The sequence below is a fragment of the Ornithodoros turicata genome, chromosome 9, assembly GCF_037126465.1.
Source record: "Ornithodoros turicata isolate Travis chromosome 9, ASM3712646v1, whole genome shotgun sequence".
In the NCBI taxonomy this organism is placed as follows: Eukaryota; Metazoa; Arthropoda; class Arachnida; order Ixodida; family Argasidae; genus Ornithodoros; species Ornithodoros turicata.
Window position 1 is genome coordinate 11,746,318 of NC_088209.1, and position 114,270 is coordinate 11,860,587.

The window sequence follows — 114,270 nt, forward strand, 5'->3', positions numbered from 1 at the left end:
CGAAAACACAGCATTAACGAAAATGGAAACGGTAACGAAAATACGTCCGTTATCCTTCCCTGCTTGTAATGCATTAATCCGTAACCTGTGGAAAAAGAAAGGAACGAAGGAGGGGAAAGAAATACAATATGTGGATTACGTATCTCATTCTCCAATCATCATTTTATTTCTGTTCGAGAATCGTGGTGTTGACATATTCACAGATTTTTTTTATATCTATTATTTCAGGTGCTTACATTTTTTTGCATGTTATCAAAGAGGTAGTGCTGTATCGTCCATGGCTTTCCGAATATGATGAGGTAGTGCTGATCAATTTGACCACAATGAACAGCGTGCTCTCAATGTGGTAGAGCCTTGGTTTTGTCCAGGCTGGATGATAAAATGTGCGCCGTTCAAGAGCGTGTGACTGCACTGGGCGCACTTTTTCATACGACAAAGGGCTTGCAACGGGATGACTCGTCCTTGTGAAGGGACTGGATGCGGTGAAGCCACGAACTACTAGATTATAAATACCATGTCAGGCGCACCCCTTCTATGCGCCGCATTTTTGGAAGGTAGTGGTGGCGCTTATCATCGTCCCAGTTATTGCTTCCTCAACTTCTACAATACTTTGTACTTCAGCTTACCTTAGTATTTCTGTACAAGCGGTGGACGTTCCACAGATGTTTCATTCTGAGGTTGATTATCATCATCATTCTACGCGTTTTCATAGGGGCTATCGCTGTCGTCTGCTACGGTAGTCGTACACACGCTTCTGCGCGTTCGGAATTCAAATTTCCATCGTCCAATCGTGTTGTGCCGATCAGTAGCGCCCCTGGCGGATCGTGCGGACGGGCTCCTCATAGGGTTTTCTGATTGTGACATGGTCGTTAAAATCTAGTAGGTCGTGGGTGAAGCCTCCTGTAACCTCGGGCCCGAGGTCACTTCCTTTGGGTAAATTTGGGCTGGGGAATAATAGGGGCCTTCTTCGTGTGCAAATGTTTGCGAGACCGTAAAATGTGATCGATAAAGTGCACTAGCAACACTCAGCAGGTCGGACTTACGACCTTTGTGAAAGTATCACACCTTCAAAAGTGCTATAATACATGTAAGACCTGGATTTTTGTGTATTATAATATAGGTTTTACATGTATTATACACATACATCTTGAAAATGGCTGTTAGAATGCTTAATACAAATACTCAAAAGTAGTAGTAGCAAAAAGTAGCAAAAGTAGTAGCAATAGTATTACAATTAGCGTTCCCGGTTTTGCGGTGTTTAGTTCATTCCAGATTCCGTTGGAAAAAATCAGTGGGACTTCACTGACCACGAATTGGTGGTTTTCGGTGGCTGTATTTTTAAGGGATAGAGGATCGGCGAAAAACGTCGAGAAATAAAACAGACCCCCTCTGTACGCACACACCGAATATAACGCGTTACAACAACTCATACTGCAGATACTGGGCGACTGTGGTAAGCAACAAAGCTAACCTGACATGTGGTACTTTCACTTTCTTCTAGCTTTTTGGAGTGTCCACATTGTATATTTATCAACGTTGTCGCAGTTATACACATAGTATTGGCAAGCGGGACTGTTAGGGGTATTTACGACGATAGATAATGTGTTATCCTGAGCCATGTCCACATTCAAACGTTCCCTTAATACGTCAGCATCTGCACACGAGGTAATTTAGGCCAGCTGCGCTCGAATCTTCCAATTCACGATACCGTATATTCACACGAACGACACTCCCCGAAGAAGCGGAAGACGCGAAAACCTCACAGCTTTCTGAGCGCGAGCACTCAACGTCCAGTATTCACGTACACCGCTAACCGCGGGGAATATCCTGAGACACAGCCACAAGATATTCTGTAGCAGACGACAGGAAAGACGCTGAGGGTGTCGTCTGTCAAGTGTCTTCTGCTAACGCCACTCCCGATAATCCGCCCCGTGTGAATGCTCAACATAACACGGGATGGAACTTCGTCTGCAGTGTTTTCTCTTCCGGTAGAATCTTCCGTGAGGATGTCGCTCGTGTGAAGACACAGATATTCCGTTGCGTAGCCTTCTACTTGTTTACGCTCTCGTCCCGTCCTCTCGCACGTAACACTCAAAAATGGCAACCAAGCAGACAACAACTAGCACACATTCTCAGGAACACTGTAAACTGAAAAACACCCTTATGGGTGTAAGTGGTTTGTCCTATAACTGACACCACTTTTTACACCGTATGGTCTTGGAACACCCTCTTTAGAGGGTGTATTCTGTGTAAAACACCGTTTGAAAGGGTGCTTTTCCTTGAAAATGCCGTCTTTTGCACCCTTTAAACACCCTTTTATGGGGGTGTAAGATTGTTAAACACCCTCCTAAAGGGGTGTATAAAGGGTGCAAAACACGGCATTTTCAAGGAAAAGCACTCTTTCAAAGGGTGTTTTACACAGAATACACCCTCTAAAGAGGGTGTTCCAAGACCAAACGGTGTAAAATGTGGTGTCAGTTATAGGACAAGCCCATAAGGGTGTTTTTCAGTTTACAGTGAAATGACACGGGATAACCAGGCATTTTCTCTACATGGATTACCTTTATTCTTACCCGTGTCGAGCATTCGACCTCTATGCCACGTAGCCTGCTCCAGTACATAGCGGATTACATTATAGCCTCTAGCACAGCGGCACAGCGACCGTGTTCAAGTGTCCAAGTGCCGTTTAACAGCTGCTCCAGGAGCAGAAACTCGTAGCGCCCGAGAACGAGTAAGAGAGCAGTCACTTAACGCGCCCATTGATTCAGGCCTGCACACAAACCGAGGCTTTCGCACGTCACACTGGCATACGAAGCACCGAGAACAGTTGTCGCTTGCCTCGTCCATTAGAGCAGTAAATAATACTACACAGATATCACTGTAGCTGGCAATGATGTCAGTGGTACTGGTACGCAGAATGGTCGCGGAGGACCCATGTGAGGCTTGTCCTGTACTTGCTGTCTCGCTGAAGTCAGGTCGTCCGTGACGTTGGCACCGTTTTGAGGTCTGTGTCGTGCACTGCGTTGATGTGCACGCAATCCAGCTAACTGGCTGTACGCACGTTGGCACACCAAGCACTTGTATGGCCGTTCGCCTGCAATAGTTATTGCGTTCATCAGACATTTTAATGGTGCTGTGGGTAAGAGAACAGGTGGCAAACGCACTACCGGTAATTGGGATTGCTTTCACTACTATGTTGAGCTTTCACTGCTACATACTTTCGAATTCTCGGGTCATATCCCTAGAAATAAAGAAACGAGTCCTTTCCTACGCGATATTAAATGTATTTCTTTAATGCATTTTGAGCGACCCCGAGATGCCGGAAGCAGTCCCAGAAGGCTTTGGATAAAAGCTATTCTCATTGAGTTCCGAGCACATTTCGACCAATAACTAAACTGGATGCAGAGTTGTGCCTAACTCGTTACAAGTAACTCGTTACTTGGTAACGGTTACTTTTTTTGGTAACGAAGTAACGATTCAGTTACTTTTAAAAAAATTGTAATAGTAACGGAATCAGTTACAAAAATTGGTAACTCGTTACTGACGTTACTCGTTCCTTTTCTTGAGCACGGGGAGCACATTTCGGCATTCCGTGTGGCGCAGTGCCTGCAGATTTGACCTGCGTGACGTGTGACTCAAAGTATTATTGCAGTCCCTCACTGGATGTGTTGTTGTCCTTTCTCTTGTTTCCGTAATCTCCGACCATCACTCCTTTCCAAGAATAGCCACCAATTGTGCTATGGCTACAAAAAACGCGTTTCGACTTTTCTTATCTTTGCTAAGCTTCTGAGCGCTCTAAATTATGACGCAGCCTCTCGTCTGTTTTAGCCTTGGGGAACCGTTGGTGATCTGTGGCACGAAAACCAGTGTTTTTTTCTTGTGTCTTCCTAATCTCCGATCACCCCCACTTCGGAAACAAGGGAGAACGTCCAGGCAAACTGATATAGATTCATGGTAACGGGCCGAGAGACAAGGAACACGAAGGACGGATGACAAATTTCGAGTATCAGCTCCTCCTGAAGTGCAATTCCTCATTAATAAAGAGTTGAAGGCCAGTGACGGCGTGTTTGCTGCGGTAACGTAAAAGTAACTCGTTACCTGTGAGTAACGAGAACTCGTTACTTTTGTATGTTGGTAACGAGTAACGTATTTAGTTACTTTTTTCTGAAGTAACGGGTAACGGTATTTAGTTCCTTTTTTTCGGTAACGGGCACAAGTCTGACTGGATGCAGATTATTTGCTCGCAGTCAACTCGCAAGTCTGATACACATATTAGTTGTGTGCGAGAATAAAGAATGTGAAGTACATATGTTTCATCATAATGTGCAGCTTTCACTGTCATCTAGTGGCTGCACGAAAAGAAAAAGGACATCATCTTGGATGTATTAGAAGGACACGATTGCGCACCGAATTGTAAGTTCGAAAATGCTACCCCACTCACACCTTCCCCCCACCCTAACACACACATACACACAAAAAAAGTTTCCAGGTAAGACACTGAACCCAAACTCATCAGACGCTAAATGTAAATCAGAAGTACGTGGAGATACCCATACACCGTACTGTGCTGTCTTTTGTGCATCCATGCACTACATCGTGCTGTTATTGCAGATATATCACGACGACATCATAAATCGACGATGGGATATTTCTCTCACAATTGAATCCCAACGTTCTCCGTAAACAGCTCCACTGAAAGTGGTCGCCACGAACGAAAACTTACGACGCGACTGACAAGCGCTATCTCTCTTACTGTTACACTCCATCGAAGGTGCTTATACACGACCAACCTTTAGCCTATATTCGATTTTTCGCGGTTCGCACTTTCTTGTTCAAATATTTTGAACGATCGTACTGTGTATTCATGCCACCGCAAACCGGAGACACGAAGCAGAAGCACAACGTCACTGACATACGCACTTCACTGAAGATGTTGACCATCCGTGGTCTCACATTCTCAAAAGTAAAGTTTATAACTGTGCGAAGAAGTTGCAGATTGCTTCTCTTCATCCAAAAACACTTAAATCGCTTTTAGTTCCTATGCTACGAAAGGTACTGATGAAGAGCAGATGAGTGTCTTCCCTTCGTACTGGTGTGGTGTTAGGGCATCTGGGCCACGGCGGACTTAGCACGCTCATGATTTAGTTTTGGTTTCGGTTAATTGAGATGACCGGTTGTGCCAAGTGGACTCTATGATGCAGTGGACCCCATGTGTACACGAATTTACTTGTTATCTCCGGGTGTGAGGCGCCGTTCTATTATTATTAAGCTACAAAGCATTACACATCACAATTGTTACAGTAATTACTGATGGGTTTAGGTTAGTTACTTAATTTATTTAAAATTGGCCTAGAACAGATGTTATTTAGTCCCAGCCACACCCAAAAGTGACTCAAATCTACAGGGTGGGTGCAATAAAAGGTCAATCACATTTTTGCGCGTGAGAGTATACCTACTTGACGGACAGAGTTCTACTGCCACACAGGGAATCATTTTGTGCCAGAGAAACCTATACGAAAAAATCGTGGTTACCAGCCATTGCGTAACAAAACAAATAGGGCCACGCAAGCTTTCGTCTTCATGTATTACCTATGCGCTATCGCTCCGCGAGTCTGCGAGGTCAATGCCCATGACGTCACGGTGAAGTTTCTAGGACGCTGCTGATTGGCCAAATGAACCACATGCGCCCGGGAGGGCTAAACAGCTCCGATTTCTCTATAAGACGTCACACTTTTCGTTGGGGATGATCTTGGTTTATCGACGAAAGAGAAACGGAAGTTTAACGCAATATGTTTGTTGAAGTTTGAACTATTCGGTTCTCGTATAAGTTCGCTCGTGCGAGCATCCTGGAAACGTTTTTCTCATTGTGCTCAAATTACGATCTCGCGGAGTAGAAAACTATCGTGCGAACTGCGAGTGTCCTCGTATAGAAATGGTAAATTTAGTCACGCGGCAGCTACTATAGTCTAAACTACCGTGAACGAAAGGACAACGACAACAACGCCTCAGCACGCGTACGAACTTACATCTTCCACTGCGAGGCAACTGGAGCCTGATACAGCAGCAGTGGCACCCGGACGGACAATGATCAGGGGGCTTAATCGCTTCATCGTCGTTACAGTCGTTACAAGCTAACGAGTGGCGGGAAATTCAAAAAGGTGGGCACGTGACACATTGCGCGTGACGTATACGTGGTCGTACGTACACGTATCGCGCGAAGAGCGCCGTGCATGTGTTTTACCACGTGCCCACCTTTTTAAATTTCCCGCACGCCTTTTTGAATTTCCCGCCACTCGTTAGCTTGTAACGACCGTAACGACGATGAAGCGATTAAGCCCCCTGTTCCTGGTTCGTTCCTGGTAACGTTCGTTCGTTCCTGGTAACGTGTGAGACTCCACTGTTATGAGACGTTAGAGCTTCTATGGGGCCGCTCAAAACAGCACATTAAAGGAGCAGTCCAGAGGCACAGAACTTTGTTTCTGTTTTTGGTAGGTACGGAATGTTAGGGGGCCAAAAATAGTTTTCCCACAGTTAGTGGCAACCGTAACGAAATAGGGACGCCTGCAATAGCCCACCGAATCCCCAGTGCGCGAAACACCCTCCTTCGTCTTCACGATAGACACGTGATAAGCGCAGCCACGGGCGTAACTATGTGACACGAGTGGTAGGGACCCTCCTCTCATTGGACCTGGGATCACAGGATCGAGGTAAGCAACACCGCGCAGGCTACTGCTTCGGAAACGCCAGGCGTTCTCCGGCTGCGTGATGTCCGAAGCGACTTTTTTTTTTACTTTCTTTTCGTTTTTTTTTTTTTCGTTTTTTCTAACCGCTGACACCACGGGAAGAACGAGTGGTGCAGCCCGAAATTTTGTCAAAAACAGGGTGTCGGAGCGAACCAAAAACCGGAACCAAAAACCGAAAAAAAAACGCTATTTTGGTGCGAACCGGAACGGAATCGAAACCGTATACGTTTTTTTTTTCGCTCAGGAGGGAAACCGAAAAATATATTTAACGGTTTTCGATCCAAGAAAAAACTTCGCCGGTTTGGACTACGGATAGGCGAATGAAACATACGTCGTGTGCTCTGAAGTCATGTTGTGGATACTATACGAAGGTTACGGTTACGGTGGAATGTATGTCGATATACTATGACCCTTAGGCTCCCTTTGTAATGGTTTATTGTTCGCGCACGCACACAGACTTAAAGGTACATGTGACTCTCTAGCAATGCGCCGTAGTGTTCGTTTTAATTTGGTCCCCCCAAACTCTCCTCAACTAAACAGCGACCCAAAGGGGCTGCATAACGGCGTCTCTATCGGTAATGTCGCGCAACGCGTCCCTTGTTTGAGTGCAGCAAAGTTGAATACATTTGCGTATACGCGAGGGCAAGCCCGTGCGAAGTGGCAACTCTTTTGTGGACAGGACACGGAGAAAATGAAACGAAGCCGTCGAGCGCGTTTGTGAGTGAAGGTGTTCCTCGACTTGCGTCGTACTCGTGCGGTGGTGCTTGCTGGCTAGACAGTAGCAACAGACATTCGGATGGGACGCGATCGCACCAACCCAGCAAGAAAGTACTTTACGGATGACATCACGACAAACAAGTCCGTGTGCAGCATGCGCTTCAAGAAAGGAGAAAGCCTATTTGAGCAGACAGTAACCTACAGGAACCAGGAGCTACCAATTCCACAGCTGTCTATTCATATTAAATACCATGTATGCGGAATAAATGGGTTTACATTTTGTAACATTGATTTTTTTTTTCTGAGGATGAATATTCCCAGCAGAAGCGAAACCGGTTAAAACCGGTATGAACCGGTATTTTTTTGCTCCAGAGCAGAACCGGTACCGGATCGTTTATGATATAACCGGAACGAAAAACGTTTCGGTTCGACACCCTGGTCAAAAATGTTTGTTTGTTTGTTCAATATCGTAGCCCCCTTTTAGACAGCTATTATAGGTAAAAGCTACAAATTGGTTCAGTGGCTAACAGGTGGCGCCACAATACCGCCGTCATCGCTTGCTTTCTGCTACTGTCAGTTCTGAGAGTGCACAGAAACCACAGATATGTTACTCTTGTGATTGCAAGCTTATTTTGTCAGGCTGCGTATATGCTTTATTTTCACTTTTTTTTTTTTGAGAAAACGTGATAGAAAACGTTTAGAAAACGCCTTGGCGAACGGAAGCGCGGCACGGCGCCGCGCACGTCATTTTACACCCTCGCCCTCTTCTGCTGCGCAGAAACTTACTTGCGTATACCGATGACGAAAGCTTGCATAGTCGTATATATTTGGTTACACTGTGCTTCGTAGGTTTCTCTTGCATAAATTCTTTGCTCCGAGGCAGAGGAAGTCTGTGCGTCAAGGAGGTATTGCATCAAGAAGGTATCACTAGAGTCACTAAATAAGCTACGCTTCAGAGTAGCGACACTGTGCCGCCATGTTGTTTCGGATGACCTCCAGCGCCATCCATTTAGCGCTCTTCGAAGTGTCGTCTTCTTCCACTGCTGAACTTCACCTTCATCTATTTCTACTGCCAAAATAGAGGTGGGGCTGGAGGTCATCCGAAACAACATGGCGGCTCAGTGTCGCTACTCTGAAGCGTAGCTTATTTAGTGACTCTAGGTATCACGTCTTGCACAAAAGTGTGACTGACCTTTTAGAGCACCCACAACCTGAAAGGGGCACTAAAACGCAAAAACGACTTGCTCTCGAAAGAAAGTCCTTGTTTCAAATAGAAAATTAGTTCACACAGCGCTACCGTTTAGAAGAAAAACGCAGTGGAAACAGGGCCGTCATTGACGGCAACGAATGGAATCCACAGGAAGCGACGATTGGCAGCATCCAATGAGACAGCAGGACAAGCGCGCGCTTACCTATTGTGGCCGTGTGGATTTGGAACGGGTCCGATCGTAGTATGCCGTATATGCGCGCGGCATGGCGCGCCCTACTTGGATTGGATTGGATTGGAAAACTACTTCATTTTTCAATACAGATTCACTGAATTGTAGCCTACAACAGTTCTCGCAAATGTTCCACTGACAACATTTCTTTTCACGTCCTTGGGAGAGCGACGCCAGTCCGCTTCGCAACGCGCACCATGTTTTTCTCAGGGGCTGCTCCATGGTACACTCTTAAAAATGAACTTCACCGCATAGCACGCTCCTAGCCAACCATTATCTCGAATGATATCGTTATCTGTTCTGATTTGTTGAAACCGGGAGGCGTACGCCTTTTTGTGACACTTATGCTGTTCATAATTGTCACAAAAAAGGCGTACGCCTCCCGTTTTCAACAAATCAGGGCAGATAACGAGATCATTCGAGATGATGGTTGGCTAGGAGCGTGCTATGCGGTGAAGTTCATTTTTAAGAGTGTATGGCCACTGGGCATGGCACGCGCAGCATGGACTAAAAACACGATGCACGAGCTGAAACGACGCTCACTGCTTAGCGCCGAAGCAAGAAAGAGTACCGTGTATATTTTTAATTGTAGCTTCGTAAGAGAGTCATAGTTTTGAATTATGATACCAAGTACGAAATTAACATGGCGCGGAACACGATTTGAAGAGAACTTGTTTTTGCATTTTAGTGGTCTTTTAAAAATGGTGGTGGTGGTGGTGGTGATGGTGGAAGGGCTTGCCGTTGTCGACCTCACGTATGTGGGCAACGTCACGACTGACGCCCTGGGGAAATGTGCGTCCTGGGCCGACTTCTAGGGGAACTGTGCCGACATATGTCTGAAAGCGTCTGAGGAAAACCCAGGAAAAACCCCAGACAGAACAGCCGGCACCGGGATTCGAACCCGGGTGCCTCCCTTTAAAAATGAACTTCACCACATAGCACGTTCCTAGCCAACCTTCATCCAGTGTGACATCCTTCTCACCCCTGATTTGTTGAAAACGTGAGGCGTACGACTTTTTCTGACACTTGTGCAGAAATGCTAATTGTCACAAACAGGCGTACGGCGCGCACTTTTCACAAATCAGGGGTGATAGAGGTGCCAATCTGCACTCTAAAAACTGAACTTCACCGCAGATCACGCTCTGCGCCAACCACTGCCATTAATGATAGGGTTATCGCTTCTGATCGAGGAGAGAGGAGGGCGTACGCCTTTTTGTGTCAGTTTGGATAAATGATAATTGGCGTAGGCACAAAAAAGCGTACGCCTCCCTCTCTCCTCGAATCAGAAGCGATAACCCAATCATTCGTACACTGTTAAAATAGATGGTGGTGGTGGTGATGGCGATAGGGCTTGCCGTTGTCGGCCTCACGTATGTGGGCAACGTCCTGTTAAAATAGAATTTCACCACATAGCATGCTCTTAGCCAACCACCATGCTGAATGATGTCATTCTGTGTCTTGATTTGTTCAAAACAGGGGGAGGAGAGCTAGATGTTGTCAACAGTAACTTCATGTGGCTCAACGTTGTTTGATTGTTCATTTTAGCTATCGCCCAATCTTTTGCGACGATGGCCCGTACTTGCTGCATCTACTGCACCCGTTACCGCCAACATCGTCTCCTCCTACACTCTCAGAAATGAACTTCGTCACACTGCACGCTCTTATCCGAATGACAACGTTCTCGCCCCTGATTTGTTGAAAACGGGAGGCGGAGCCTATTCTGTGCCGTGCGCAATGGGCACATAATAGGCTCCGCCTCCCGTTTTCAACAAATCTAGAGCAAGCACGTTGTCATTCGGGATTATGATTGGCTAGGAGCGTGCTATGTGGTGAAGTTCATTTTTTAAGTGTGTACGGTCGCGCATCGCTCGCCTCATGATCTCAGAATTTTGCCTAGCTACGCTGCTAGGCCCCACACACATACACTCTTAAAAATGAACTTCACCGCATAGCACGCTCCAAGCCAACCATCATCTCGAATGATATCGTTATATGCCTTATTTGTTGAAACCGGGAGGCGTACGCCATTTCTGTGACAATTATGAACAGCATAAGTGTCACAAAAAGGCGTACGCCTCTCGTTTTCAACAAATCAGGGCAGATAACGATATCATTCGAGATGATGGTTGGCTAGGAGCGTGCTATGCAGTGAAGTTCATTTTTAAGAGTGTAGGCCACACACATACACACTAAAAACAGAACTTCACCGCATAGCACGCTGTGCTCCATCCATTACCGCGAATGATATGGTTATCGCTTCTGATTCGAAGAGAGAGGCGGGCGTACGCCTTTTTGTGGTAATTTGGGTATATGAAAAAAAAAAGGCGTACGCCCCCCTCTCTCTTCGAATCAGAAGCGATAACCCTATCATTCTTGGCAATGGTTGGAGCACAGCGTGCTATGCGGTGAAGTCCTGTTTTTAGAGTGTAGGCCACACAACATAGAAAGGCGACAGAGGCACTTGTTCAGTTCCTGCGGATCTGTGGCCTTCTGGGTGAACTGTGATCAATTGCGTGGTTGTTTTCCTTTTGGTTTGTTGCTTTCCTGGGAATAGCAAGCCGCAGTAGCGCAGGCTAACCTTTCCCTCCTATTTTTTTTATATAATAAACGTATCTCCCTTCCCCCCTCACCCGTGCGAAAACCTCAAGCCGCTAGATTCTTACTTCGGCTTACTTCGCCAAGTTCCGATCATTTTAAATCCGGATTACACCTCTACCCGGACACCGCGAACGAGAAACTTACCTCTCCTTACCTTGGCTGACTTTTCCCCTTTTATCTACCGTTTGCCTTTTTGCCTTTTCTGCCAATAGATCCCCCCTGCCCTCGAATTTCCAAAACGTTCGAGGGAAATTGGAACATGGAGCAATAAAGTGTTTTTTCTATGATGTCTCGCAGGGGCTAATTTTGTATCGGTTATTTATCTTAAGTATGCACTGAGACGCACAGCTTTGAAACTACGTTGCTTCTTATACTCGCCGATAACTGCAGGGTAGCTAGTACACGCCAGAAAAATCAGCGAAAAACGCCGATTTCATGACAGTATGAAAAACCGAAAGGCATTACGAATCCTCCCTAAAGTAAAAACCTAAGGCCCGGAACCCTAAATGTAGACTGGTTTACGGTAGTGTAATCATTTCTGCTCTCATCGTACACTCGGGAAAGGCCGTGCGCAAAGCATGTGGTGTATAAGGCATGTTGGGAAGCCTTCCTAAGGTGCAAAGATGTATGAAGCTGTCGTAGAGATCAGAACGTCCTCAACCGTTGGCTTCGTGGACAGCATGCATTTAAGTTTTTTTAGTTTTATTTATATTTATTTTTTATTTATGAGAATACCTCACGTGCCCTCGGGGAGCGTTGAGTGAGGGGGGGGTTACATCAGCAAGTCAGAACAGAACAGAACAGATCAGAATCATCAGAACAGATCATCAGAACAGAAGCAATTGAACACTTTGCAAAAAAAACAAAAAAAAACACTTATGTGAAAACGTTAAGAAAACATATGCGATGATAATGAAATTAGACACCAAAACTGGCAGCTAGCTGGCTGCGAAAAACTGAAAAGTCGGAGTTAGCTACGATAGACTGGGGAAGGTCGTTCCAAGCACTGATGGTTTGGGGGAAGAAAGAAAATTGAAAATGAGATGTACGACATGGAATGTGGTCGATTTTATGGGCATGATCGATCCTAGAGGAGGATCGATTTTTGAAAAAAAAAAAAAAAAAGCTGTTGAGTCATTTATTGGTGGTTATCGATGACCAAGGAACAGAAACCCGTATAAGACTTCCTTTTCGACCCGACTTGTGCTTAGAACATTGTAAGGCGGTATCTAGATGTCTCTCGAAGGAAAGGCATTTGACACAAAATCCGCTCTGGTCTTAAATCATTCCACTTCAGCTCCTACACACGACCCTCATCTGCAAACCATGACGCGCAATTTAAAATTGTCTCCGCATTCTCTTAACACTTCAGTGATTGCTGGTTGCATTAGCAGGAAGGCGGCTAATTTTCTTAAACAAGTATTATTTTAAAGAACACGCTTGTTGTAGTTTGTATATTGTATATTTGTTGTAGTAGCCAGGGTTGGCTACCGGAAAGGGAAATAGAAGCGAGAGACGGTAATTACCGAAATTCAACAGGAAACGAAAATGGAAACGAAAACAAAATTGTTTCAGTTTCCACTACCAGAAACTGAAACGGAAACGAAATTTAAAAAAAAATCGCAAAAACCAGAAAACGAAATTCGCAGGACGTTTCCCGCGATGTTTTCGCGTTAATATGAAAATTATATATATCCGCACCGTGTCCTCCCAATCTGCCGAATCCCACACTCTTAAAAATGAACTTCACCGCATAGCACTCTCCTAACCAACCATAATCTCGAGTGACATTGTTATCTGCCTGGATTTGTTGAAAACGGGAGGCGTACGCCTTTTTTGTGACACTTATGCTGTTCATAATTGTCACAGAAAAGGCGTACGCCTCCCGTTTTCAGCCAATCAGGGCAGATAACGATATCATTCGCAATGATGGTTGGCTAGCAGCGTGCTATGCGGTGAAGTTGATTTTTAAGAGTGCAACACGCCCAATGCTTTGAAGGCCGCGAGACAGCAGTAATCTCTTGACCTCCAAATGTGCTGGTTCGACTGGCCGAATGACCGACATGTCCCTTCCCAATTCGCCGAATTTACGTTACCACCGTGACTTAGTGGCTAAGACCATCGCCTTCCACATCGAAAGTGAGAGGTGACCCGACTACGCTGTCTGGATATTTTCTCTGGGCTCTCCTCAGATGTTGGTAATGTTTCCTATGAACGTGGCCCAGGGCGCACTGTCCTCCCAGCAGGGCCGGGGAGAGAAATTACAGACCCCGGGGATGCAAGACTACGGAGTCCTGCCCATAGCCCCTCCTCACGTCCCCTGGTGTTTGCAGCTGTCGGGCACTGGGCCGGGCAGGCCCGTGATGAGGCCCGGGACTCCATCCCCCCCCCCCCACACACACACTCTCTCGCCGGTCCTACATCCCGGTGTAACTTGTCTTCCGTCACACCGGCAGGCAGAACGCTATGTAACTAACACGCCGTCATCAACCAAGTCGATTTTTTGTGGGACGTTCTGTCCTTTCTACGTTCATCAGTCATGGGGTTCCGGGACATTTGATCGAACGTCGTTTGGTCGAAAGCCGTTTGATCGAACGCGGGACATTTGGTCGAAAACCATTTGATCGAACGCCGTTTGATCGAAACGGCAGCGGTCGTTTGATCGATTTTTTTAATTGGTTCACTTGGAGTGTCGAAAATGACAAAAAAAGACAAGGAAAAAAAAGCTGCAGTTCTAAATGTAGTTATCCTAAGGAACATTTAACTTTGTGTAATCTGCTTCCCCGTAAACACATTCCTCATGCTAACCCACTTTTTCGTGTCCAAAAAGCAGTACAAGGGCCAGGGTTGTTCACCCTTAACCCGTTGGACAACCCTAATAGGTTTTTCCGCTCTGACACATAGTGACTAAACAGGCTGTACTTGTTAATCCCCCAACCCTTTGTCAAATTATAATTGATGCCAAGTATTAAACATTTTGGCAAATGAATTAAAAAATAAGTAAATGACATTTTTGATGATGATTTATTCCCGTCGAATGTGAACAAATTTTAACAGTGTATTATTGTTTGTAATCAACTGACCACTGTATAGGAGAAAGAGCAGTTTCAGTTTACTTACTTTTCGCCTATGTGCAATGAACCTAAATTTAGTTCTTGCAACAGACATCTAACCGAAGAAGTCATTCGAAACCTAGACAAGATAAGCAGGACAGCAGATCTTTGTACTTTCTCTATTTCTTCGGATAGCGTGCATGTGTAGTGATTCCAGACTGCAGATGCATACTCTAAGGTCGAACTAAGGTTTTGCATGCTGTTAATTTAATATCTCTCGTTGTACCATGGCGAAATTTCGTTCTTAGCACCCACAGGCTTCGAGTGGCTTTGCACATATGACTATCCCGTTTCAGACCGTTCCCTTTAAATATGTCGCCAGCAATAAGAAGGGTGCCCAGAACAAGGATAGACTATCGGCTGCTCTCAACCTGGGGCAGCTTTCTTCAATATGTGTCCTACTGATTCGTAAATGACAAACGTCTGCAACTAACCAGTGGTCTCCCCTCTTCGACTGCAAAAAGCAAAAAAGAAGAAAAAAAGGAGAAATAGAAAAAGCAGAGGACACGGATTGCCTGCTTCGTATGCTCGAGTCAAAAGTTACAGAAAAAGTGGTGCGGACAACACAGTGCATGCAGCTTTGAATTCCCTTCGAACAAACGTCTTTCGAACAAACGGCGTCGATCAACCGGCTTTCGATCAAACGGCTTCGACCAAGCGGCGTTCGATCGAACGCCTTCGGTCAAACGGCGTTCGACCAAACGGCGTTCGACCAAATGGGCGGACACCCTCTCATGGGGCTTTCCATTGCCTTGACAAGTATGACGCTTTCGCTGTCGTTGGTTAATAAGCGAATTATAGAGGGTTTCAAAATAATCCTCATAGCCAGCAACAACGTTATACTACGATAGGACCTCTCACGATAGTGACGCAGAGCTTACGGCTTCTAGGTGCAGGAGCGAAATAAAATACCTTTAAAATATTTAAATGAAAAGCACAGAGAACTTAACGGACTGAAATGTCTCGAAGAGATATTTTTCTTACTCTAAATGAACAAATTACTAAACAGCACACATATTGTTAATGAAATAATGGCGAGAAGACATGCGAGCTGTTGGCAAGGATCCAATACGAAAAACCCGGAGACCAGGGTACGTAGAAAGACCACACACAAGAGAAGATCCAGAGATGTCCCCCTTTGTTACTCTATAGCCATGGATAAATTTATCGTCTCCCTATTAAACTCTTCAGCTGTGGTATTATCAGCATGTGCTGCTACGTTTCCTATATAGTCGGGGGTTTTCGTCACAAATATTGCTAATGGTATTGCGATTGGTGGGTGTCATCTTTCAATATAATTTCTAGTTTTCCACCCACTGTTCACTAAGGGATTCAATGATTCTCGCACGTTTCCTATCTACAGGTCATTTGCCACCATATGCCGAACTCGCCGAAAAGCTCCTATATCATTTCCCAGCTTGCGGAAAAAGGTTGACCTTTCCCCTCAAAGATAATCCGCTTAACTGCATTCGGCGAACTGGGATTCGGCAGATTGGGCTGTGACCATCCGCACTATTCTTCCAGTCATTCATTCATTCATTCGTTTTGTTTTCGGGACTTTCTTTCGTGTTGAGCCCACTGCGCAGCAAGGTGGACGCGAAAGTTTTGGATGACGTGTTATTTTTGCGCACGAGCGGAGACTTTTGAAACTTAAAGGCATGTATTTCCGCAAGCTAGAGAGGCATCTACTTGCAGTGTATAAGATTCGTGACGAACAACAACATATATACTACACTTTGCATTAAAGTCCTTAGTGTTTGTGTTTGGTGTGGCTCTCCTTTTGCATCCATTATGTAACTAGAATATCTGACACGAAAAAGTCAAAACCAGACAGTACGAGTTCCGTATAAGAAACGGAAACCAATACCGAAATTACCTCGGGAACGGGAACGGAAACGGAAACGAAATTCTGAAATGGAAACGGAAACAGAAACCGCTACCGAAAATCGTCCGGAAACGGAAACGAAAAGCAGAGCTTTTCAGTTACAGGAAACGGAACCGGAAACAATAATATTTTCGGCAACCAACTCTGCATATTCCCAATGGATATCAACTGTGCACGATAAGAAGGAGTGACCTTATTATACCTGTGTGAAGTCTGAGGTGGTTTCGCAACGTAGATGACTGACTGAAGCTGCGGCCGCAGAATTTGCAGGCAAATGGCTTCTCCAGTGTGTGAATGCGCATGTGCGAACGGAGGTTGCTCCTCGAGTTAAAACCTCTCCTGCAAACGACGCATTTCAGCTTGCCGCCGCTCGACGATGAGCAACTTTGGGTCCCCGACGTCTTCACGCTCTCTAAATACACGGACAGAAAGAAATTGCGGTCATTCGCCTGCTATGAATACGCTTGGAGTACCGTCGGCGCCAAATTGCGCTTCGATCGATGGATTGATGATGTAAAGAGGAAAAAGTGAGAGAATTTGCTCCACGTACATGGAGAGACCAGCTACTCCATGGCAGGCACTCACTTAAATACACTATACCGGTATGTATATACTTGACATAACACAAAATAAAAATATAGCGAAAAATGATGAAGGGGGAACGGGAAGTACGCTCTTAGAAATGAACTTCACCGCATAGCACGCTCCTAGCCAATTATAATCTCGGGAGGTGTACGCCCTTTTGTGACAATTATGCTGTTCATAATTGTCGCAAAAAGGCGTACACCTCCCGTTTTCAACAAATCAGGACAGATAACGATTTCACTCGAGATTATGGTTGGCTAGGAGCGTGCAATGCGATGAAGCTCTGTTTTTAGAATGTGCAGTCTTAAAAATGAACTTCACCGCAAAGCACGCCTCCTAGCCATAATCTCGAATGACATTGTTATCTGCCTTGAAAACGGGATGCGTACCCCTTTTTGTGACACTTTGTGACGCTGTTCATAAGTGTCACAAAAAGGCGTACGCCTCCCGTTTTCAACAAATCAGGACAGATAACGATTTCATTCGAGATTATGGTTGGCTAGGAGCGTACAATGCAATGAAGCTCTGTTTTTAGAATGTGCAGTCTTAAAAATGAACTTCACCGCAAAGCACGCCTCCTAGCCATAATCTCGAATGACATCGTTATCTGCCTTGAAAACGGGATGCGTACGCCTTTTTTGTGACACTTTGTGACGCTGTTCATAAGTGTCACAAAAAGGCGTACACCTCCCGTTTTCAACAAATCAGGACAGATAACGATTTCATTCGAGATTATGGTTGGCTAGGAGCGTGCAATGCGATGAAGCTCTGTTTTTAGAATGTGCAGTCTTAAAAATGAACTTCACCGCAAAGCACGCCTCCTAGCCATAATCTCGAATGACATCGTTATCTGCCTTGAAAACGGGATGCGTACGCCTTTTTTGTGACACTTTGTGACGCTGTTCATAAGTGTCACAAAAAGGCGTACGCCTCCCGTTTTCAACAAATCAGGACAGATAACGATTTCATTCGAGATTATGGTTGGCTAGGAGCGTGCAATGCGATGAAGCTCTGTTTTTAGAATGTGCAGTCTTAAAAATGAACTTCACCGCAAAGCACGCCTCCTAGCCATAATCTCGAATGACATCGTTATCTGCCTTGAAAACGGGATGCGTACGCCTTTTTTGTGACACTTTGTGACGCTGTTCATAAGTGTCACAAAAAGGCGTACGCCTCCCGTTTTCAACAAATCAGGGCAGACAACGATATCATTCGAGATTATGGCTAGGAGGCGTGCTTTGCGGTGAAGTTCATTTTTAAGACAGCACATTCTAACAACAGAGCTTCACCGCATAGCACGCTCTGTGCCAACCGTTGCGGCGAATGGTGGGGTTGTCGCTTCTGCTTCAAGGTCAGAGAGGGGCGTACGCCTTTTTGTGTCAATTTGTGTATATGGTAGGCGACACAAAAAGGCGTACGCCCTCCTCACTGTTCGAATCAGAAGCGATAACTTATCGTTCGTGGCCATGGTTGGCCCAGAACGTGCTATGCGGTGAAGTTGTTTTTAGAGTGGCAGTGCGATACGTTTACGGGTAGAAACACACAAAAGGTCCTATCTGACGTACCTTGCAATTTTACGGCGGGTTCCTTTTCGATTGGAAGCAGTGATTCGGGAATCCCCATGTAATGTGGCAAATTTCCATCGTACCAGACTAGGAGTTCATCGTCCGGGTAGATTGTCTGTAACGGGGACATACGCAGTAAGTAAGAAGTTTCATCCGAATATTCCAATATTCCTTTTCCTCCCGAAAGGCTTCTTTTATCGCTCCTGTAAGTTCCTTGTCACCCAAACGGGAATTGACATGCAATGGGACCGCGAAGAAAATAATGGGATACGCTCATCAAATACGGCCAAGGAATTGGTATGCTACAGGTACCTCAACCCCGAACGACTTACGGGATTTATTCGATGAGTCATTTCGGATCCAATGCCTGGAATTCATTGCTGTCTCATATACGGTCCCGAACATCTTCTCCCCATTTTAAGTATCAGTTGCGCAGTTTCTTACACTCCCAGCACAATGCCCCATCATCGATGTACAGGGTTCGCCAAGATAAACTTCGGGGTTTGTAACGAAGATAAAACAAATAAGAACAGTGTCGGGAAGCTAAAGTACATGTTAGAGGACGTATTGTGCACCAAAATTTCATGTCGATACTGCGATTTAGTCAGTTTCTCTGTGGATAAATCGTGAGAATTAGAAAGCCGCCGCTGCCGAATCGGCTATACCTGTGTTTCAGCTCCTTTCCGTCAGATGGCGAAACGGTTGAACGCGGCGTTGCAGACGACATTGAAACCAAGTGAACAAGTGAACAAGTGGAACTGAATGCAGAGTCGCACTGTGCAACGCCGCGTTCGACCGCTCCGCCATCTGACGGAAAGGAGCTGAAACACAGGTATAGCCGTTTAGGCAGCGTCATTTTTTTAATTTTCGCGATTTATCCGCAGACAAACAGACCAAGCGGCATTATCGACATAAAATTCTCTAACATCTACTTTAGCTTTCCGACACTGTTCTTACTTGTTTTATCTTCGTTACAAACCCCGAAGTCTGTCTTGGCGAACCCTGTAGATGTAGCCATGTGATGAATTAAATGATAACATATAACGTTTTTGGTTAAAATTATTTTTGTCAACCACTGTATAAGGCTGCTATGCTAGTAACGCTGCTCAATGACTTACCAGTGTGTTTATTGTCGGGTAACTCCCAATGTACTTTTTAATATCTAATTTTATTATTTGAATTGAACCGTGCTGGGACTGTACCACAGGGCTTGCCCTCACAGTCCCGCTTTGTGTACATTTTCGCAATATTTACTAAATAAAGATTACGATTACAAAATAAATAAAACTCCTAACTTTTAAATTTCACTTCGGATTCTTTCGGAACCTCTGTTTTACGCATTGGAGCCTTCAACGCAAAATATTTCAGAAAAAAAAAAAAAAACGCGTCGACACATGGTGATTCTTAGAATATGTAGTTAATTGGTTTCGGGTCGCATATTTCTCGTGCAGGACAGCGTACCAAGGCGATCAGTCTCTCTGCTATCGGGCTGCCAATTATGGTTCACAGACGGGGGTGACGGAAGACAAGGAACAGCCACAGAACCTGCCTTTATCGTGATGATGGCGTCTCTTCTGTCTGCTCTTTATCGTAATCCGTCACCGTTATCCGCGCATGTGAGCCAAGCGGATGAACACGTAATTGGCAGAAGGGCAAGCGGCGTGAAAGAGCTTACTGATGCTCAGTGCAAGAGATATGTATATCAGAAACAATTAATTACTCTAAAAATCACATAGTGTGGACGCCGATTTTTTCGTGAAGTATTTTCCGCTGAAGGTCCCGATCGGTAAAACAGATATTCCGAAACCGTTCGAAGTAAAATTTGGAAGTTAGGAATTCTATGTAATTAATTTATGAGAGTATACAAATTAGACGCTCACTGTTAAGGTCTTGGGTGATAATAATAATAATAATAATTTTTATTAGTGCCCAAGTCTCAAGGATGATGACTAAAGAGAACGATTTCCTATAGCTCCGCTGGACTACGGATTATTCAGACAGGGCACCTTCGTGAAACACCGGTAGACCATGCTATATATATACAGGGTGCGTCACGAAAAGCTGACCAGAATTTTTATGAAAATCCTATGAGAGCAGCATAGATGTTGTTTCTGCAGTTGAGTTCTACGGCCAGGCGGACATCCTCTCGAAGAGAGTGTGCAACTACAAGATGACTAATTTCCTAAAATTCATTAATTAACTTTTTAATTAGGGAATTTCGGGCAAAAGCGAGATAGCAGATTGATAGGCTATCCTCGTGGAACGCCACTCCACGTTTAAAAAATCCTGAAACACGCACGTGCGCTAAAATATCCATCCCCGGATTTTGGTATGCAAATTAGTCACAACCGAAAAAGAGCGCCTGAGAAGCGCATCACCCACGCCGACGGAAGCTTATCTGACCAGCTGAGCGGCACCTATACTCCAATTCTTCTTATTCTTCTTCCTCCTCCAGCTCAGGCCAGAGCAATGGCCAATTATCTTCACCGCTCCAAATCACGTGGCCCTCGGACATGAAATGAGCGCTGCACTCAACGCGTTCCCGGCCACCGCGGTTTCCGTTTCGGCTGATTTGCATGTCGAAATTCGAGGATGGATATTTTAGCGCGCGTGCGTGTTTTTAGGATTTTTTAAAATGGTGTTCCACGAGGATAGCCTACACTCTTAAAAATGAACTTCACCACATAGCACGCTCCTAGCCAACCACCATCCCGAATGACAACGTTCTCGCCCCTGATTTGTTGAAAACGGGAGGAGGAGCCTATTTTGTGCCGTGCATAATGGCACAAAATAGGCTCCTCCTCCCGTTTTCAACAAATCTAGGGCGAGAACGTTGTCATTCGGGATGGTGGTTGGCTAGGAGCGTGCTATGTGGTGAAGTTCATTTTTAAGAGCCCTATCACCACCACCACCACCACCATCATTTTTAAGAGTGTAGCTATTAATCTGCTATCTCGCATTTTGCCCGAAATCCCCTAATTAAAAAGTTAATTAATGAATTTTATGTAATTAGTCATCTTGTACTTGCACACTTTCTCCGAGAGGATGTCCGTCTGGCCGTAGAACTCAACTGCAAAAACAACATCTATGCTGTCCTCATAGGGTTTTCATAAAAATTCTGGTCAGTTTTTCGTGATTTCAGTTTTTCTGTATACTATGATACTCAGGGCACCTTCTTCATGTGGATGAAGATAGGGTGGATGATAAATACACGCGTCTATTCAATGACGTCATGCAAATACACAAATTAGACCAATTCATGTTACCATACATTCACTATTTAGAAGGCAGGCTAATATACAGGAAGACCAAGAAGTACCAAGAAGTACAAAGACCATTGTGTGCTGCACTTCATATGTAACCTTTATGCCCGCACCAAAACACAATCTGGGGCGGCGAAAGTGACATTTATTTTTCCTTCTATATTCTTCCTTTTGTTCATTTGACTAACATAAACTCCTAGCTACCGTTTTCCTTATGGGTTGTCTGTTATACCTGTCGTCGATAACTTGAAAACGCAGCAGTCATCAACACCATTGAACCCGAGGACATCATAAACAATTACACTCCATTACGAGTGCGAAACATAATTCATATTACACCTCAACGGTATATTTCCGAACAAAACCTTATTTGAATGATAACGAGCGGGAATTTTCAATGGCCCGATTTTGTTGCTAATCAAAAGAAAACGGACCACCTCGATGTTCTTACATTGGCGTAGCCGACAGGACATGGCTCGCTGAATGTGTGCTGTGTGTGCCCTCCGCCATTCCGACATTTTACACTGACTCGGTCGAAACTTTTGAACTACATGTTGAACTCCATCATCATCTCTGTTCATCACCTCTCATCTGCTTGTACTTTATGTTTGTAAGTACACTTACACATATAAGTAACCTGCTGACATAAGTACGCTTACTGAAGAAGTGTACTGGGATTGCCAGTTCGGCATCGTCTAACTCACACCATCATTTTCTTTTTTTCTTTTTTTTTCTTTTTTTTGTTTATCAGGTCACCATTACCGTGTGGCTATAGGGTTTCGAACCATCGTCGCCATTACATGAGAGGCATTTGCTGTGCTTGAGGTGTTGTGCATACCTTGGTCACTCTGTAGAATATCTTGTCGTCGACAAGTAACATTTCGAGGTTCTGTTCTTGCTCGTGACGCGCGCACTGGACGTACGTCATCCATGACGGAGCTGCTACGTCATCACCATCTACGTAGTGCCTTACTCGACCGTCAGGGCTGATTACCTGAAAGTACGAGACACAAAAATCACCTTGCGTCTGACGGTATACATATACGCATGGTATATAGCTTACTGTGTATGTAGTTACTGTCCCGCTTACCTCCCAGACGAGGGACTTGTCCCTGCAGTGCGCAACTTGTGTTTTAGGGGTACCCGGATACGGTCCCATTTCGGTACCCGGCGCGATGCTCTCGACGGCAAATACGCCGACCCTGCAACCGGGCACTGAAGAAACGCCGACACGGAGTTGACGTGGAGTGTTCGCCAGCATGGCTGGATAGGAGACAAAAGGAAGAGGCGGTTAGGATGAATGCCGTAAAAGCGGAAATTTTCACGCAATCTTAGAACGCTTAAATGGACAGGAGAGATATCTCCCCGCGTTCTGAAAGATGCCGTTACCTTAAGACCAACGTAAAAAGAACGGTAATCATACGTCGCGTCGTTCGTGATATACGAACGAAAGAAACCGCCTTCGATCTCCCACCCCTTTCCCTTTCCCAAGTAGACCGACAATGCGGAGAGGCCTCGGGTTGGTCTCGTTGAACGATCTCCCGTGGTGATTGGGCAAGTAGTTTGCGGAGACCAATGCATTTGCTATACACCACCATCACCTCCACCATCTGCTATACAGAACATCCAGAATATACAACTGCTAGGCAGAACATTCAGAGCGGCACAGCTGTAAAGTAATGCAAGTGTATTGAGTCATGAAGCAACGCGAAAGTTAGAAAAAGTTTGAAAATCGAACTCATCACATAATAATACATCATAAGGCAATACTACTATATAATGTAAGTACACCAATTTGCAGTTCGCTCTGATCTGTGATGCTCATTGTCATCACAATTCACTGCGCAGATGACTTACTGATATTGAGTCCGAATGAAAAGAAAAACAATGTTTTCTTTTTCTTCCTCTTTGTAAAGGTAATGACAGATCAGTTTGTTACCGGTAACACGGATTTTTGAATACAATCATAATAACTGGGAGTACATTTACGCAGATTTCCTTTCTGAATATTAACATCGGAATGGGAAACGAAAAAGAAACACTGTCAAGGAGCCCGCGATGAGGGAATCGTACACGTAACATGAAAAACGGTTAGGAGCAACTGAAGTTTATTTGAACAAGAACTTTCGTGCAAGAGACTGCACTTCTTCAGATGACACAACAAAATGCATTTAGTTGTGTAACCTGAAGAAGTGCAGTCTGTCGCACGAAAGTTCTTTTTCAAATAAACTTCAGTTGCTCCTAACTGTTTTTCATGTTGCGTGTGTGAATATTAACACTATAATAAGTAGTGAAAAAAATTTATCAACCATAGCATATGCCCCGTACGTTACTTTCCGATCTAATCATCAAGTCTTGCACATTATCAAATCAGGGAAGTAGAAACCACATAGACACGGGCAGATAGACGCAGCCACAACTATTTGTGTATGTCTCTCGGTTTTCTATCCCCCTAATCATTTAACGGGCAGTCTGAGCTATCTCCTGCCTTACGAGTTGCGACCAAGTCGGAGGGCGGATATCCAGGACGAATTAAAAACACATAATGGATGTCAATGAATGGATTAAGGACGATACAATAAGTTCGATCCCCACACTCTAAGAACAAAAGGAGTAATTTTACGCCTTTTGGGGAGTAAATGCATTGCCACAAAAAATAGTCCCTTTCGGGAGTAAATGCACGGGAGTAAATGTATTTCACAGGGTGGAGACTGCATTTCACGCGCTGTTGTACGAATCCCAGATGCATAAATCGTGCGCATGCATGAAAATACTTTGAAGCAAACCGTCAACCGTGATATATCGAGTGATATAAAATCTTGCGCCATACATAGGGCACAATTTGCGAAGAAAGGACCGCTAACTGTTTCTTACTCTGTGTGGGTGGAAAACTATGAAGTTGGCTGAGTCATTATACAGCCTTATGCGATCAAATTGACCAAGGGCACATATTTACGTAGACTGTTGCATTCGGGAGACCATTCGCGAAGTTCAGTGTCAATTTGCAGTCCTGGGGAGTAAATGTCGGGACTAAATGTCGGGTTAGGGGACTAAAGTGAGGAGTAATTGCAGTCTAGGGGAGTAGAAGCTGCAATTACTCCCTGTTTTACTCGTTTTTTTTTTTTTTTAGAGTGCACATGCGCAATAGAAGTGCCAACTACACCAATCATGTTCATCCGCGTACTATTATATTTGAAGCTTTGTTCCATCTGCACGGAACGAGTTGTATACAAAAGGTTAGAGGAGCTCAACGACACAGACACAGCCGTCAACGTCCAGCTAGCAAACTACTATCTGCACTGACCGATATGCACGTCCCGATTACTTCGCACAGCGCTTTCCCAGCCCACATATCTATCAATCATCCAATGGTATACTCGCATCTCGAGAGTCCTTCTTCGAATACGCCGTTTGGGCAGACTCGTTAGACTGAGTTCCCAGCTCGAGTGCCCTTTGAGAGGCGACCCCATGCGGGCGGGAACGGAAGTATCTGGTCACACGCGGCGACAAGACGTGGGTATGTTGCGGCGCTCTCAATGGGAAACGTATACGCCAACTGCACTTGAATACAGGTCGCAGCGCAGCTTTGATTCGGACACAAGTGCACTCTGAAAGCAGAAATTTACCGCACAGCACGAAGAGAACCAATCACTATTCAGAAAGATATTGTTGTCTCTTCCGATTCGATGAAAATGGAAAACAAACGTCATTTTGGGGCAATTTCGATGTATATACATTTTCAGAACAGATGGTGGTGGTCGTGGAGCTAATGAAAGTGTTAGCCGTTGTCGGCACCACCATCGTCACGACGCTTGGGGGAATGTACATCATGTGCCAACTTCTAAGGGAACTGTGCCGACATACGCCTGAGAGCGTCTGAGGAAAACCGAAGGCGAACTCCACCACATTGCACGAAGACCATCCCGAATGACGTCCTTCTGCCCCTGTCGCGCCTTTTTGTGACACTTATGCAGGAACGTTAATTGTCACAAGAAGGCGCACGCCCCGTGATTTCCACAAATCAGGAGTGATAACGGTGTTACTCTGTGCAATGATTGGCCTTCTGGTTTAAGGGTGCACGTTGATTACCACAAAAGGTGTACGACTCCTACCTTCGAGAAATTAGGAAAGGGAATTGATTGATTGATTGATTTTAAAAGAAAAAAATGGAGATGGTAGTCTCGAGCCACTCGGGACTGGCTACTCCAGGACGCGTTATTAATAAAAGAAAGGGAAACTACCGGAAACTACACTAACCTCGACGCTTTGAAACGCTTTGAAAGAATAAATGAAAACATCATCACCGAGCTTGTCACCAAAAGCGAAGTCTCAAGGCACTAAAAACAAAGAGTGTCACAATGTGTCAAACAGGTCCGTCGAGACTAGAAATTGCACAAGGGCGCGCATGGCAGGTAGGAAAGGGAATAATACCCCTGTATTAGTGTCATTCAATGTATTAATGGCAAATTGAATGTCATTCCCAGCGAATGAAATTCGCACTGAATGACATTCGTTTCGTGTCACACGGTGAAATCAAATGGCAATACGTGCGAATGATATTCGCCCAGCGAATCAGTTCGGGGAACTCATTCACTTTTCCCTCTCGCACCGACAGCGTACCCTCGCAGTAGAGAGGGGGCAAAAACAACAACGATAAACCGTTCGAAGAAATGAAAGACGAATGAAAAGTTGTACTCCAATATTTTATCACGAATTTCATAACTTTTGACACGAACGAGGGAAGGCTAAACACTGTTTTTCGGAGAACTACACTGTTAAAACAGAACTTCACCACATAGCACGCTCCTAGCCAACCATCATTTCGAATGATATCATTCTGTGCATTGATTTGGTGAAAATGGGAGGAGGCGCCTATGTGGGACAGATTATCTTGTCCCAGATAGGCTCCTCCCTACTGTTTTGTACAAATCATGACACAGAATAATATCATTCGGTATGATGGTTGGCTAGGAGCGTGCTATGTGGTGAAGTTCTGTTTTAACAGTGTACCCTCGTTTCCAGTCGCCACGTTGCCAAGTGCGGTGCAGCTTGGCCCCTTAGTTGTCTTTGCTCGTGGTACTTAGCCAATTAGGTGTCTTTGAAAAGGGATCTACTTTTTTAAATGATCTTAGATTTCGCTAGTTTCGAGCAAAAGAAATAATAATATAACTCTTCTACCTGTATAATGCTTCATATGTTCGGCCCTGGTGTCCTATACTTATCGACACTGACATCATTTGCGAACGAATGACATTCTGTTTCTTCGTGTAGCTCGATGTGAGACAAATGAATGCCATTCGGTTTGCCGTGTGACAGGGATACGATATTGTTAGGAATGGCTGTGCGCTCTCAGGGTGTTGTGCAGCTATAAATTTCCCCCACCTCGGTTATTAGAGTGTACGGCTATCGCTGTTGCTTATAGCAAAAGGAACGCAATTTTTATGGCAGTTAACATGCATCGAAGTTGCCACAAAAAAGGCCTACGCCTGCCATCTTCAACAAGTCAGCAAAGAGAACGACATCATCATGCTGAATGACAGCTGGCCGTGTACGCGTTATGCAATGAACCTCTGTTTTTCTGGGAGGTACCCGGGTTCGAATCCCGGTGCCGGCTGTGCTGTCTGGGGTTTTTCCTGGGTTTTCCTCAGACGCTTTCAGACATATGTCGGCACAGTTCCCTTAGAAGTCGGCCCAGGACGCACATTCCCCCAGGGCGTGAGTCGTGACGTTGCCCACATACGTGAGGCCGACAACGGCAAGCCCTATCACCACCACCACCACCACCACCACCTCTGTTTTTCAGGGTGCGGTTTTTTGCGACGTATACCCCGATGCGGCGCTCCACAGGACGAACCAAATATATGCGAGAAGAAAAAAAAAAGTTTGTTCTCGACCGCTACATAATAGGTGTCACCGGTGGTGACACGCCTCGCCGCGACTCCAGTTATCTAATACTTCGATCTCTGCCCAACGCACTCCATCACAATAAGGCTTCCCCCTCATCTGAACTCGGTAGCCCAACACAGCCATACCTGACATACCACGCGCATTTTTTGTAGGGGATTGCAGTGAGCTTTACGTACGTATATATTTTCGCTCTCGCCTTATGTTGTAACGTTTGACACATTAGTCTCGAACCATCTGCCAAGGTTGACCCATATCGCCTGACCTTTGGTACCCTCTAGCAAAGACAGCTCGGTCTAAAAAGTGTGCTTCTGGGCAGTACCCCGCTGCGACTGGAGTGGCATGACTAATGATATTGGGCAGACATTCAGTTTTCGTTTCATTTTGCTTTCTCTCTTTCCCCTTCGTGTAAGCAGTGCGTGTGTGGGCTAACGGCTTGAAAAGAAAAAAAAAAGTATAGTGTTGTGGCCGCATGATCGCCGTCGTTGCATCAGAGTTGATTACAATCTGTAGTCGTTGATGTTGGTTAAAAAAAAAGGGCTGCACCTTCGTCCATCGTTGCAAACGGCGTTTACATGCGACAGCTCTTGAAGGAACTGAAAAAGGACATTTTAACTGACAGCGCTTCAATGTTTTGTGAAAGTCGCTGACTTACACTTTCTGTTTTTTCTTTTTTTCTTTTCACTGTTACCGTGTAATCTATACACAATTCTTGTGTACAGCACTCTTAAAATGGAACTTCACCGCATGGCTCGACGAACAACAACTACACTCTTAAAAATGAACTTCACCGCATAGCACGCTCCTAGCCAACCATTATCTCGAATGATATCGTTATCTGCCCTGATTTGTTGAAAACGGGGGGCGTACGCCATTTCTGTGACACTTATGCTGTTCATAATTGTCACAGAAAAGGCGTACGCCCCCTGTTTTCGACAAATCAGGGCAGATAACGATATCATTCGAGATAATGGTTGGCTAGGAGCGTGCTATGCGGTGAAGTTCATTTTTAAGAGTGTACATGAATGATTATGGGATGAGGTGATTCACCGCAACAATTGCCGTACAATTGCGGCTCGACGATGTCCAACGATCTGCACGGTATGATACCGTTATCTCCCTTCATTTGTGAAAAGCGCGGGGCGCAGGTCTTCTTTTTTTTTTTTCGGAACTAACGTGGCAACGTAAGTGTCACAAAAAGGCGTACGCTCCCCGTTTTCAACAAATCATTCGGTACATAGAACAATGTCGTCTGCACTCTTAGAAATGAACCTCACCACATAGCACGCTCCTAGCCAACCATCATCCCGAATGACAACGTTCTCGCCCTAGATTTGTTGAAAACGGGAGGAGGAGCCTATTTTGTGCCGTGCATAATGCCCACAAAATAGGCTCCTCCTCCCGTTTTCAACAAATCAGGGGCGAGAACGTTGTCATTCGGGATGATGGTTGGCTAGGAGCGTGCTATGTGGTGAGGTTCATTTTTAAGAGGCCGACAACGGCAAGCCCTATCACCACCACCACCACCATCATTTTTAAGAGTGTGGGATTATAGTTTGCTACGAGTGTGACTCGCGTCTGGCCAACAAGGGCAAGCCAGTTTCGTCATTATCCCTTCCTCCCCGCCCCCTCTGTTTTAAGAATCCTGAAACACAGTCACGTGGTTTGGCATGACGGATCTACGAAACGGGCCCCCACGCTTGAAAAAGAGCTTCACCGCATAGCAAGTTCTGCACCAAATATTGCTACGAATGGCACGGTTATCGTTTCTAATACGGAGAGAGGGGGGCGTACGCCTTTTTGTATCAATTTTCATATATCCTAATTGGAAAAAGAAAAAAAGTCGTACGACCCCCTCTCCTGTCGGATACGAAGTGGCTACCTCGTCATTCGTACACTGTTGAAACAGGTGGTGGTGGTGGTGGTGGTGATGGCGATAGGGCTTGCCGTTGTCGGCCTCACGTATGTGGGCAACGTCACGACTGACGCCCTGGGGGAATGTGCGTCCTGGGCCGACTTCTAAGGGAACTGTGCCGCTGTTGAAACAGGACTTCACCACATAGCACGCTCCTAACCAATCATATCATTCCGAATAATCATTCTGTGCCCCGATTTGTTCAAAACAGGGGGGGAGGCGCCTCCTTCCATTTTCAACAAATCAGTGCACAGAATGATATCATTCGGAATGACGGTTGGCTAGGAGCGTGCTCTGTGGTGAAGTTCTGTTTTCACAGTGTAGCAGTATAGTTGGCGCACGGGGTGCCATGCAGTAAAGTCCTGCTTTTTAGATAGAACATCCAGTGCCACAAACATTCCTCCCTTTCGGGATTACACGCAGGGAAGTTTATTTGTATTTCAGTGCGTGTTTGTAGTGCGCGGAGTAAATGTTTGGGTCAGGGGACTAAAGAGTAATTGCATGGGAGTAACGGCTACTCCCCAGTTTTCTCCTCCTTTTCCATCCTATACCGGGTGTTTCAGTTAAATCCCCGGGATAAATAATTCGCGAACCGGTGCACCAATCGAATAACTTTCTTTTTTACAAGTATCTGTCCAATACCGCCTACAAGATGCGCACCGCGTGAATGAGCGGGAGGCGCTCATTATTTAAATAAAAATTCAAATGAGTTTCGTGAAAAAAGCTAACTTCTAAAGCAGGGCGCCGTCGGCATTAAAATGGGTACTACCCCTTTTGGGACCTTCAGTGGACACCTTTTAGAGAAAAATCTGCCACCGAAGCGGGTCATTTGTTGCAGTAATTAATTGGTTTCGGTTTACGTATTTTTGTCGCAGCTGGTCGCGGCGAAGCGCAAAAGGACGTAATTCATTGGTGTAATTCATTGGTGTAATTCATTGGTGTAAGGACGTAATTCATTGATGGATAAGGGAGTGAAAGAGCGTCTTTTTGCGCTTCGCCGCGACCAGCCGCGACAAAAATACGTAAACCGAAACCAATTAATTACTGCAACAAATGACCCGCTTCGGTGGCAGATTTTTCTCTGAAAGGTGTTCACTGAAGGTCCCAAAAGGGGTAGTACCCATTTTAATACCGACAGCGCCCTGCTTTAGAAGTTACGCTTTTTTACGAAACTCATTTGCATTTTTATTTAAATAATGAGCGCCTCCCGCTCATTCACGCGGTGCGCATCTTGTAGGCGGTATTGGACAGATACTTGTAAAAAAGAAAGTTATTCGATTGGTGCACCGGTTCACGAATTATTTAGCCCGGGGATTTAACTGAAACACCCTGTATACCTGCGCGTTGATCGATACTATGAAACAATCGCTTCAAAATGCGTTACAGCTTTGTCTGCACGTTTAGCATAGAGTGAGTATTATATTGCATGTACGTAGTGGAAGTGAAAAAAGATAAGCATGAACGTGTACATGAGATAATCCAGATAATAATCCAGAAGATGTGGGTTCGATCCCTACAGCTGGCTAACCTTTTCAGTGACTTTCATCTTTCATCGATGAACGTGTAGGCTTCATGAACATCGATGCCGACTATTCCAGAACGCTTAAACTTGTATGCTAAGGTAAAGAGGCAAAAATCATAGAAAAACAAATACGGAAAGTGATTGAAGAAGGATGCAGGTGCCAGGGGTCGCTTCCAGCTGCAGGTGCCGAAAAGAGGCAAAAAAAAAAAAGTCAAAGTGCTTAAGGCGAGATAATCCAAATACAAAGTGTCAAAATACTTTGTCGGTCTTGACATGTGTAAGAAGAACTGGATGCAGCTGTGTTAGAAGCTAGGATTGACCGTAATTAAATCGAATATTGCCTTCTTAAAATCTCCCGACACCCTGGCTAGATTGATGGCCTTTTGTGACAGTTGCGCCGTTACACTGAGTGTCACACAAAGTCGTAAACCCCGCTCGTCCATCGTACCGAGGCGATGGCTGTGCACAGTGAAACTTCACCGCATAGCACGCTCAAGGCCAACTGTTGCATATAGAATGATGCCCTTACCATTCTTGATTTGTAGGCTCGCTACTCCCAAAAGCTAACAAACAAACAAAAGAAGATAAAAGCGGCAGAGACACGGAAAATTATTTTAAAAAATACAGAAAAAACAGCTCCTTCACTAATCGTTGTGCAGACAGCAAGCCTATATCATAGCTAACCTTCCATTATCTTTCTTTTTTTATTTACATTAAACATAATCCCTCCCCCTTGATTTGTAGGAAGGGCAGCGCACATGCCTTATAGTGACAACACCGCAACGGTACAAGCGTTACAAAAAGCGTACCCTCCCGTTTTCAGCAAATTAGGACGAGGAACGATGTCAATTTGATCGTGTGACCGATGTGCTGTAAACCCTGAGGGTAATTTACATAAATAAACAAAGAAATTTGCTATATTGATTGGTTAGGAACGTGCTGTGTGGTGAAGTTTTGGGAAAGCCCCAAAACGGAACACCCGGTGCCGAAGTTCGAATCCGGTGCACCTCCTGGTGTTGGGTACGCATTTCCGAAATTCGTTATGAGTTATGACTTCCCTCTCCCCGATAAAGTGCAAACACTTCCTTCCATACATCTCACTTTAGAAATAAGACGTACGATGTGCAAACATGATCTTTTTTTTCTTTAAAAAAAAACTGCGCGCTTGACTTTGAGCTTATCGCGCCAACATTCACCATAATGTAACCGTCCACGATGATTGACACTTCCCGTTACTGACGTCACTGTCTACCGGGGTGTCCGAACGCAGAACAAAAGAAAAATGAACGTCAACAAAGATGGCACCCACTAAATTTGCGCTTTCCTAGCAGCAAGTACGATGTATCAAAATAGAAAAAAAAAAAAAAAACTTCCCTCAGCTGCCGCGGTAATCCGTCTTAATCCTTATTTACGCGATTACTCCCCACACCAGAGGGCGCGGGACCTGCGATAATTCCTTGCGGTCATCCATCAAAATGGGAAACCCGACGGCGTACTCGTTTCCCCACTTTATTTCTTTTCTCTGAATCTGCGGGGGTTTCCCAAGATAGGGTACTGTACTTCTTGTTTTCTGCCAAACAAAAAAAAATAAAAATAAAAAGAGACAGAAAGCTACTAACGGTATAGACGTCGGAGCTTTCGCCAAATATGTGCAACATCTTATGTGCAACATCTTCGCCAAATATGTGACAGATAGAAAAAAAAAGAACTCGTTTGGAATTCTTACGAAAAGTGCAAATTTTGTTTCACTGAATTGAGAAAGAGTATAAAAATTCGTCCTTTCCTGTGCGGTGTCAACACACCGCAGTTTTCTTTCTTGAGTTGTTGGCGAACCACTGTGTTTTGAAACTCATAGAAGGCCTGTTTACTAAAAGTGTAAAAACCGAAGCGCGCGTAATGTTTAAAAAGCTCTTCAGACATTCGCCGCTTCATAACATGATCCTACACTCTTAAAAATGAACTTCACCGCATAGCATGCTCCCGGCCAACCACCATCTCGAATGATATCGTTATATACCCTGATTTGTTGAAAACGGGAGGCGTACGCGTTTCTTGTGACACTTATGCTGTTCATAATTGTCACAGAAAAGGCGTACGCCTCCCGTTTTCAACAAATCAGAGCAGATAACGATATCATTCGAGATGGTGGTTGACTAGGAGCGTGTTATGCGGTGAAATTCATTTTTAAGAGTGTATAGCCAACCCTTATCCCGAACGGCATTTCGATTTGATGAAAACGGAACGCATACGTCTCTATTGTGACACTTGTTCCCTACACTCCTAAAACTGAAGTGCACTCTTAAAAATGAACTTCACAGCATAGCACGCTCCTAGCCAACCATCACCCCGAATGACAACGTTCTTGCCCCTCAGTTGTTGAAAACCGGAGGAGGAGCCTATTTTGTGCCGTGCATAATGGCACAAAATAGGCTCCTCCTCCCGTTTTCAACAAATCCAGGGCGAGAACGTTGTCATTCGGGGTGATGGTTGGCTAGGAGCGTGCTATGTGGCGAAGTTCATTTTTAAGAGTGTGGTAGTGGTGCTGGTGCTGGTTGTGATGGAACTGAACTGAACTTCACCGCATAGCACTCTCCTTGCGAGCCATCATCTCGAATGATATCGTTATCTGCCCTGATTTATTGAAAACGGGAAGCGCACGCCTTTTTTGTGCTACTTATGCTGTTCATAATTGTCACAAAAAAGGCGCACGCCTCCCGTTTTCAACAAATCAGGTCAGATAACGGTATCATTTGAGATGATGGTTTGCTAGGAGCGTGCTATGAGGTGAAGTTCATTTTTAAGAGTGTATGTATAGCGAAAGGAAGGCGATTCTTTCGCTCATATATCATGAAAGACACAACGGATCAAGGTACTCCCTTCTCTTTACTCTGTTCCCTTTACGTTGATCTCAAGGTAACGGCTTCTGTCATTCTGCTTTTGCACTTTCATGCCCCTTTGGGAGGACAGTGCGTTCTTCCGTTCTTGATTCTTTTTCGCAAGATTCGTCCGCAAAGAACTGATACAAAGGACTTTTTACTGTGTGATGAAATCAGTGAGGAGCAGGGAGACATGTACAAAATACTGAACAAAAGTATTTAAAAAAAGCTACTAAATACTCCATGGAAAAAGTATTGAAAATATAGAGTAAAAATACTCAAAACTAAAAGTAATTTGAATAGAGTACTAAATACTCTTAGAAGTATTTAAGATACTCTGTAAAGTATACTTTAGTATTAGCAGTAACTGAAACGCGTATTCTGAACGTGGACGTACAAATGCATTTGCGAAGCCTTGGTGTCAAGTGTAATATGTTTGGTGAGGTTTGCAAAATCCTAAGGGCTTTGTTGATATTTTCTGGCCCAAAACTCCATAACCCCTCGTGTGTGTCATCTCTGGACTTTCAACCTGTGGCGTGTGTCTATTATTTGCTTCGGTGACCAAGGAAATTATGCCGAGTTCTCTTGTACTAGTCCCCCCGGGACTCACCTGGCAATATGAACAGGAACCGTTTTCTGACGACGTTGAGTATCGACATCAAGACTAAGAGTGGATCAGCCTATTGTACACGAGGATAAATGACAGATTCCCGAATCCCTCCACCCCCCCCCTCCCAAAAAAAAAAAAGAAAAAAAAAGAGAGGGAGTTAAATTCGAGTGAGCTGAAAATCTGGGCACAGCGGGGAGTGTGCTTGATGAGGAAGGAAAGTATTTTGAGTACTGAGTAGCAAATACCGAAAAATGTATTTCAAATACGTTAAAAATACTCGTCGCAAAAAGTATTGAGTACAGTACCGAAATACCGGAAAAAGTATTTAAAATACTGTATTTTGAGTACGTACTCAAGATATGTACAACTCTGGGAGCAGTAATTAAAGTACCAAGTGCTCAAATGCTGCTTCAAGTACATTGCTGGGTACTTGTGCTTTACTTTAAGTATGTTTTCAATTGTGACTTTATACTGTACTTTAAGTACTTAGTATAGTACTTACCCTCATGCATCCCATTGGATATGTAAAGACACAAAATGAGAAACACTAAGTAACGTTTCTGTCTAGGGAGCAGCGTTTTTAAACACAAAAAATTTATTGCGCCCCTGCTTTTCCGTAGCATACCCATAGAAATTCGATGATGAATAAATCGGGGAATAACAATATTTGACACTAGCATACCTGGTTGCCTGCACAGTAAAAGTGATTATGCTACAGTTGATATTCATGGGTAAGCACTAACAAGTTGGGCTTTTCAACTAGCAAAAAAAAAATGCTTGCATTGGCATTCAGCCAATCAGAACACGCGCTTTATAAAATTTTGTCATCACCACACGAGGGCACATAGCGCGATATGACGTTGCAATGTACGAGGGGTGTTCAAGTCAAACTGGGACTTTCTGTCTCCTGAGTATACAATGGCTCGCGCTACTTCTTTTTCGTCATTTTCACACGCGACAGGCCACCGCGTTCACCACGTGATGGTCCAAAGTTTGTGCAAAACAGAAGACACGTGCTGGACGAGATGGCCGACAACGAGGTGAGCGCGCACATCGAACAGCGAATTGTCATGAAGTTTCTCGTCAATGAAGGCGTAAAGTCATCTGAAATGCACGGAAGACTTCGGGCTCAGTATGGCCACGATACACTTAGCCGCAGCAAAGCATTTGAGTGGTGCAAATGGTTCCGAGACGGCCGTACATGAGTACAGGACGATCCCGACCGGGGCGGCTCAGAGCCCAGTGTCAGAGTTCCTGAGAACATCCAACTTTTGGCGCGCCTGCTCCTCAGGGACCGACGGATAACATGTCTCGAACTGGCTCGAAGGACGGACCTTTCTGTGGGAACGTTGAACATTATCATTCATGAACACCTCCAGTTTCGGAAAGTTAGAGCCCGTTGGATCCCGAGGCAGCTCTCCGTGTTTTACCGACAGAGAAGACTGGAAATCTCACAAGAGCTAAGGTGCCGTTTCGCTGTTCCTTGATCGGATCATCACGTGCCATGAAACGTGGGTGCACCATTTTATTCCTGAGTCTAAACGCGCATCAAAACAATGGAAGCATCCGGGCTTGCCAGTTCCCAAGAAGTTCCGAAACACCCCGTCTGCGGGTAAGGTCATGGCCACGGGTTTCTGGGACAAGGCTGGCGTTGTTCATGTTGACTTTTTACCCAGTGGTACCACCATCAATAGTGCATATTTCTGCCAGGTTCTCAGGGATGTGCATAAGGCGCTGAAGCAAAAGCGGCTGGGCCTCATCACCAAAGGCGTCCTCCTTCTACAGGACAATGCACGCCCGCATACCGCGCATCTCACCACACGCACCTTACAGGAACTTGGCTGTTGCTGTGATTTGGCTTGGGAGTCGCTGCCACATCCCCCTTACAGTCCAGACCTCGCCCCCAGCGATTTCCATCTCTTCGGGCTACTGCACTCTTAAAAATGAACTTCACCACATAGCACGCCCCAAGCCAACCATCATCCCGAGTGACATCGTTCTCTCACATGATTTGTGGAAAACGGGAGGCGTACGCCTTTTTGTGACAATTAACATTTCTGCATAAGTGTCACAAAAAGGCGTACACCTCCCGTTTTCAACAAATCAAGGGAACCATATCACCCGGGATGATGGTTGGCTAGGAGCGTGCTATGTGGTGAAGTTCATTTTTAAGAGTGTGCGGCGTTCCCTGGGGGCGTCACTTCAGCTGTGACGACGAGGTCAAGAATGCGGTCAGTTCATGGATGCTACGCGCTGGTAAGGATTTCTACGCTGCTGGCATGCAGCCCGCGTGAAACACTGGGACAGGTGCATTAGTGCCAGCTGGAGATTACGTCGAAAAATAAAACTACTTTCTCGCCTGTAAGTTAATTTTACTTTTGCGAAAAATGAAAAGTCCCGGTTTGACTTGAACACCCCTCGTAGAAGTGGAAAAACAATGGGGAAAAAATAAAATAATGGTGATTGACAAAGAAAGAGACTGAACGTACACTTTTTTCCCTTTTTCGTGCCCTCACCCTCATACCCTCATCTTTTTCTTTTTATGTCTGATTTCCCTTTAATCCATCTTTCACCTTTCGTTGGTGTGTCCTTTATTTCCTAAATATTTTCTTTTCTCTTTTTTTTTTTTTTTTTTTTTTACAGAATATAGCGGCCAACATACCGTTTGAGTGACCTTTCCTCCTTTTCTCTTTGTTCTAATAAATATCGCCCTTTTTCTTTTTTCTTTTTTGTTTCACTTGGACATACATTGTGAGTCTTCCCTCTTCAAGTTGTACCAACGTTTCTGGACTACACGGTTAAAGCAGAACTTCACCGCACAGTACGCTCCTAGCAAACCATCATACCGAATGATAACATTCTGTGTCATGATTTGTTCAAAACAGGGGGGAGACGCCTATTTGGGACAAGCTAATCTGTCCGAGATAGGCTCCTCCTTCCATTTTCAACAAATCAATACACAGAATGATATCATTCGGAATGATGGTTGGCTAGGACCATGCTATATGGTGAAGTTCTGTTTTAACAGTGTGCTGCCCTAACTCAGGCATGCAAGCAGTTGACAAGCACTTAAAAGGAACGATTCCAGTTACTTCATACTTTATTTTAGGTAGATTTAAAATGTGGTACATTGTACTACACTTCAAGTACCACTGCCGTCAGGAACCTTGAATTTTATTTAAAGTACAATTTCGCGCACTTCGCCCATCACTTAATAAGGTGCATCTTCCAAGGAGTAGCGGTATATAGCCCCCGAGCTCTATACTTAATGTAATCTTAGTTTATTCTTGGACCTCCTACTTTGTCATGGGAAGCTTTATATTTTGACGGCACCTATCCGTTCATCAGTCTACGCTGTTATTTTGAGTCGATGTGTTCTATAGAGTGAGCTTCTCTTTCGTTATAAGACGTATCTTTTTTCTGAGAAGAGCTGGCCAATTAGAGGGATGGGACAGGATGCGCCATTGTCGGTGCGAAGATAAAGGTGCTTGCGTAACCGGGGAAACTGCCGGTTAAAAACAGAAGTGGTGGTTTTCACCTTGAGTGCATTTCAAGGACGCGTGGCGAGAGTTCTTCTGGACGCGTCATGTGTCATTGGCTTTGCTGTCCAGATTTGCCCTGGGTTATAAGGCAGAATTTCTAAACGAACCTCGGCACAAACAATGTTCCCCTTGAGGTAGGCCCTGGACGCATACTAACCCCACTGTCTTCCACTGCTTCGCGCTGCCCTGTCTCAGTCTGTGTACGCCGCTCACAGCGAAAGTTGCTTCGCGGCGCTGACACGGAATACACACACACAAAAAAAAAACACGTCATCCAGACGATATAGTTTTGTCCCCTGATCCCTTGAAAACCGTAAGTGTACACCTGCTTGTATCAATTAACCAATGTCCAACTTGATACGAAAACTCCCAACAAGTCAGAAATGAAATCGTTCTGCGTGACCGTCCTTCCAATAGCGTTATGCGGCGAAGTTGTGTTTTTTTAGAGTACAGTGCTAAGTGTTAAAAGCCGATCACAGCAGGCAAGTTGCAACGCCACCTAAACTCCCTTACGTGCTGTTGTGTACTGACATTTTTATTTATTTATTTATTTATTTTATGTTGCGGGCTCGATCCCGACCGATGGCGCCTTCTGCGGGTGACGTCAGATACGGTGTGCATTCCGTGCTCAGATTTCCGTCCACGTTAAAGAATAGGTGGGCAAACTTAATCCACAGATCGACCGCTGCGAAGTCACTCTGACGTAGTCATAATTGTCTCGCGACCTAGAGTCACGAATTATCAAATTGTGCCACTTATTTATGTGCGTTACATCCAGAGTTGTACGTAACGCGTTACTAGTAATTGCGTTACTAGTAATCAATTACTTTTTCAGTAATTTTTTAACGTAATCAATTAATTTTGCGAGCAAGTAATTTTCCAAGTAATCTGATTACAGTTTTCGGTAATCAATTACTGAGTAATCGATTACTTTTTTAACCTTCTGTCAACAATGGCAACTCTTTCCAGCAAGTCAATCTGTTCTTCTGTTCCACCACGAGTTCAACTGAAGCAGTGACGCAGAGGTCACTGTGACGCCAGTCTCTAGTCCACACGTGTTCCATGCACACCACAGTAATATGATAATCTCTTACACCGCGACCTACTGGAGCAACAGTAAAATAGGTGACTGTATTGATAAATTGTACGGGCCGAACATAACAATAGTAATAAAATGGAGCAGATGTTTCGATGTTGTTTTAAATGTGTACATAAATCTGTAATAAACCCGTGTATGCGTTTTGTATGTTGCTTTCAAATGTATTTGTGAATTTCACTTATCAAGTATGTTGGTGTCTCATATTAGAATTTGCAACGAGAGCTGCATGGTTGCATTCACTGCAGGCTTGTTGTTCCACAATTTATATGTGGCCCACAATTTAAAAGTAACGGGAAAAGTAACGCGTTACATTTTTAATCGGTAAGGTATTACATTTTCGATGAAGTAATTTGTAACGGTAAAGAATTTCTTTTCGCGCAGTAGTAACAGTAATTGTAATCAATTACTTTTTTCGAGTAACGTGTACAACTCTGGTTACATCGTACACTCTTAAAAGTGTACTTCACCGTCTAGCACGCTCCTATCCAACCACACTCTTAGAAATGAACTTCACCGCATAGCACGCTCTTAGCCAACCGTCATCTCGAATGGTATCGTTATTTGGCCCGATTTGTTGAAAACGGCAGGCGTACGCCTTTTTTTGTGACACTTATGCTGTTCATAATTGTCACAAAAAAGGCGTACGCCTCCCGTTTTCAACAAATCGGGCCAGATAATGATATCATTCGAGATGACGGTTGGCTAAGAGCGTGCTATGCGGTAAAGTTCATTTTTAAGAGTGCATCATCTCAAATGACACGTTATCTTCCCTGATTTGTTGAAATCGGGAGGCGTACGACTTTTTTGTGACAATTATGAACAGCATAAGTGTCACAAAAAAGGCGTACGCCTCCCGTTTTCAACAAATCAGGGCAGATAACGGTATCATTTCAGATGATGGTTGGATAGGAGCATGCTATGCGGTGAAGTTCATTTTTAAGAGTGTAGGTTACACTACACGTACACGTGACGTTTATTTTCTCTCTACGAGTGAAAAAAACGTGCTTCCATCGCAGCTGAAAATGTACGCCAGTGCAGTTTCGTTCAAGCACCGTATCCCCTCCGCCTATAGGAACACGGAGCCCCCTATCGCTGTTTGTCAGAGGTGTTCACGTGCTTGTATCGTGGTTCCACTCGAGTTCCTGCGCAAGCCCAAGTGTAGGTACATGCCGTACATGCTATATACACTCCACGAGAGGACGTGACAATACCGCTCGTTCAGTGTTTCTCACAGAGTAAACGAGCACTTGTCCGATTCCTCTCGTCTTCCTCCCCGTATCGCATGCTTGAGCGCTTTGTTGTACCGATACGCGCGTGCGTCGCGTCATTGCTTCCCACGGCTCTTTGCGCGCGGCACGGGAGCGGCGATGTCGATTGAGATGTGACTCTCGAAGACTCACTAATGCGACGGTACCCGCCCCCATAGAAAAAAAGAAAGTTTGGGACCCGTTCTTAAATCCGATTAAAAGCGACGCGAGCGCGTCCCCCTGTCTCTGAATCGGCAGTGTCCAACCATGTAGTTTCGTGTCGGGACGTGGCATTTTGTTGTAAACTTGTAGAGCTCTCGTAACCTTTTGTTAGGAAGTGGAAAAGCTTACATGGCTGCGGTGAGCCAGCAGTGGAGCGGATGGGATATACTTTGGTGAAAGAAGGTGTGGGAGGGGATGGGGGGAAGGAAAAACGATATCGCTTTACAGGTTGTAATTTTTGGACGGTGTCTGTCTCTTCCGCCGTGATGATCCTGTGATCGTAGATAGAGTCCCAGCGCACAAACGCCGAGAGCAGAAAGGGTCCCAGTTTTAAGCGCTTCTTCGTTAACCACTGAAGGGCCGTATGCGTGACACGATTATACCTGGTGTGGGAGAATTAGGAATGAACTCTAGCGGATGTTAGCGTACCACATTTTGGAACTTCGCGTGGGCTTTTGAACGCGTTCTTTTCTCTTTTCTTTTTTTAAGACTTCGCGTCATATACACTGTTAAAACAGAGCTTCACCGCATAGCACGCTCCTAACCAACCATCATACCGAATGATATCATTCTGTGATGAAAGATGAAAGATGAAAGTCACTGAAAAGGTTAGCCAGCTGTAGGGATCGAACCCACATCTTCTGGATTGCCGGTCCAGGGCTCTACCAATTGAGCTAAGCTAACACGCCTCTCCAGCGACTTTCGGGGTGCGTCATCTCTTTATTCTTCGTCATCAGTTTATCTCTTGTTTATCTCTTATCTATCATTCTGTGTCATGATTTCTTCAAAACAGGCGGGAGGCGCCTATCTGGGACAGATTATCATGTCCCAGATAGGCGCCTCCCCCCTGTTTTGAACAAATCATGACACAGAATGATATCATTCAGAATGATGGCTGGTTAGGAGCGTGCTATGTGGTGAAGTTCTGTTTTAACAGTGTAGACCTGTTGTTGTTCATTGAATATTTTTCTTCTTCTCTTAATCTTTCGTTTTTCTTTTTTTGTCTGACCAAAGATTAGTTCTTGAATCCGAATCACTCTATATTGCCGGGCTAATCAGTCAGCCTAACCAGGTGAGTCCTTCCACTTTGTAGAACGATAATAGCTAAGCACCCCCTTTATTTTTAACTAGTCACATCACCACAGTTTTGGCACATTATGGCATTAGTTGTCGACGAGCCAATACAACAGAATCATCATCATAGTCATCACGTACAGGGTGTTTATTTTTATCCTTGACAGAATTTTTATTAAAAAGCTATGAGAGCAGCACGGATGTTGCCATTTTTTCTTCTATCCATTATCATCATCATTGTCGTTTTGGCAATTGGTCAGGCGTGCATCCTCTCGAAGATCTCGAAGACCACAAGATGAATAATTACATAAAATGCATTAATTTACTGTTTGATAAGGGAATTTCGGGCATAATCGAGATAACAGAATGGGAGGTTATCTTCATTGAAAGCCATTCGACGCCTAACGAATCCTGAAAAGTGTACGTGCGTCAGAGTGTCCGTACCCGAATTTTGATATGCAAATGAGCCGAAACGCCGGCAACGAGGAACGCAGGGAGCACCGCGCTCATTTCACCTGAGATGGCCACGTTGAAGAGTACACTTCGAAAAGTTCTTGGGAAAGCTTGCCTACAGTTCGAAGAGCTGCGAACGTTGATGACAGAGGTAGAGTCGGTTCTAAACTCTCGTCCCATCACCTACGTAGGAATCGACCCAGACGAGTTTGGTGCTCTCACACCGTCTCACTTTCTTTTGGGCAAAAGAAGTATTGCGCTACCTCCATCGGTCACCTCATCGAACAATGACTGCCCGACCACAAGAAAGGACGAGTTTGCGCGTCGGTTGAGATACCGAGAAAAAGTCATGAATGATTTTTGGCAACGCTGGAAGCGAGACTATTTATTGCAACTACGATCAGCTCATCACTTTTCTTCATCCTTTACGACGAAGTTAGCGGTGGGCGATGTTGTCCTCATCGAGAGCAAGTTGCCACGGAACATGTGGAACTTAGGAAGGGTGGTGAAGACGTTCCCTGGGCAAGACGGCACTGTGCGATTATGTGTCGTCAAACACACTAACGGCACGGCAAACGGCAAACGGCAAAATTTGCTCGTTCTGGAATTTTCCCCACGTAACCACTAACCTCCTTATCTTTCGCTATGCTTGCGAATTCTTGCCTGTTGTCCCGTTTCGTCCACGTGTTCGTGAACCTTCCATTTTTCTGCAACCGGTCTGTAGCCTAGATCACTACGTTCACATAATCCCCTCCACACTCTAACAAAGCAGCCATTCACTCCGGCCGTAAAAACCCGTACGGAACCTTTCTTCCCTCCGGGCTGTTGACCCACAATTCGCATGAACCTTTAAACACGTCACACCTAACCCTTTAAATACCATGCCAATGATGAGGACGGTGCCCAGAAGAAGAACAGTCTCTGTTCGAAATATCGGCGGCTTCTGTCCTGAGGCAACTCCCTTCCTACACTAACGGCAAGTTCGTCACGACTGCTGCTCAACGCCTATTTCATCTGGAAGTTTAGAACTCGTCATTCGCCGCGGGAGGATGTGGAATATTTCGATGAAGAGGACGACGATGAACGAAAACGGCTAGGGCGCACTTTTGATTACGAGCTTTTGGGCCATTCCCAGTTTTGGAACTGACCGTTAATAATAACCGTAGGGATTCAACGCTCTTCAGGTCTCCTATATTTAACACACGTGATTTGGAGCGATGGAGATGATTGGAGCAGGTCCTATCTGCAGGCCAGATAGACCCACTGATCTCTATGTATAAAGGCTGGATCGCGCATGGGAGAGGGGCTCGTGGGGGAGAGGCGTGCATTCGGGCCGCCATGTTGGGAGGCCCTAAAACGCAGTGTGCGCCCATAGAAAACAATGGGAGGCAACGGAGATTGTGAGTATTTATTGCGCTGCAGGCGTTGATCGTTGTTTGTCATCACAAAATTTTGTAAGGTGCCAGTATACTGATGTATCCTAACAGTGTTTCACAGGTGTCCTGCCGTTCAATTCTTAATTACGTTATGTTTTGCATTCCGAAACTAGACCGTCACGGCAGTGCAGCGCTGGGGATTGTACTACAGTACGTTTCCCAGCCAATATTTCAATAAGAAACGATGTGAGGTTAACAACAACCATGTATGTAATATCCCGTGCTGCGTTCTGGACAAAAATTGTTCCATAAAGAACGGTCCGGGATGATATATACTCGCATGGCAGAAAGAGATCGTACTGTAGAATCACAGCCGTTGTCTTAGTCGTGTATAGGGACCGTGCGACACCTAAAGGGGGCACGCTGCTCTGTCGCGACAGCGCCGCCAGTGGCGGTCTTGGAAGTATCCGACGTGATACCACGCCGCCCGTTCTATGCATTCTCAAGTGGAACCGTAGCTTGCGTGGCGACCGCCGTAATTAGAAGGGCTAATTTTCGAAGTGAAAATAATGTGGAACCTTTCTGGGGCGCGAACGAAGAGAATGGAGACAAACTGCAGAGAAACAACCACCGTATTTATAATGTATCTAACAGTGCGGAAGGAGAACAGCCACTCGCGTCTGCCTGTTCAGAACACCTGTAAGTGATACGTCGAGAGGATGGTTATTTGACGCCTCACAAAATCCTGGCTTGCTAGCGAAGGCTATATACGTGTATTTCTCTGACTCCAGCCATTTGTAATATCATGTTTTTGACTGAGTCTTGTATTCCTTCCGTCCTCTTTGCACACACATAGCTTCGTCACTGAAATCTACATCGTGCGTCCGTTTTATCCATACACGTAAACACGTCAGGTCACAACTTATTGTCTGAACTTCTACTGCAGTTTTTCCAGTATCTTCAGATACAATAACGCTAAAGAGATACTCAAAGAAGAAATTATATGAGTTTCTACCTCAGCTACCGCCGTAGCTTGCGGCACGACAGCTGTGAAATGGTCGGTGCGTAAATACTGAACCTCTTGGACAACGTAGAACTTCGGTTCTCACTCGTCAACCAGATTACCGGGAGCAATATCTGCTCCGGGCACCTCAATCATTATCTCGAAATATGTTGCCGTTTGGTCGTTGCATTTGACGGTGATACAGTATCCAGCGGCGTTTCACCATCACGAAAGTGGCAACTGTAAATCATTGATCATTTTGCAGGTCCTCATTCAGTTTCGTTGAAACTAGAACGAAAGAAGTAGAATATATTCGCTCATGTTGTGCACACCTCATGCAATGGCCGAACGCGCTTCACAAACGCTATTCGCTGCGAGTCTAGTGCCCTCAGTGGTATTGGAAGCATAGAAAGCACGAGAAATGAAACATCTGGTCCCTAAGGAAGAGTTCTTTTAGTTGCTGGCACAGTTAGCGATGCAACAGTTCAAGTGTGACAAAAAAAGACGCCCGCACTTCACATGTAAACAAAGCTGGCTACCCGGCGGCTATCACGCAAGGTACTTTCTCCGGAGGCCGCATCGCGGCGCCACCAGTTTGTCGCACAGTCCCTATGGGTTTAGTATGATTTATATCAAGCATCGCCGCAGAAACAGTCTTTTAGTAAACGACAGCGGTGCTTTGCCTCGCAAATATGGACACACCGAAGCAGCCCTGAATACTTCACGCAATTAGATCACGCTTGTTAGGACAGTTAATCAGGTAGTGATGTAAGCTTAATCAATTAAGCTACTTAGAAAGTGGTAACACCTCCTTGAGACACAGGACTTCTCTTTTTGAAGTACAGCCCTTCTATGTTTGTTTGCTTCTTCCTTTATTTGTTCTGATTATTTGCAGGCACGGTTGCGCCAAACTGAATGTCCTTCTCCAGCACTCACATGCTTTTGTTGAATACAACTGCAGCGTGAGAAAAGCTGCTTGGGGACGGGGTCCTGGTATCCAGTGCTGACTTTGTCATGCTTGTTATGTGGAGCATGTTCCAAACAATGCAGCTCCACGTATGGTCTTCAAATTGCAACAGGACTATTTGGAATTGGAGATTGAAACAGTTGTGATTTTGTCATTTTGGCCCTCGTGTACCCAGTCTGTGAAACGCAAACAAAAAAAGTCTAACACGATATGCTTTTGTAATGAAGATCACTGATGATGAGTAAAGAGAATATAGAGTTCAAGTTTATTCAATACTTTATATCATTCATTATATTATTCAACATTTTATGTCAAGTTTATACAACATCAAGTTTATTCAAGTTCAAGATTTATTTCTTGCACTTATGCGTTTCAGGATACAATGAGCGTGCAGGGAGGTCGCAAAAGGCTACATTTATTGTTTTGTGACCTTGCTGCAATGGCAATATATATTTTCGGAACGACAATGGTCAGGTACGCTCTCTAAATTTGTAGCACTCAATTTTAGGTTGGAATGAGCAATGAATAGCAACTTCCCGACTGATATTTTCTCATATATGCTAAATTTTAAATTTAATGTGATCGAATATGTGATAATATAATAATAATATATAAGAATATAATATGTGATAAATGAATGTGATCAACAGTAGATGTAAACAACATGAGTAGCCAGAGAAGTGCATTCTCAATAAATAATTGTCTTCTTATAGCGTATATGTGCATGCCTATTAACTGAAACAATTATCACAGTTCCCTGACAAGTTTTAATTTCTGAGAGTGTACTGTAGAGGCTGCTTAGATCTACAACAGTTCATACAAGGTGTTATATACTGTGAATGCCTTTAAAAATCCCATGTGACACATATGCCTTTACTTTCTGGAGGTGCTGTGGTAGTCAAAGTTTGCGGGCATTACGCAGGTTCTGCACCCATTTCTTGAGTATGTCGAGGCAGCTGTGAAGTAACCTGCATTGATGATGATTGTTCCAACTTTTATGGCGCATCGACAACAAAGGAAATAATACATCAGAACATTGGTTTGGGTGCAACCAGTTAAAAATGAATATGTTGTTTAATAAATGCATTGGACAAATGTTAAAACATCAGTTTAAAACATGGTTTACAATCCCTGTATCTTCTAATAATTAAAAAGATTAAAAACTATTCTAAAAAGCAGTGATGGCCAGTAGTTAACTACATGTAGTTAAACTACTAGTTAAACTACCAGACTGTAGTTAAAAAGTAGTTATCAACTACTTGCAGAAATGTAGTGGCAACTACTAGTTAAACTACTATTTTAAGTAGTTAACTACAGTAGTTAGGTTACTGAAGGCGCGAACTACTTCCGATTTGGCCGCAAGCTTTACGGCACGATTGTGCTTCTGACTTTTACCTTGAGCTACTTGTTTGATGAGAACGGTGTCGTGCATGTGTACTAAATCTTCAGTTTTAATGCTTGTCCAGCAGTGTTGCGGATTTAACGAGTCAAATCGGATTTAAATCAAATCCATGTTTTTCGGAACACCGCAAATCAAATCCAAATCAAGTCTGGATTTAAACTTGAGGCGACAAATATCATTTTAAATTCGGATTTGTTTTTGGTGTGCTAAATCAAATCTGGTTTTAAATCAGGATTCATCAAATCCGTCAACGAATCCGGGGGCTAAAGTTCCCGAAATAACTGTAGCATGCAGCTGACCATGTCTACAAGGTACAGTTACTGAATGCATTCGCTGGATAATACCCGTGACATGGTATAAACACATATAAATCTCACCGCAGCGAAGAGTATGAACAGCCAACATAGCGATGCGAAGGTTGACACTGACATTTTATTTATTTTCACGTGGATATCGGAGTAACATATTTGTCAAATACGCTTACTCGGCACATAAGATAAAGCCAACTGCCGGGAATTATGTTGTGTTAAATGTGACGGCTGCGTGCTGCACACCGCAGTTGTGTTATAACAAACTCAGTAGTGCATCCGCCCAACACGCGTAAGCAGTCTTATTCTCTCAAGTTCTCGTTTAGAAAGACCAGCTGCTCCAATGTAGCTTGGTGCAGCCTGTTTCTTTTCGCGGTCTTGATCAGGCTGGCTGCAGAGAGCACTCGTACGACTGCTCCAGAACTTGCAGGTACTGCAAATAGATGTTTCGCTACTTCCGAAAGCAGCGGGTGGCTGGCCACTGCGGACATCCAATAGCAGAGAGGGGAAACAACATCATCCTTTACTGTACACTTGCTTAAATAGAGGATTTCGTCGTTCGTTTTTGCGGTAAGAGTTCTGCGGTGCCACCGAGTTGACCATAAGCAAGCCTCTATGAAAAAGGGCAACCAACATTCACATTCCTGTTCCTGGACACAATGACCTCATACGACTGGTTCTCATGTGGACATTTCGGGACTTATTTTAGCAATCTCTGGGACACCAGAACGCGACATCAGTCGCAGTTCAGAGCCAATAAAACAGGCAAAATACGTCTATGGTAGTCCTTTTGTCGAACGTACATTGTTTGAGCTCAGTGGGCCAGTGGTGCGCTTTCTCCAATGCGTTCCATTTCTGAGAAATTATGGAAAGCTGTGATACCGTTGTGAATTAGACAACGAACTGCCCATGTGATTATATGTGAGAGTATTGCATGACGAACCTTTAGTGCTCGGAAGGGAAGATGGCTATATGCCTTAGAGGTGGTCTGGCTGACAGACAAACCACCTCTTAAACTTGAAGCAGTCTACAAACAGTATCCGTAGACTGCTTCATGCAATCAAAAAATCGTGGCATTTCTTTTTAAATGAAACACAACTTTTAGCGGGACATTGGGAACCGAGATGGCGGGATGCAAGGCAAGCCATCTCAAATCCAAACACTTTTTAGACCTTCTCCTCATTAAGAGTTGCATTGCATCATGTGTAAACATATGTGAAATGCAATTCAGTCAAATCTCTTGTAAGAACGTAATTACAGAGACGGCCTCAGATACGACTGACAAAGAATCTGCCTGCCCGTCAACGTCAAATTTCGTAGCAGTCAAAATCCAACCATTTCCCTTCAGAAGCTTGACCAAATACACATCCAATTCCGTCGAAAACAAAAAAAACGTGATTCAATCCAAATTCAAATCATCTGCCAAAATTGTGATTCAATCCAAATCCAAATCGTCCTCATATTTTCCCCCTAAACCAAATCCCAAATCAAATCCACGAGCCCTTTGATGGATTTAAATCAAATCCCCGGATTTAAATCCGCAACACCGTTGTCCAGTGAAGCCTCGTTTGCTGTGAAATAATTATGCAACTCAGTTTATCGCGGAAGCACAGAAAGAATCCCGCCGCAAGCTTTGTATTTCACGGTCGTAGCAGTGGCTTGAGCCAAAGTTTATCATTGATTGTGATTTATATTTAGGAGTCCAAGAACACTACAAGGGATTGGTGTTGATGGACAACGTTAAGTAGTTATAGGTGTAGTTAAACTACATTGAAGTAGTTAAAGAAGTAGTTTTAACTACTCCCCTGAAAAGTAGTTGAACTACTAGTTAAACTACTCCCCTGAAAAGTAGTTGAACTACTAGTTAAACTACTCCATCACAAAGTAGTTAGTAGTTATAGTTAAACTACTGTAGAAGTAGTTAGCGGCCATCACTGCTAAAAAGAATATGGGGAACTCTTCTAAAAAGAATTATAATCTCTAATTATTATATTGCTGGGTGAAGGTGAAGGAGCCTAAAGTGTAAGGTGTGTTTCTGATGTGAACATGTAAGAAAATATGCAAAACTGAGAGAGGCTAACCACAGTGTGTGCACTGAGGTTGTTCCTTCCTGTAAAGTAGAAACCAGTGGATGAGGAACGTGATACTTACCTGTACACCCAGCCGTATCACACTGCACAGATTATTCACTGGGCAGCCCTCATGACGAAACCTGTATTGAGAGACCACTTTTGCCTTAAAACTGCTACAAATAGCACGACACGCTACAAATTATTACTATCGTAACAAGCTGACGATACAGCTCAGACACAAAGGCGTTATTCAAGTCGCGCCACACCACCGTTACGTAGGATTCTTTGTCACAAATCAAACCAAGGCACAAAACAATACCAATACATGAAAAAATGTGACAATCGTGGTTTTATTATGACGTAATACCGAACTTGTGCGCGAAGGTAATTCAAAGAAATGAATGTGGCACTTGCTTCCGCAGAGAACACCGTGTACCATGCTAGCAATGCATGCAAAAAAGCGCTCGAGTGTTCGCACATGTATTGATGACAACACTACCTGTGTAGTGTAACATGTTCTTTCAAGCATATTATGCACTCAAACTGTATTTGCCGCCGGGTAAAATGCAAGTGTGCTCGATTGAACGTCGGAAGAGCGATCAAGCAACCTGCATCCAGTGCTCGTTTTGGGCAAAAAAACACTTCATAATGGTCAAATAAATGTACAGAATGGACGCCTATTTATTCCTCGATGAAGAGTGACTCACCTGTATAAGTTTAGGCCCTGTAACCTTGCCAGTACGGTTGGTACGACCGTAATTGCAAGAAGTTGCCATGATCGCTGCGGCGGCTGTTGTGAGCACCGTAAGATGGCGGCCGGTTTCTTCACGCTCGCGCTCCCTATCCGCGATCCAGCCTTTTACAATCGAGATCAGTGGATAGACCGCTTTCCGGCTTAGATAAGCCTCCGTCGGCGTGGATGATGCGCTCTTGAGACGCGGTTTTTCGGTTTCGGCTCATTTGGATACCGAAATTCAACGAAGGATATTTCACGGCATGCGCTCTTCTGTGGATTTTTAAAAAAAGAGAACGGCTTTCAACGAGTATTGTCTCCCGTTCTGCTGCAATCTCGATTTTTCCCAAAATTTCCTAATTAAATACTTAATTAATGGGTTTTACATAATTAGACGTCTTCTAGTTTCATACTCGCTTCCAGAGGATGTCCGCATGGCCGTACAACTGAGCCGCAAAAACGATAAGATTAGATTAGAGTTAGAAAATGAAACTATTGGAGAACGACATCTGTACAGTTTTTTTAATAAAAATTCTGTAAAGGCTAAAAATAAACACTTCGTATATTCTCGTTGGAGACATTGTCTACCTGACTATGCTATAGGATGTATAGGGTGTTTTTTTTTTCTTTTATTCGTTTTTGCAGTTGAGTTATAATGCCAGGCGAGCATTCTCTCGGAGTAACTAAAGATCATTAAATACCTAAAATTCATGAATTACCTCCTTAGTTAGGAGATTTCGCGAGATACAGAACGGGAGATATTCCTCGTTGAAAGCCATCCCATGTCTTAAAAAATTTTAAACGCGCATGTGTGTTGAAAAATCCTTCGCTGAGTTTCGCTATGCAGATGAGCCGAAACAACAACTACGCACATTTCGAGCGCAGGAAGAGCGACAGATAATCCACGTGCTTTGGAAGCGACTGAGCTGATTGGTGTAGGCGCTAATCTGTTGGCGAGACATACCGCTTTCCGACCCAGATAATGCGAAGGTCGTGTCGTTTCTGCGCTCGAACAGTGCGTGTTTCTTGTTTCGGCTTTCAACGAGGAATATCTCCCTAATTAAATAGTTAATTAATGAATTTTAGGTATTTATTGACCTTGTTTTTACACACTTTCTTTGAGAGAATGTTTGCCTGGCAATGTAACTCAACTGCAAAAACGGCACCTATTTTGCTCTGCTAGTTTGTTTTTGTTTAATAAAAATTCTGTAACGAATAAATAAAACATCTGTAGATCTATATTCTGGGCCACAGGCCGAGAATTTTTGCAATGTCAAATGCACGCTGATCAATTCGTGTAGGTCTTGTGACTTGAGGGCACGCTCTCGTTGACACTGCCTGAGGTCCGTATCAGAGTTCGAGGTAACTCGTTACAAGTAACTCGTTACTGTAACTAAGTTCCTTTTTCCGGTAACTTGTAACGTAACTCGGTACTTTTGCGCTGTGGTAACTTTCGGAGGAACTCGTTCCTTTTTCAGGTAACTTTGCCAAAGTAACTTAAGTTCCAAGTTACTTTTAACTCGCTTTTCACTCACGTCCACATATTTTTTTGCTTTCTCCGGTTCCTTCATGGCATTTCTTGACATAAAACGTGATATTCAATCAAAGACAGTATTTTATTCAGGAAGTGAAAACCGCTGCTATTGAAATGAAGCACCATTGTGCGCCCACAGGGAGTAAGATGCAAAGCGTTCGAAAAGACCTCTACCAGAGAAACGTCATCATGACATTGCTAGACAGACTGAAACCGAAACAAATTGGAAGGAGAGGGCTGGGTTCCACGAACGGGCACTTGTTCGCTGCCTCCCATTGCAAGAAAAGTAGTACCGAGGGTCGCGTCGTATATCGTAATCCCCTCAAGACCGTGACTTTCGGGCGTGACCTTATTCACCTCTAGCTTCAAGCGTAGTTCAATTCAACCAAATTTTGGCGCTGTTGAACACTATGGCGTCATTTGTTTACAAACAGGGAGATGTCTATTGTTGGACATAAACGAAAACTATCTAAGCGTGTTGCACTCCTCCGCAGGCAACTCAAGGTCTAACTCAACTGCTCACGCGCGCTGTACATGCGTAATGCTATTTTGTGTCCGAAGTAACTTGGAAGTAACTCGTTCTTTTTTTTTAAGTAACTCAGTAACTGCGAGTTACATTTCAGGCTGAAGAACTTCGTTATTAACTTAGTTACATTTTGCACACGGTAACTTAACTTGTAACGAGTTCTTTTTGACGTGTAACTTCTCAATCTATGATCCGTATAGGGTCAGGTGGTCGTGCACCCGACATATATGGGTACAGAGCTCGGATGCAAAAGACGGCGTAAATACAGGGTGAGCTTAGCGGCTGGTCGAGAGGCCGAAGACATGATAGCCCAAGAGGGTAGACGTAACCGTCCCCTTGGTTGAGCAGGACTGGGTCAAGCAGAGTGGCAAAATAGACGTTGCGGTATCCAAGTTGTGTCATAAGTGGCGTTGGAGGACGAGTTGTTGAGGGAGATATCGGTTAACAGATAGCGCTCAATGTCTACTCCCACAAAATGAGTTGTGGAACTGGGGGAGTTCGCCTGCACTCTTAAGAATGAACTTCACCACATAGCACGCTCCTAGCCAACCATCATCCCGAATGACAACGTTCTCGCCCCTGATTTGTTGAAAACGCGAGGAGGAGCCTATTTTGTGCCGTGCATAATGGGCACAAAATAGGCTCCTCCTCCCGTTTTCAACAAATCAGGGGCGAGAACGTTGTCATTCGGGACGATGGTTGGCTAGGAGCGTGCTATGTGGTGAAGTTCATTTCTAAGAGTGTGGGCGCATTTTATACAGCAGTGAGGGTGAGCGTGCAACATTCATACAAAGGCCATGGAGGAGTGACTCTTCGCTCTGTTGCAACGATAGGCAACATAGTGTCCTGCAGGGGGCCAATGAGACGTAGGAAATTGTCCTATGAAGTACGCGGGGTCTCAAATAAAGAAAATTGGGAACCGCTTGTGGACGCTACGTTTGAGGGCATTGTATATACCCCAAAATTCGCGTAAAAGTTGCCATTTGGTTCATATCACAAATTAGGTGGCAAACTTCTCCCTTCTCGTGTGTTATAACTTGCAGTTTGTTGTAAACGCGTTGTAAATGCGTAGATGCGTTGTTACTCACCGTCACAGAAGAGGCGACGAATAGAGCTCCAAATATACAACCCGTCCAGCCACGAACGGCGGCGCGGTAACCGTATATGAGGCCACGTACGCTCTGTTATAGTCCCCCCGGATTTCACACCAATCGCTAGCATGTGTATAGAAGTTAAGAAGCAAACTAACAGGATTTGCACGCCTGTCTTTTACACCGCACCTTTCCCATCGTGCAAGTGATGGGAGAGGAATGCGTCGGGCTAAACGATTTGTCACGAATGAGTACGGTAATCCACGCGCAGCACCTTCGGTGAATGGGAACACGCGAAACATTCGCAGGTCTGTTTTGGAATTGTTGAACCATAGGATTCAGCATTTTGGGATGTGCGACGACTGTCGATTGGTTGTGAAAGAAAAAGACAAACAAAAAAGTTGACGCGAGACCGAACTTTATATACGTTGTGAGCTGGGTATTCCAAATTACTTCGAGTCGCGTACGAAAATATAGGTTTTGTCAAACGAGTGTGTGACCTGAAGAAATTGTATGCGAGTACACAACGTCTCAAACGCAACCCTGCCCTCTGGCGGTAAAATGTACGGAGAAAAAGAGGTCGTTCTTAATTGTAACGTGACTATATCGTACGTATGTAGACGTTCCGGTTTGGGTCCCGTGCAGGTTTCGCTATCTCAGCAGCAACGACCTCCGAATAAAAACTAATCGTGGGCTTTCGACTTCCATGTGGCCCTGCACTCTTAAAAATGAACTTCACCGCATAGCACGCTCCTAGCCAACCATAATCTCGAATGATATCTTTATCTGCGCGGATTTGTTGAAAACGGGAGGCGTACGCCTTTTTTGTGACACTTATGCTGTTCATAATTGTCACCAAAAAGGCGTACGCCTCCCGTTTTCAACAAATCATCGAAGATAACGATATCATTCGAGATTATGGTTTGCTCGGAGCGTGCTATGCGGTGAAGTTCATTTTTAAGAGTGTGTCCCGGGTTCCACGTTGCCACGAACATAATGACATGTTGGCTCATCCGTCATTTCCACAGTCCCTCGTGGAAAGCAAAGGTCGCCCGAGCACCTTTTCCTTACGAACCTTTCTCTCTGGGAGCACGGTCTTTGTATACTGATCAAGCGTTGCAGTGTGACGACAAGGAGAAAAGAGAAATAGAAGTTCAGCGAATTCGGGTTAGATTTTCAATATTCTCGGATGAGGACATACTGAGCAGAATACACTCTGGTGCAAATATTCATGTGACCGCTATGCACACTCTTAGAAATGAACTTCACCACATAGCACGCTCCTAGCCAACCATAATCTCGAATGACAACGTTCTCGCCCCTGATTTGTTGAAAACGGGTGGTGGAGCCTATTCTGTGCCGTGCATAATGGCACAACATAGGCTCCGCCTCCCGTTTTCAACAAATCAGGGGCGAGAATGTTGTCATTCGAGATGATGGTTGGCTAGGAGCGTGCTATGTGGTGAAGTTCATTTTTAAGAGTGCAGTATACGTAAAATGCGAAAAGGAAGTAAATAAAATGAGTACAAAGTGAGAATGAACAAAAAATAAAATAGCAGCATCGGGTACAGGTGGACGACAACGTATCCGATTCCTTGTCTGATAGCAGTCCTCCCCTCCATCAGCTCCCGTGGTACAGTGGTTAGCATGACCGCTTTCCACTCCGAGACTAGGAGGCGACGTAGGTTCGAATTCCCGCACCGGCTGCGCTGTCTCGGGTTTTCCCTGTTTTTTTTTTTTTTCGACAGACTTTCCCGAAGAACGTTGGCACGGTTCCCCATGAAGTCGACCCAGGACGTGTACTGACCCCCCTTGTCCCCCCACTCTTTCTAGCTGTCTTCTGTCCATACAGCAGTACGTCGCTCGTGGCGACAGTCGCTTCGCGGCGCTAACACGAAAAAAAAAGAACTCTCCCAAAGAAACAAAGGAAAGGGTGCTGGCTAGCTGGTATAGATCCACGAAGAAGACCGAGAGACACGGACACGGAAGACGACACACGTGGGTTCTCAGTGTGTCATCTTCTGGGTCCGTGTCTCTCGGTCTTCTTCAAAGAACTTTCCCCTCCGCCCACTAATACCGACGAGTGTTTCGCGACAGTCCGAGTGAAGGAAGTTAGCGTTACAATGCTGGCCACTCTCGCAGCACCTTCTCCACAGCGGCTTGTTTTATCTGTCCGAGGAATTAAAAAGGAGAATGCCACGATATCCAGCCTTTAAGAATCCATCGTTTAGAGCCCCCGATTTCGAAATTAAAGCTCTTATATGAAGAAATGGTGGAGTGATAGTGTTGAATAATGCATATCACTGACAAGCCCCGCAGCACTGGACGATTTGGACGTCCGTAGAAGGCATTGTCGTGAATGATAGCTACACTGTTAAAATAGATGGTGGTGGTGGTGAAAGGGCTTGCCGTTGTCGGCCTCACGTATGTGGGCAACGTCACGACTCACGCCCTGGGGAAATGTGCGTCCTGGGCCGACTTCTAGGGGAACTGTGCCGACACATGAAATAGAACTTCACCACATAGCACGCTCCTAGCCAACCACCACTCCGAATGATATCATTCTCTGTCATGACTCGTGGAAAACAGGGGGAGCATCCGGGACATGCATAATGGGACCCAGACAGGTCCCTCGCCCCATTTTCAGCAAATAAAGACACAGACTGATATCATTCGGAAGGAAGGTTGGCTACACTCTTAAAAATGAACTTCACCGCATAGCACGCTCTTAGCCAACCATAATCTCGAATGACAACGTTCTCGCCCCTGATTTGTTGAAAACGGAAGGAGGAGCCTATTTTGTGCCCATTATGCACGGCACAAAATAGGCTCCTCCTCCCGTTTTCAACAAATCAGGGGCGAGAACGTTGTCATTCGAGATTATGGTTGGCTAAGAGCGTGCTATGCGGTGAAGTTCATTTTTAAGAGTGTAGGAGCGTGCTATGTGGTGAAGTCCTGATTTAACAGTGTAGGTGCGGGGCAGCGGTTAGGCTTAGCAGTTAGGTAAGTTAGTTATGCAGTTAGGTCAGTTAGGTAAGTCTTCAGTTAGTTAGTTTAGGTTCTTTTACTTATTGATTTATTCATTTTCTTTTATTTTGATTTTATTATTTTTATTAATTTTTATCTTTTTATTTTTGACAGCTCAGCACGCGCGGCTTGGGGGCTCCCAACAGCTGGGCACGGACTACGCTGCGCTAGCGCCGTTTGGGATTTTGAACGCTTGAACACTCCGAAGTACTTCGCAACTTTGTATGAGGCGCTTGTGGATCAGCGGTACGCGGTCAGCCTGCACAGTACCTAGAAGGTGGTCTGGTGAAGCAGCTACACGATGTAACAACGTCTGACGTATCAATTGGAGCGCTGGATCGGAGTCGGTGAAGTTAGTGATAGCCTGGGCCACGACGTCCGTGGCGTGGTGTGTAGTAGACTTCGGTATGATTGATCGCAAGAAAAAAATATACAGGGTGGTCCACCAACCATGATAGAAATTCGTAGTAGAAAACGTAGGCCCCGGAGTGACATGTGGACAAGGGAATTTTTTTTTCTGCTTTTGCCACATATTTGGTAACATTTTAATTTGGTTTCAACTGACGGAAAGTTAATTTCTTGAATTGAACTCCGAAATCTTCCAAGGCAACCTAACGTTGCGGAAATGGGTGGCACGTGGTCATTTTACTCAGTATAGCACATAATACCACTCGTAATGCAATGGCGTGGAAATGCAATTCGTGGAAATGTGCCCTTGACTCTGCCTCTTTTTTCACGGCTCATAGTTTGAGCGCAAAGCTGCGAAGAAAGGAGGTTACATTGACAAGCCACACGAGGGAGGAAAGGGTTACAAACGGTTACACACGGAACAAACACGCGCGGTGAGTGCGGGAATCAGAGTTAGGTCATCCGACTGCTTGTAACCCTGTAACGGCCGGTACCTGGATTGGCGGTGGACAGTGCTAATCGTTACGCTACGACGGCATCTGTTCATCACCGACTTACCAAGTGGCCTCATTCAGACATAGGATTTCGGCCCTCAATGTTTTGACATTTCTGACACCAATAGGGTAGAGTACCACCCCTGGCGATGAAATTCCCCATTCATGAGAACTGTGCTAGCATTTGCTGTTGAGACCCTGGGCAGAGCACCGAGCCATCACAGCTGTTCTGCTGCTTCACTTAATGGATACGTCAATATGAACCATCAGCGCGTGCTTAGTTGGTACGTCAGTGGGCGTATAGTTCGTTTGCAGGTAGGCTCTACCCTTCTGCACGCAAAACGCTGCATGCCTGCATGATTCACAAAACACTGCAGTATAATAGTTAAACGAAGACCGGGAACGTCGAGATGCTGAACGATGTATAAGTACTGTTAAGAAATGGCATATCTGTGTGGAGCAGAGAATGGCGCCCTCGAGGTATACTGGAACTGTCATTGGCCTTCAAGCAAGCGATGTGCCACCGGTCGCTGCAGTTCATAAAATCTTACAATGGCTTCAGTTCAGTGCAACGATTTCGTGCTCTCTTCGTTCGTTTCTACAAACTGAATTTCCCAACATAGCACGCTTCCCGACAACTGTGGTTACGGATGACGTCTCCTGATTTGTTGTAAATGGGAGACAGCGACTCTGTCGTGGAAACATTATGCATATGTCCAAGATACAGGCGTCTCCTCCCGTTTTGAACGAATCGAGAGAGATAACGGTATAATTCGGAATCGTGGTTTGCTGGACGCCTGCTATGTGGTGAAGCTTCGTTCTAGCAGTGTACACGCTCAACTCACACCGGCACGCAGCACTGCGCTGCACGAAAAGAGACCTGAGGAATTCGCTATGACGCGCATAAACCACATGCACGCATGCGGACCGTTATAATTCGCATGGACTGAGTTTTTCTTTTCTCTTTTTTAAGGAGGGGCGTTTTAACAATGACAGTAACAGAATTCCAAGAGACGCGCGTGGTTTGTCGCCAGTTAGTTTAACATTCTGTCTAATTACTCAGACAAGACTAATTAACCAACTTTTATAATGTAAGAAGTAGGCCTGCGAAATACAAAACGGGTTGTCATGTTGTTTTTATTATTTCGCGGGAGTAAGTGAATGTTGCGTGGTTTGTCGCCAGTAGTTTAATATTCTACCTAATTACTTAGATCAGACTAACAGAGAGAGAGAAGACAACACACAAAGTGCACTTTGTTGGAAACCCCGATCGGTCGTTTGAAAGGGCGCTCCACAATATTTAAAGCGAGACATCCGCGCTTAGGCCAACTTAAAGCTGGGTAATCAGTTTTATCGAATTCGTTAATTACACATAATGAAAACGATACTTGTGATTACAATACACGAGTGGTAGCTCGCGTATAGAGCGCTCCGTCTGTTTTTAAACCTTCGTGAACGACCTTTAGTGATTGGTTGTGACGCCCTGTGTACAGGGTGTTCTACCGAACGTGTTCGAAAATCTCATTATGGAACGTACTAGTCTGAAAAATATGAGATCAACGCTATTTGTTTTGCGGGAGCTTTTAACGTGACTTCCGAGCTTTTTCAAGTCGTGAGGAATTGAATTATCGGAATTTAATTTCGAAATTTGCCGGGTCAAGGTCACGGTTTTTTGCCAGAAACTAAAAGCGCAGACAATTACCGCGCTTCAAGACGACAGTTTTCGTGTGTGTGTGTTTTTTTTTCTTCTCTTTTCTTTTCTTTCTTTTTTTTTTTTTTGTATATGTTCTGCATTAGGAAAGGTATTTTGCAATGGAGTGGAGGTAAATCCCACATGCACTTTCTGCTTGGGACAAAAAATAAAAAAGAAATAAAACGTGAGGCGTGCTTGGCAAATTTCGCGAGTGAATTCAAACAAACTCAATCAATTGCGACTTAAAATTGATAGACGTGTTCGAAAGCCACGAAAAAAGGTCTCCCGAGGTAGGCCTGACCCCATCATTTTTAATTTGATTTCTCAATACGATTATTTAACACCTCAGGTGACACATCCGTTATGTGCCGCATATCAAACCAGTCAAACTTTCAATGCACGTACCTGCTGGCAGCGTCGCTAACAGAGAGGCTTCGACGGCTGCGGGAGGTTTTTTGCCACCCCACGTGATCCATCTGCCGTACAGAATGTCCTTGAGGAGCTCCGCCCTCACCGGGATTGGAGACGATATGCACCGTAACCTGTAAAAAACATAATCTCGTGGTTACAGACATGTAGTACAGGCACAAAATAAAGATGTAAAAAAAAATAGAATGTTGAATATCATCTTACGTATGTGCCGGTCCATCCATGCTCCTCCAGATATTAAAGCACGCTAGACGTCTTCATGGACGTTGCTGCCATGCCCAATTTCACAATGTTCTCACGGACAACTCTGTCACTCGTTGGATCTACTGTACTACCCCCCCGATATGCTTTGCCTCTAATTTTCCTTCTTTCCCGTCCCCTTTCCACGCTCTCTTCACCCATAAAAAGCTTGCCTACAAGTCCCTCACCACTTCCTACTGTTCACGAACCCCCCCATCCCTCTTGAATTCCCCCCCATTAGATCAGCACACAAAACCAAAGCCGATCGCCGGCCGATTGGCGCGCCACGCATCGGTAGGCGGAGTTTTAGCGGGACATACGCGAAACAAAAAAGAAGCAGACGAAACATTTCCTATCTTTCCCGCCAATTTAGCCTTCACGATTTGGGGGGGCTGTGACAACTTTATGATTTTGCACGCCGTAATATTCGTTCGTTTGCTCAATTTCGAGCCTGCTTTTGCTATTATTACTGTTGTTATTGACTCACGTAACTTAATTTGATGCTGAGATTCCGCGTGGGTGAGATTAGATCAACGGGTTAGCTGTAAGCGGCGGCTGCGCGAAATTCATCGGTATGCTCATAACAGTACAGACTACCTTGAACTAGCAGACGGCTGCCGAGTGATTATCAGTGATATTCAGCGCGTGCACGATGGCGCGTTTATTCAATTAGACAAACGTGATCCACTGTTTTGGGGATGAATGCGGTGTTTGCAACGCATTTCTGGCAGCGTCAGGAAAGCTGGGGGAGGTTGGAGTTTGGGGAGGGGCTGGGGAAGAGTAGCCCCGAAAAACTTGCTTCTTGGTAATATCGAGACGTTGCCATCGTAAAGCCATTAACACAACACATTGGTCAGCAACAAGTCATTAGTAAGCGCGGTTGAACTTGTGGAGTACCGTGTTTCGCATATGAGTGTAATGGCAACATATAAAACAATAAACATGAAAAGAAGGGAAATAAATGCAGTGTTGGTTACGAAACAACTCAGGGAAAGGAGGTGCTGATGTCGGGAGTCGAACCCGGGTCCTCTGATCTCCGGTCAGGTACCGCAAACGTATTTTTATTCGCGATGCATTAATTTTCGCGCATCTCGCGACCGCTAAAAAAATCGCGAAAAATTGTACTCGCGAACACATTGACCCCGAACGGACCTGGAATCGCGAAATTAAACACTCGCGAATAACTTCCCGAATGCGATTCGCGAAAATTAATACATCGCGAATAAAAATACGTTTGCGGTATGCTATCCGCTACATCACACCACCGTCAGTAATTGCGGTCTGCCTGGGCCAATTCTCGTTCTGTACGTAGTATTGGTTATTACGATTATCAGGCAAATGCGGGCAGCGCGCATGTGACAATTTCCACGTCGACAAAGTATACGGGTTGGGTCATTTATTCAGAGTAGCGCGTCACCCATGATGTGTCCTTGTCCGATATTTATCGCGAAAGCGGCGTGTTTGCTCGTTTATTTCTGGGGGGGGGGGATGTTTTGAAGGGAGCAGCCAAATTGGTCGTGTGACGAATTCAATCTCTTCCGTATTTTTTTCGCAAACATCAACATCAACTGCTGTGCGCGAGAGAAGTATATGAGTCACGTGTGGCCAAGGAAATGCCAATGGCTCATTAAGGTAATGCCCCTGCATCACGAGAAATGGGATGTCATTTCCAGCGAATGACATTCATGACGAATGACGTACATTGGTGCTACGAAGAGAGAGAGAGAAAGATCTTTAAAAAAATTTAGGGGCGGGCTGTTTTCGTTGAAGAGGTCTGCGAGGTTTCGGGCAGAATTAGCGTTACTTGAACTTCAACGGAACTTAATCGAAATTCAATGATTTTGTTAGTTAATTAGTGTTGCCTTTCAATGGAAGCAACGGAGTACGTCTTTACGCGGGGGCGGCCTTATTCGTAAGAGCAACGCGCAGACAACGCCAAAAACAGTGCGGGAGTCTATAGAGTTTTAGCAGACCGTTGATAACGTGACTTGCGTCGAACCGTATCAACCGGAAGCAATCAGTGGATAAGATTCTGAGTCACGCACAACTGCGATTGGTTCCGATAGGCACGATCATATAGATTGAGACTCGTCAAAAAGAACTCGTTACAAGTTAAGTTCCCGTGTGCAAACTGTAACTAAGTTAATAACCAAGTTCTTCAGCCTGAAATGTAACTCGCAGTTACTAGGTTACTTTAAAAAAAGAACGAGTTACTTCCAAGTTACTTCGGACACAAAATAGCATTACGCAGGTGCAGCGCGCGTGAGCAGTTGAGTTAGACCTTGAGTTGTCTGCGGAGGAGTGCAATACGCTTAGATCGTTTTCGTTTATGTCCAACAATAGACCTCTCCCTGTTTGTAAACAAATGACGTCATAGTGTTCGACAGCGCCACAAATTTGGTAGGACTGAACTACGCTTGAAGCTAGAAGTGAACAAGGTCACGCCCGAAAGCCACGGTCTTGAGGGGATTACGATATGGTCCCTTAAAGGGACGCGACCATCGATCCTGCTTTTCTTTCAATGGGAGGCAGCGCACAAGTGCCCGTTCGTGGAACCCAGCCCTCTTCTACCAATGTCACGATGACGTTTCTCTGGTAGAGGTCTATTCGGACGCTTTGCATCTTACTCCCTGTAGGCGCACAATGGTTCAGCTTCATTTCAATGGCAGCGGTTCTTACTTCCCGAATAAAATACTGTCATTGATTGAATATCACGTTTTATGGCAAAAAAATGCCACGAAGGAACCGGAGAGAAAACAAGAAAATATGTGGACGTGAGTGAAAAGCCAGTTAAAAGTAACTTGGAACTTAAGTTACTTTGGCAAAGTTACCTGAAAAAGGAACGAGTTCCTCTGAAAGTTACCACGGTGTAAAAGTACCGAGTTAAGTTACAAGTTACCAAAAAAAAAGGAACTTAGTTACAGTAACGAGCTACCTCGAACTCTGGGCACGATAACCTTATCAACGGTATACTAAAACTCACTAATATCTGGGCGTAAGCATGCCTTTGGCCCACGTTATCAGCGCGCAGTTGTGGTATGGATATCTGGATTTGCAACATAGTCGCAACAATTGCGAAAATTTTAATTAGACAAATTGTATTAATTTAATTGGTTTATCCCCCCCCCCCCCCCAGCAAACTGTGACGCAACAACGGGCAACAACGTTACATGAAAATGCTGAAGTGTCAGTCTCATAAGCGAAAGTAAACGCAAATTCTTCGTTCAGCCATAACGGATGAGACAGGATCCGTGAAGTACTGGGTCTGCACTATGGTAGGTGCTTCCATTTGTCATCCGTTTTTTTTTTTTTTGTCCTTTTCAAAACAGCGTGGAAGCGAACCGTTCAGCCACAACTCGCCACGGTCGTTCCAGTATGGGGATCAAGATGGGGCAGACTTGTGCCCGTTACTCGAAAAAAGTAATTGATTACCGTTACCGTTACTTCTACGGATAAAGTAATTGATTACCGTTACCAGTTACTCGACTCCAAATGTAATTGAGTAATGAGTAGAAAAGTAACGCGTTACTCCGGTCGTTACTTTGCATTCACGCAAAATATACCCGTCTCTGTGTGCCTCAAAAAAGGGAGAGAGAAAAAAAAAAGACGTTCAACAGCTTCACAGCTGGAGTAACACGAAAAACAAAAACGTGTAGGATCTGTACAGCTTGACACAAATTGACATTGACATTCATTGTCATTAACTTATTTGTTGTTGTTGTTGACACAAAGGTTTACGGAACATGGCACTTGCATATTTCTTCAACGGAGTGGCCCCCCTGTTGCTATCAGGAAGAGATCGAATGAGGAACGGGCTATTTTATTCACATCTCAGTATCTGTGTCCGCTGCACTTTCCTGTGAGAGTGTCGCTCCAATAGAGAAACGCGACACCCCTGTGTTCCGTAAGCTTTTGTCTCAAGCTGTACGTATACTGTATTTATCGCCCGGGAAGACATTGACCCGGTTGTGGAAGAGCATTGCGTGGAACTTCCACATGACTCCCTCAACCTCCAAAGCTTCTGGTACCACCACACTGGTGTAGGAAGCGATTAAGGAGAGTGACCCATAAATTTCAGAATATCATTACAATGACCTTCTACTGACTTGCTATAGTAGAACGGCCCAACAAAGGCTGACGGTACGAGGGGCTTGACTTCGGGCAGAGCATCTGAAAGATAAGTTAATCTCTGCCGGAAAAGTAATCAATTACTGAGTAATCGATTACTCAGAAAACTAATTGATTACTCGAAAAATTACTTTGACAATAAAGTAACTGATTACTCGAAAAATTACTCAAAAAAGTAATTGATTACAAGTAACGCAATTACTAGTAACGCGTTACGCACAAGTCTGAGATGGGGCCGTGCCTTCCCCGCTGGAACTCCGCGACCGCCTGTGTTTCCCGCTCTTTGCTCGCAGGTCGTCGTGACTTATACTCGTGTATCGTCATAATAACCTGCATCTCATCCCCCCTCCCCCCATATTTAGAATATATCTCGTTTTTCGTAGAGTTTTTGCGCTTTTCACCATTTGCGCGTCTTTTTCTCGAAAGTAAGCGCACGCTTTCCTTCTATAGTGAGCAGTACTTGCTGTACTATTTTGTCGGTGAATATTTTTAAAAATCTTCGAAATATGCAGTAAAAATCCTCAATATACGTAGTGTTCTTCATTGTTCTTAGTACGAAAGCAATGCATCAACTTCCTAGAAAAACGTGAGTATTTTATGGGGGATAACATAAAGCCGCCTTCGTTCTGCGGCACACAAAGAATATACTTGCGCCACAGATATAAATCATGGAACTGAAGGCTTTGCGTTCGTGATTAAAAAAGCCTTTACGCAGACTAGCTGCATGTTATATAGACGAAACGAATTACGGCCAATCAAGCAAGAGCGTGTGCAACTTGAAAAACACTTTCATACGTACATACATATATCTTAGTGTTTTTCGTGTTGACCATGCTCAGACTTTTTTTCGTTATGGCTTTGCGTTCTGCACTGCATCACACCGATTAAAATTCGAACGCCGTCTGCCTTCGCAACGGTAATGTGGCGAAGGTGAAGTAGCCTATAGAGCCCATCTGCCATCCACGCAGTGGAAGATGGAGCAGCCGGTGTACGGGCTGAAGTAGTGATGCAGGTCTATCGATAAATTCACTATTCACTAAATTCACTATCGATACTATCGATAGTGACATACGTGCTGAAATAATCTTTTAAGTGCTTTCACACGTCAAGCGTCCTGGAACAGCTGGTCGCACCAGTGCAATCTAAGTTTCCTTTTTCTTTTTCTTTTTTTGTTGTTGTTATCTCTATTCTATTCTATTCTACTATCGATAGTCTTTTCTAAACAATCAGTGGTGTGGAAGAACTATTGATATATAGTTTTACGATAATTCAATATCGATAGTACTGTTCTTTTCTCTCTCTCTCCCTCTCTCTCTTTACTATCGATAGCTAGATTTGGTTCTCACTATCGATGCCTTCGTTTCCGTATCACCTTGTTCCCGTACTGTCTCTGTTGTTATCAGTAGTTCTTGTTCGTTTCCGTCTTCGTTTTCGCAATGGCACAGTGATAACGAAAAGAGAATATCCCGTGTGACACAAGTGCTTTCAATATTGCTGCTGTAATGGATTATATGCAGCGGAAGAAGATGCTCATCATTCCACGACAGTCGCGCAAAAACATCTTCAACAACAGCTGAGTTGGTAGCCATCAAGCTGGCAATACAGTATACGTAATAGCACAACAGTCACCCGCCGAATGGGTGGTATACAGAGATTCAAGAGCCGGACTCCAGGCCATGCTTTCGTTCTCGGAAAATGGCTGTATGACACCAACCCTTCGCCAAATACTCCATGAATACAACTAATGTAGAGTCGCCGGACACGAAGTAACCTGTAGTGGATTCCTGGACATCTGGGTAAATGAGGGAATCAAGCTGCAGACGAACTAGCGGACATAGCACACCTATCTTCAACACTACATCCGGTGATATACTCAAAGTCAGATGTTACATCTTCATTAAGGTCATTGTCGCAGGAAATGTGCCGACGGCGATGGGTATAATTATAAAGTGATTCGTCGCTGCTACAGCGCGTAGATCCGGAGCTGAAGTTGTGTGCGCTCTGTTCAGGCGTTTTTACATCGGTGTCGATTGCATGTGCCCTATGACCGTCATTTTCTTCATAAGGTTGGAAGAGCGGACTCATCGAATTGTTCGGTTTGTACAGCGATGAAGGGTAGTGAGCATATTATAATGCACTGCACTAGGTATGCATCACAAAGAGCTGCATTGAAAGCTACACTTGATCGACTAGACAGTGGGGTCTTCGATATAGTGAAGGCATTGGGACTTTGGGCACCAAACGCTGGGGACGCTGCATTGGCGGTACCTGTGAAATTTGTTCAGAACTGGGGGGGGGGATTTATTGGCAGAAAAAATACGAAAAAAAGAAAGGGCAAAGGTCAACCATGCAGCACACCGGCTTGCTATTCCCTAAAAAAAAGAAGAGAAAGGAAAAATATAAACAATAGAAAAGGGAAATAACAAAAAGATAAACGTCTTCTACGGCGCAGCAGGGGCAAGTGGGAGATGAGACGCGTGTAGTGATAAGATATCACTTGTTGTGTCTTGAACATGTTATCGGTAGGTGTTGCCGCCCTTCGATTGGTTGTCTGTTTGAGACAACAGCATCAAAGGCTGTGCTAGGGGAAATAAAGGTTCTTCTTTGTTTGTTGCTTAAACGGCCTGGGTCTCGTTACACTCGACATGGTGTCAGAAGTGGGGTCCGACATGGATAAGTCCAAGAAGAGCGTGCCCGTCGGGAAGTGATGGAACGAAAACTTGAAGCACCTAGTCCTACAGCAATGCAGTTTGGCGGGTTGAGACAACCGGACCACTTCAACTTTGACAAAACATAGGAGTGGACGTCATGGGCGCAGGAGTATGATGACTACCGCTTCGCGTCGGGACTAAATGAGAGGAGCGAAGGCCCAATTAAGTAAGGACATTGCTGTACACGATGGGACGCCAGGCCAGGCTAATTTTCAATACGTTCGGACTCACGGAAGCAGAAGCAAAAAAAATTATGCGGTCGTTAGAAGCAAGTTTGATACCCATTTCATTCAAACCGCTAACGTGCTGTATGAGACTGCGTGCTTCAACAGAAGAAGACAAGAAGATGGGGAGACCGTTGACCAATACGTTACGGCCCTTCACACCTTAGCTGAAAGATGTGACTTCGGAGAGTTGAAAGACCGTATGATACCAGATAGATTCATCCTTGGGCTACGGGACGTTTCGTTATCAGAGAGCCTTCACATGGATTCGATTCTCACAATAAAAACTGCGTTGGCGAAAGCGAGATTTAAGGAAACTGTGCATCGGCAACAGCAGCAGCTTCAGGGGTCAGGAGGCCAGCAGCAATGGAGTGCTACCGGAACGGAAGAAATCGACGTGGATACCGTCAGCCGCAGATCACATCAACGAAAGAAACATCCGTCAGGGTCAAGAAATCTGCCACAACCAAGCCAAATGAAGAGGTCTTCGGGGCTGGAAAGAGAACATTGCCGATACTGTGGACGGATCCGCGGCATTTGTGCCCTGCAAGGTCAGCGAAGTGCTTCGTATGCAAAAGGTACGGACACTTTAAGGTAATGTGCAACAAAAACGCCACAACAAACAGTAAGCAAGTGTCTAGTTTGCATGAAAGCAGAGACAGTTTCTTTGTTGGTAAAGTAACTGACTTAGGCCCTCTCGACAAAAGAGCAAGGTTTGTCGATGTGCAGATAAACGGGGCGAAGTTATCAGCCAAGATTGATTCAGGCGTTGAGGTATCTGTGGTACCGTAAAGTTTCAAAGGCGTGCCAAAGAACTTCGAAGCTTGTTCGAAAATCTTAACGGGCCCAAGCGAGAAGCCTCTGAATGTTATCGGGAAGTTCACTGCAAATGTAGAGTGGAAAGATAAATTCAGTCGACAAGTAGTGTACGTAGTATACACCCGTAGTATACACGTAGTTTCGGGGGGGCGTTTACCTGGTGCCTTGTTTGCGTGATATCTTTTTGATAACTTTGTGATAATTTGTGATTACAGCATGACGGCCTTGGCTGCCACTAGGGGTCGGGTGTGCAGTTGGTGTATTTAAGATGTGTCCCTGCCATTAAAGTTGTTTGTCAGTCAGTGCTTCGTCTGTGTTGTCTCTTTGTGTCCCCTGCACCGGGGTTTTATCGCTTTTAGGTATACACCCGCTCCGCTTTGCATTGCTTGGACTACTCGCCATTGAAGCGTTGAATATTGTGAAATTCATGGACAGTGTGTCATTAACGAAGTCATCAGTCGCGCAAACCTTTCCCGAACTGTTCACGGGGCTAGGAAGAATAGGGGGCAACTACAAGATCCGTCTCAAGCCTGATGCAGCTCTGTTTGCCTGAGAGTTGCGATTCCTCTGCGGGACGGTGTCAAAAGATACTTTGATAAAATGGAGAGTGAAAGGATCATTCGCCGTGTGGATCAACCGACGGAGTGGTGCGCAGGAATAGTGCCGGTTTTGAAGCCGTCAGGAGAAGTACGAATTTGCGTTGATCTCACAAAACTGAATGACAGCGTTCTGCGTGAAAAGTATATTCTACCGTCGGTGTATGAAACGCTTCTGGGAAACGCTAGAATATTTTCCCGACTAGATGCTAACTCGGGCTTCTACCAGATTCGACTCTCCCCAGAGCGCGAAGAGTTGGCCACATTTAGAACACCATTCGGACGTTATTGTTTCACTCGGTTGCCTTTTGGCATTTCGTCCATTCCAGAGTTTTTTTCACAAGAGGATGTCCGAAATCTTAGACGGCCTGCGAGGCGTGGTCAACTTAATTGATGACATTCTGGTGTATGGAAGAAATCGGGCTGAGCACGACACAAATCTCAGGAACACCCTTCAACGTCTAGTAAGCCGAGGCGTCACGCTAAACAAAGACAAGTGCGCTTTCGGAGTTGAAGAGATAACGTTTTTAGGATGCTATCAACAAGCACGGCATCAGGCCAGACCCGTCCTTTCTTTTTTTCTTAAAGGTACTGTAAAGCAGTAGATAAGCAGGATATGCTGGCGACGTGGCTTGAGACTTTGTTACTTGTAAATCCCATATGCGGAACCATACGACCGACAACGCTCTCTAAATGTTTTTAATTTATCATGAAAAATCCGGCGTAGTGCAGCGGCGCGACGCCTGGTGTCGAACAACCCCCTGTGCAGCGGGCAACACTGTCGAATATGTATTATGCATGCAGCACTATTTTGTCGCGTTTTGTTCTTTTGGTGGCTATATTATTTCGTATCATATTTCCATAGGAGTGCAGAGACCCCTGTTTAGTGTGTTTTTTGCGAAATAAAATCAAAAAGAAACAGCGCTGTTCGGCTGTCGGGCCCAGTGTTATACGCATGCAACGTGGTTGCCGCCGTACGCGGCTGAGAGTACGGATCCCTTCCGATTACCTAATACAGTGTTGCCCATAATCTTTAATTGTAATTTTCTAATTAACTGCACCACCGATTGGAATGAAATTTGCGCCATTTTTGTACTGATGGCTTGGACTATCGAATAGCCACGCTAAATAAAATTCGGCTTCTGCTGCTTTACAGTACCTTTAATAAACATACCCCCCCCCCCCCCGTGTAAAGTGGACGCCATCCAAAACCTCGAAGCCCCGCGTGATGCGGCAGGAGTTCGACGGGCCCTGGGAATGATTAACCACCTGTCTAGATTCCTACCGAATCTCTCCCAGAAAACTGAACTACTGCGGTCGCTTCTGAAGGAAAACGTTGAATGGACTTTGGGGACGTCCCAAGAAGCATGTTGGCATGACATAAAGGAAATGCTCTGTTCCGAGAATTGTGTGGCACTATACCATTCGAAACTCGAAACAATTATTTCAAAGGATGCTTCTAACTGCGGACTATAGGAGCAGTCCTTTCGCAAGTACAAAGCAACGGGGAATGCAGACCAGTGGCATTCGCGTCCAGGCCATTAACAGAAACTGAAACTCGTTACGCTCAAGTGGAAAAAGAAGCGTTGGGTGTGACCTGGGGCGCAGAAAGGTTTCAAAATTATTTACGTGGTTGAACGGCGACATTTGAAACGGACCACCAGCCACTCGTCACTCTACCGGGATAGGCTGCCACCTCGTACTCAGCGTTTCAGGATGCGGCTGATGCGGTTTAGCTACACGATGAAGTACGTTCCTGGAAAGATGCTTGTCATACCGGACGCATTATCACGAGAGCCACTGTCTGAGATATTATCACAAGCTGATTGCGCGTCAGAAGACACGCTCACCGCCGATGAAGTGCGTGCGCATGCCCAAGGCACACTCCCCAAGCAGCACAATGTACTGAAAGTCGAGTGCAATAGGGGTGGACGGTATGTGTCTTATCAATGTTCTTTAGTTTCATCAGTCTGTTCAAGGCCTTCCACCTACCCGTCCACCCCTATTGCACTCGACTTTCAGTACATTGTGCTGCTTGGGGGGTGTCTTTGACACGGTCAGCGAACTGGATAAAGTGCAGAGAAGCTCAAGAAAGGGATGCGGTGTGCCGCATTCTCCGTTCATTTTGTCAAACCGCATGGCCAAGAAAGAGCGCAGTTCCTCCATGTGTAATGCATATTGGCAAGAGCGAGGCTGTATTGTTTGTCAAGACGGGCTGCTTTTAAAAGCATGCAGACTGCTCATTCCGGAAGAATTACGACCCAGGGTACTGCAGAGCCTGCATGATAGTCATCAGGGCATTTGAAGATCTCGTGCGAGGGCAAAGGAGACAGTATGGTGGCCTGGGCTAACCTCTCAGCTGGCTGAACTAGTGGCGAAGTCTGAACAGTGCGCAAAGTACAGAGAACCCAGAACAGACCCAATGATTGCGACAAGGACGCCAGAACTGCCGTGGCAAATGGTCGGGATGGGCGTTTTTCACTTCAAGCAACATGACTACTTGCTCATTGTGGATTACAGATCCCGATATCCAGAAACTGCGATACTGCCTAACTTGGGAGCAGCAGCTGTAATTCAATGCGTCAAGAGTTGCTTCGGACGGCACGGAATTCCGGAAACAGTGATGTCTGACAACGGAACTCAATTCTCTTCGGAGGATTTTCAAGACTTTGCCCGTTCTTACGGGTTTCGACACATTACCAGTAGTCCGAGGTACCCGCAAGCAAATGGAGAGGCGGAAAGAATGGTTAAAACCGTCGAGGGACTGCTCGAAAAGTCAGATGACCCGTATTTAGCATTGTTAGCATACAGAAGTACTCCAGGGCCTACTGGAAAGAGTCCTGCCGAACTGCTAGTGGGCCGTCCACTTCGCACTCGCATACCAGTCGTCCGCGAGAAGTTTATCCCCGTCAACACCAGCCAAACAGAGATTACACTGAAAGACACAGCGGTCAGGCAAAAGCAACGTTTTTACTTAAACAAGCGCCACAGGGCGAAGCAATTGCCAGAGCTGTCAATCGGAGATCGAGTATGGTTAATGGATGCCAAGAAGGAAGGTATCGTCATGAGGAAAGCATTCTCACCCAGATCCTACATAGTCAAAACTGATACCGGTTATCTTAGGCGCAACCGTAGATTCCTTGTCAAGCTACAGGTGACTTCAACTAACTAATAAGATATACCCGTTCATATGAACTCTGCACAGAACGAAAAACCAGGTGCTGCGGCTACTTCCCAAGACATCGCTTCAAGTTCCGACGAGACAGTGTTACCGCAGAGTGTGTCACCGCAAAGGTCAGATGGGGACAGAAGCTCAGGGTATGTACACGAGATACGGCCGGAAAGTAATCAGACCTAAGCGTTTCGGTATCGACGAGTGATTTATGGTGTTGTTAAATGAGTTATTTTTGTGTCCATCTAGTGTTTATAGTACATGCATAATCTGGTTGTAGTGAGCGAATACTGATGACATGACAAGTAGTCTGCTTTTGAATTGCTACTTTTGCTTTTGGATCTTGCGCATTTTGATGTCTATTCGAAGTTGTATGAAGTTGTATGTTGCTCCTCCTGGAAGATTCAGTGATAAGATATCACTTGTTGTGTCTTGAACATGTTATCGGTAGGTGTTGCCGCCCTTCGATTGGTTGTCAGTTTGAGACAAGAGCATAAAAGGCTGTGCTACGGGAAATAAAGGTTCTTCTTTGTTTGTTGCTTAAACGGTCGGGGCCTCGTTACACTCGACAACACGGCCCATTTTGAACAGGAGTGAACGGGTGAGGGAGACGTTCAGCCGAAGACGATGTCTAAGGAACTCCTCCTCGCGGGTACAGCGGCAGCCGATGACAAACTACAGTGAGGGGTCGATGGACTGCAGGAACGCATTTGGTCGGATAGCGTCTACAACAAACTGGCGGGCGCCGTCGCCGGAGAGACGCCATATAAGCAGGCGATACGCAGACACCGGGAGCGGCATAGTAGGGGCACCGGCGTGGCCGCATCAAGCGCGGCGCGTCTCGCAGCCGCGTCAGCACAGGTGTTTCCGTGTAGCCCTGTATGCCCGGGTACCCACTGAAGGCAGATACGGTGGCCGACCGAGGAGAGTTGGGCGTGCTCTTGAAGTACCATGGTACGCAGATCACTCATGACGCTCGGGTGGTATGCTGACATGAGCGCCAAAGACGCCTTGCTGTCTGTGAGGACGATCCACGCATCAGGCACAGATTCAGCGATGTGCCGCAGAGCGGCAAGCAGTCCGAGCAGCTCCGCATCCGTGGAAGACACTGTATAGGGAAGTCGGAGGGCGAGGTCACGGTTTTCCTGCGAGACGTAGTAGGCCGCTGCTGATGACTCATTTGCTACCGATCCATCAGTATAAATGGCGCGCCTCAGCGGATAGGCCGAATTGAGATGCTCGAGCGCGACCTGGAGGGCTACTGTCACAGGAACATCGTTCTTCCTCAGGAGGCCGGGGATACTGGTACTGGCCTCGGGTCTTGCAAGCGTCCACATCGCAGGGGCGTGCGAGGGTAGGGAGCACTGTGCAGGGACGGACCCTTTGAGGCGAACGAGAGCACGACCGAGAGACAGAACTGTGGATACAACCTTCTAGGATTATCTGTGTATGATGGGGGGTTGCAATAATTGTGAATAGTGGTCTTCTAGTGAACATGTGAATAGTGAATAGGGAGCTATACTCGCCATTAGTGAATAGCGAATAGCCAACTTGCGAGTAGAGCCGCTGAGAAGTATTTTTGGGGGTGGGGGGTTGGGGGTGAGAATTTGTGTTAGGAGTAGCGGAACACGTCGGGAGCCGCGTTCAACTTCGCCTGTTTTTTTTTTCTTACACACAAACAAACAAGATGCTCATCATGAAATCGTACGCACTCATGAGACTCCAATGCCACTCATTCCAGTGCGGAGTGTATCACGTGACCTTACGATTGGTGTGAGCGGCACCAGAAGCTCAAGTTGTATTGACTGGGAGGTATCCGGGTTCGAATCCTGGTGCCGGCTGTGCTGTCTGGGGTTTTTCCTGGGTTTTCCTCGGGCGCTTTCAGACATATGTCGACACAGTTCCCCTAGAAGTCGACCCAGGACGCACATTACCCAGGACGTTAGTCATGACGTTGTCCACCGCTGTGAGGCCGATAACGGCAAGCCCAATCACCTGCACCACCACCACCACCACCACCACCACCACCACCACCACCATAGCACAAACAATGTGGCTACGGGAGCAGCAGGGAATTTATTTATTTATTTGTTTATTTTACCCGAGGGCCCCTACAGGCACCACATTGGGGTGAAAAAAAAAAAACACTTGCAATTGCATTACGGTTACAGTGGAACCGTGAACATACAGTGAAAAAAGAGTGAATACAGCATATAAAATACCAATATAATACAGTGAATATTTCCAATGATGAGAGAAAAAGAAAAGAGCGTTATACAAAAAAGAGTTAGTACACCATAGAACAACACGAACATACTTAATACACTTTGCAAATAATCTATAAACAAAAACGAATAAAAATCAGTTTATCATGCGTATGATGGTTCATACATGAGGGGGGGGGGGTATTAACAGAAAAAGAAACGGAAAGGTAAAAGGGAAAGGTCAGCGATGCAGCACGCCGGCTTGCTATTACCATTAAAAAAAAAGAAACAGGGGGTTGTGAGTAGTGTCTATGGGTTCTGGGAGGCCATTCCAAATGACTATAGAGGGACAAAAGAATGACTTCGAGAATGCGTTTGCGTTACAGTGAAGACGCGTGATTTTACTAGTATGGTTTAGACCGGGGAATATGATAGCGGCACGAACGATTGGCGGTTGATCTGTGGGAATGGTATGGAAAAATCGGTGAAAGAGGGATAACTTTGAAATGGTACGACGGTGTGCTAAGGTCGGAGGTTAAACTCAGCTCTCAGTGCAGCTATTTCTGCTGATCAGCAGCGCTGCTGCTCCCGCCCAGTGCTATGGGACAGCTCATGTCGCTGCTGCTCAGCTGTTCTAATGCTGTTGCTCTCCTCCTGCTGCTGCCCAAGCCGAGGCAATGGGACCCTGACCTTACAACAACAACAACAACAAATAAATCATGACTATGGCCTGGGGTGATTCACCTCTTGCACTGCGTATTGCAATTATGTATTTTAGTTTTTTTTTACGCAGAAAACGCTTTGTGGAGCAGCTTTGTGCATATGGTTCAACATACTCCGTTGCTTTCAATGCCGTCCGCAACGCCGCCTCTGACAGTGGCGCCATCTAGCAGAAGGAACGGAAACAAGGGAACGGACGGACGGACGGACTGACGGAAACGGGAACGGACACAAAAGGGGTAGGACGTGACTACTACTACTATACTAGAAGTATGTGCCATAGAAAATGTTAATGAGCCGCTGAATTGTTCGCAGTAATTTGAAAGGAGTAACCCCACGGACATAAAATTTTAGTTCATAATACGTCGTCCGGTGCATATAGTTGAGCTCTCGAAAGTCCGTATTGTCGGTTCTGTCGTGGTTAGAAACCCGGAGCTTTATCTTGGGCAACCTTGTATATTACAGCCTTTTGTCCGTACCCTACACCTGATCGGTGAAATCAAACGAATTAATTGAAAACGTTAGTGCCCCATGGTCGAAAGTTCCATTCCAGAAAAACTGTGTACTGGGTACCGACTCTTTTATTGAACTGTGAGCATTCTTATCTATCATCTGGTGCCGTGCAAATATTCGAATTTTTCGAATATCGAAGCGAATACTTATATGTTCGATTTGAATTCCGATCTGAATACCAATTTCGTTATTCGAATTGCGAATCAAATTGAATGCCTCTTACATACCGAATATATAAGAATAGTTGCCGGATAAAAGGCCACGCAACAACAAACAATTAATCTACAGCAAAAGCCCCAGCGACACTGTTTAAGTGCACTAGCAGACTTGTTCTATAACTTTCCTTAAGTCAAAACGAAGTAGTGCAGCACTCTGTTTCGTCTTCGAATACTTCGTCCTCGAACGCACCACCTTCTGAACGCATACTGACAGAGATTTGGCCCTTGTGTATACCGCTAGTCTCTGCTAACGATTTCTGTAAGATTGGACTTTATTTGCGCTCCGAATACACTCTTAAAGAAAGGGTGTACTTTAACTCCTGTTTTTGCCACATATATAACACCCTTTTGGAGAGTACAATTACGCTCAAAAGGGTGTCTCCTCACTCCCTCAATGGAGTATAGCATAACACCTTTCTCCCTACTGGAGAGTAATATTACTCCCCGGCATGGAGAAGGTGTTATGCCACTCCATGGAGGGAGTGAGGAGACACCCTTTTGAGCGTAATTGTACTCTCCAAAAGGGTGTTATATATGTGGCAAGGAAAGGAGTTGAAGTACACCCTTTATCTTAAGAGTGTATGTGTGTAAACCGTTCCATTTTGCAACTATTCGCTTCGTATTCGCTTCTGTTCTACACTTGTTCGTTTCGTATACGAATATCCAAATCGGCTATTCACTTTGTATTCGATTGCATTGGATTGGAAATGAAAGAAAAATTGGGAGATGTTAGTCCCGATCCAGTCAGGACTGGCTACTCCAAAACGCGTTTGTGGTTGGCTTTGTTTGTGGGTTTGTGGGTGCGTATTCGCTTCGGTTTTCAAACCACTATTCGCACGTGTCTACAATGATCCACGTTCATCGGCTTCCATGGAGACATCTTTGATCAAAGAAGAAGCATCTGCACTAGATTCAATATAGCATTAGTGCTGTGCAACATAATCTTATCAATGTTCGACATATGCTAAATGGCATGCTTAACACGTACGTCACCAAAGCTCGTAGTAAGGTGACGGAAAAGACACTGCACGGACGGACAGAGACACAGTCCCACTTTCAACCTTAATTGATTAATGAGGAATAGATTTACTCGTAAGGTGCGTCAGCCAATTTGTGTGGCGACATGCTGTACGTGCCGCGGGGTAGGACTGCGGATAATTTCGACAACCTGGGGTTCTTTTGACGTGCGCCGGAAATCCCCGACGCGTGGTGCTGGAAGCAGTGCTTACCACCCAGACATTGCTACCGTCCACGGCCTGGATCGAACACACGATCTTGGGCTCAGCAAGCCAGCACGTTGCCGACTTTTAACCTTGTTTACGTGTTTGTGAAGCAAAATAAAAGACGCTAGACTGACGAACACAGACGACCTTGTTTACGTGTTTGTCTGTGTTTGCCCGTTCAGCGTCTTTTACGTTAAATCAAAAATAACAAAGACGGTTAAGAGCCAGACTTAAAGGTTAAACAAGACTTTCGTGCAGTAGGCTGCACTTCTTCAGGTCCTCAAACCTGAAGAAGTGCAGCCTACTGCACGAAAGTCTTGTTTTTAATGTATATAGTAAACAGCTGATGCTCTTAACCGTCTTTGTTATTTTTGATTCTGCATCGCCGGAAACTTGCACATTGTTTTTCATCACGTTCTACGATGTCTTTTACGTTACTTCAATATGGGTATCCACGACGCCGCACAACTTTTGTTTTTATATTTCATCAATGTGTTCAGATAGGTAAAGGACTACCATGTCCTTTTGAAGCTGAAGCTGAAGCTTGAAGCTTGGGTGTTGTGCGTCCTGGGCCGACTTCACGACGAACTTTACCGACATTTCTCTAACTGTGTCTGAGGAAACCCTAGACAGCACAACCGGCTCCCCGATTCGAACTCGGATCATCTCCCTGTATGTCGGCGTGGAATGCCATCATCATAGTGGGTGTAAAGTGGGGTATGACGCCCTCTGCGCGGGCTTGTACACGTTACCAAAAAAGTAATTGATTACCGTTACCGTTACCCTGTACGGAAAAGTAATTTTTTTTGCCGTAACCGTTACCCTGTAGGAAAAAGCAATTTTTTTACCGTTACAAATTACTCGCCGGAAAAAGTAATGACGTGACGTCTAGAAAAGTAACGCCTTACTTTGCCAATTACTTTCGATATGTGAGGGAAAAAGTACATACAGAAGTGTCTGAACGCCGTCGTGCATAACCGCGAGCACTGCAAGATGCAAGGCACCGAGAAATTGCACGAGTTAAAGCTCAAAGCTGACAGACATTTTGCTTGAGGGAGGCACAGCAGGCATTTGAAGAAGATTTTTTTTTTCTTCTGATCTTTCTCTCCACCGCTCTGAACATGCCAGATATACGGCTAGGCCACAGCGACAAGTCATTGCAAATCGTCAACATCATTGTGACATTTGTATACAGAGATTGATTGATTGATTGATTGATTGATTGATTGATTGATTGATTGATTGATTGATTGATTGATTGATTGATTGATTGATTGATTGATTGATTGATTGATTGATTGATTGATTGATTGATTGATTGATTGATTGATTGATTGATTGATTGATTGATTGATTATGTGCTTAATGGCACAACACATAGAGACTGGTGTACAAATTTTTCTGTCAACTGATGTGTACCTCAATTGCCAAGGACTTAGCACTCCCAATCTAAAAGAAAAAAAAAGTTAAATAAAATGGTGCCATTCTGAGCGGCAGTTGGTTCCGACCCACTGTTGCTTAGTAGCCGTGAAGCTCGGTTTTTCGATAGCTCAACAGCTTCGCTGCGGCAATAGACCCCTTTTCGTCGTTGTTCGTTCTTTTGACACAGTGATCTCAACACGAATCCATGTATGAACGATTCTTATACAGTTTTTTTTTTTTTTTTTTTCGGTATGGGCTTGTACAAACCTTGGCTAAATGTTCGAGCATCGGCGCGGTAATCTGGCTCTTCTGCCCGAATAGACGAAAATGTTTCTCTGCGAAGAAAGCTACGAAGGTCATTTCTTTCCGCCTTCAATCGGTCACTGACGTAAAGAGCCCCCTCTTCGGATGAGCGCACTTGAAAAGCAGTGGACCTTGCCTTTATATAGACGAGACGCTTTTCTTTTTATATATGCGCGTTTGTGCTAGACAAAAGAACAACAGAGGAACCGTCTGGATTTCCCCGTGTTCATACAAAACACATTTCGCTCCAAAAAGACAACTTCGCCGCAAACACCTTCAAGGCCAAGTGTCATCCCACGCTGTCAAGTGAAGTGTTGAAGGCCAGCCAACCACGGAATCGTATACCGTTATCACTTTCTTATTTGACGAAAGCGCCCAATGTAGGCCTTTTTGTAACAATCGACAGGAAAAAGGCGTACGCCTCCTGTTTTTGACACATTATGCTAGAGAACGATGTCACTCAGAATGGTGGTCAGCTATCACTCTTAAAAATGAACTTCACCACATAGCACGCTCCTAGACAACTATCATCCCACACTCTTAAAAATGAACTTCACCGCATAGCACGCTCCTAGACAACCATCATCTCCAATGGTATCGTTATCTGCCCTGATTTGTTGAAAACGGGGGGCGTACGCCTTTTCTGTGACACTTATGCTGTTCATAATTGTCACAAAAAAGGCGTACGCCCCCCGTTTTCAACAAATCAGGGCAGATAACGATATCATTGGAGTTGATGGTTGGCTGGGAGCGTGCTATGCGGTGAAGTTCATTTTTAAGAGTGCAGATGACAACGTTGTCTCCCTTGATTTCATGTAAATGGGTGGCGTACGCCTTTTTTTGTACCAATTACGCTGTACATAATGGTTACAAAAAGGCCCCGCCTCTCGTTTTCAACAAATCGGGGCGAGAACGTTGCCATTCGTGATGATGGAGGACTAGGAACGTGCTGTGTGGTGAAGTTCATTTTTAAGCGCGTACACACTTCAAAATGAACTTCACCGCATAGCACACTCCTAGCCAACCATCATCTCGAATGTTATCATTATCGTGTTTGTTGAAATAGGGAGGCGTACGCCTTTTTTTGTGACACTTATGCTGGTCATAATTGTCACAAAAAAGGCGTACGCCTCCCGTTTTCAGCAAATCAGGGCAGATAACCATATCATTCGAGATTATGGTTGGCGAGGAGCGTGCTATGCGGTGAAGTTTATTTCTAATAGTGTAGGAGCGTGTTAGGCGGCGGTGTTAGGAGGCGCTCGCCTTTTTATGACACTCGTTGTTGTCAGGGGCGGATCTAGGATTTTCCCGAAGGGCGTCCGCTATGAACAAGTGCCACAGGCATGCTGGGATTTGTCCGCTGAATGGTCCACTGGGATCGGTCCACTCGTGGATCGTGCGAACGAGCTCCTCAGATGGTTTGCCGATTATGACATGGTCGCTATAATCTAGCCGGTCGTGATGATAGCATGTTATAATAACGAACAAGATACTGCAGCAATGCGCACTCACGAAGCTATTTCTTGTGCCGGTCCCGCTATTCCCAAGATACCAAATACACGGAACGATCGCAGCTCTCCACACTCTTAAAAATGAATTTCACCGCATAGCACGCTCCTAGTCAACCATAATCTCGAATGATATCGTTATCTGCCCTGATTTGTTGAAAACGGGAGGTGTACGCCTTTTTTGTGACACTTATGCTGTTCATAATTGTCACAAAAAGGCGTACGCCTCCCGTTTTCAACAAATCAGTGAAAATAACGATACCACTCAAGATGATGGTTGGCTAGGAGCGTGCTATGCGGTGAAGTTTATTTCTAAGAGTGCAGGTTGACATCTTCATCAACACTCTTAAAAATGAACTTCACCACATAGCACGCTTTTCAACAAATCTGCGGCGAGAACGTTGTCATTCGGGATGGTGGTTGGCTAGGAGTGTGCTATGTGGTGAAGTTCATTTTTAAGAGTGAAGCTGTTGCACACTTGTGCTTTGCATGTTGGCCGTTCGTACAAGAATTACGTCTTTAACGTCTGCAACAATCTTCTGTTCTTCAGCTGAACGCGATCTACTCGAGCAGTCTGAGCAATTCCGCGTGACGCCATCTATGGGGGCATCTGAATACTGGCGCGACCGGACGGACCTAACCCGAGGCTAATCCTTGACTGGCCACTTGCGCGTGCCGTCGACGCCTCTTCCGCAACGCTCAATATTTATTCGCCTCGGACTTCGAGGGGAGCGTCGCGTTTCTAGTGCTCAGCCGCCGCTCGCCAAACGCCGCGTAGGACGCTGGAAAAACCGCTGGAGAAACACCTCATGCGGTTGGGCCTTTACAGCTCAGCGGCGTTACCGCTTGCGACGAGTTCACTCTCGTCGATGCCGTCACTGCAGTGACCCGGAAGATATCGACTGCATCATTTTCTATTGCACGCACTCGAACACTTCAGATCCACATTTTCAGTGCAAGCAATAGCATACCTGCACTCATTGAGTGTTGGGAGAGTACTCAGTCATTTAATTTTCAATGCTGTCATGGCTGCCCTACCTAGTCTCTTGCCCCGATGGGTATTTATTAGTCTCTACACAGTTGACATCTGCATATGATCATCGGGAAAGCAGTGGCCTGCTTTACACCGTCGCCTTCAGAGTACACTTGACCGTGTAGTGCACTTCCTCCTGGAGAGATGCATGGATCTGCTTTCAGAAAAGACTGTAATGTTGCCTTTTACGCGTCGCCATCTTAAAGGGACTATGAAACGATTTTTTTCTTCGTTTCGTTCGAAAGAAGACATTTTTCTGAGTCCAGAATCGAAATTTTACCTTCGTCGCGCGAGCGGATTTCTCGGGAGCGAATTTAAACGGAGCGGCGAAGGGAGGACAGCTAGCGCCGCGCCGTGGCGAGCTGCCGAGCGGAGACACAACGGGCAACTTGACGCGACCACGGCCGGCTCAGCAACACGTCATCGTGACGTGTGGCCGAGCCGAGGAATCCCGCCAGGAGCATGCGCCGTAGGATCCCGCGTATGCGTTCATCGGGAGTGGAAATCTCCATGACAGCAGCTTTCGCGCGATCGGCAGATTTCAGCAGTGGCGGCAGCCACAGCGCGAGCTCGCGGCATTACTTGCCATTGTGCAACACCGGTGACGTAACGGGGAAGCGAAGTGCGGTCCGTACAGTTACACCATCGACAGGGAAATATGCGCGGGAGAGGAGGAACGCGGAAGAGACATTTCCAGCGCGCGCTCCTCGCAGAGTGGAGCGATTTCGAACGGAAAAATTTGTGGCAGATTAGTTTCTCTGCGGGAAGAACAGTTTCCATCGAAAAAAAGTATGGGGGTTCGGGAAATTTCATAGTCCCTTTAAGAGATTTCAACTACATATTGGTCGTCATCAGGTACGTCGTGTACCACATCACCGCTTTCTCGGCCTTACTCTCTACCGGAGTCTGTCATGGGTAGTGGAGGTGCGCCATCTAAAAGCAGCAGCTGAGAGTCGTCTTACTGTTCTACGGCATTTATACGGTTCCCGGTGGGGCAGGTTTCCTCAGGCAATGCTCAGCATTCACCGATCTCTTGTAAGTCAGACGGTAGCTCATCACATTCCACTGTTTCACAACCTCCCTGTTACCACAGAGAAAGTGTTAGAGTCCATCCTAGCAAAGGCCATTATACTCTGTCCTGGCCTTCCCCGAGCGACGTCACACAAGCGAAAAAATCTCAAATAAAAAAAAAAAATGCCACGTCCCAAATCAGAAAATGGCGTTGCTAATTTCTTACAAGCCCTAGTCATTGCAGGAGCACGGGAAACACCTGCACCAGCTCTCTCAGGGTACACGAAACTTTACGGCGCTACGCGCGGTTTGCAACGCGCCACCATCGCCACCCTCAGCTTCACGCCATTATGAGACGTCACCACTCTTCCTTTATGCGAGCTATCCAGACACAACGTGGTCTTATTCGGAAGCACAAGCCACATGCATTACCCGATATCCCAACATGGGCTCTACAGCCTCCTCACGTAAGAATTAATGTGTCTGGACTTCCAGGAAGGAGGATATACCAACGCATGTTCTTCGCCAGTTCAGTCTTGAGTTATTAAACAGAACCGCAGGCAGAATACAGATTTTCACGGATGCATCTACGATATCATCCGGCACCTCGTGTGCGTTTGTTATCCTGGAGGCGAATATCGAAATCGCGGTGCGGCTGTGTCCACGTCACATCTCCTTCGGCCGCTGGACTTCATGGAGTCCTCTTTTCACTAAGTTTTATCCACTCGCTATCTTCAGTTGCTCGCAGGATCACCTATAGCGGCTCAAAATGTGCGTTACAGGCTCTGGCTTCCACGTTTACTACGGGATCTCCGGCATCAGCAACATAAGATGTCTTGCACACATACCATGCGCCAGTTTCAAAAGCTCATGACATCCAAATGCAGTATAGATCCCTAGTCACTGTGGCATTGTAGGCAACGGGAGGGGGGATATGTTTATTAAGATAGGGGATATGTATATTAGAATTTTTTTATTATTTTAGAATTTTTTTATTATTACTCCTTTTCGCTTTTGGATTATTACAAGGGCATTTCCTGCGTTCTTCCGTTTTTTCTGATCGATCATCAAGTAGCTGTGTTTTTTGTTGCGAGTTCAAACCGTTATTGATGATGGGAGAGACATGAGTGTGTGTAATTACAGCAAAGCTGTTACTGTCTGTGTTATTGTGGTGCTTTTTGTAAGAGTGTTTACCAATTAATTTATTGATGCACGTAATCATGCCAGATGTGCTTATTTGGTTGTTGCTGAAGTGTCGCGTATGTGAATGCCAGTTATTTTCCTTTGTTTGGTATGTGTTAGCACTGCTATTGACGTCGCGGTCCCCAGGCGTTTTCAAGCTGCATCATGGCAGCTTTTTGTCTGGGACCACCGCCATCTCTTGATGGAAACGGAAATAAATAAATAAATAAATTTATAATGTAAAAAAAAAAAGAAAGAAAGGAAAGGTCAGCCGGACGACGCAACGGCTCTGTGTGGATGCTGCTGCACGCCGTGCTCTTCAGCTCAGGCGCGCCCAACTGATGCCCACTAAGGGTGACGCGGGGCGAATGCTGAACGAGCTGAGGCAACAAATGTGCAGCACCTCCTGGCTAACAGGTACTGCTCTGGATTCGCTTCTGTACAACGTTTGATCCAGAGTTACGCTTTCGAGCACCACTCTCCTTCACGCGACAAACGACGATTGTCCTATATACAGGGTGTCCCAGAAAACGTGCCATTGAATTATAATAAAAAAAAAAAACTACACCACCTAGAGTCATGCGGTCAATGGCATTTGTTCTTACTGGGTTTTTGCCACCTCCTCATGTGACTGTCGTGTAACGTAAGTTTAATTAAGTAAATTTTTGCGAGCTTAAGTCGGAAATTTGCCTAGTAAAGGTCACTTTTTTACCCCACCAATGTGAAGAGCGTGTCTAGTTTAGTCAAATTAATGATAATTGACAGGGATATTCAGGAGCTATCTCATCGAAAAAAAATAGCCGAACATCATGCTCTGCGGAGGTCGCACAGAATAGCGCACGATGAATTTTTGAGCGCAATATTTGTCAGTCCGACGAAAGGAGGTTGGAAACCAAGCCGAGGAGGAGGAGGAGGAGTGTCGTTGGGAGGAACCCGAGAGGTCTGCCTGCCTGATTAGGCGGCATGTTTCTCGGGAAGGGAAAGATGGTCGACAGGAGGAAAGGGTGAAGTGGAAGACCGAGCGGAATCCGCTCGGGGGGAGGATAGCTGCGTCCATGGGCCGACTTCAGGGGAACTGTGCCGGCATACGCCTATTACACATCTGAGGGAAACCCAGGAAAAACCCCAGACGGCACAGCCGGCCCGCGGATTCGAACCGCGGACCTCCCAGTCTCCAAGCGCACGCGTTACCGCTGCGCCACCGGAGCTGGTGGAAACCAAGCCCTCTCCGACATCGCAGAAAGAGATAAAACAGGAACGGCTTATCACGTCCGACTTTCGCTGAGATAATGCTTTCCCTCTCCCAATTTTAGGAACTGTTACTTTTTCTACTATCACTCTGTGGGCTGGCTTCGGAACCTCCTTTCGTCGCACTGAGAGCGACTGCACTCAAAAAGTCATCGCGCGCTATGGTTCGGTGCTCCGAAAAGCATGATATTCGGCTATTTTTTCCGATGGGATAGCTCGTGAATATCACTGCGAATTATCATGAATTTGAGTGAACTCGGCACGCTCTTCATATTGGTGGGGTAAAAAAGTGACCTTTACTTGGCAAATTTCCGAGTTCAGTTCGCAAATATTTACATAATTAAACTTGGAGTACATGACATTCACTTTAGGAGGTGGCAAAAACCTAATAAGAACAAATGCTGTGGACCGCGTGATTCTAGGTGGCGTAGTTTTTTTATTATAAATCAATGACACGTTTTCTGGGACATAGGCGACGGCTCAATGTACCATACCGCGCACGTCTTCTCTTCAACCTGGGAAAGCGAAACTCTCCGCACTGTGTGTGAGTGTGGCGTTGTAGAGGACGTAGAATACGTCCTTATCAGGTGTCGGAAATACGTTGATGCTCGAAGAGTTTTAGGAGCCTCTCTCGTGTGGACTCTCGAGCCTTCGACATCGCGAAACTGTTAGGTCCTCTGTCGTCCGACAAGGTGCTGAGGCCTCCCTCCCCCCCCCCCCTCCCAAATCTGAAGATTTTCTACATACAACCGGCATTATGGACATTCTATGACTCGCTGAATGTGTACTGTGTGCCCTTCCCCCCCCCCCCCCAGCGATTCCTACATTTTACACTCAGTAGGTCGTAACATTTGAACTGCATGTTGAACTCTCTCCTCTGTTTGTACTTTCTGTGTGTAAGCGTACTGGGGTAGCCACTTCGACTTCGTTGCAGCTCCCATCCCCATTTTTTTCTTTATCGCATTACCATCACCATTGAGCGTTGGCGACGTCTTTCCCACTCTCGCTATCCTTTTATTTTATTTTCTTATTTACTTTCTGGCTTGACACGGCGGCCTACTCAAAGAAAAATTGGTTACCGAATACCGAAGCTATCACCCAACGGGGCAACAATATATTAATGCTTTGTATGCTTTGCTCGCATACACAGCAACTCGATAAACACTTCGTTTGTTTGTTTGTTTGTTTTTTAAGTCCATATGTAGCGACCGTTGATTTGTATGGCAGATTTCCTTATTAGTCTTTTCTTTTCAATTATGTTATTCCCAAGGGGGACCATTACACGGAGATAAAACACTGCTAATTTCTATTATACCCAATAGTAAAGACACACGGGCAATGCCTTCTAAACTGTGATATTCTCCATATTTTTCTTTCTTTTCCAATCCAATCCAATCCAATCCAACTGTGCTATTAGGCGGGAGCTATATACGAGTGCTAAACAACTCTATCCTGTCACCATACGCGTCTCAACACCTTACGTAGCCTTGTCTAAATGTCAAGCCGTTAAGGGTCGAGAGGGGGGGGGGGGGGGGCTTGCCGCTGTTGAGGCTCAACTTGTTACGGCACGGAAGAAAGAAAAATATTTTTGTCTAACAATTCCACGTCTGTATGCTAGATCTGTAGACATCTATTCTATTACGGCGCCGCCTCTAATAATTGGATCCTACACGTAGATGGCGCTATAATGATCCAGCTGACCATGGCGGGAGGGATGGGTGCTTCGAGTTTTCTATGGTCGCTTATTAGCAGGTGACAATGGGGGCATATTGCTTACAAGGGCAAAGAAAGTGATCCGTGACAGAACAACTTCGGCGAACTGCATGGGAACTGGGACGAGCATGTTCTGCGCCTGGAGTATAGGAGGTAACATGGGTTTGTACAGACATATGTCGGCACAGTTCCCTTAGAAGTTGGCCCAGGACGCACATTCCCCCGGGGCGTCAGTCGTGACTTTGCTGACCTCTCTGAGGCCAACAACTACGAGCCCTTTAACTAGCGCCACAAGCTGAAAACGTCTTGGATCATGAAAACAGTGCTAAATAGCGTTTTTAGAGTGTTTGGCGACGTTTAAAATGGGAATAATCAAAATGTGCTGGAAATCGAAAAATCGAGCTGAAAATGTCTTAGATCATGAAAACAGTGCTGGCTCGCTACAAAACCAAGATATCCACTTTAGGTTCCAAACATGGTCCCCTAGTTCTGAAACTGCAGTGGAAAATTACCTAAAGCGGCTTATCAATTCGGCATATTTTTTACGTATAAATATTTTGAAGATTGCCAGTGCCTCTACTGTATATCTTTTTCTTTCTCTTTTTTTTTTCTTCGTGGCACGGTAAGACAAACTTCAGCACAGTTCCCTGTGAAGCCAGCCCATGAGGCCAGAGATTGCTCGATCGGCAAATAAACGCCACCAACGAACTAGTGGAGATGGACATTCGGTAATTCGCTCGGTTTGGACAACAATTTTGAAGGGCATACGCGGGGTCATGGCTGTCCTTCAGGCTCTAATTCATATTATTCGGGGCAAGGTAATGTGACAGAGGATCGCTATTGGCCTCGAGAACAAGCTTTAGGTGTCGCGTCTTGCGCTCAAATAGTGAGGATAAGAGAACGGGCGAAGCGTTCCGAGTGCGTGGAGTTCGGGCGCCCTGCGTATTGCTTCCTGGTGTAATCAATAGACCTCTCCCCGTTTGCAAACAAATGACGTCATAGTGTTCGACAGCGCCACCAGTTTGGTAGAGTTGAACTACGCTCAAAGCTAGGGGCGAAAAAGGTCGCGCCCGAAAGGCATGGTCTTGAGGGGATTACGATGGTCCCTGAAAGGGACGCGACCTTCGGTCCTACTTATCTTTTAAAAGGAGGCAGCGAAAAAGTGCCCATTCGTGGAACCCAGCCCTCCCCTTCCGATTTGTTTACGTTTCAGTCTGTCTACCAACGTCATGATGACGTTTCTCGGGTAGAGATCTAGTTCGATTTTAGGAGAAAGTTACACTATAGAAAGGGAACTTGAACGCATACCACGCTCTACACTCTTAAAAATGAACTTCACCGCATAGCACGCTCCTAGCCAACCATCATCTCGAACGATATCGTTATCTGCCCTGATTTGTTGAAAACGGGAGGAGTACGCCTTTTCTGTGACACTTATTATGTTCATAATTGTCACAGAAAAGGCGTACTCCTCCCGTTTTCAACAAATCAGGGCAGATAACGATATCATTCGAGATGATGGTTGGCTAGGAGCGTGCTATGCGGTGAAATTCATTTTTAAGAGTGTACGCTAACCATTGCCACGAATGATAGCGTTATCGCTTCTGATTCGAAGAAAGAAGGAGGCGTTCGCCTTTTTGCGTCAGTTTGTATATAGCATAATTAGAGGGCGGATCTCTAGGCAATAAATCGCATCGCATAAATCGTTCTACACTCTTAATAAATGAACTTCACCGCGTAGCACGCTCCTAGCCAACCATCACCTCGAACGATATCGTTATCTGCCCCGATTTGTTGGAAACGGGGGGCGTACGCCTTTTTTTGTGACACTTATGCAGTTCATAATTGTCACAAAATTGGCGTACGCCTCCCGTTTCCAACAAATCAGGGGAGAGAACGTTGTCATTCGAGATGATGGTTGGCTAGGAGCGTGCTATGCGGTGAAATTCTTTTTTAAGAGTGTACGCTAACCATTGCCACGAATGATAGTGTTATCGCTTCTGATTCGAAGAGAGAAGGAGGCGTTCGCCTTTTTGCGTCGGTTTGCATATAGGATAATTAGAGGGCGGATCTCTAGGCAATAAATCGCATCGCATAAATCGTTCTACACTCTTAATAAATGAACTTCACCGCGTAGCACGCTCCTAGCCAACCATCACCTCGAACGATATCGTTATCTGCCCCGATTTGTTGGAAACGGGGGGCGTACGCCTTTTTTTGTGACACTTATGCAGTTCATAATTGTCACAAAATTGGCGTACGCCTCCCGTTTCCAACAAATCAGGGGAGAGAACGTTGTCATTCGAGATGATGGTTGGCTAGGAGCGTGCTATGCGGTGAAATTCTTTTTTAAGAGTGTACGCTAACCATTGCCACGAATGATAGTGTTATCGCTTCTGATTCGAAGAGAGAAGGAGGCGTTCGCCTTTTTGCGTCGGTTTGCATATAGGATAATTAGAGGGCGGATCTCTAGGCAATAAATCGCATCGCATAAATCGTTCTACACTCTTAATAAATGAACTTCACCGCGTAGCACGCTCCTAGCCAACCATCACCTCGAACGATATCGTTATCTGCCCCGATTTGTTGGAAACGGGGGGCGTACGCCTTTTTTTGTGACACTTATGCAGTTCATAATTGTCACAAAATTGGCGTACGCCTCCCGTTTCCAACAAATCAGGGGAGAGAACGTTGTCATTCGAGATGATGGTTGGCTAGGAGCGTGCTATGCGGTGAAATTCTTTTTTAAGAGTGTACGCTAACCATTGCCACGAATGATAGTGTTATCGCTTCTGATTCGAAGAGAGAAGGAGGCGTTCGCCTTTTTGCGTCGGTTTGCATATAGGATAATTAGAGGGCGGATCTCTAGGCAATAAATCGCATCGCATAAATCGTTCTAGGCCAGCCAACCGTATCGTTTTATCTTCGGATTGGATTGGTGGTGGCGGTGATGATAGTGAAAGGGCTCGCCGTTGTTCGGATTGGAAGGAATGTTGATACATAGAGCCTTTCTCAGCCTATCGGGAGACAGAGCGATACCATCAGCGATGATGATTGGCCTACTGCGTGCTATGCGGTCAAGAGGGCCCACCTGTTAGTGCCTAAAAATGTGCTAATGATAACTGACACACAAAGACCCCTCTCTCTCTCTTCGAATCTGAAGCGATAACCCTATCGTTCGGTTCTGTTTCCAGAGTGTAAGGGACCTTTTGGTTACAGTGACATCGAATGCTATAGTAGAAACGGCATCACTTTAAGAACGTAGATGGGTAGAAATCCAGCGAACCGGTAGAGATGTAGGAAGGGAGTTGCCTCAGGACAGAAGCCGCCGATATTTCGAACAGATACTGTTCTTCCTCTGGGCACCGTCCTCATCATTGGCATGGTATTTAAAGGGTTAGGTGTGACGTGTTTAAAGGTTCATGCGAATTGTGGGTCAACGGCCCGAAGGGAAGAAAGGTCCGTACGGGTTTTTACGGCGGGAGTGAATGGCTGCTTTGTTAGAGTGTGGAGGGGATTATGTGAACGTAGTGATCTAGGCTACAGACCGGTTGCAGAAAAATGGAAGGTTCACGAACACGTGGACGAAACGGGACAACAGGCAAGAATTCGCAAGCATAGCGAAAGATAAGGAGGTTAGTGGTTACGTGGGGAAAATTCCAGAACGAGCAATATTTTTTTTAAATATATATTTGTAATACAAAGTTGTGGCATGCAATAAAGAGAGCAGAAAGCAGTGGCCATGCAGAACATAACAGATGATAATGGAGGTAGATGGGAAAAGCATATTTTATTTGTGAAGTGTTTCTAGAGTGCCTTGTGATTTGTTGATACCGAACGGGTGAAGAGCGTTGAACTTGTATATGAGATAAGACTCCCTATCACGTCTGTCACGTGTGGATCACGTGTGGATCACTTTAAGAAGGAACATTTGACATGCACTCTTAAAAATGTACTTCACCGCATAGCACGCTCCTAGCCAACGATAAGCTCGAGTGATATCGTTATCTGACCTGATTTGTTAGAAACGGGAGGGTACGCCTCTTTTATGGCAATTATGAACAGCATAAGTGTCACAGAAATGGCGTACGCCTCCCGTTTTCAACAAATCAAGGCAGATAACGATATCGTTCGGTTCTGTTTCCAGAGTGTAAGGGACCTTTTGGTTACAGTGACATCGAATGCTATAGTAGAAACGGCATCACTTTAAGAAGGAACATTTGACATGCACTCTTAAAAATGTACTTCACCGCATAGCACGCTCCTAGCTAACGATAAGCTCGAGTGATATCGTTATCTGACCTGATTTGTTAGAAACGGGAGCGTGCGCCTCTTTTATGGCAATTATGAACAGCATAAGTGTCACAGAAAGGCGTACGCCTCCCGTTTTCAACAAATCAGGGCAGATAACGATATCATTGGAGATGATGGTTGGCTAAGAGCGTGCTATGCGTTCATTTTTAAGAGCGTAGGGGTTGTAAAATAATTCCAAAACGAGATCGCTATCATAGTGTGTGGCTGTGAGTTTCGAGAGTCTCATGCCACGAACGATAACCACTTTGTTTTAATGATTATGATGGCGATCGTGGTGTTCCATCTCAATGTAATTTAGTTGGTGAGACTCTCAGTAAGAACCGAGATCCTACGATGTCCAAAAAAAAAAAGGGGGGGGGGGGGCTATGTTCATCAGCAAAGAAAAAGAAAACGGGAGGGAAGTTTAGCCTGCGCTACGACGGCTTGCTATTCTGATTTAAAAACAACAACAAAGAAATCACAAAGATTAAAATAAAACAAGGAGGAAATGGTTAGCAGGGCTTCCAGGGCAGAGCGCTGGCGGGCCGGAAATGACCATGGACCAAGCTATTTTATCATAGTGAGAGGGGGGCGAGAGCGTGATCCTCAAATGTTTGGAGCACAGACAATGGAGAAGGATATGTTCTGTATTTTCCAGAGCCCTGTAGTGACGGACTAGATGCTCGGGCTTGTTCCATCATGGGTCCTGGTGTGGCTTATGGTGTTTTATTAGTGACGGTCTCTTGGAAAGTCGACTTGTCGCTAGTGGTAACCACGTTGAGCCGCAGAACTAATGCAGCGTCCCGACTAGAGGCATTTCGGCATTCAGAAAGCGAACGCTGGATACGATCTGCACGTACAGGTGTGGAAAGAATATCAGTTGTTCATCGGTGGGTATAGCTATAGAGGTGCTATGCGGGGGTAACCCCTTATTCGCCGAAGATCTCTTTTCTTGCTGGGCAAAGTTATTAAATCATACGAGCACACGCACGAATACACGCACTGTTTATACACGTGGCACTGGTTACACAGACAGACGCTATATTTACAATGATTCTGGTGATTGTTTGTGAAAGACACAAAACCCCATGTAAACACGTAATGCGTCTCTAGGAAAGTTCTGTTCTTACAGTGCAGCTGCAGGGCGTATAGTTTATCCGTTTATGGTATCTTCGCATAAATCTGTCCATCCAGCCCCGCGTATCAATTACCCTCAATACAGCCACGTAGCCTATACATGACGTTGTCTCGTCTCTCACCTTTTCGTGTCTACTGCCACAAAGACGGCGTCCAACGCGGAGGGTCTCAGTCTGACCCGTCTCTATCAATCAATTTGCAGGGATGCGTATATCTCTTGTCCTCTATCCTGTATACTGCACTCCGAAGCCCTATTTTGCTGAGCGCATCAAAGGCCGTTTGCAGGTGGTTAAGCGCCTCTCTAGGCATTATTATGAACCCCCGGCTGGGAGGGATGAGATTCGTAATCCCATTCATTGGTGTTGCGCACAGATTTTACGGAGCTCGTCCCATCGTGACTAAGAAAGTTATCGCGGCTCGCTAACTCTGAATAACGGGATGAGTTCTATAGCGACAGATCGGGGTGTCGCGACGCCACCTTTTGTTGAACAATTGCAGTGGCTGTGGGATACGGACGAGGTGCGCGGTGGTTGGTTCTGTGAGTAGGACGTATACGTCACGTGAAGTTGTTCGTCCGAATTCATTTGTTGAGCTTGTCATATCTTGGATAGCGGTCATCTTTATATTATCTTCCCAAGTGGATCGCTGTCGTACCGCGTGTTCGCACGAACGACATTCCCAGAAATACACCAGAGGGAGAGGGGAAATACGTCACACCTTCCTTCTCTTACTCTATAGCACTCGAAGGTCGGAATGATGCGGTTCTCTTCCTTCTCCTTCTTCTTCAGCCAGGGGGGGGGGGGGGGGGCATTCGGTTCTTTTTCTTGGTTTGTTGAAAACGGGAGGCTTTTTTCTTCTCTTCTTCTTCTTTTTGACACTTGTCCAAAATTTTCCAAAAAGGCGTACGCCTCCTGTTTTCTCTGGGTCAGCTACACTCTAAAAACAGGTGGTGGTGGTGGTGGTGATGGTGAAAGGGCTTGCCGTTGTCGGCCTCACGTATGTGGGCAACGTCACGACAGACGCCCTGGGAAATGTGCGTCCTGGGCCGACTTCTAGGGGAACTTCACCGCATAGCACGCTGCACGCCAACCATTGTCACGAATGATAGTGTTATCGCTCGTGATTGGAAGACAAAGGGGGGCGTAGGCCTTTTTGTGGCGGTTTTCACATATTCAAATTGCCACAAAAAGGCGTACGTCCCCCTCGATCTTCGAATCAGAAGTGATAACCCTATAATTAGAGGGGATTGGTTGTCGCACAGCGTGCTATGCGGTGGAGTTCTGTTTTTAGAGTGTAGAAGGCAGAAGGATACGATTCTCAATCACAGTTGGGCACACTCTCAGAAAAAAAGGGTGGAGCAGTTACGCCTTTTAGGACGTAATAATTGTCGCATATGTTGTGCCTAAAATGTTGCAAAGTTCTACCTGCTAGCTACGAATGATAGAGCTGCCGCTTTTGATTCGGTAGGCGAGGAGGGCGTACGCTTTCTTGTGGCAATTTGAATGTATGATAATTGATTGTACCACCCTTTTACAGCCTTTATCAGAAGCTGTGTTGACCTTGGTGGTAACTATACAGGGTGTTTCAGTTAAATCCCCGGGCTAAATAATTCGCGAACCGGTGCACCAATCGAATAACTTTCTTTTTTACAAGTATCTGTCCAATACCGCCTACAAGATGCGCACCGCGTGAATGAGCGGGAGGCGCTCATTATTTAAATAAAAATGCAAATGAGTTTCGTAAAAAAGCGTAACTTCTAAAGCAGGGCGCTGTCGGTATTAAAATGGGTACTACCCCTTTTGGGACCTTCAGTGGACACCTTTCAGAGAAAAATCTGCCACCGAAGCGGGTCATTTGTTGCAGTAATTAATTGGTTTCGGTTTACGTATTTTTGTCGCGGCTGGTCGCGGCGAAGCGCAAAAGGACGTAATTCATTGGTGTAATTCATTGGTGTAAGGACGTAATTCATTGATGGATAAGGGAGTGAAAGAGCGTCTTTTTGCGCTTCGCCGCGACCAGCCGCGACAAAAATACGTAAACCGAAACCAATTAATTACTGCAACAAATGACCCGCTTCGGTGGCAGCTTTTTCTCTGAAAGGTGTCCACTGAAGGTCCCAAAAGGGGTAGTACCCATTTTAATACCGACAGCGCCCTGCTTTAGAAGTCACCCTTTTTTACGAAACTCATTTGCGTTTTTATTTAAATAATGAGCGCCTCCCGCTCATTCACGCGGTGCGCATCTTGTAGGCGGTATTGGACAGATACTTGTAAAAAAGAAAGTTATTCGATTGGTGCACCGGTTCGCGAATTATTTAGCCCGGGGATTTAACTGAAACACCCTGTATATGATGCCACCTCTTCACACCCTTTTTCCTTAGAGTGCAGGATACGGTCGGCTCAGTCAATGTAGAGCTCTGCACGGACCGGCTCTTCCGGACCCGACCCTACCCGGACGCACCGAAAAATGGCCCGACCCGGTGACTCGGTGAATAGAGCGCGGCCTAGCATTTCCAGCCGTTACTTATGCGTTTCTACCGCTTTTCAAACAATCTATAAATACATTTATAAGAAGAGAAGACAGGGCCACAAACGTACAAGAACTAACGGTTTAGAGGGCCAAGCGCATTGGATGTTTTCTCAGCGTCAAAGCGTCGCGCGTACGCCATGGCCTTGCACAGGCGGCGAAGAAACGCCAGCGAGGCGACCACCCGAAACGCATGGGACGCGTACGGAGCGAGTGACGCACGCCACTGTTGCTATATTCGTCGACCACAAATATCTGTTAGAACGTGCCGATGCTCTTCTTTCCTGTGGTTCCTGCGTTCCTTCATTCCAGATACCATTAAAATGTTCACGTAAATTTAGTGTGATGGATAATGTCCCAAAAATTTATGCGAGCTGCTCATACGCCAACTTGTCTGTCGCACGACGGCCATGGTTCTGTCTACCTCTCGGAAAACGCGCCCAGACGCGCGCGAATATCTGTAGTCAACAGATTCCGGCGTAGGCCCTCCGCGGGCGTTGAAAAACTGGTTTTTACGAAGTCACACGCACGCCGAGCGCGCGCGCGTCCTGAAAACGTCGGAAAAAACGCTCCATGCGTTTAGCCGTTAACAGCGCAACAGTACGAGAGCTAATTAAATCCAGAACGTACGCGGGCAAGCGAGGGCAACCTCCATGGAGCGAATGTACAGCGAAAAAGCTGCGAACTTCGCTCAGCGTCGGACGCCCTGCGCGAGGCGTCAAAAATTTGAGCGTCCGCAGCCAATTTGCCCATGCCACATATTTTCGCCCAGCGTCCGCGATTCCGGAAGCGTCAACTGCAGATGAACCAATCAAAGTGCTCTTCCGCTATGAATCTACGCCAGATCGCCTGCACGTGGTCCTTCTTGCAACAGGATGCTGTCGTCTGCTCGCTGTTTCGCCAACTGCATCGTTAGAATGTGAGGCATTCTCTGCCAAGAAACATGTTTTCCTTTCGCAGTAGTGGATATGCCTTTCAGTACGTTACTGGGCGCATCTTTTCAGACAGTTGTTGGATTTAGTTGCAAAATTTGTGACATTAAATGCACTTTTTGGAGCAATTGATTTCACTAAGCTTTCACCTTATACCCTGGCAACAGTGACATCACAGCATGACTTCCCGACGCCGTCCGCTGGTTTTTCGCTCCATGGAGCTGGTGCCGGCGAACAACTGGCGGCGGAACGCGCGTGGCATTCAGCCGCGCGAACTTCCTTGCAAAAATTCGCTCCATGGAGGTTGCCCTGCGTTTACACGAACTCGACAGCAGCGGGTTAAGTTGAACTGTGGAGTTAACTGGTCCGTGTAAACGCTGTCGGGTTGACTGTGTGTCGTGTCGAGTTGAGTCAACCCGATAGCAAGGGGTGGGTTGACGCTCTAGACTCGACGGGCGAAGTGCATGTAAACGCGATCGAGTCGAGTTTGCCGGAACCGAGGAACAGTGGGATCGAGTACAACCTCCCATCCCACGATACTCTACATTCTGTCGACAGTAGCTCTGTACGATACAAACTTGATCCGCTCTGTCGAGTTCATGTAAACGCCGCTATGGTTACACTGCAAGTTTTTGTGGAGGTAGAGGTATGGTAGAGGATGTATGAGGGGCGTTCAAGTCAAACCGGAACTTTTCATTTTTCGCAAAAGTAAAATGAACTTACAGGCGAGAAATTAGTTTTATTTTTCGACGTAATCTCCAGCTGCACTAATGCACTTGTCCCAGCGTTTCACGAGGGCTTGGATGCCAGCAGCGTAGAAATCCTTACCGGCGCGTAGCAGCCATGATCGGACTGCATTCTTGACCTCGTCGTCGCAGCTGAACTGGCGGCCCCCAAGGAACGTCTTCAGTGGCCCGAAGAGATGGAAATCGCTGGGGGGCGAGGTCTGGACTGTAAGGGGGATGTGGCAGCAACTCTCAGCCAAGTTCCTGTAAGGTGCGTGTCGTGAGATGCGCGATATGCGGGCGTGCATTGTCCTGTAGGAGAAGGACTCCTTTCGTGATGAGGCCGGCCGCTTTTGCTTCAGCGCCTTATGACATTCCTGGGAACCTGGCAGTAATATGCACTATTGATGGTCTGGGCAGAAAATCAACATGAGCAAAGCCAGCCTTGTCCCAGAAAACTCTGGAAGAACGTTGTATGTTGCCTCATGATCCAACGGGAACTAACTTTCCGAAACTGGTGTTCATGAATGATAGTGTTCAACGTTCCCGCAGAAATGTCCGTCTTTCAAGCCAGTTCGAGACATGTTATCCGTCGGTCCCTGAGGAGCAGGCGCGCCACAAGTTGGATGTTCTCAGGAACTCTCACACAGGGCTCTGAGCAGCCCCGACCGGGATCGTCCTGCACTGACGTACGGCCGTCTCGGGACCGTTTCCACCAATCAAACGCTTTACTGCGGCTAAGTGCATCGTGGCCATACTGAGCCTGAAGTCTTCTGTGAATTTCAGATGACTTTACGCCTTCATTCACGAGGAACTTCATGACAATTCGCTGTTCGATGTGCGCGCTCACCTCGTTGTCGGCCATCTTGTCCAGCACGTGTCTTCTCTTTTGCACAAACTTTGGACCACCACGTGGTGAACGCGGAGGCCTGTCGCGTGTGAAAATGACGAAAAAGAAGTAGCGCGAGCCATTTGTACACTCAGGAGACAGAAAGTCCCGGTTTGACTGGAACACCCCTCGTAGTTGACAAACTCATTCTCCCAGTCTCTACCCGTCTCACCTAGCTTTGCGAACGTGATTTTTGAAACATGTGAGGAGTCAGGAGTCCATAGGCGCCGACTGCGGGCGGGCTTGGGGGCCCGAGTCCCTCCGGAACTTTCCCAGGGGGGGGGGGGGGGCAGGCCCCCTCCGGGAAGTCTACCCAGCTGACACTTCAGATGAAAGTTTCGAGGAATATCCTAAGAATCGCGTGTTTCATGCGAGTGATCATGATGATAATCCTGTAAAAGTTTGGCTCACAACATCGCAACAAGGAATTCCGAACACCCTACCCGACCTCTCTGCATGAAAGGGGATGGGGACGTTGTTCCCCGGCCCCCTCCGGCAGATTGAAAACTCTTCGCGTAAATGGTCAGTATGCCAATGTGAAGTGCCTTTGAGAAGGCTCTATAGAGGGTCGAGTCATACGCAAAATCTCCTCCGCTCGTTTTTTTTTTTTTTTTTTTTTTTTGCAAATATATGTGCAGTAATGACGCAAGCAGGTGATAATATGCGCTAATAGTCCTGCATTGTTTGGAATAAGCTGCATAACCAGGCCGAGAGAGACTCTCGGAAACGTGTTTGTCGGCCCGGCCCCGGCACGGCCCGTGGTGCTGGCGTATTTTATCGGCCCGGTCTCGGCACGACCCGGAGAACAGGGCAAATAAGAAGGCCGGCCCAGCCCGCGAGCCGGGTCGGGGGCCCGGTTCCGTACAGGGCTCTAAGGCAATGTTAGCTCAGGCTGTGGCAATCAGGGCACTGTTGGCTGATGGTATTATGCGTCGAAGTTATGTTTCAGCAGTGTAGCGGACGACGGGAAAACATACAGACGGTATCGTCTGCTAACTGCACAGCACCAACAACTTGATTTGGTGGTTATAATTGGGCAGTTTTCTCGCCAGGGGCGATACTCTACCCCATTGCTTGTGGTAGTGTGGTGAAGTGCGCAGACCGCCACTTATACTTTCTAAACTGAGTAACTGGAACCGCAACTTAATCGCGTTTTACAACTGGAGAAATGGTGGCTTAAAAAATATGCAGATGGTAACTCCACAAATGTCAATACCTCTATCCCATAGCAATAAAAGCCGAATGATCAATGACCGTTTGAGATTGAACGAGAAATAAAGGAGAGACACCGAAATGTGAACAAGAAATAACGTAAAGAGAAGAGGTAAACAAACAAGTTGAAACTGCTGCTGCGTGGGCGACAAAGTTCAAAACGACGAGGCCAGATGCTCGGACAACATTAAGTTTTCGCGCTGCATTCGACGAACGCGTTGCATATTGAGCAGAGGTCTGACGTTGCTGGACCAAGACACTGCCTCAGTATAGACGAAAATACGACGTTTAACTGCATGGCTCCAAGTGAACGTGGCAATTATGGTGGTGAAGCATCATGAAGGGTGACGGAGCCGCAGCGTGCGACAGGGAGGTTGACTATACCGTGCTGCCACTGACCCCTCATGTTCTCAGCGGACATACCCTTTGGGCAATACGATGTGGGGCAGCCAAGTCCGCCTGCTTATCGCTGGAATACACACCTGACCTGGCTCCCACTGGAACGCAAGGAAGAGGCCCTCGTTGTACAACCTCCGCTGTATTGTTGTACAACCTCCACAGAAGTGGGCGTCGTCACGACTATAGCACAAAGCAAACACACTGATGGAGGATAGAGGATGAAGGTTGGAGATGCGTAGAGGGTGCATGAGTTCGCTGGGGAGAGCAAAGTGTTAGAGGGGTCGTCGATCAAGACGCGCCTCCTCAACATGCTCCTATAGCCAACTATGATCCCGAATGTCATATTGTTGAAAAGGAGGTGAGTACTTTTCTTTGTTCTTCTTTTTTTTGCGTGTGTGTGTGGCCGTTATGCAATCGTGGGACTTGTCACAAAAAGCCGCGTGCCTGTACGCCGATCTACATTCAGTGAAGAGATCGGCTTCTCTCGTCCAGTCGACTCTTCGTCTATTTATTGTTTACTTTTACTATTTACTTTTAGCGCAGTCATGTAAACGGACTATTATGTACAAGTTCATAGCAGCCAGTCCAGTAAACACTATGTCCCTTCTCTCTTCGCTCGGCCACCACCCTCTCCGACCCGACCGACCGACGTTCTTGACGAAACAAAAAGCGCAACACAGGAAGAAGGTCTCAAAGAAGGTCCCTTTCAGCCCCGCTGACCTAGCTTCCAACGCTGTTGCTACAGTGCCGTTAGTGGCGTTATATAAGATGCACCAGGGCCTTGTCTCAATAGCCTGAATGCTGTTGCTGGGCTTCCATTATAATGGCCGCTTCTCGATATAAAAGCTTGTCCTGGATCCGATGGCCGCAAGCGTTGTCTGTCTCTGCTACACACGGATGAGTCCGATGAAAAAGAAAGTGCAAGGGAAGAGTGACCTCAATTAGAAGTTGCTTTACTCGGAAGTTGGGCACCACCTTCCGGCAAGGACCTGCGATGATGTCTTATCATTTGTGCGGACTTCTCTCACATGGATGAGCACGGTCCTAGGGAGGTCTTATCTTTGTTCGCTATAATTTGTGGCACTGATGCTCCTGCTGTTCGCGCATGTGTGTTGGTGAACGTCGCTTTGCTCAGGACGATCGTTTAGGCATGCGCTTGGAACAGACACTTTCTTAGTACCCAGTACCTTGAGACGCGCCTGAACGGAGGTTGCTCGAAAAAAAAAAAGAAGAAGAAGACGTGTCCTGCACACCTGGCGTGGACGAAGAGTAGCAAGCCACTTGACTGTGGCTGACAACTCTTACCCCCTACAGAGAAGAAGAAGAAAGCATCAGCTTGTTCTAAATTCCAAATGATTAGGGATGGTATAGAGAAAGACAAGGTGGTCGTCGCAAACGACGCTCGTCACATTTTCTCGGTCATGTGAGCACATGAAAACATTCCTATATTCTAGTTAGTTGCTACAACTGAGTTCATCAAAATGCGCCCCACAAGCTGCGATGCGATTACTTGCCGCTGTCCACCGACGTATTCACCATTCTGGGTCATATAGTGATCTGCTGTTCCGATAGATAAGCGACGGATGTTCGCCACAGTTCCCTCTGAAGTCGGCCCAGGACGTACGGTTCACCCGCTGCAATAGTCGTGACGTTGCTCGCCTGAGCGTGGCCGACGACTACGGCAGCTATAGTTCCATCACCACCATCATGCTGGACGGTAGCTGCAGAGGCCAACAAGGGCAACCTGCTTATACATCATCGTCGCCACCACCGCCGGTCACGTGGGAGATTCCACCCCTGTATTTGGTGGTGGTGGTGGTGGTGGTGGTGGTGGTGTGATGTTCTAAGGAACAGGAGTGAGGTCTGCCTGCTCAGACAAGGCGGCAAGTTTCACTCCTTTGTGAGAGGGGGAAGGTGAGAAGGGGGAGTAAAAGAGAAAAGGTAGAGGGTCAGAAATTAAAATAAATGAGAAATTAGAAACACGGAAATTACCATCCCGTTGTTTGGATGATCCCGATTACTGCATGCAATCCCACATATTCTGTTTCTTCTTCTTTCTCTTTTTTTTAAATATTTAGGACTTTTGTAGCATTTTACAGTCATAAAAGTTTTGTACTGGGATTTACGATACCTTTTACGGGGGTATTAAGCCGATAAATGTACTAAAATATGTGTTTTTTTTAGATGAATATGGGTACAATCGCAATGAGATTCAGTAGGACAGTTGAACGCTTGCCTTTATCGTTTAAACGTCGTTATATGCCTCCGTGTGTGTTTGTCCTTGTCCCTCCGCGTGCTGTCCCAACCATGTTCTGTCCCAACCAACGCGCTCTACACCTTCTCGCACTCCTTTCGTTATATTTTAAGTTTAATGACGTTTTAATGGAGAGCTTGCAATGAAAACGTCATTAAACTTATCTTAATGACAGCACTGGCCGAGCACGGAAAGTACAATCTTACGTTGCAGCATCGTATGTCCGACGATCAGCTGCCTGCCCTAAAGTGGCCCTTACTAACACAGCCACGGCATACGTAAAGAAGACGCCACGTGAGCTGTTTCCTGCACCCGGGGCGCAGTCAACAAGGAACACATCCGGATGTGGGAATGTGTTCTAAATGCAGCGGCACCGTATAGACAACGACCCGTGCTTAACGTTCATACCTGGGTAGTAATGCCATTACTGCAATGAAATTACAGTAATTAATTACTGTTTCTGGTAATTTGTAATGTAATGCATTACTTTTGACATTATGTAATTTGTAATGTAATTTAATTACATTTGGGCAGTAATTTTAATGACATTACTCATTACTTTTTACGAAAGAATCGAGCCTGCGTTCCGTGTTGGCACTTGGCGGAAAGAGGTTTGGCAACTGGCGAGTTAAAAGAATTCCAACGCCAACAATGAATTTCCACATCCTCGACATCGTTACGATTAAGCTCGCAGTAGTGACTTTGTAATGCCATTTCTTTTTCGTAGTAATTGTAATGTAATTTCATTACATTTCAATTGCAGTAGAGGGTAATGTAATTTAATTAAATTCTACACTCTTAAAAAAGAACTTCACCGCATAGCACGCAACTAGCCAACCATCATCTCGAATGATATCGTTATCTGCCCTGATTTGCTGAAAATGGAGGCGTACCCCTTTTCTGTGACAATTATGAACAGCATAAGTGTCACAGAAAAGGCGTACGCCTCCCGTTTCCAACTGTAGCTGGAGTAATCAGTAAGGTGATTGAATTACATTTTAGAAGTACACTCTTAAAAATGAACTTCACCGCACAGCACGCTCCTAGCCAACCATCATCTCGAATGATATCGTTATATGCCCTGATTTGTTGAAAACGGGAGGCGTACGCCATTTTTGTGACAATTATGAACCGCATAAGTGTCACAGAAAAGGCGTACGCCTACCACTTTGAACAAATCAGGGCACATAGCGATATCATTCGAGATAATGGTTGGCTAAGAACGTGCTATGCGGTGAAGTTCATTTTTAAGAGTGTAATTTACCCAGGTATGTTGACGTTTCATCCCTTCCTTTGCCGTCGTTCCTCGGAAGCCTTCCACTTTGCTGTTATGCATAAATATCCTACTATACCACTCCACTACAAATATTTCATATTCGTACATTGCAGTATATTAGGATGCATATAAGGACAACGCCATTTTCGATACGGTCCACTCTCGTCGTATACTTCGTGCTGGCAGCCATTCAAACGGACTGTAATTACGGGCCCCTGTCAGAACCCTGTACAAGACCGTGCGGCTTTCCTTCAAATATTTACGGATATCCTGACGACTACCAGTTTGTTCCAGACTCTTTAATCTTGTATACAGTGCTTTCCATTGACCGCAGGTGATCATTTCGGTTATTCCTTCCTTTTTCTTCATTTTGCCTTCTGTTTGTTATGTATCGTACCGGAGAACCCCTCAGTTGTTCCGCCAATTATTCGACTCATTTCATTTCATTCTTATATCACTCATTTAATGTTTCATATGTACTGCATAGGGGATATATTTATTAGAACAAAGAAAAGAAGGAGGAAAGCTCAGCCAAACGGGACGTCGGCTTGCTATTCCGCAAAAAAAAAGAAATATATATATATATATATAAGAAGAATAAAATAAATAAAAAGAAAAGACAAGAATCGGGAAATAAAGGATAAACTAACACACAGTGAAAGAAGGATGAGATAGATTTAAGACGAAGATAACCTTAAAAAAGGATTACTAACAAACGGCGAAAAAAGAAAAAGCAAACGGTGGAGAAGGTGACTTTAAAAAAAAGATGACGTTAATGCGTTGAGGGTGAGAGCGGGGCACTGAAGAATGGAGATGGCACGACTTTAGTTCACAGGCTGTTCATGAAACCTGTGTCGCTGCACCGACCAGTCCACACCAATTAAACACCCCACGTGATCGTCATCACCTACTGGTTAGTATCGTTGAGCTGTGACTCGTCGTATCAGGGATCATAAAGATAACAAAAACCATGCACTATTTCATGCTTGTAAGGAAACGCGTCAACGGGTCTTTTCTTCCTCCCTCTCCCTCGAGTAACGTGCCTGCACTCTGGTAGGCAGTCCAAGGCGCGGATCTGTAGGGGGGGGAGGGGTGTTCAGGGATCTGAACCCTCCTCAATTACAGGCTTGAACATAGGGCTCAGTGGACCAATCCCAGCATGCACGTGACACTTGTCCATAGCGGAACCCCCCACCCCCCCTTCGAGAAAATCGAAGATCCGCCCGTGGGCAGACCGCTCATCTATCCAAAGTACCCAATCCCGCAGGTATTCTTTCTCCTCCCACCTGGATCCTCCAAATCTGTGCGCCAAAATAAATTCAACTGACCGTGTGGAATCTGTTGCGGACATGCCTATACACTGTAGTACCTCCGAGAAGCACCTTTGATAGCAGGTAACGGAGAGAGACGCATAACGACGCTGTCCTTGCACTAGACGGATGCTCTTTCAATAGGCAGAAGAAAGCGACCCAGCGAAAGAGAAGTAACGTTTAGTTCCGCTTGACGGACGCTACTTCCCACAGAAGCCATTGCCTTTCTTCTCCTGGAAGCCATTGATGCCAAACCTCTTTCGCATTTTAAGCGAACCTACGAGGAGGTTCCTCTGCAGCAGAGGGGGATCCCCGGAGAGAGGCGTTTTGTCTTGCAGCGGCACAAGTGAACGTCGCATTGTCACTTCTGCGTCTCCAAGGAAAACTGTCGTCTGCTACTTCGAGAAGGAGTGTCGTCTGCTTGTGGATATAACGTTCTCCTTGTCGTATGAGTGGTGTTTATGACGGCAGCTTCATCTTTGTGCAAGAAAGGCCGCTAGGAGCAGCGCCAGTCTTACGTGCCACTTGTACACCGCAAACCTGACACGGGATCTGTAAGCGCTCAACGTCGCGGCCTCGCTGTTCCCGTACCATGTCATGGTAGACTTTGGCAGTGTGGGGGGTTACATTTAAACGCTAGGATGAGCGATTGGTGAATGCCTTTTGAAACTGGAGTACGATTAACTTTCTATAGACTTGTTTTTTTATGAGCGCAGAAGGTTTGATCCTGTAGCCAGTTACCGCGCGCTAAGATTTCTTACAGTACAGTCTCAAGAGTTCCGGAGCTCTTGATCCTGGTAGGCCATCCTGACCGTCTTCTCGCCGACTACCGACACCACGGTTACACTTCGATATTTTTTTAATGTCTGCCATTTAGGAATTTTGCGTCGTACGTAGAACAGCAGTTTTAAAATCACCATGAAGCCGTCATGGGGTAGGACATTGTTCGTCTTACTCTTATTTAAATCAGTGTTGTGCGAAGACAATGAGACGATCGCGACAGCGGTTCTTGAACCTACGACGACAGAATTCGCCAGTTCAGAGACGTCGACCGCTGACGAACTCACTACGACGTCAACAAACAGTGCATCGACTGAAGTGACGACAATTGCGACTACGAGAGTGAAAACTGAAAAGACGACGCTGACGTCTGTGCTGGATGCGTTCACTACAACGATAGAGGTGGATACAGAACGAGAGGTGAGTGTGAACAGCAGACGTAATCCTCACTTGGAGTGAATTTTGTTGCAATACTGAAACTTCGCCTCATAACACCGCCAGAACCAAACTCTTACAACAACAACAACAACTTTGTTTAATGATAACGCCAGGGGAGTTATACATCGTTCTTTTTTAAAAGCTATAAAACCAGCGTCTAAATTGCGTACAGGGACAGGCGACCAGACATCACTGATTTTCAACAAAAATAATTTATTAACGTAACATTTCCCTTTTTATACATACATTTATCGGGTGGAACAGAGTGGTCACGTGTCAGGATAACCCGTAATAATGTAATTTAAGCCCTGACCTTATGGCTTTTAAGTGGATAGTTACGAACAAGTCCAAACTGCCACTGCCACAGTGTTCCAAGACATCTTTCTGTCCCTTGACTTGTTGAAAACGGGAGGCATACGCCTTCTTGCGACACACATAAAGTTCGTTGTCACAAAAAGGCGCACACCCCCTGCTTTCCGGAAATCGGAGGTGGTAACAGCACTATTCCGTTGGAGGATTGGCCTCCACCGTGCTACATGGTGAAGTTGTATTTTAAGAGTGTAGGCCAGAACCTCCAGGGCATCGCTTTGGCTGAGAACGAATACAGGGGTGGACCTAGACACGCTGTAGTCGACGTGCTGCTAGAATATACCTCTAAGCTTTTTAGTGAGGGAAGCTGGTGTGGTAACGAAACGGTAACTCGTTTCTTATGAAGTCCTTCCACTCAGTCGTAAACATGCGTGACGTCAAGGTTTGGTTTCTCCACGTTTGCTCTTCTTTCGCGTTTTCTTTCCTTCTTCCTTTTGTTTTTCAAACTTTCTGTTGTTTGGATCACGGTTCTAAATTTATTCGATTTTCTTTTCTTTTTTTTTTTACCTTACATGGTTGACTTACCTTTAGGAGTTAAGTCGGTATAAACTTTCGTCGTTGCCGTCGACGGGCGGTTCTTTAATGTTGCCGAATGATGATTTGGTGAGCGCTAAACAAGGCAACTTTCGAGCAATTTATCCGGTTCTGGTAGCCTCTTGTGGCTCGGGACTACCATCTCCATTTTTTTCTTTTAAAATCAATCAATCAATCTGTTAGCCTCTTATGGTTCGCCCTCCTGTCACACAGTCTTCAAAGCACATCATACATTGTTCCGCCAGTCTATTATACTACTGACCGTATAAGAAAGAAGACAGAAGTGCAGTGGTTTACCCATAAGCTTTCCGTGTGCGTTTGTGTGTCGTGGGGAGGGGTGCGTTGGTTTCCGCAAAGGGGTGTATTTAAATGCTTTTGAGAAGATATTGCGCAGTCTCAGATTAGTTTTTAGGGGTGTCGTCCAGACATGGGGATGCAGGGCGTCTGGATAAACCCTAGAGTAGGGGCTTCGTACACTTTCACGCTTTTGGCGCTCTATGGCCTTTGTTGCCTTTGTGCCATTAAACACAAAATCAATCAATCAATCAACTTTCACGGACTCCAGATGACAAGTAACGATGACAGTAAAGGGTTCGGACCGCGGCGTCCCTGGAGTTGTTGCCCAGCGAACGTAATGCTCTTACCACTGATGTTGAATGCTGTGCCCGCTGTCGCTCGCTAGCCGCTGGGTGAACACTCACACCCTGCTAACCTTTCCCCTCTTTCTTTGTTTTTTCTTTGCAATAAACCTATATCGCCAGAGGTATGATGACTACGAGAGAGAACTGATGTTCTGAGGCTGATACAAAGGACAAATACATACAAAGCCTCAAATGCGTCGTATGATTGTGTGTATGAGTGAGAAAAATGTAAGAGTGAAAGGGGAATGAGTGAGAGAGTGGTTGGTTTGTCGGTTTGTTCCTTCAGTTGACGCACCCTTGGAAGTCACTGGGGAGGTGTGCTTAGCTTAGCTCAATTGGTAGAGCCCAGGACCGGCAATCCAGAAGATGTGGATTCGACTCCTACAGCTGGCTAACCTTTTCAGTGACTTCCATCTTTCATGATGACTACGTTCGAGCACCAAATTATCTATGTCATACAATTGCAATTTTGGAATATATTAAACGATAGTGCATGGTTTTTATTATGTTGCGTATTTAGTGCGTAAGTCATGCCGCATCCTTCTTGGATCATTGTCTCCGTTACAAATGTCCTGTTACAAAAAAAAAAAATGTCCCGTTACAAAAATCCTGTTCAAAGGAAATGCGCCATTACCCGCTTATGCGACGATCTATCTTCCATCAGCTGGAGCTCAATTTCTAGCACGCTGCTAAAACAAGGAGGCGGGGCGGGGGGGGGGGGGGCGATGTCGAAATAGCTTGCCGTTGTTGGCAGCACACGGGTTGGCATCGTGACGACTACAAAAAGAAAAAGAAATACAGCGGGGAAGGGCTATGGCAGTCATCGGCCGTGATTCAAAGGGGAGGGTATACCTCTTTTTATGACAATTTCGATATATGTTAATTGCCACAAAACATGCGTTCGCTCCCTTCTGTCTCTTCGACTCAGAAGCGATGATTCGTGGCAATTGGATGGCGTACAGCGTGCTATGCGGTGAAGTTCTGTTTCGACACTCAATCAGTCAGTATACTTTATTTCATCTAGAAGAGATGAGCAGCTGGGGAAAAAAAGCTGCAGAACAGCTTGAGAGGCTCCCAATCCCTTTGTTATACTAAGACTCCCATCAAACAAATTATTCACCGCATAGCACGCTGCGCGTGGACCATGGCGTATGGCATTGTTCTCTCCCCTGATTTGTTGCAAACGGTGGGCGTACGCCTTTTCTCGTGACAACTGTTAGGTACACTCTTAAAAATGAACTTCACCGCGTAGCACGCTACTAGCCAACCATCATCTCGAATGACATCGTTGTTTCCCCTGATTTGCTGAAAACGGGGGGCGTACGCCTTTTTTGTGACACTTATGCAGTTCATAATTGTCACAAAATTGGCGTACGCCTCCCGTTTCCAACAAATCAGGGGAGAGAACGTTGTCATTCGAGATGATGGTTGGCTAGGAGCGTGCTATGCGGTGAAGTTCATTTTTAAGAGTGTACATGGAACCGCGGACCCCGCTTTGGAGTCTTCCATCTTCCGTGGTGTAGGCAGGGTACGCACGTATACTAGTGTCACTTTAGTTTCACTTTGAACGAGTGACACTTTCACTTAGTGTCATTCACGTGCTGTCACAAGGCATCTTTGGCACTCTGTAGAAAGTACACTAACGATTTAGTGAGTGCCCCAAACTGACTTCACTTCTCTTCGGCTTACCGAGTGTGTAGCCTCGACGGCAGGCTTTGTGGCACAGGTAAAAATATACAGAAAAAGCGAGGTGTGCCGAAGCAACAATATTTTTAAACGGGCATTTTCGACAGTATGTTCATTTTATTTTTGTACAGTGTGACATTGTGCCGAAAAAACGTGTCATTACTCTCGTTAACAGCGTTTGTGGAAACTTCGCGGTCTTGACGATCAGGCGATGGCCATTTTTGTTGTGGCCAGGTGTGATGTATGAGGCCAGTTTCTTGTATGCTGGAAGAAGATTTGCAGGAAGTGTGCTTAATCAAAGAAAAAGGTTAGCAGGAAGGTATTGTGGCGCAAAACAAAAAGTTTTGCCGCCGTTTATTGCTATCTATCGTAACTGCCATCAAAGCACGCACACTGTTCAAACCGGTGTTCACTCCTAGCGCGCTTGTAGCGAACCGCCACTCCGAATGATATCCTTATATCTCCTGATTTGCCGAAATCAGGAGGAGAAGCCTATCTGGGGCACGCATATTATGTCCCAGATAGGTGCCTCCTCCCATTTTAATCCAATCCGTAGACAGACCCGTGGTTCACTACAACCGTGCTACGGAGTGAACACCTATTTTAACAATGGTGTGACAACAACAACTTAAGATGGTTAGGAGCGTTCTATGCGGCGAAGTTCATTTTTAAGAATGTAGAATGAAGAACTCCCGGAATTGTCCCCTCCGAGCCACACTTTTGTGGACACCGAGCACGTCCTCGTCCACTATACAGGCACGCCACGAACGACAATGGTACGACAACGTTTGTGTCAGTCCATAGGCAAGGTTACACGAGCCCTTTTAGCTTGAAAGAAGTATACTTGGTCCTTGTGCGAAATCCTTGCTACGGCGTTTGACGATCAAAACCATAGGGTATGTCCTCACGGATACAGTACTGGCCTCTTTCGTCGGTTCATATAGTAGCCGTCTTAGAATCTTCAAAAGGTTCACCCTACAAAATTACCGCTACATCCCAATCGAGTAGAAAAGTACACCGCGTTGCATCGCAACCTTTTGAGGGATTGTTGTTGTATAAATTGATTCAACGACCTAAAACAAACACCCCATTCGCGTCGTCAACTTCACGATGTTCGAAACATTGCACGGGCGTCGGAGATGTACAGGAACGTCGGAAGGCCTTCACTGCAGGGAGGGGGGGGGGGGGCAAGGCCTCATCTATCCTACCCTATCAATGCCTAATAAGACATCATCGCATTGCATGAATACAATTCGATGACTGTGGATGTTGTAACCCACACGAGGAGGGTCACCTCGCGTTCTTGATTATCGTGAGGCGAAGAAGAAATTGCCGTTAGATCAGCACAAACTGAAATATTTGTGGATGGTTTCATTAAGTGCTGTACAATACAAATCTATATAAGTAAGTGAGCGGTAATGTGCCTGTTTATTATTATTATTTTTCTATATTTTTGTTCTCGTCAAAAGCGCATTGGAAGTTTCCTCTGCAAAGGGTGTCATCATTGCTGCACCAAAAATTCTCTGTGGAGTACCATGGCCATGACACAGGTAAAGACAGTAGATATGCTACACGTGTCATGAAACGTGCCAGCGAACTGCGTATAAAGACGCCTCGCCGCAGGATAGGAGTTGCCATTTCTAGTCAAGAGTGCTTCCCTGCGTTCATCAAGAACAATGCGACGGCCCTTGATGGTGATGGATAGCAGGAAAAAATGGGGAGGTGAGTCACGACTTAATCGGACTGGCTACGCGACGTCCTTTGCTGGAGCGCAAACCTGCGTTTTCCTGTACCAAGGCTTCCTGTAAACGATGGCTACTGAATTGCGTGTCGCTACTTTTCGCGCAGCAGGTTCGAACCGAAGACGCCTAATGCGAATGCATGGTGCGGTGTATTTGGGTGTATCACACAAAGTGGACAAGCTGCTTCCGTTGGCACGTTAGCACCATTGGCTAACAGGTAGCAACTCATGAAAGTGGCAGGTTCTAACCTTTTATGGCTAAGGTTCGGAGTTCCGGACCGTTTTTACAATCATGGGATTTGGGGATTTCAAGTGTGGATCACGGTACAGGTTCGGGTTCTGTTTGCAGCTGTTCCCGTATACGACTAAATCTACAGTGCGCGTTTCCTGTCATCCCCGCGAAACTTTCTAGTGGAAGAGGAAAAAAACATACACACAAAAAAATGAAAACAAAAGAAACGCTGCTCACCGGGCAAAGTTTGACCGAGCGTTCGTACCGTGCAGAATTATCGACTTCGCATTGGAATGCCTCTCTTCTCGTGCGCTAAGGAATATCTTGTGGCTGCATCCCAGGACATTTCCCGCGGTTAGTAGTGCACGAGAAGACATGACCGTGCAGCACGTATATATTCTAATGCGGCTGCTGAAATCAATGATGGTTTTCGCAATTTCTTCTAGAATTTTCTGGTGCCTGGTGCGTTTTGCTCATCTCTCCTTTTATTCATCCACAGGGCCTGAAGCATACCCAGTCTAGTTTTCTCAAAAGGCTGTATCAGTTTTTCTTCTCACTTTCAAACATACGAATTCATGGAGATTAAAAGAACAAAAAAGAGAAATTCTCAAGGGAAGGAGATTCTGCACTACTTCGTGTATAGCCTTATGGATCGGAAGACATCATGATTTCGCAGGAGTTTTGACGCAACTTGAGGGCTTTTCTCGACTATGGCTCGCGTGGTTTACATAACGTCCCTTACAGCACGTAACGTCTTTGTCATGTGTCGTGGACGAAGAAGTTGGTTCGGTTTGGGAGTGCGAATGATATTTCTGCGGAAGGACCGCTAGAAGCCAAAAGTCGCTAACACATCGTCGTTTTCTTTTCAGTCGTACGACCGCATATTCGTTGTCCAGAAAGCCGAAATTAATTGTCCCGAAGTCATATCAATAATCCCGGAATCCGAAGCTTATTTGTGACTTAGCCCTCGGCATAACTTTTTTTTTTTCTCACCCTCGTGTCAACTCGCGTCTGAAAATCAAGCTCGGTATTTCAAATCCGCGGAAAAGGGTTACAAACTGGACGGTTTGGTATTTCATTTTAACATAGATAAAAAAAAAAAGCCCCAGTGCAACGTGTCCCATACAGCCCCGTAGAAGAGCTTGCACTCGAGAAATAAACTTGACTCGCATGCTCAGTGCGTGAGTCTGTGTTATATATCCTTTTAGATGAGTCGGGTTCGAATCCAAGCACCGGCTGTGCTGCCTGGGACGTTTTCCCCGGGTTTTCCTCAGACGCTTTAAGGCAAATGTCGCCACAGTTCCCTGTGAAGTCCGCCCAGGACGCATGGTCCTCCCCCCAGCCTTGTGATAGCCGTGATATCGCCCTCCTGGGCGTGACCGACTACGGCCAACAGTTCCATCGCTACCACTACACTCTTAAAAGTGATGGTGGTGGTGATAGGGCTTGCCGTTGTCGGCCTTACGTATGTGGGCAACGTCACGACTCACGCCCTGGGGGAAGCGTCCTGGGCCGACTTCTAAGGGAACTGTGGCATAGGTACACTCTTAAAAATGATGGTGGTGGTGGTGGTGGTGGTGATAGGGCTTGCCGTTGTCGGCCTCACGTATGTGGACAACGTCACGACTGACGCCCTGGGGGAATGTGCGTCCTGGGCCGACTTCTAAGGGAACTGTGCCGACATATGTCTGAAAGCGTCTGAGGAAAACCCAGGAAAAACCCCAGACAGCACAGCCGGCACTGGGATTCGAAACCGGGTACCTCCCAGTCTTAAAAATGAACTTCACCACATAGCATGCTCCTAGCCAACCATCATCCCGAATGACAACGTTCTCGCCCCTGATTTGTTGAAAACGGGAGGCGCACGCCTTTTTTGTGACAATTATGAACAGCATAAGTGTCACAAAAAAGGCGTACACCTCCCGTTTTCAACAAATCAGGGCAGATAACGATATCATTCGATATTATGGTTGGCTAGGAGCGTGCTATGCGGTGAAGTTCATTTTTAAGAGTGTACCTATGCTTTCCGAGCGAGTTATAGTTGTACACTGTTAAGACCGAACTTGGCCGCACAGCACGCGCCTATAGCCTATACCACAATCCCGAATGGCATCGTTATTGCGCTTGAATAATTCAAAGCGGGAAGCGTATAGGCCCTTTTGTGACATACACTTTAATAACTGAACCTGAACTGAACTTGAACTGAACTGAAACTGATTCGAAGAGACAGGGAGGCGTACGCCTTTTTGTGGCAATTACCATATATCCAAATTGACACAAAAAGGCGTACGCCCTCATCTCTCCACGAATTAGAAGCGATATCCCTATCATTCGTAGCAATGGTTGGCGCAGAGCGTGCTATGTGGTGAAGTTCAGTTTCTAGAGTGTATGCACTTGAGTTAATTCCCTCAAAAAGGCGTAAAAGGCCCTGTGATCTGCACAGGTCAGCCCTGATAACAGTGTCATTCTGTGCAATGGTTTGCCTTTCAGTTTGCTACACTCTTAAAAATGAATTTCACCGCATAGCATGCTCCTAGTCAACCATTATCTCGAATGATATTGTAACCTGCCCTGATTTATGGAAAACGGGGGACGTACGCCTTTTCTGTGACAATTATGAACAGCATAAGTGTCACAAAAAGGGCGTACGCCTCCCGTTTTCAACAAATCAGGGCAGATAGCGATATCATTCGAGATGATGGTTGGCCAGGAGCGTGCTATGCGGTGAAGTTCATTTTTAAGAGTGTATGTGCAGAAATTGTATTTTAAGAGAGTGTATAGGAACATGCTGCGTTCAAACGCATCTGGCACAATACAAGAAGATAAAGCTTTTTGTTATTATTATTATTATTATTATTATATAAAATTTATTTATTTATTATTATATAAAAATTCCATTCCATTCCATTATTATTATTATTATTGAGTGTATGGAATGACAGCATGCGAGAAGATCTCTTCTTACTGTCCAATACAAAAGGAGAAGATTGGCTGCAGAGAAAATGAAAGACCGGTATCTGTTCCGTCCGTCCTTTCCTCCTAAGCGAAATGTTTCCCGTATACGCGTCTTCTCGTTTGCCGCTTCTATGCAGGCTTTTGTGAAAATGTTCTCAGGAAGACATCTATCGAATTCCACGGGATAGATGCCCTTCCACGTCCTTCGTTAGTTAAACTCTTTAGGTCCGGTCGGGCCACCTGCGCGGCCGCTTCGCATGGCCGCTTGCGCTGATGATTATCGCGGTCGAAGACCGGAGAAAATTCTTCTTCGGTGACCGCTCCTTCCAAAAGGGGTTCCTTACGTGAGAATTACCTCACGGGTTGACCCTAACCTAAGCACGTTAGTATATAATCGTGCCTGAACTTCGCCTAAATGACCGTGACACTTTCTAATTAGGAGTGACCACGAACGTTCCGGATTTCCGCGTCTAGTTAACCCTTTTCTCTCGCCGTAGTTACTCACCTCCCCGATGAACGATACTTCCTCGACGTGCAGAGCAACGCAACGCTTAATGCGTAATTACGTCTACCGTGCGAACCTCTTTTAAATATTTGAGGCGTGACAATTGCGAGAGTTTATACACGGATGGGGAGCTTTCTTCTCGGTGTTTCTCTTTTTATCTATTCAATGCTAGAACTACACTCTTAAAAATGAGGGGGGGGGGTCGAGGTAGCTTGCCGTTGGTGGCCGCACTCAAGTGGCATCGTCACGACTATAGCCAAAAAACAAAGGAAAGTGGGAGAGGGGAGTTGAGGACTTCAAAGTGATGCCAGTGATGATGGTTGGATAGGTGAAGTTCCGTCCTGAGACTGTACACTCTTAAAAATGAACTTCACCGCATAGCACGCTCCTAGCCAACCATCATCTCGAATGATATGGTTATCTGCCCTGATTTGTTGAAAACAGGAGGCGTACGCCTTTTCTGTGACACTTATGTTGTTTATAATTGTGACAAAAAAGGCGTACGCCTCCCATTTTCAACAAATCAGGGCAGATAACGATATCATTCGAGATGATGGTTGGCTAGGAGCGTGCTATGCGGTGAAGTTCTGTTTTAACAGTGTAATCTCGAATGACATCGTTATATCTGCCCTGATTTGTTGAAAACGGGAGGCGTACGCCTTTTCTGTGACAATTATGAGCAGCATAAGTACCGCAAAAAAGGCGTACGCCCCCCGTTTTCAACAAATCGAGTCAGATAACGATATCATTCGAGATTATGGTTGGCTAAGAGCGTGCTATACCGTGAAGTTCATTTTTAAGAGTGTACAGTCGCAAGACGGAACTTCACCTATCCAACCATAGGCAATTTTGCGACACTTATGAGGCCACGTAAATTTCACAGAGAGGCGTAGACGGCACGCGCTTCCACAAATTACGGGCGGACGATGTCACAGTTCATCATTTTCTATCCCGCAGACTGAAGCAAAGGGTGCATGAAGAGCATTACTAAAGGTGTAATATCGATGTACATCACCTTTCATCCAATGCCCATCATTAAGGGTGTAAAGTGAGGTGTTGAAAGAGGTGTTTAGGTCCAATACACCGTTTTTACACTCCATTTGAACTGGGAATATGGTGTTAAAAATTGTGTTTTAATTTGTGAACGAAAAATTATGCTGATTTCAAAGCTCCGCTCAGCAAGTAATCACGTTATAGACGATAACCTGAGTTAAGAATAGAGTATTTGAGGATGTTAGGAATTTAGCTGGTATCTTTGACACGTTGCAGGCGTACACTCTTAAAAATGAACTTCACCGCATAGCACGCTCCTAGCCAACCATCACCTCGAATGATATCGTTAGCTGCCCTGATTTGTTGAAAACGGGAGGCGTACGCCTTTTTTTGTGACACTTATGCTGTTCATAATTGTCACAGAAAAGGCGTACGCCTCCCGTAACGACCGTAACGACGATGAAGCGATTAATCGCTTCATCGTCGTTACGGTCGTTACAAGCTAACGAGTGGCGGGAAATTCAAAAAGGTGGGCGGGAAATTTAAAAAGGTGGGCACGTGATAAAACACGTGCACAGCGCTCTTCGCGCGATACGTGAAGGCCGTGGTACACGTCACGCGCAATGTGTCACGTGCCCACCTTTTTGAATTTCCCGCCACTCGTTAGCTTGTAACGACCGTATAACGACGATGAAGCGATTGAGCCCCCAGGGCAGATAACGATATCATTTGAGATTATGGTTGGCTAGGAGCGTGCTGTGCGGTGAAGTTCATTTTTAAGAGTGTACGTGTTAATCGCAAAAACGCATTCCCGTCACCG

The 114,270-nt window shown here is 45.6% G+C and overlaps 1 protein-coding gene across 1 annotated transcript; it reads right to left on the minus strand.

Annotated features, from left to right (window-relative positions):
- Positions 1-2,611: 2,611 nt before the first annotated feature.
- LOC135369310 (PR domain zinc finger protein 12-like) lies at positions 2,612-59,908 on the minus strand. Its single transcript, XM_064602906.1, has 7 exons — positions 59,640-59,908; positions 59,412-59,548; positions 22,999-23,171; positions 22,747-22,902; positions 18,646-18,760; positions 16,698-16,907; positions 2,612-3,094 (listed from the first exon to the last, which is right to left on the minus strand). Exons 1-7 carry the CDS (start codon positions 59,657-59,659, stop codon positions 2,865-2,867), a joined length of 1,041 nt encoding a protein of 346 aa, XP_064458976.1. The 5' UTR covers positions 59,660-59,908; the 3' UTR covers positions 2,612-2,864.
- Between the last annotated feature and the right edge of the window lie 54,362 nt (positions 59,909-114,270).

What these genes read in the sequence shown, in the direction of transcription:
- LOC135369310 (XM_064602906.1), bottom strand. Translation starts at nt 59,659, where the DNA reads ATGGATGGACCGGCACATAC. An exon ending in GTTAGCGACGCTGCCAGCAG is followed by an intron (nt 23,172 to 59,411) that starts GTACGTGCATTG and finishes TCTCCTATCCAG; the next exon opens with CCATGCTGGCGAACACTCCA. An exon ending in ACAAGTCCCTCGTCTGGGAG is followed by an intron (nt 22,903 to 22,998) that starts GTAAGCGGGACA and finishes TCGTACTTTCAG; the next exon opens with GTAATCAGCCCTGACGGTCG.